At 39.3% G+C, this 144179-nt stretch overlaps 1 protein-coding gene and 1 long non-coding RNA gene across 2 annotated transcripts; one reads left to right on the forward strand and one right to left on the reverse strand.

Moving 5' to 3' along the window:
- Positions 1-15484: 15484 nt before the first annotated feature.
- On the reverse strand, positions 15485-60888 carry LOC308061490. Its single transcript, XR_013927252.1, has 2 exons — positions 60769-60888; positions 15485-60151 (listed from the first exon to the last, which is right to left on the reverse strand). It is a non-coding gene; the product is annotated as an uncharacterized lncRNA (long non-coding RNA).
- Positions 60889-65906: 5018 nt separating this feature from the next.
- Positions 65907-114335, forward strand: ALKAL1 (ALK and LTK ligand 1; the record flags this gene model as incomplete). Its single annotated transcript, XM_080381516.1, has 5 exons — positions 65907-66483; positions 92950-93003; positions 95732-95812; positions 98128-98204; positions 101127-114335. 4 exons carry the CDS (start codon positions 65907-65909, stop codon positions 98190-98192), a joined length of 777 nt encoding a protein of 258 aa, XP_080237642.1. The 3' UTR covers positions 98193-98204; positions 101127-114335.
- Between the last annotated feature and the right edge of the window lie 29844 nt (positions 114336-144179).

Here is a 144179-nt window from a genome sequence, read left to right on the forward strand (position 1 = left end):
AAAAATCATTCTGAGGTAAATGCTAGTTTTTAACATGCTTTCATTACAACTTTTTGATTTTAAATGCAAGAAATGTGACAGCTGCTGAATTATTATTTCTAATACTTTCTATTATTACTCCAGTAATCATAGTAATAGTAAATCAAGTAATTGTAAAAAACAGGTTTTTGTTCTGAATATTAAAATGTTTCATGTACTGTAAATTTATAGTATATCACTGCGCTGCTGAATAGTTTTCCATAATTTTGTTTCAGTTCTTTGTGATTGATTGTGGGTGGCAGCCTTGCTTTTCTTTCCCTAACTTTTGCTTGTTGGTCTTAAATTTACCTTTTACCTATTTGTCTTGGGACTTACTTTAACAGATGGTTTTTATTGTGTATTTTACCTTTTAGGCAAAACTAGAGTAAGGAGCAGATTTTTTTTCTGCAGTGGGAGGAGCGGTTCTGGTATCTTACCTCCTAATCAAAAATTTGTACCATTTGTCAAAGGGTGTTAATGAAGAACCTTTGTCATTGCAGTCTTGTAGCTAATGACTCTTGGAGAGCTCTACATAAGATCTACTTATTCTAAACACTTGGATGCATGCTTGTGTACACATTTAACAAATGCTGATTCTTGCAGCCAAAGCTGCTATGTTGTGGTCCTGTTTACCTGTGCTAGAAGTATTAAAGATTCAGAAAAATTCATAAAGTAATGCCTCGTTTTTATTTTCAGTGAAGATTAGGTACAGAACTAGGAGCTATGTGTTTGTGTAACAACAGAGTTTCTGGTTTGTTGGAGTTGTAACACTATGAGTTTCCCTGTTCTATAGTTATTATCAAGGACATGATAGTATATCAGTTATCAAGGAAGACCAAATAAAATAACCTAAAGATCCTGGATACCTAAGGAGAAGCAGTCAGTTTTAAGTACCAATGCATCTCTGAGCCTGTATTAATTTAAGCAATTGAAATGTGAGCACTTGATGTCTGATGTAATCGCAGTGGTAGCGGGGAGACTGCTGAATGAGGCCTCTCGCAGGGTGCTGGCCAGCGTTAATTGGCTGCCATGTCTTTTGTGAATGATGAGCTGTATTTTTAGTGCAGTGGTTGAAATAGTAAGGAAAAGTTTATGGTAAATGCTGAACTTAACAAAAGTTCCTGATGATCACGTAGTAAAGTGTTTAAACTTCAAAGAGAGCTTTATTTTGTGTAACTACACAGAAAAAACTTACTTAGTTTCCATTGAAACACTGAAATCAACTGTCTGCTTTTAAGAAGACTAAGCTGGAAATAACCTTTCTTGATATATATACTAAGCTTTCTTGAATGGGACTGAAATATTTTTTTGGAGATTTTTACCTTTTAAAGTATTTAATCAACAAAACAGCTAAGCAATGAAATACCCTCTTAATTTTAGACCTTGTAATACTCATCATATTTGTAATCCTTATGTTTGTAGCTCTTATGTATAAGGGAACTTTTGTAAGCACAAATAATTTACCAGCGATATGATGCATGCAGTTAAATATGCTTCTGTTGACATAACAGCAATACACTAGAGTTTTCAGAAAATTTCCACATTAACAGTGAAGTGTAACTACGTATAAAGTGCTGTGCTAGTCCAAATTACCAGATCTTTTGAACCTATGTATAGGATAAAACAAAATCTAGTGGTTTTAAACTAAAAGAGAGTAGATTTAGACTAGGTATCAGGAGGAAATTTTTTACAGTGAGAATGGTGATACACTGCAACAGGTTGCCCAGGGAGAGGTGGTAGATCCCCCATCCCCGGAAACCTTCAAGCTCAGGTTAGACAGGGCTCCGGGCAACCTGATATAGTTGCAGATGTCCCTGCTCCTTGCAGGGGGATTGGACTAAATGACCTATAAAGGTCCCTTCCAACCCAAACTGTTGTATGATTCTATGGATGATTATGTTGTGTGTGCATATACTGTGATGGCGTATGCTTCAATTTTTGCAACGATTAAGTACTGAAAAATCAGGAAATGTCAGCTTGTGACTGCCACTTTGCTTTCATATGCATGAGGATGCACTTTTCAATTGGCTAATTAGGTGGTCTTCCTGCTCTTGTCTCTTCCACACCTGTTCTCACAGTTCTACATTAAAACTGTGCCTTGAACATATGATTACATTCTCGGCCTTTCTATGATAGCAAGCATTCTGCTCGGAAATTGCCATGTGCGTCTTAGGTAAGGCGTGAGAGTTTCCAGATTATCCACTCTTTCTTGGTACCTGAAAAGCAGGGTGACCAATTTGAGATACTTGGGAGCGCTGTGCCAGTGTAGCAGTTGGTATTTTCAAATCCTGTGTGCTTTCATGGCTTGTGCTCTCTCTGTTGTGTAAGTGAGAAACTATTACAAAGTAAAACAACACGTGCAAAGGCACACAGTGCCAGAATTAACAATGACAGCCTGGCGTCTGTGGACTGCTTGACACTTCTGACACACAAGCCCTATCCCTGTTGCTGTAAACCCTCGGTGAAGGTGACGAAGGCGCTTTGAAGGAGTGAAGGAGGAGTGGATGCTTGAATATGTGCTGAGGAGCATTGAGGAGTGCTGAGACCAGAGCTCTGACTGATGGTACTGGTGACACGGGATCAACAGGCAGGTACTTTAGGATGTTTGTTTGTCTCATGGCTTCCCTTGCGTTGAGCCAGGCTGTTTTGACTGTGTTGGCCTCTGGATGTGGATGTGAGGAAGAGGAGGGCGGCAGTGGGTGTTTGAAGGAGCCCTGCCACAAGCTTCCTGTGGTACCTCTTAACATAAATCGCAGGAATTGGTACCCGGACGGTCCAAACCATTTTAGCACAGGTTTTAGCTCCTTGGCCAGCAGAACAAAAAGTGATTTTTGAAACTGTTCTTGACATTTAACCTTCAGCTGAATGCTAAGGGTGTCTGCAAGATCAGTGGTGAAGCAGTTCTGTACATGTTGTTCTCAAAGAAACTAAACTCAGGACACTGTTTGAAGCTGACCCCCTTTTCTACAAAGTGTGATGCTGCAAGAGGTAGTGATTCACGAGCCCCCTCAAAAATCCAGCCTATTGCTCTGCCAGCTCAGGCTCTTGCCAATCACAAGTATTCAGAGTCCCAACCACTTGTGGTTGTGTCATTTGTATATCTTTAATATCCCTCCAGAAAGTACAGTCTCCACATTTTTAGCCTCTTAAAACAGAGGAATAGTTTCTATAGGATGATGTCTGTCACTGTTGCATAACCTTTGGTGGGTTCTTTCCAAGAGAATATTTAAGTTTATGAACGCAGTTATTAGGCAAATGATAGAGTAGCCCTTCCATTTCTGCATGCATAGTTATTCCTCCTTAAACAAGCATGTGATTATAACGTGAAAGTTAAAGTAGTTGATTTAGTAGTCATTTTCATGTAAAATCCATTGTAGATGCGGGGAAAAAAAAAGTGATGAAATTCCAGTGCTGGGGAGGTCTATTATTAAATTTTTGAAGGAACAAAATGGATCTTGATAAGTTACTATTTCAAGTGTGTCCCAGGAATCTTTTTATAACACAAAATCCGTGGGTTACTTCAATGGAAAGGATAAAAGCAAACTATTATTCTCATACAATTTTTTGACATAAGTTATGTTTAAATCTATTTTTAGAGACATAAATCAGATGCTTTCTTGTTTTAAAACCAGAGTTAAAAAATCAAGGTTCTCTTACTGAACTGCATTCAATTGTGTATGCAGGGTGGGTAGTTATTCTGTGGTTTTAGTACACTTTTCACTTTTCGTGTGTGTTCATTTGAACAGTAGAAGTAGACAATAAATACGGTAACAGCTACAATGGAATTACTTTCTTCCTTCTGTGTTTCTTCCTTTAAAAAATGATTGTGACTAAGGCAGTATGTCTCAGCTGTTAGAGCTCTGCCTCTAACTTATGTTTCTATATAGGTTACGTAGCATGAAAACAGCAATACCATGTTGCTGTGTGGATATAGCTATATGGTTGTGTGATGTTTTGAATGTGCGTAATGTAAAGCCGATAATTCCTGTCACCTGTTTCTGTCTGACTTGAAATTAGTGTTTTCATTAGACCATCTTTGTCTAGGCCTGCTTTTAAAAGAAGTTACACGTCTTGAATACATCCAAAAAGAGTAATTTCCTGCAAGTTATTAGTTTAAGCAGCCTGTGTTTCCTCACTTTACAATAAGTTCTAATTTTGATTTGTGAGTGAACATGTGATTTTTTTTTAAACAGAAGATAAGGGAAGCATGGGACTATACAAGGTACATTTCTGCTGTGGGAGAAGCAAAACCCGCAAATTTTCGAGTAGTTTTAGAACGAATCATGAAGGGAGAACTTGCTGGCTATTGGACTAGAGCATAAACATAAAAGTAACAATGTTTTACTACACTTATTTATGTATAGTTTCTCAGTAAATAGCTGGTACTCATAATTCCACTCACTTCTCTCTATAACCTTTTGGTAGATAGAGGGTGTCAGAGTTGCTTCTCGAGGTGTGTGTTTCACATAGATTAGCCCTTGCAATCTGCAGCTGCTCTGCATCTTTTTCCTTTTCTCCTATTTATGATTTTTCCCCCCCACTTTCTACACTGTATGTTTAGCCCTTGTTCTTTTTCATGTTTCCTGATTTCTCATCTCTATTATTTGATACTGTGGGAGAATATGTAGGGGTTTTGTTTGGGTTTTTTTTTTTTTTTTGCTTTGAGGAGATTGCATCATTTGCTACCCCAGAGTCCTGAAATGTGAAAGGAGAGAAGGAGCAGTGCTGTGCCAGGCAGCTAAAGCTCATCTGCTGGTAGTTTGCTTCTGACCTGAAAACTTCACACACTGAGTGCCTCAATTGATGGCAATTATGAGGAGGAAATGGCTGCTTCCATTTCAGGAAGACATTAAAACTATGAAGAGGCAAGAAAAATTTTGCTGTCGTCAAGGTAAAAGTGAAAATTGATAATTCATGGTATTAGCTGCTTGAAAAAGTTGCAGTATTTCTAAGAAATGTTAGAGTGGAAATGATGTTATTCAGCTTTGAGGTGGAAATTAGCAATATGATACTGATTCTAGAATAATTTTGAAAGTCCTGTGACAGAAATACCTATCGACTTTGAAGAGGGAAGAAACTTTTGGTTGATTTTTGCTACAGCCAAGAGGATAACCTGGGGAAGATCACTGGGTGCAGACTGCTGGCAGGAGCAAGGCCAGCCGTGGCTGTGACCCCAGGGAAAGCCAGCCAGGGCTCCAGGGTCCCAGTGACATCTGCAGAGCAGTGACTGCTGGTGCGTGTTTCACACCAGTGGAAGGATTGTGTGCTGATAGTGTGCATATCACGAATACAGCCATAGCGTGGCTCAGTGTGAGCTGTGCTGCTTTTTGTTTGTGCTGAAGATTATGGATTTTTTCTTTAGGCTTCCTTGTGCTTTACCAATATTATGATGGATCCTCGTTTTCCCAGTATCTCTAGTTTTCTAGCATGGAAAAAGGTTCCCATAATCCTCACTGTTCGTAAAATGCAAATATAAGTAGTTAGTCGTCTGATCCTGCATGGGGCTGTATTTCCAGGATACAAGGATGATACCTCATGTGGTACATAAAGATATATTAAAAGAATACGTGAAAGTCTCTGACCAGTTCAGAGATTTGAGAAGGCCTTTTCATACTGCTTTGACTAGAGATACTGAAGAAATGCTCAAAGCTTAACTGTATGTGCTAAAAATAAAGGCCAAGACAAGCAAGAGCACCCAGACTGGTGGCTTAGGGATGACCAAAGCTATCCTGGCTGGTTTGTGTTACCCGGGAGGGCAGGGTGGGAAATAGGCACTTGCTTTACACTTTTACACTTAATTTCTTGTACCATTATCCCTGTTTAGGCTTTGCCATGCTGTTACAAAGTACATCCGCCAGCTGCAAAGTAACATTCTAGTGGCTTCAGTTGAAGGGTATCTTGATGGTCCCATGTTTGTAACGTTCCACAGTTTGACCATGAAATGTAGGGCTTTGCAGAGGTGTTCAGGCTTCCAGGTGCTCTTTTTCCTTATCCTGAAGCACTGGAGGGAAGATGATGTCCAAAGCCATTGAAGATCTAGGATCTTTAGTCTCAAGTTATTTTGCCAATTTCTGATTTGTTTAACAGAAAACACAGAATAACTGTTAGAAACCTACCTATCTGAAGTTTCTCTAACACCGAAGTGTCAAAGCAGGCAATGGTTAAAAATTTTAAAAATAATGAAATCCATGGTTATTTAAGATGCCAGCTGTTGATACTGTGGCAGAAGCATGATGTGTGCAGGGAGAAAGGTGGTGCTTTCTGATAAGTGTTTACAAATAAAATAATCTCATGAGAAAATGAAGGTATCTTCAGAGACAGACAAATAGAGGATTAAGTGACTTCAAGACACATGAGAAAGTAAATTAAAAATGCCAGATCTTCCATCCTGCTGCAGGAAAGAATCTCTCTTGCTTTGAGGCCCGGTGATGTGAAATTAAATGAATGTAATTCCTCCTGATAGCAGAGAAGTGCTATTTAAAGGAAAACCTGCAAGTTCAGGCAACAGCAAAATATCAACTATAAACTGAATCTAGTGGAGCAGTCCTAACCATTCAGAGTTTGGAATGTTTTTTAAATGCCAATTTTTAGGATGTAAAGCTATCTTTTTGTTTGTTTGTTTGGGGTTTTTTGGTGTTTTTTTTTTTTTTTCTGGTAGCAGGAATTTGAAGCTTTGCACAACTGTTTCTCGACTCAAAGGAGAAAGGAGCAGAGATTTTTCTGCTAGGGAAATCAGCGGCAACTGGATGGGTATCCATGAGGAAAGCAGATAGGGTTTTGGTACTATAAATCTGTGAATATCACAGGCATAGTAGTGGGAAATTCCCATGAATTTATGCAACTAATAAAAAACCTGCTGTTGCTTTGAAATAATATTTTTTTTTCAAATTAGGAAAAAGTCATCTGTGACAGGAAATATGAGCCAAAAGACAACTGTTGAAATTGCCTTTGATTTTTTGTCATTATTCATGAGAAACCTTATCTTTAGCAAGAATGGTTTCTATTAGTGTCTTGCTGAGACAAACCTTTGACTCCTCTAACATCTGCAATGCCATGGACAAGGTAGTCTATTAATCGATGTGGAGTGTTCTGCAAGAATTCAAGCAGTCCTAGATATTAAACACGCCATGGGAGATGTTGCAGGATCATGCAATGGCCAGCTTGGTCAGAAAAATGTTGTTGGAACCTTTCTCCAACATCTTTAAAATAAAAGGAACCAGAAACAATCTACAAAGAAATACATATGCCAAAATAAAAATACATTTTTGTGAGAAAGGATGCCTTCTGGGATTTTATTAAAAGTAAATAAATTTAAAGGTATTTTTTTAAACATGTATAAGCTAAAACCTCTCAATATCTGTACTAGCTAATGTTTGGGGTTTCAACAATATAAAAAAATATCTGATCTCACTTAAAATACTTTTTCACGGGTTTATGCTGAATGTATTCTTAAAAATCATTTTGCATCTCTGATAGTTGAGGAAAGTATTGAAAGGGGGGGAAGGGTGGGTGGGTGTGTGTGTAGAAAAAAATTTGCATCAGCTTTTATGTCTTGGGAAAACTAAAATAATCATATTAAAAATCTTTTGGCATTGTGCTGTGAGACTAAGCAAATGTACATTCATTATAATGAGCTTAAACATCTATTTTGGGAGTTGGCCCTTTAGAGCAGTCTTCCACTACGAGCTATTTAGGTAAAGTGCCTTAAAACCCAAAAACATCCATTGAGCTCTGAAATTCAGCTAGCAAGTATGTTCTTAGAGTACTTTTCATGGTGAGAAAGAATCTCAATTATGGATAAATATGAATATTTTTAATGTAATTCAATAGTGATCTTTCTATTAAAAAATAATTATTTTTTGTTCAGACTGATCTATTTCTATAATGCTGAGTAAAGGCTTTAGAGTAACTGCGTATTAAGCCAGTATGAACAATTCTTCCATCTGCTAGAAAAGCTGGAGATGACTTTTCTTGCTGCTGTTCTACTGGGTGTTTTCATATGGGTTATTGGTTGTTTTTGTTTTTTGTTTTTTTTTTTGGAAATTTTATAGTATTGAAGTCAGCTGATTAGATCACTTAATGTGACCTTAGTTTGACATGCTATAGGCCATATGTTTTCCTTCATTAGGACTGAATTGAACACAACCTGCCTAACTAAAAATAACTTAAAACACAAACTTGTCTTCCACAAGGACACTTGATCTTGGTGTCAAGACTCTAATTCCTAGCTTTTTGTTATGGTGATGAATCCCACTTTCTAAAAATAAGAGCAAAAAACCATGGGCGTGGCTTACTAAATCTTAACGCATATGGCTTAGTTTCCAGCCCATTTTCTTGTTTGCTGGTCTCTGGCCCAGGGCACATTTGACAGGGCCTGGGGGGTATGTTGCATGCAAAAATGCTTAAGTGACCCTGTGTCTTCTGGGCTATGGGAAGCAGGAAAGCATCTTCCCCTTCTGAAGATACTTGAGTCTTATTCTTCTTTTTGACTGACTCGCATTGATTGATCTCTAGAAGTCTTCAAGAGGTTTGTGGGGTGGGGTTTGGTTTTTTTACCTTTACAAAAATCTAACAAGCAGACTGACCACCCCAACCAAATACGCCTCCAAGGGCAAAGACTCCAGATCTCTCAGGAGGGAACATGTGGTCTGGATCCTGCATCCATTGTGTGTATCTGTGTACATGCTACTTGGTGTTTGTCCAGTCTTCAGCTCTGTGACTAGAAATCCCCAAGCAGACTGTCTTCCTGAGGGTGGGTATCAAATCATCTCTAGGGCAAATTTGCATTGGCTGAGTGCTCTGTTGCCATGCGAGAAAATGTCTGAAGGTGCTGTCATTGCGTTGGATGTGTAGACTTCATACTGAAGTATTTATTTAGAAATGTTACTAATATTTTTAAAATTAGTATCCATTACATTCAGAGGCAGTAACCAAAACCAGTGTTGGGCAAGTTAAATACCAATAAAAAGTGCACTGACGCTTACAGTCACGGATGGACACAAAGGTGATTGACAAACCTTCCAGGAGACAATTCCCTCCAAGACCCATTTAGATGTGATGGCACAATGGTTGGGTGGTGGAAGAGGTGGAGTCAGATCTCCTGAAGAAGGGGCAGGAATTTTGCTTTGCCCCTTTGTTTTGGAGTTTAATGGCTTAACTGTTACAAACAGGACTTTGGGTCGGCATTTTTATATTAAGTTGTGGGGGTTTTGTTTGCCCTTTCTCCCCCCAGCCAGCATCGGTCAACAGTTTGATTTATCTCTAGACTTGCTGATGAGCAAGGTCTCATTGAAGTATTTGTGCTGTCAGCTGCTGGTCTGTAATGACCTTGCTTCTCAAAGGAGTGCTAGGTTATCTTCAGTAAATAAGTAGTTTATAAAAAAAATACTGTTCAGGTCTTAGGCACCAAAAAGAGCCAATTTCAGGTCTCCTGTTAACCAGGCCTGTGATTTAAACCTCTGTACAGGAGGAGGGTAGCACTTTCACAGTTCCTTTGTGAACATTTTTTTGTTTTAGCTTTCCTAAATACCACAGAAATGGGAGTAACTGGTGGATGTGAGTCACTGGGAGAGGTCCCAGGTTTGCCTAGCTGGGTGACTGGAGTGTTGCCTAAAGAAAACCCATCCTGAGATCCCTCATGCTTTTCCTCTGTTCTTCCTTCTGAATGCATGCGGATCTGCTATGTGAGTTGGCTTCTGTGAACTTCGACCTATTTTGTTGTCTGTCTGTCCTTCGGTTGCCAAGTGCTTAGCTTGTAACAAAGTCCTTGTGAGAACCTGGGTCCTACTGACAAATCTTGCTTCCACGTCCCACACAGGCATCTCATTTGCAGTGAAGCACTGTAATGAGTACGTCTCTGCTAACAGGCTGCTGCTGTCTGAAAGCTGCAGAGACCGAAGGTCAGGCTGGTTTTTAGAGAACAAAGCTCTGGGTTGCTCAGAAGAAAGAACGGTATAATATTTAAAATTACATAAAAAGCAATTCACGCAGCCTCTTGAGGCCTTAGCAAGGGAGAAAACACAAGAGGGATCAAAACAATCAAGGCAGTAACAGTTGAAGATAAATATAACTACTTATACTTCTAACATTTATGTAGACATAATGGTTTAAATATGGTTTTTAAAGGCATTTGTTGTTGGCTCAGTAAACAAAAAACTGATTTGGTTTCTGCTTTTCACACTCCTTCAAAACAGTATTAAACACTCTCTTCATGCTGACCTTCTTGAAATGTGATGGGCATGATATGTTGGGTTTGTTGTTTTGGGATTTGGGGTTTTGGGGGGGTTTGAAGCTGCTGTTAGCCTTTTGATCTTTCTCTGATCTGCTTTTGTTAAATAAAATGATTCCCTAAGCATTTTGATGGCATAGGTAATATCAGGATTCCTTCAAACACAGATGATGTTCCTCTGACAGCTGCTCCTGGAGGCAGAGGCCCCTTGATAGCCGATGAATGCCAAGGTTTCCCACACCTTAGGATTTGTGCTTAAGCAGGACATGATGCCAATGCTGGGAATGAACATTTAAGCTGGGGGCAAGGTACTCTTCCTCTGTGAGCATTTCTTCAGCTGCTGCAGCTGCCAGATGTGGAGAGATCTGCAAGCAAGTTATATCTCCCATGACAGTTGTGCTGTGGGAGGTGGAAACATCCAGTGCAGCCTGAAGGGTTCCCAGGAGTCATGAAAGATAATAAACATGATTTAAAAACCAAAAAAATCTATTTTCAGATACTAATCCAGCCAGAGAATTTGTCAATAGGGTAGCAATAGCCCTATTTAGCAAGTTATAAACTTCCCTTTTTCCTAAACATCCCAGGCATTATGGAATTTGCAGCTCAAACAGCAGAGAGGAGTGGAGCACAGCTGAAGTATTTGAGGAACTGCATTGCATAGACAAGTAGGGTCATTGCTTATTAAAGCATTTGCAAAACACATTCCAGTGAGAAGTAGTTAAACAGCTAGAGCATCTTCCCATGTAAGAAAGGCATCGCGGAGTAGAATGGATAATCATGGAAACTGGCTGCCCAGGCGCATTCCTCGAATGGCTGAACTCATTTCTGATGACTCTGAACTCCCTATCATTGGCTTGTAGGGCAAATTAAATTGGTATTTCAGTGTAAGTGATGCTGGAGTTTGCGTCAGAATTTCTTCCTTCCTATGTCCTGCTGTATTTGAGTTCTACGTAGGCTGCTGCCTTGCAAGCATATGTTTGGGTCAGAAATAGTGTGCAGTATACTTTTCCTGAAAATCTTGCTTATAAATAGTACAGGTAGGGAAGATGAACTCAGTTGTCCTCCAGTTCAAAGGCAGTTTAAAAACTGGTCTGGCTGTCCTAATGGAATGATGTAATATTGGTATGGTGAGGAGGGGTACAGCCAGGGATTTCAAGTTCATGCACAGAGCCCCTAGGCTACTTCTCTGTGCCCCATCCAACGTGCAGTCAGTGCAGCTGCACAGTCATAACTTTCCCCTCCCATCCCTGTTAGCGACTGCATTTTGAGGGGCCAGAGCACTGGGTGATATATCCTCTAAAGAAGAGGCAAACTATGTGGGAAGCTTCCCTCCCCATCACTTCCTAGGAAAACTGTGCAGCTACATATGTGCAGTGCAGGTGCTTTCTCTGCACCTTTGATGGCAGATGCTAATAGTTGTGCAGAAGTGTGTCCTGTTGATGGAGATGAAAATGAGACATTTTTCTCTGCAAGAAAGGCAAAACAGGTACGAAAGTTTCTCAGAGGTCTTTGGTGAGCTGGAACCACAAATCCCTTCAGAAAGCTGCAGGTACTGTTCTGAGGGCAATAAGCAATTTAGAAAGGTTTTGTTCTATTTGTCGTGTCATCATACGTGGGATATATCCATACTCTGTACTCTCCACTACTAACCATTTAACAACGTACAGAAAGCCAACTGACAGGCTAAATGGATAATTCCAGTGCATCATCACTTAAAAGCTGCTTTGAATAATGCTTGCACACAACAACGAGTAAAACCTGCAGGTAAATCGATGAATGCTGTAACTGAAGGTGAACAATAAAGTGGATATCCTAGCTGTCATTGGCCAGTTCCTTAGCAGGATGTGCAGATTTAAGAATAACTAATCGTAAATCAGCATCCACTTCCGCAAGGCTGAGTGCTGATAAATGTCACATGCTTGTATTAAGTGTAGAAAATTTGTTTTTCTGGCTCTAAGGCTAAATGCTGTTAGCCCAAATGAGCTATCAAGTTGATATGATAAAGGCCCTGTTAAATATTTATACAAAATTAAATTAAATACGCATGTGCCGCTTGCTCTACAAAGAACATATGGGAAAATATGACTAATACCTAACAGCAAAGATTAGTTTACTTGTCAGTTCATGATCATGATATAGATGGAATTTCCTTCCATAAAAACAGCATGACAAAGAGTTCATGAATATTTTCATCAGTAGCTAATGTTTCCATTCCCAGAGGAGAGCTCTAAGCCCACAAACGAGAAAGGCTGCTACGTTTAATATTCAAGGGAATGTCATCACAAAATGTAAACTGTCTGCAAGAAACTTTCAGCTTTCGTAGTTTTATCGCATTAGAGACAAGTGCATCACAGCTGTGAAATGCATCATAGCACAGACATGACCCATACTTATAAAAATATTTGACTAATATAGCATTTTATTATGTTAGAAATCTGTGCTGCAGCAGTGCAGGGCTGGGCTTTGCTGAGAGCAATGAGAGTTTGTAGGTGGAGGGCAGCGTTGTGTTTCCATTCTGTTATCATTTTCAGGTGAAAGGTGCAGATTTTACACTGCTACAAGTGTAAAATGTGGGGACATATTTTCAGAGGACAGCATGATGAATTTATGTGCCTTCACTGACGTTTAAGTTTGTTCATAAATGCAGTAGATTAAATTACAGGTTAGTAACGTGTACATACAGCGTATATACATTTACAATATGGCTATGTCATAGAAATTATTGGCCTTGTTTAATACTTTAAAAACAATTATCTCCTAGAATAATGATAGTCCTCATAAGTGAATATGAATTAGTTAAAATACAATCTGACTGTGAGGCCTCGTGTTAAATGGTTTATGCGCCGAGCTGACTTGAAATTGCAATATCAATTATTTGAAGCTACATTATCTTCTGCCAAAATGAAACCTATGCATAGTTTTGGTCATTCACATGTACCTTTCTCAGCCTTTTTATCCCTTATTCTTGAAACTGGGAGGGATAGGCAAACAAAATTGGAAGGAATATTACCCAAATATGGGTAATAAAAAAAGTAGTGCTGTATCAGGTCTGCAGAAACAAACGCATTAGGATAAAGTAGCCCTAATAGTGAATGAAGGGGAATGGTGAGGCTAAACCTGGAACAATATTCTTAAAAGTGGATACTTAGCAAAATGAGTTAGAGATGTCACAGGTGGGGGGAATATTTTCCAAAATGTATTATGGGAAAAAACTTGCAGCCTTCAAAATGTGATAATTAGGAAGTCAACAAGTTTCTATAAAGGGAAAAAATCCACAACCATCTAGAAATATTTTTATTTTCAGTTGAGTCCTGTGACACCTTTTCCACAGAAGGAGTACAGAAATTCAGGAAGTTCTTATTATAGCTGTTGAGCAAACCCAAATGGGCAAACACTTACTTTTTTCCAAGCACATGCAAGTTCTGAAGGCAAACAGCAGAGTTCTAAGAAAATGAGGTAAGTTATGGGATCACAGACATTTACTTCTAAGGAAGACTTAAAGAGCATTTTACTACATTTCTATTGTTTATATTATTTTAACATCTCTACTTAAGAGACAGCTGGCCTATGTCTGTAGACCATGTAAGAAATTCTTCTGTTTGACGTGCAGTGTGGTCCAAGAAGCAGCAAGCACGTATCTGGAGTGGGATAGTGAGTGATGTCTCTCAATGCCTGAAAGCATACTGTGGAAAGCAAGGAGTCTCTGGCTCCGTGCCTTCATGATGCTCTGTGCTTAGGGTACATGTGGGGGCAAACCCTGTGATGCATTACAGAGGGAATCCGTGGTACCGGACACGCACGCGGTGTGCAGCGCGTTGTTGCGTGGGCAGTTACGCCCCTGAGGCTCACTGATCACGGTGTGCCTGTTTGTCCAGGTTTCCCAAACGTCCAGTGTCCTATGCTACTGGACATCAGGAAATGCTAGCTGGTTGTTACTACAAGAAATACTGTATCCCTCCAAGTAATAAATTTCTTAGTATTTTGCCCTCAAGTACCACTGAGAGAGCAGTTTGTTCTACTTTTCTGTAGAACCTGAGGGCAGTTCCACATAATATTGCGTGAATAGACAAGGCTACAGGATGAAAAAAAGTCTTCAGTTTATTGGGGTGAAAACAAGAAGGAAGTGGAAAGAAGAAATGGGATGTTGCAGAAGGAAGATACGTACAAGGGAAGATACACATGTAAAGCAGCAAAGGGAGTGCAGTGTTATGCTAGGAACTTCTCTGTCCCTGCAGATGTTTGGAAAGATACCACAAAAGCAGGGGCAATCGGTCTGTCTTTCCAATATGCCTTATAAGAGAGCAAACTTTGGCTTGTTTAGGGGATAGCCAGGCAAAGATCTACTGAGAAACTGCCACGGTGCCCAGGAAAGCAGTTGCTTTTCAAAGAAAAAGCCCTGAAAGGTCAGAAGTACAGATAATTCTGTCAACAGGCCTATGTGGCCAAGGAAGGAGCTTTCTGATGAACCAAAATGCAAGAGGGGAGCACGTAAAAAGGGGGAACCATGAGAGGCTGCAAAGGTGTAGTATAGAAGCATTGCTTGGACATGTAGATATGAAATTGGGAAGGCCAAAGTCCAGCTGGAGCTAAGAGTAGTAAGGAACATAAAGGAAGCATTTTACAAGTTTGCTCACGGAGCTCAGGGAAAATGTGGGCTTTAGGTGAATGGTGGGAGACAACTGAGGGATGGATGATACAGAGAAGACAAGTACTCAACACTTTTTTTTTTTCCCCTCCTTCCCCCTCAGTCTTCACACAAAAAACAAACTTGTCGCAGTTTGTGAAGAAGACGGAGAGCCATTACTGAGAGTAACAGGTGACAGAGGATGGAAGGCAAATGGAAAAGGTAAATGGAGGATCAGGGGAGATTCAGGCTGCCTCATCCCTGTTCCTGGAAACATCGTGGACCATATGCCTCACATGATGATGCAGAGCATACCCTCAGCAGATTTGTGGATGACACTGAGTTAGAATGGACCTTGGGTTAACTGAGGCTTGGGCTAAAAACCCTCATGAGTTTCAGCTGGGAGATGTGCAAAGCTGCTCCCCCAGAGGTATAAATCCACACAGCACAGTCTGTGGCCTGGCCATCTGAACAGCAGCTCTGATTAAAAAGGACCGGGTGTTACAGCAGAAACCTGGCTGAATATGAGCCCACAGTGGCCTCTAATCGCTAGTAAGGCAAAACCCATGCTGGGCTGTGCTGGCAGAAACATGGCCAGCAGGAAGGTTTTATTCTGTCTGCTTGGTGTTGCTGAGGCTGCTCTAGTGTGTCCTCTTCTGGGTCCCTGGGTTTGAGAAGGATGTTGGACTGAAAGAAGGTCTAGCAGAGAGCTACCAAGATAGTCAGAGGTACCTGCCCTGTGGGGAGGGGCTAAGGGACTATGGCAGGGAGGGGTTAGTGGCAGCATGCAGCTACTGGAGAGCAGGATAAGGGGGGATTCAGTAGCAGCCTCAGGTTACTTCAAGGGGAGTTACAAGCATAGTAAAGCCAAGCTTTTTTGGATAGTGAAATATGATAAAGCGTGGGACAAATCATAATTTAGGGATTTCAGAGTGGCCTTTCTTGGCTAGGAGGGTGGTGCAGCACTTCAGTAGGTTGCCAGAAAGAGCTGGGATCAGCATTCTTGGAGGCTTTCAGAACTCTGCTGGACAAAGCTATGGCTGACCTGCTCTAGTGCTGGAGACTTTCCTACCACTCAATCAGGAGGCTGGACTGGATGGCCTCCAGAGGTGGCTTCTAACCAGTGCTTCTATGATCCTATGAATCTGATGAGGTTTCATATATTTTTTTATACACACGACTATATAGCAGCTATAATTTTCACAGTTAAAACTAAAGGAAAACAAAACAAGACTATAATCCTTCTGATTCAGAAGATGTCAGCCATCAGTAATAGAGACGTTAGCAGACTCTCATAGGATTAGAGATGCATTTGCTCCCTCAGACACGTCATGTATCGGATGCACACTTTCAAACGTGTGAGGGAAACTGCTGGTCCTCACAGGCTCTGGCTTACTGACTGAGTAGCAATGCCTGTGTCAACTTCTAGTATGGTCATGTCACTTTAGCAGAACTTACAGATTCTTCTGTGGAGCCATGTAACTTCCAAGCTATACTGCAAGCACATATAGGACACACCTTTGGTTCCAATAAGGACATGGATTTAGTTACAATGGTATTAAAACATCAGAAAAGGAAATACTTATTTAATGTGTGAAAATAACAGTCATGAAAAGAAACAACAATCATGAACAGAATGATAATCCCCAAGTATTTCTGTCCAGGTTGCTAAGTGAAATCTATTTTCTCTGTCTCAGTTTGGAGATATTTTGTTGTTAAAAGGTGTGGTATGTTACTGAGCAACAAGGCCCCAAATAAGAACACAAAAGAATAGAGCAGAATCACATTGAGGCAGTTAGTATGTATTAATGTATCATAGATTAATATCTTGTTCAAAATCACATGATTGTAGTGGATTTGGTTATTTACAATTAATGACCGCTTGAGGGCTAAGGACTTGATTTTTTTATGTATGAGAAGGATGCTGCCTTTTGCCCTTTTGAGCAGCAAGAATGATCTATGTCCACTGCACTTTGGTCTGTTTTATAAACCCTGAGCACATACACTTGAAATACATGTTATTTAAGGAATCTATGTTGTTGAAGCATCTGTTGAGAAAAAGCAGAAACTAGATCTAAATGCTTTTTCTGCACTTCCTAGCCTGAACGTATAGACTGTTGTCTTTGTTGAGCAACAACATCTGTTACTCTGGAAAAACAGATGTGTGAAGTATACTGCCAGTCGAGAAATATCAAAAAGGTGAAGAGTCTTCAGCAGCTTTAGAGGCAGCAAGGAAATTGGAAGAGAAGGCAGATGCAGTATGTGCTTGTGAACAGGCCATGCAAAAGAGGAAAAAAAGATATCATGTGAATTGTTTACTTCGGAACAATAAAGAAAAGCTCCAGGAAGAAAAGTACAATATTCTGAGGGTCTGTTTATACTTTTGTTTTATTTAATCACATTCCTTATTTATAACAGAGTTGATGACTTAGGGGTTTCCCAGGAATCCTTTCATAGTTCTGGACATTGATTTACACTGAATCTCGTGCATTTGCTATCGGGGGACGGTGGATTAGTTGAACAATAGCTGGATATAATTCTTGGCCATGTTATAACAATTCATGAGATGAAAGTCTGGCTCCAGGAGATCAAATAGGAGTTTTTTATTTTATATCAGGACTTTACCCTGTTTTTTCATTTTTTTTTCACAGCTTGATCAGAGCAGAGGAAAAAAGAAAAGTCTGCAGGTATGCTGGCTGTTTTGTAATGGCATTAGAACTGAGAACTCCTAGGCCTTGTAATGTTTTGATTTTGTTTTTTTTTTAAAGCCTCGAACCATGGAATTTCATGCTTCATGTATATGTGTAGGCTTGGAAAAATAGTTTGACTAAATGTTCTAATTTCAGAAGACAAATAGATTGAAAGTTAATGATTTTTTGAAAAATTCTTATGTTTTTCAGTCTATGAAGTGATGCTTTGGGATGTGACCTGTAGTACTGGAATGCTTGGATTAGCCAGTCTTGGATCTCCCCAGGTTTCTCAAATCCTGATGTATTTCAAAACAACCTTCTTGATGCTGCAAAAGTTGGTTAGAGATCTTTGCCCTTTCCGTCCAAGTCTAGCATTAAAAAAGCAGCACTGAGAAACAATTATTAAATAGAAAAGTATAGTTCAGACAATACATTTGAACTTCTAAAATTTTTGCTCCATTCTGTGTTTTCCCTGAACGTTTGCTTTTCCCTTTGCAGTGTTCAAAAATTATGGAAATTAGGAGATATTCTGGTAGTATTTCTTTCTTGTGGAGAAGGATTCATCTCCTGACCTTTATATCATGCTCTGTGTCTTTGAGAGCATTATAGTCTCAAGGTTGCAAGCGAAGACAAATGCAGGCAACAGTTGTTTTGCTCCTGGGCACCTTGAAGGGGGTTAGCAGAAAAGCTAAAAGTAGAACTGAGCAGACATATAGGAAATACCATCATGGATTAGGTCCAAAACCCACCTAATCCCATACCATGTCTCCAGAAATTATTAGCGTCATATTTCAGATTAAAATGGGATTATGTAGCCTTTGCTCGTCTACTAACATTTGAAGGGTAATTCTGAATTGAAATCATTTTAAATTGGCTTAGATCCTGAAGCCTGTGGTTTAATGTCTTTTGCACTGGATCAGTTGTAATGAATTATGACACTGTGTACGTTCCTATCATCCACAGAAATGACTGCTGTCTCCTTGAACTTTGCAGATTTCTTGACCTTCACAGCTTTTCATGGCAGTATGTTATCAACACTTTAATTGCACTTAGGACGAAAAGAGCTTTGGAAATCTGCTTTGTTACTGTGTTAACAGGGAAGGAGCACAGAAATTTCTTGTATACATTCTCGGAGCACTGGTTATTTCTATGATAGCTCTTCTGTATGCTGTTATGACAGCACCGAGTTCTCATATCCCTTTCAGGCTACTTTTTACAATTTCACTTCATATGATTGAGAGGGGGTTTTTTGTGTGTTTTATCATTCTCAGGGCACCTCTTAGACTTCCTGTGTTTGGCCCTGACACTGATGTTCAGAACTGCCTATGGCAAGAGGAATGTGTTAAGCAAGAAATGTGAAGACAGTAAATTCAGATAAACTTCAAAGGCAGAGTTGGTTAATTGGGGTGAAGAGCAGCAAAGAAAACCTTGAAAAGAGAGAGATGGGAGAGTGTGAGGCAATTTTATCATTAACAAAAACAGCGAGAAGAGCTCAGAGGAAGGATGTCTCAGGTGCTGGGAGGGACAGAGCAAGCAGAAAAGTTTACAGCCCACCCCCCACACCCCCCCCACACCCCCCAAGGATGAAATACTGAAATGTCTGAGAAGAAACTACCATAAAGTGTGATGCTGAAGTAAGTTTTCATGTTTCCCTTTCTTCCTCCTATAACTGTTTACAATTCTGTAATGAAAAAATTATCCTCTAGTTTTCAAAGAGTCAATAAACACTACAAATACTGTAGTTTTACACTGTCAACATAGTGCCAGGTGACTACAGATCACCAGTTTTCAGAGCATTGTTAAAATCAATAGTAATTACAGATTCCTGTTCTAACCCATAGCCCTGCTGCAACCACATATTAATTCATGATTTTGCTATCCTTTTGCCCCAGTCAATTAACTGAAATTTTTTATTGATGTTCAGACACTCGCCATGGTGGCCAGGTATGTAGGAGGGCCTGAGACAGGGGAGAGGAGTTCAGGGGAAAAATTAATGGTACCAAGCAAAGCTTTGGATTACAGAAGATGAAAGCAGATGTGGGAAATAGAGGAGTGAAAAAATTTAGATGTGGACAACATCGTGTTTCCTTGGGAAAGGTTGTGGGGTGAGACACAGTGATCAGGTGCAGCAGCAGCAAGACCCACCTGAAGCCAGTGTGACACCTGGCAAGCCATGCTGCTGGGGATGCTGCTTGTGACGATGCTGAGGCAGTTCATGTGGGGGCTGGTTGAGGTACCAGCTGGGATGGGCAGAGCATTCTGTCACTCTGCCGCAGCACAACCACACACACTCCTGCACCACCCAGGGCTGTGATTTCCAACCACAGTTGAGCATGTATTGCTGCTTCTTGTATAATAGTCGCAGCAAAGAGGCCGGTTGTATGCCTGGTAATGTTTCTGCCTCTTTCAAAGGATCACACGTGGGTACCTTGAATATCTGAAATTGGTATTTAGAACATGTCAGGTTGCTTTTAATCATTTCTTTACTCTTTCACAGTAGGAGAAAGCTATTCTCAGCAATCCATTTGCTGTGTCTGAAACACCAGTCCTGCCTGTCAAATGAGGGTAATCGCTTTGGGATGCTGATTGCTTTGCAGTTGCATTGTTATCAGCCAGGTGGGTGATGCCTTAGTGCCCAGCTGTGTGATGCTGTGTTGTGCCTGTGGGTGGGAGCCGCCTGTCTCAGGGCCTGCTGTAGAATGATATACAGGGAGTGAATATTCACAGATTTTCTTGACACAAAGTGGGGTGACCAAGTGGAATTACTAAGCAGCAAGTATAATGCAAAAGATAGTATACACAAAGTATAATAAAATTGCATTACTTACTGCAGATATGTCTGTACATTAAGGTACCAATATAACTGCTGGCTCAGGAAGTCACTAAACCTTGGTGTGTTGGAAACCGGGCATAAACACTGTTAACACTTAAACTTCTTCCCTTTGCTTTTGTTCTTCACCATCATGAGAACTAGTTGGAGCAGAGCACCTGAACTAAGGACTTTTGTCTGGATCATATGGCCCTTTCCTATTTTCTTAGCCTGAGGAGGTGGGAGGTTTGCAGGAGTTTAATTTTTGGCACACAACAGTTCAAGAATTATCATTGGTTACTCCAATTTTTCACAAGTGTTCCATCAGCTAAGTGCCATAAACTAAGTTGAACAAACAAACCAACCAGCCAAACCCTCACACAACCCCCCCCAAATCACACTGCAAACCTATGGTTGCAACAGTACCTGAAGTATCTTCTCACTTGTGTTGCAGTGACAATACTGGCACAAAAGCAACTGCTTATCCGACAGTACAGGATCCAGCAGTGTTTTGAAAGTGTGAAGGAATCTGTGAAAAATAGAACTAGGTACCTAAAGTATGCAATTTTTCTGTTACCCAGTCAGGTGCCACACTTTATCTGGAAATAATTCAGTACCAAGCATTTTAAAGAGGAAACTTTTTTTTCTCCTTTTAGTATCCCTTCAAAAAAAGAAGGGGCGGGGGGGAAGGAAATTGTTTAAACAGTAAATTAAAGCAAAGTGGGGTGGTGTTTTTTCTCTGATCTATTGCTTTTATGGCATTTTCCAGATGACTCTCAGTGTGAAAATTACTGCATCCATATGTTCATCAAATGTCTTCCTTTTACTTCTGTCAGTCCTAGGGCAGCTAGAGCAATGGCACATCAGTGGTGTATTCAGGACTTTCAGACAAATGTAGGTTGGATTCTGTAAGGCTCCTGGCAGCAATGAGAAGGGCTAAGTTTATGTCTGTCCAGTGAAACCAGTGTAAGCCAAAGGTTCTCATATCATCAACTGAGAAAGCCTTGAAGTTGCCATTACACATGACTATGTTCCCTAAATCTCCAAAGAAAGAGAATATGGATCTTGACTTCTAGGGCTGTTGGTTTGTTGTTGTTTTTAGTCTTTGGGTGGGGTTTTTTGTTGGTTTTAGGTTTGTCTGGGGTTTTTTTAAGTCTAAAAATTTTGGGCTGATATTAGAGAAGGGTAATGTTAGTAATGTTATATGGAGAGAATGGACATATATTAAGCAGAGTTTTTTCTTGAGGTAGGACTGAGTTATAGAAAAGCTTTGTAATCTCTTGTTCCTCTCAGTTATGCTGATTCTTCAGCACATGGAGATCACTGCTGAGGTGTGGCAAACTGAATGATGAAATTGTTGGATGATAAATGCTGGTATACCAATTCACCAGTTAGAACTGGTGGAATTGTTCTTTACACACAAAACACATAAGAAAGCCCTTTTTTTATTAATTTGTGATTATTTTTTAAATAAGTTTTATTCTGATGTCTCTGAATATTGTTGTCTGCATGTTAGATGATGTGGGCAGATTTTCAGCCCTTGGGCATTTGCAGACTCTTACCCCAGGGAGGCAGAAGGAACTGCGGTGGGGAGCTCAGAGAGATGCTGCAGCACGGAGGCAGGACCAGCAACTGTACTTGGCTTTCCTCCTGCAAACATGGGCAGTATCTTACTGTCCAAAAAGCTGTTACAATTTAGTAGTGATGAGAGGAATAGGGCTTGATTTCCACCTGCCTGTCTTGGGAATGTAAAGTGACAAGGGGCTGAAGCACGTGGCAGGGGACAAAGTGGCCTAAGGTGGTCCTACTGATCACAGGGGTGAAACCAGAGAGCGTTCATTCAGCTGAGGGGCAACCTTCAAGTAGACCATGTGCACTGTTTCTCCCTGCTTGATGTCAAACATAGCAGCGATTTGCTCTAGTGGCCCATTGCTAGGATATGCGGTAGCCTCCCTTGCAGAACCCTAGGAACTGCTCTGCACAGTGCCTGTCTCTGTGTGTGTGCACACAGACACCCCCGCCCCCTCACCCCCCCACAAATGGTGTTCAGAAGGGCCAAATGCAAGGCAGTAAGCACTGGCTGGTTTTGCACTATTTAAGGTTGGCAGCTGCCCAACAAATCCAGACTTGTTGCTGGAAGCAGTGGGATGGGGAGATGAGCACTGCAAAGACTGGGACCAGGTGAAGGCTTGTACCCAGCAGCCCAGCATGAACTCGGAGCTCAGGCTGACAGAATGGTGGGAGTCAAATTGGGAATGAGCTGTGTATGAGGACTAGTGGGTAACCGAGTTAACCTTAATTACAGGTGGAGACAGCAGGATGGAGAAGCTTCAGTTCTTGCAGTAAAGTGTATTCAGGAAAGCTTTTGGAAGAGTAACACAAAGACAAATCCCAAGAAGCTCTATGCATCCTTTTCCCCATTCCTGCAATCTTGCCTCTGGTGTAGGTATAGTCTGACCAGTGGTGCTTGCAAATGGGACCTGCTACTAACAGAGGACTCAGACCGCAGAGAAATTTCTTTTGATATTTGCATGCGACATAGCTTACTTCACTTAGCGTGATGGATTTGTTGCATTTGAATGGGATTTATCTTTGCCTTGATTAAAATCTTCATGCTTTGTTTTTCACTTGGACCTGCAGAGGACAGCAAACAAACAGGCTGGAACAAGAAGGAAACTGGTCTGTAACTACTATGGAGAGAGTCCCTGGGTCATACTGCCGATGCTAATTTTAAAATATCACTACTCTCTTTAAATATTTATGTAAGATTATATTTTTGCACAGTCAAGTATTCTTTTGTCTTAGTTATTGAAGTTACGGGGTATATATGGCTTCTGACATTCACACAAGCAACTACTGAAACACCAGCAACCCGCTTAAGATGTGGGTCTGTGTTAGTGACCTTCTGGTTTCTCTGCAGATTCTACTAAAATTAATTCTGGACCACAAGGGGCTTTTGAGGGAAAGGCATTTGAATAGGTTTTTCTATTTTTTCCCTGTGGGTGTATTTCTATCTAGATTGTGGACCAGTTTATGCAAACAGAGATATCGGTATCTGCCAGAAACTATTAAAATCTAAAGGACTTAGCAGTATCTGCAAGAATGTTCATATTTTTATACTTCCCAGTAATATAAACCTAAACTTTATGGTAACTTGAAAGAAAACAAGCTTAGAACAATTCTCTGTTAAGTTCCCTCCACCATTTAACACAGGGCAAACCATTCCCTCTGAGTGAGCCCAACTTTTTAGAAAAAACAACACAAATGAAAATAACTGTGTAACTGTTTGAGATCTGAATCGGAAATAGAGCCTATACTTTTGTATAGTATATATATATATACAGTTTGATTAAGTGTTTAATATCTTTCCTTAGCTGCTTGCCTCTTTACTTGCTGTGATACAGCATTTTCTGTGGAACTGTTCAAGTTCTTCCATAAGTGCAGTGCAGATCTGATGCTTAAGCTTTGTGATTTACAAATGAACTGGCAAAATAGCAAGTAGACAACCTCTGATTATTACCTTCTGGGCACTGCAGATGGTGTTCCAGAAGCTTGTGGGTTTTTTTGCTCACCTTTAAATAGCGATTTAAGACTTCTTTATATTTATACAAAGGCTAGAATTAAACCTCTGTTAGTTCTGATTGAAATGTTTTTCAGCTGTAGTAGCAGCAGACAGACTAGGTTAAAATTCAGCTACATATTCTTAATTGAATAAAAATCACTTTGCTTGTTTCACTAGATATTTTTTTTGGTGCTGTTGAAAACATCCCACTCCTAACCAGCTTGAACTGTTCTTCTAGGGAATATTTGTTGACACTAGGAACCAGAATTGCTACATTTAAATTGAGAGGGGGAGGATTCTTCAGAAATATTGGCTGTTTTTATGTACAAGCAAAAAAAGAATTCTAACAGGAACTTATTTACAGAAAAAATAGTAAAGTGTGAATGCTTAAAGAAAGTTTAGTAGGAGTGATTCCAGGCTGAGCTCTGTGTACTTGCACTTGATTGAAAAGATATCCTTTCCCAGCCAACCCTTCAGTATTTCTACTCTTTAATATCTCTTATAAATCACAATAAACTGGGTAATTTCCTGCCGTGGTCTTGGCTGGTGTAAGCTTCCAAGTCCTCTGATTGTTAACTGAAGCAATTACACACTTTAGATTGATGGCTGAACTGACTAAATTGACATGCAAAAAGTAAGTGTTTCTTTTCATATGGGAGGCATTCAATTATTTATCATAAGGGTGTTCTTAAAGTTGTGTTTACTTGAAGACCTCCTTTATCCTATTTGTTAGAATAAATAAAGCAGCAATAGAACAGAAATATACAACATGCTACATTTTTTTGCAATGGGAAAAAATGTGCCTTTCCAAATAGTAAAAATGAACAGAAAACAGAGGGGATTTCAATTGCTGTCCCTAATGTTATTTGGCTTGGAGCTGTGGAAATCTACTTACTGTATCTAAGTGGATTCTTGCTTTGAAACTAATATTCAAATATTCTTTGACAAGCAAAGAGTTTTTGGTGAAACTTCTGATTTGGCCTTTTTATCAAGAAATTAATTTTATTCACACTTTTTAATTCAACTTTTGTCGCCTTTTTAAAGGGTATGTTGGATAATGATGTCAGCTTGGAAAGGAGACTGCAAAATTTTGCAGTTGAGGTGTATAATATATAGATCAGACATATTCAGAGGGTATGTTTTGCCTTCATTTCCAAAATGGCAATTTTTACCTGACCTGACTGCTGCAAGACCCACAAGAAATCGTTTGCAGGCTGATGACCTTATTTTAGCTATTGTAGGTAAGTCAGGGTGTAGCCAAATGTCTGAACTTCGCCAGTATGTATTTGCAAACCAACCCAATCTCTTCCAAGGAATTCACACCCTGCCCTGCTCCCTGTTTTTAATGTAAAGACATACTTTAGTCCTGCTGGAAAAATAATAGAAAGGAACCCCTGAATTCTGGAAGCTGCTATCTAGTTAGGGAACAATATAACACAGAGTTTTGCAGGCTTCCTCCAGATGATCTAGGGAGTGTGGCTCAAGCCCAGCATAATACATTCATCTCTTGGACTCAAAGGTTTGTAGGCATCCATTTCCTTTTAGGCAGACCATCATCCGTTCCAACAATTATGTTATTTCTTTGTCTTGTCACTTGAAAAATGAACTGATCCCCAAATTTCCCACACCTTTAGGTTTTTTTGGCCATTGCTAATATGGGCTGGACTTAGTCAACGTTTTTAGGACGTATTCCTCATACATTACTTTAGACCTGATGATGGCCATTCAAAAAGGCTTGTTCACAACTCCTCCTGATGACACCACTTTAAAGGGATGTTTAAACTTAATCTCAAAGAAGTTTAAATATTTTAACTAGTGCCTTGTTCCTGAAGGCCCTCATTCAGCTGAGTTTGGGGATTGCTAGAGGGCACGAGTAGTTCCAGCACAGGCAGCAGGGCTGTGAACTTTCAGTAGATTCTGTGTGTTGAAGGCTTGAGTAGTTTGCTGTCACTGACACACATAAACGTATCTGAATTTAAAGCCTTTATAGTTCCATTTGACTGATGAAGTAGTGAAGGTTTAGGGTTCCTAATTTTGTTTGGTCATCTCTCAATTCAGTTATGCTGATTCCTTGTCCCTGAAATGTCTTACACCAGAATGGTTAGCTGTAAACTTCCTGAGCAGGTCTGAGTTGCTCCAGCTTCATATTTTGTAAGCTAGCATTTCCCCCTTGAAGTCAAATGCTGCTGGACTGGTCTCAATCACACAGACAAAACTTGCCTTTGCACTACAGCACAGTCCCCCAACAGCAAGTGTCAGCGAGTAAGACCAGAGCAAGACAGGAGCCCCTGCAAATTCACTGGACACCATTCAGCCTGCCGCAGCATCAGGTGAAAGTGCTGGCCTTGTCTAACAGCGTTGCAAAACAGAAACATTTATTTTAAGAATCATTTCCTTTGAAATAAAATTGGTGAGAGGTAGTGGTTTGGATGCCTGCCAACCCAGACTGCTCATTCATGGTAAATTAAAGCTCTAAAGTCTAGTGATCTTTTATTGGATTTTTACCCCGTACCAACATTACTCTGGTCTCATACTATAATAAACGTACAAAAAGCAAAAGGTTCTGAGAAAGATAGATCCTTCAGAAAAATTATCTCCCTGAACACACATCTGTTACAAAAACAAAACCCAAACCAAGCTATTAGTAATTGTCTATCTGTAAAACCCATCATGGTACCAGATCAGAAAGACCAAATAGTGATGGTTTATTTTGCTTTTGTTGCAAAACCTGGATTAGAATAGGGTGTTCTCTCCTCTGCTTACCCTTAGAAAAAAATCTGCTGATGTGGAGCCCTGTACTGAAGAAAAGTGGCTCCAGTTGGACAATCCTAAAGAAATTGGTTGGACTTGTAGCCATGACCAACAGTGCACTTGCTTTTGGGAGTGTCCTGGGAGGAAATCTGTGTATTGTCCCTTTCAGTAGAGTTAGGAGGAGCTGCTGGGGTCATTGTTATAATAGGCCTTGGCCACTTTGTTTATTTGATGAAAGGAAGCATTTAATGTTATTGATCTGATGTGCCAACAGAAGAAGATAAAGAACAGAAAACAAAAGGGAGTTTGACTTAGATATGAGAAATAACTTCAGTTTCTATAAATTATGATTCTGTTAAAGTTCTGTGATGTCTGAGGTCAACAAATATGTATTTATCTATTTCTGGTGATCTGTTCTATGAACAGACAAGCACAGGAAAGTGCATAGTTCCATTTTATCAAGGAAAACTAGTCGAAAAACCAGAGCCATCAACTCATCAAGAAATCACTCGCCATGAGTAGTTGGTGGCAATGGGGTTTAAGGTCAGTCATGAAATCCTTCACACTGCATTTGGTTCCTGGAAGATGTGGGCTTATCCTAAATTATATGCAACTCTCCAGTTGTTTGTGACTGCAACCGCAGAAAAAAAAGGAAAAAGCAATCCATCTGGATAGTATTCTCCATGTACTTGCAGTAGTTAACTAACCCTCCCTCATGTGATGATGGTGCTTTTTTCAATTTACAGTAAATAAAGCAGGGAAAAGACAATTTATGACAAGTCCTTGGCTTTTGTGTCACACTGCTGCCCGTATAAGTAGAAATTAAAACAGCCATATGGCAGCTTACTGATCCAAGTAACAAATCAGTAGGGTATTGTCCTGGTTTCAGCCAGGATAGAGTTAATTTTCATCTCAGTAGCCGGTACAATGTTGTGTTTTGGGTTTAGTGTGAGAATAATCTTGATAACACACTGATGGTTTTAGTTTAAGTCAATGAATTTTCAGTTGTTTAGGCCCTTACAGTGAGAACGCTGGAGAGGCACAAAAAATTGAGAGGGGACACAGCCAGGACAGCTGACCCCAAACGGCCAAAGGAATACTCCACATTGTAGAACATCATGCTGAGTATATAAACTGGAGGAGCTGGCGGGGGCTAGCAGATGATGTCCAGGGACTGGCTGGGCATGGGTCAGCAACTGGTAGCATCAATGGCGTATTGTGCATCACTTGCTGGTTTAGGGTTTTCTTTCCTTTCCCTTTGGACTTTATTCCTCTCCCTTTCTTCTCTTATTTTCATTACAATTGTTATTGTTGTTGTTATTATTATTTCATTTTATTTCAATTATTAAATTTTTCTTTTATCAACCCTCAGGTTTTACCTTTTTCCCAGTTCTCCTCCCTGTCCCACTGGGTGTAGGCAGGATGGGGTGAGCGAGCAGCTGCATAGTACTTAGTTGCCAGCTTGGGTTAAACCACAACAGGTACATATATATGGGCCCAGGCAGAGCCCATGCATCCCAGTGGTAAATGAAAAATTAAGAAAAACTTCATAGATCAACCAACTGATAATATATCAATAAAATGATATCTATTCCTTGGAGACCACTTGTTTACGAGTGGGTAAAGGAGAGTGCCATCAGAAAAAGAACTGATGCTTTTTTTCAGTTTCTTGGGTATGAAGGATCTTTTGTTTCTGCTGTTGCTAATATAGCAGTCTTCACAACTATAAGCTCATCCTGCTGTGGTTACTTCAGCCCAGCCACAATGCTAACGCTACAAAAAGCCCAGATCTATCTGTTAATGCTGAATTCTTCCAAAGTTAAAATGATATCAAATATTCCCTGTCCTCCAACTTAATCTCCTGCAGCACAGTAAACCTCAGCTCAGTACCTGTTTCTGAGAATAGACCTCCTGGTACACAGGTGTGGTGGGTTGACCTGAGCTGGACACCAGGTGCCCACCAAAGCTGCTCTATCACTCCCCTTCTGCAAAAGGGGGAGAAAAAAATATAACAAAAGGCTCATGGGTCGACATAAGGACAGGGAGATCATTCAGCAATTACTGCCATGGGCAAAACGGGCTCAAATTGGAGAAATTAGTTTATTACTTATCAGATCAAAGTACAGTAGTGAGATATAAAAACTAAATCTTAAAATACCTTCCCCCCACCCTTCCCTTCTTCCTGGGCACAACTTTGTTTTTTTCCATCTTGGAGCCAGCTGGCGCTGGCTCTGTTGGACATGGAGGAAGTTTCTCACAGCTTCTCACAGAAGCCACCCCTGTAGCCCCCTGCTACCAAAACCTAACCACACAAACCCAATACAACAGGTGAGCTGAGGTCAGGCATCAGGGATGGAGCGCTTGAACTAAAATGAATAGATCCTGTAATCAAACTGCTATTTAGGTGTGATTACCGTGACTTAAGGCAGCCTGGGCTGCAATGGTTTTAGTAGACTCAGGCCCAGAAAAAAATGTCTTTTCCACTAACTTTCAGAGCCATGTGTGTTTTGTTAGTTCTATTTTCTGTAACTTCTCATTAGACTAGCGATTACTTTCACATGAAATTGATGTGGTTTCAACAGTGAAAACATGTCACACATTTTGATGAATTTTGCCAAAACTTTCTTTGCAGTGCAATATTTTGCATGGTAGTTTGCAGTGTACTGGTCTCTGAAGAGTTTTTCTTTCTGCTCAGTTGTTGGTACCTACCACAGAAAGAGTGACAGCAAATCTTTAGACATGTTATCCACAGATCCATAATAAAAGTGCTATATGAAAATGTTCAATGTGAAGGGAAATAGATCAGAACAAAAAGTCAGTACTTGAATAGTCAGATATGTAATGAGGAAGTCCGCTGTTAAATATTTTCTCATCTGAGATGTTTAAAGTTAATAAGAAATGGAAAGAAAAAAAAGTAGATATATCCCTGATAAAATTTGGTTGATCTTTTCAAAATAACAATTTGAAAATTTGAGGTATTTCACTTTAACAGCATAGGAACTCTAGGACTATTAATTGTGATGAAAAGTCTTGATACGTTTTACAGATTACTGTTATATTTACCAGTATCGGAAACAAAATGCCTTTTTGATAAGATCGAGGTTTTGCATATTAACGCTGTAGAATAATAAAAAAATAGAATAGGCTTGTCATCAGCACGGTAGCGTTTTTTTGTGATTTCAGGGAAGTGGATGACAATTAACCTCCTGCATGGTACATGTCTGAGAAAACTTTATACTAACTAGCCTACTTTTTCAAAGGTGAGTTTAAAGATGAGCTCAATTGAGATCTTGGGTACTGAAAATTTTAAAGAGGACTGGTCTATGGCTTAGTTGAGGGCATTTTGTCCATAGTTCTTTTTCACTACTGAGCTAACAATTAATGGCTTTAATTTGGTTCATGGGGTTTTTTGTAAGTTTTTAGTTTATCGGTAATTAGGGCTGAAACTATGTGTAGATATCCAAGTTGCCTGGTAGCCTGCATGTGATATAGGAAATATTTCTCTGTGTCTTCAGTATGGAAATCATCTCTCTCGCACTCCCATTACTGGGGACTTCTGTGAGCACCAGCAACCCAGGGAACAAGGTTAGTGTCCTCCTGGCCAGCCACTCAGAAACCCACAAAAAACTGTTAAATGACTGAAATATTTCCTGTCTTAGTAGTTCTCAGCTCCAGCAAGAAATGGTGATACAGACTTGTTTGGGGTTTTACTGACCCCTTGGGGAAACTGGGTGCTGCAGATGCAGACAGTTCGAGAATAACAGGTATGTGTCTGGCAGTTTCCACAGAGAGCCTGCAGAAGGAAGATGGGTGGGTGGCCATGACTTCTCCACTCTGACCTGTCACCCCTCTCCCAAAGGGAGAGGGCAATTAGAGTATTCAGTTGAGTGAAAGTGTACTAGCACGAGCACATCAGCTGTTAATAAATGCTTTGAAAGTACACGCTGAGAGTCACAGTAGCTAAACAGTGGTTGCCTAGACCTTTCAGAGCTTTGCCTTCGTCAAGCTCAACAGAGACGCAAGAGTATGGTCTGCGAAACACTGTTTAAAAAGTTAACAGCCGCTTTCTTCTGCAAGGAACGCCACAAGCAAATTAGAGGTATTGTAAACAAAACTGGTTTTATGTGTTTGACATCAATGCTAATACTCTTTTAAAAAAAAAAAAAAAGTTTTAATTTAATGTTAGCTGCTTATGTTATTTGATTCCCTCTGGATCGTTTAGCTGATATCTGTATGTTGTTGACAAAACAAACTGAATTTATGTTGCTGGAATCATCACGAGTCATTAAAATAATTAAAATGAGTCAATGAAATGAGTCATCAAGTGAGAGAGTTACACCTGCAACCACCTTCTGTCCCTGAGTTATGCGACTGAATGTTTGATGATGGGCTTAAAACCTCTGGCTGTCACTTTGAAGTGTTTCTTAACAGCTCATACTGCAATCTTAGTTGTAATATTCAGTACTGCTGAATGAGTCTTTGTAATTGAATTAACTTGTTAGTCACAGAAAACAGAATCTTCCACACAGAAAGGGAACATTGCTACTTGCAAAGAAGTATTCTGAAAAAGTTTTCATAAGCATATCCTTGGGCAGAAATTAGTGATATCAGGGTTAGCCTTCAAAATTGGTGTATATATGGAGATATAGCCTGCTTTCCAGATTTGGGTTTATTTACACCTTCATTCTTGCACCGGTAAACGCCTTGTTTATGTGAATAAAATGGTTTGATGGGGGGGGGCGGGGAGGAAATTACATTTGATAATTATATATTTTATATATATATACACACACATATATATGTATTTATATAATATAAATTAATCACTCGAGCTTTTTAAGGAGAGGGATTACACATTCTAGGTATCTGTATAATGCCTGCCATACCAGTTTTTCCCTGTTAGAGTTGGTACCTTTGCGATTTAAAGGAAAAATACATGTAGTATCCTTATTTATTATATATTGGGTATTATTTGCTAAATATTGAAGGTCAGAAGATGTTTCAGAACTTCTAGTGATGGACGTTACTTCACTCATTTTGAGAAATTCAGCCTGTGTATTATTATTTTTTACTGACTGTAAGATGCAATAGTTAAAGCCTGAAATTTGCAGACCTGGTACCTAAATACTGACTTAATTCTTTTTCTTTCTCCAGATTTGTTGAAAATTTTGCTTGATTTCAGGTACCAAAACATAACTTTTATTGTGCACCTTTGCAAAAACATCCTCGAAAACTTTGGCCCTAGGTATTGGTATCAGGTTTGGGGCAGGTTAGACTAGAAGAGAAAATTTGGTTTGTTTTGACCACTCTTTTTTATGATTCTAGTTGTTTCTTTCCAACTCTTCCCAGTTAGTACTCAGTGGTATAACAAGCTTGTAAGAAAACACATTTCTAGTTCTTAGCTGATTAAGAAGAGGTTCAGAATGTTTTCCAGAAAGTACCAATAATAAAAGATCCGTAATTCAATAGCATATTAATAATTCAATATAAGTCAACCAAGGCAGAATATTTCAAAATAAACTTTTTCAGCTGGTTAAAAATGCCATAATGCCATTGGCATATTATCAAACTTCATTCATTTTTTTATCATATATATTTTTCCCCTTTAATTTCTGGACTAATGTTTCAGGTTGACAGGGCAAATAAGCGACATACTGAAGATGAAGATTCTGGTTGTAACAGGGTACCTGTACAGATAATATCAAAGGGCTGGGGGACACCAGTGGCTTAGCTACTTAGAGCATGGGTACTGTAATACAGTAGGGTTTTGCACGCTTGGCCCAGGACTGGGCTGAACTCAGCTGCAGGTGGCTCTTAGGGGACCTCTGGAGAAATGGCCCCTTCACCCACTTCCCACATGTGCAATCTAATTGCAAGGCAATACATGAGAATCAAGGAGATGCTTTGGAAGGAAAACAGGTTACAAATGGTGTTTTTAAAGACATAAAATCATGGTGGTGTGCACTGAGTATACTGCTATGCTGCTGTTTTGCAGCTGCTGAAGAGCAAGACATGCAAGAGCTAGGTTCTGCTTCCCAGTAGAGCTTAGCAAAGTGGTGGTACTCTGTTATTTCAGTGATTTGTGTCAGGAAAAAGATGAAGAAGCCTTGTGAATCGATATGTTCTTTTTAAAGTATTTGGGCTGTTTCATAAGCAGTGTAAGATGATGGAAGAGGAAACTCACACCTCTCTCCTGCCTGCCCAGTGCTTTTCCTTGAGCAGGTTTAAGAAGTTCACTGAGGAATTAAGGGGTTTTAGCCTTTCTTACAGGTTATCCAGTAGAAATTTATACCACGCAACAAAATGCCTTTTCTAGATAGATTACACAAATCTGTTCCATGAGTTTATTTCATAATCTGTCAGCTCACAGAGAGATACTAATGGGAACTGCCTTTTCTTCTGTCATAAGCTTCTATTTTAAAAGTGATTTACAATTCCCAGGCAGAAAATCAGAGCAGAAGAGCTGAAAAATTTATTATTGTGATCATATCACCTTTCTCTGTGGACTTCCAAGCATTTAGTAAGTAAAGGAGAGAAAATCCATCTTCTGTGGGCAGTGCATCATCTACACAGTGATGGCAATCTTTCATTTCACTTTGGCTTGTATGAACAGGGAGATACCATTTCTATGGGAAAATCTCAATCCCTTTCCTCTTGTAGTGACAGATACCTCATTTGGAGCTTTCTAGAGAGAACACTGTGCTTTTAGTCTGTTTTTTTCAGCATACAGAAAAATAGGGGCTTGGTCACTAAGTAATGACATTTTCTTCATATCTGTTTATTAGCTAAGGGTCTTGTTTGTGGACAGACATGTATGAAAGAGTTGTGCTTGGGGCTGACAATTGACATACGGTTCGGACAGAAGAGGGAAGGAGAAGGAAGGGGATTTTGAGACACCTAGTTTAAGATAAACACCTTCAGTATGCTTGTTTGTAAAGCTAGAGTCAGATTTGGTAAACTAAGGCAAAGTAACACTAAGAGGAGTCCCAGATCTGTGAAAATGCTGATACTTTTACTGTAAAAATTCCCCTTTTTTCCAGCTGCTGGTGTCAGAATATTTCAAGTAAATCCATCCTCCAGAAATAATGCCCCCAGCTGAATTCACTACCTTGTTATAACTTTGCTTTCAAGTTAAATAACACAGGATGAAAATCAAGAGTAGTTTTCTTCCTGTTCCTTTCTCAGTCTGAATGTTTCAAAAGTCTTAAGGGAAATTCTCTAAGGACTCTAATAGGCAATTTCAGTAATGTAGCAATGTTATAGATTCTTGGCTTTTCTGAAAGGTACACTATGATTTAAGAGACAGATTTTTTTATTGGCCTTAGTCTTCTATTAAGGTGTTTCTGTCTTCCTGGAAAAATACTTATTTCTATCATTGATTGATGTCTTCAGTGAATCATAGTTTAAAAACTGGTTCAAGGGTTAGGTAATTCTTAGTTATACGATTTCATATTTCCAGACAATAACTTTTGCCTTTGAAATCTAAAATAATGATATATTTCAGGAGTTGTTGCAGGCTTTGTTGTTGACCAGCTCAGATCAGAGTCAGGCCTTAAGCAATGGTCAGGATAATTCTCTTGCAGGAGAAAAAAAAAATGAAAAGAAAAAAAAGCCAGAAAGCTTCTCCTGGTCTCCTACTATCCTACTATTCCATGGGCCCTCAGTAAACAAATAACCAGCACAGTCACTAGTCTCCCCCAGAGATGGGTGTTACTTAAGGGAAGATTTGAGGAAGGCTAGATTATTTTAAAGGTAGACATGGAAGAATAAGCACTCACCCTGTTTTAAGCAGGACTAGGAATAACAGGTTTAAGTTAGAATAAGTGACAGTAAATCATATAGGAAGAAAACTGTCTTACAGCATTGAAGTAGTTTGCTCATAGAGATGGGAGAGTCGCCTGCCACTGTAGGCTCTTCAGAATAGATCGGACAAGCATCTGTCAGGAATGCCAGTGGTGTGTTCTAGAATCACAGAACCGTAGAATCTTTTAGGTTGTAAAAGACCTTTAATTAAGATTATCAAGTCCGACTATTAATCCAGGACTGCAAAGTTCACCACTAAACCATGTCCCTACAGCACTGCATCTATGCATTTTTTAAACACTTCCAGGGATGGTGATTCCACCACTTCCCTGGGCAGCCTGTTCCAATGCCTGACTTCACTTCTTTCAGTGAAGAAATTTTTCCTAATATTCAATCTAAACCTCCCCTTGCCCAACTTGAGACCATTTCCTCTTGTCCTATTGCTTGTTATCTAGAAGAGACATACCTCCACATGTCTACAACCTCCTTCCAGATAGTTGTAGAAAGCAATAAGGTTCCCCCTCAGCCTCCTTTTCTTCAAACTAAGCAACCCCAGTTCACTCAGCTGCTCCTCATAAGACTTGTGCTCCAGACCCTTCACCAGCTTCGCTGCCCTTCCCTGGACATGCTTTAGTACCCCAATGTCTGTCTTGTAGTGAGGGGCCCAAACCTGAACACAGTGTTTGAGGTTTTGGAGGAGAGTGAAAGGCTAAATGTTATAATTGCTTCCAGCTCTACTTTCCTACAAGAAGAGGGAGCTTGAGAACTGCAAGCAGAAAGAGTAACACTCATCTCCTCTAAAAGCAGACAGTGGAGAGTACACTTTCCATGGTACCAATGCTGGACCATCAGCCCGTATATAGGGGAAGTAGAAAATGAACAGTATGACCTGTAATGGAAGGATGATGGTGAAAGCAATGCCATTTCTCTGTTGTGCCTGCAAGGCTTAAGCTCACTCTGCTTTCACCTTTGCTAATGGAAAAGGAAGCATTTACTAGCTGCAGGCTACTTCCAGAGGAGACACTGACACAATTCCCTCACATGCAGTGTGATTCCTGCAGGCACCAGGCTCTGAGAGCTCAGCTATTGCTTTCAGTGATTACTGCTTAGCCTGAGCATACAAGAAACGTACAACTGCACTTACATAAAGTCTTTCAGCTGAGGATCTCAGAGTGCTACTCAAGCAATTCTACTCTATTTTGCAGATAAAGAAAATGTGTCACAGGGTGGCTGAGTGGCAGTCCAAGATCCAAGACAAAAGCAGTCAAGTACTCAGAGTTCCCAGTCAATCTTAAGTAAACCATATGAGTCTAGTTAGTAGTTCTTAGCTGAATGAAATATACTGTTCCTACTGCCAAATGGACAGATACCGTATTCCCAGGAGATCCTCAAAGAAAAACTTTGAGAATTCTTCAAGTCTGAGCATTCCTTAGATGGGTTGATTAATTTCAGTCTCAATAAATTCAGAACAGTGAAAAGAGATCTAGTAACCTGCCAGAAAGGGATGTTTTGCCTGGAAAACAGTCATGCTAGAGCACATGGCTAAAAGACCTTGCATTTGAAAGATCATTCTTTTTTGCCCTCAAACTGTCAACTCGGCACAACTACAGTGATATCTGAATTCTACTTACCAAAACCCACTGACCTGACCTCCATATTCCATGTTTTGCACCTCAGTCTGGTGGGTCACAAGCCAGAATAACACCAAAGGAAAACAGAAACACTGGAAAGAAACATTTTAGTTGAAGCATTTTTAGTTTCATGTCACCATGAGTAAATCTGGGGAATGGCAAATCATTCACAACCACACGTCCGAGGAAGAATATGACAACAGTGAAAGGGTGAGTACTCTTCCTAGGGCATAGCAGCTAACAGAAACAGTGACCATTTCAAAGCCTTATAACAAAAAAAGTTATGTAAAAATCATCAAATCATCAGCAAATGAAAGGAAATCTAACTACATAACTAATATCCCAAGCTTACGTGGCAAGGTTTCTCTAAATTATACAAAAGTTCTTGTAGACAATTTTGTCTTGAGAATATATTTACTTTATAAAGATCCTGGGATAAGAATGTCATAAGGAATATTCAGTCAGTAGAAACAAAACAGAAAGGTTTTTATATGGTAATTGCTTTTTCTCATCAAATAGATGTTGCTTCACTTATTCATGTATCTTGGAGATTAAATTAGAGTATTGGCCACCTTCTTTAGTGATAGAGTAAAAGTAGCTAAGTAGAACTTTCTTTACATGCTCTTTAAAGGATAATTATAGCAGTACTTATTTTTCTGGTTGTAATACCAGGTTGATAGTAAATCAGCAATTTCTGAAACTGCATTCAGTCACAGGGAGTGGAAAATGCATATCGAGTTGTGAGACTGAATTTTCTTTCTTTCTTATTATCTGTCTTATACAACACATGTGGATACTTTCCAATCACTCTAACTGACATATGACATGTTTCTACTCTTTCTCAGTCAGTATGAGGGTTTTTTCTCTGCTTGGTTTTGTCCATGGCAGGTATTTTTTATTTAACTCATCAGTTGTGTTCCCCATCTCTGGCCAAGGTGACTCTGGCCTAGAAAAAAGAGGATGAAGGTGGGTAGAAATAATTGTGTATCTATATGTGAGTTTTGTGCCTAGTGAGGAATGAACAATGAATTAAATTAGTAGATTCATGAGGCTGTTCATGTTCAGCATGTTCAGCAATGAGGTAATCAAACCCAATGGAGTTCTGCAGATTTGATGCACAGAAGAATTTGGTTTATTTAGACTGTTGTTGTTTTAATGAAAGCAGGTAGAGAATTGTCTGTGAATTCTGTTCTGGTTTTGATTCCATTAAGGACATGATAAGAGTGAAACCAAACAAATGCCCGTACTCTTTTCAAAGACAAGTCTAAGTTTTGTCTCCTGAGACAAATGGATCAAAGAAGAGTTCTGAAGACTCCATAACTGTTTTTTCCATCTCCTTTTGCTCAAGGGGGCATCTTTGTTGCCATTTTGATTATCACACAGTGCAAGCCAGTTTGCCAGCCCCGTGGAAATGTGTTCACCTGTTATGTCAAGGATCCTGTTGGCTGAACAGTTATAGGGGTTAATCTAGACAGACACTCTGTCCAAATGTAATCATATTACTAAAAATGATGATGTAATAGGATTCTTTTCAGACATGTTTAAACGAGCAATGGAACCACAATAAAATCAGAGAAAATGGGCAATTTTACTTTAGTAAGTACTGAGTACAATGGAGTAATGTTGCTATAATTTTGAGGGATTAAATTTGTGCATAAATGTTTCACAATCAGGCTTCTCCCCTTGTATAATCCATTGGTCCCTCACTGCCTTGTTTCTTACCCACTTGCAGAATTTATGTTAACTGTAGTGGACTTCATTCAGTAAAACATGGAAATTAGGATTAATGTCACCTTTAAAGTAGATCTGCATTAAAAGCTTTTGGTGAAACTGAAAACTAAGAGGTTTACAGAAAACTTTGCTCTGTGAATCCAGCCAGAAGTTCAATTGGCACAAATCCCATTTTTCCCTTGGCAGTTACTGCAGACTCCTTCCTTTATGAGGCAGATTGAACCTTTGTTTCTTTAGGTACCAGCTGCTTGTGCTATCTCTGTGCTTCTCACAGTCAGTGGAACAGGTGTATAAAGCCTCTCCTGTTCCTGAATTTTGTGTTGCTATGATGAATAACTGTTGAAAAGACCTGCCACAGGTCCCTTTTGTAAGAAAAGTGGCAAGAGAAGTGAGTTAGAGGGAACTGGACAGCTGTGAAGCTTAATTTCCCAGCGTCTCCTTCCTGAAATGAAGATCATTTGACTCGCCCTTTCTCTTGACTGGACCGAGACAGAGTTTAGAAGGAAGTGGATCAGGGATGTTGTGTCTTGAAGGGAATACACATATTGCCTACTAGGGAAATATTTTTTCTCCCATGGTCTTATTCAGGGCATTTGGATTCCCAAGTGAATGTTGCATGTAAGCCATGTAAATCTTTTTTTTAATTTCCATCAAGTTGTATATCCCTAAGGTCTGTGTCTGTAGCATTACTGTTTTGACCACCTTTTATCTCTTTGCAGTGGCTCAGACCCTTAATAACTTGGTTAACTCTATCTCTAGTAATTTCAGAATTTAGTTAGGACTGGTGATGAATCATTTTTCTCAGCTGAGAATCTTGCCTTGGTAGTGTGATCTTTATTACGTTAGCCCTTTCTGAACTTTGTAGGTTAGAACCATACATGGTGTTTAAATAGAAAGTTCTTTGAGTTTGTAGCCCCCATTTATATGCCTGAAAACATGTTTATTCTTCTAATATTTAATTCCTGTTTACAGAAAGATTGTGTTGTATTGTAATACTTATGTGTTAATATTAAATGTTTGGGGTTTACAAATTAGATTTTTCTAATTAGCATCACAGCAAGTTAGCCAGAAACCAGGAGAGAAAGGTATTATGTATCTGTCATGATTCATTGAACAAATCTTTGTTGTCATTAAAATAACTATTCCAGAAGAGATCCTATACAGCAGTTGCAAATTATGGGTGAAATTTTTAAATGCATTTGTTGGTTTATGGCATGTTGACTTCATTTTTTTTTTTTTTTTTTTTGTAGTTTAACATAGCCATGCCTTTGAAATGAATAGATTTGAACCTAGCCCCAAGTCTTCTTTAAACTTTTTTCTAGTTATGTCAGTGAGTAGAACACACAAGAGAGAAGGGACCTTAGAAGAGCCACCAAAGGAGCTAAACCACCTACAGTTAACAGGGTCAGCATTCACTGCAAATTCTCTGTGTGTCCTGGAAATGGTCCTGACTGGTGACTGGCCAAGTGGTGATAGCACCAGCCTCAGTCTGTATCACCTTGCCCTCCCTCCCACCCTGGTAGATTAGGTTAACAGACTATAACTCTCATATATTAACTCAACTAATGCTTAAATTAAGTACTTTACTAACTCAAATACAACCTCTATTATAAACTAGAGGAAAATCAATGGACAGAGGAGCTCCTATATTTGAAACCCTTGGAATTATTTGATTTTCTAAAGTGATATACCAACCAAGTACTGAAATACATTTCTGGCAGTGACTAACTACTCTGGGTTTATTTTCCCATTTAAACGCCTGCATATTATGCATGGGGCCTCGTTAATTAGGAGACTGTCTCTAATCCAAAAATAGGTTATATCATTAATGAACTGCTGTTGTGCTCTTTCACTAAATCAAGAAAAGTTTGGTTAGAGCAACAGATTGTTTGACACCTGTGCTCAACAAATAATCTCAGTTTACTATTCTTTATTATGAATGGATTGATTCTAACATATTAAGTGCATTATGAAGTATGCTTATTATACATATCAGTATGGAATTAAATATCTAGTAACATTTTCTTGCTTTTCCAAGAATTAAAAATGAAAAAGTGTATTTTCAGCGTCTTAATGACTTCTACTCCTTTCAGACATGTTTGGGACAGCAGTGAATTTGGCACTATAAACTAGAAGTCAATACAACCATAAAAATTCTTCTGAAGCCAAATAGATGAAAAGCTTAAAAGTTTCAGAGCTACTATAAGAGGCAGAAAAAAGATTATGTTTCTGAAATGAAAAACTCATGCAGGTTTAAGGTAATGACTCTGGATTTATTCAGAAGTGAATGAGAAACCAGTGGAACTCATAAATAAACAGCAGTAAGGTTGTTCTGGCAACTCTTCTGGCACTGGCTGGAGACTCAAGAAATCATCAAGGCAGTCTGGAGTTCAGGAGTGAATGCGAAGTCTGACCTCCCTTCTGAAAAGGTCAAAGAGAAATTGCTAACACCTATCAAGACTCACATGAAAAAAGGCATTCTGATCTGGGAAAACTTCCTGCCGCTTTGTCTTGGTGGCCTTAAGTTCTGTGTCATAAATTACGATATTTATGGGTGTCATGCATTGAGTCAGCTATGGAAGTCTGGGCCACAGCTGAGTTAAGATTCTACACTGGAATAAAATCTAGTGAAATACATGCCAAAAAAATGATTTATTCTTTTGGAGTCTAGGCTGATACTTTAGACTCAAAGCAGAAAACAAATCTAATGCCAAATTAAACACAGATTTATACATGAAGAGTAACAAGACAATATATGTACACTCACTTTCAAAAAAGCTTCCTGGCTGATTAGTTTTGTAAGATAAGGCAGGAGGGCAAGAAAGTTCAGCTTGTTTTCTGTGTCTTCTGTTTCACATTCTATCCTTTCTTTTGCATTCTCTTCTTTTGAATACTGTTGAGAGGAGAATAATGTTGGATAGGATGTTATTGGTACTGACTACTAAACAGGTACAATAAAGGAATCAGGTATTACAAAGGACAATAGCTGAAAGTTCTGTATTTTGGGTTCAGGTTTTGCCCAATTCAGCTGTGTAGCTCATGTGGAGGCATCCTGAGGAGAGAGATACAACAGATTATTTGCCATTTTCCTTTTGTCTTACATGGACTTTTTGTACCATGGTAAGAATTAGTTCTGCTGAGCATACTCAGGCTAGACCAGTTTACATGGGAAATAATATCAGATTATGTCTGGTTCTACTGAAAAACAGTTAGGGAGGTTCCATATGAAGTTACTCAGTTTACATTTTCTATCTTCACATCTAAACTATCACAGCTTGAATTTAATTATTTGGAGTGTAGAGTAAAAGAATAAAATAGGGTTTCTCTTAGTTTCTCTGAGCTGTGGCATTCCTATGAATAACTTTTAACATTTGGTGTGTTTTATCATGAGTCGTTTATGTGAGCATAAATTTAATGTAAGGCACTTCTATATGTAATAAATTTGATAATTAATTAATTAATTAATTAAAGGCAAGGCAGTTCTGCTATATTCACTGTTGTAAGAGGATCTGGAGTCAGCCAAAGTCTGCTTGCACATTTCCTAGTATTGCTAAAGTTAAAAGTTTTAGAAGATAACCTAGAACAACATCACTTTTAAACAAAAAAAACTCAGCTAGGTTAAGACCAACATAAAAGGACTTGTAAACATATCTTCCCATCTTTGCTTTCTATCCATGACAAGGGTGACTTATCTTCAGTCAAAATACTTTCAGTGATTTTCTGTACCACAAAACTCTCTTCAGTCAACAAGCTTTGAGTACTAGGAAAAGCTGGGTATCCCTTTCTCTGTCTGTCCCAGCTGGCCCTTTAGAGGGCCATATGACTACTGTTTGCCATACAGAAGGCATTATCTTCTCTGCATAAAAATAAAAAAAAGGTTTTTTTTCCATAGATAATGATCAAAAAATCATCTACACTTAAAACTTCATGAAGATCAGATTTAAACCGAGAATAGCTTTAGTGCTAATATTATTGCTGGGAGCTCTGCAGAGACTGGTAAATGCAGAGAATGTGGCCTGCCCTACTTGGTGCTGTAGCAGCTTTCCTAGAACCTCTCTTTAGTGTCAGCATTTCAGGGAATTCTTCCTCATCTGCTTTGCATACTTTCAGACAGCAGTGTGAAACCAAAGATACAACAAATCATGGTTACCCAAACCTGCCCATGTAATGTGCTGGTGGCCTGTGTGACACTAATCTGCAGAAAAGATTTCTCCTCCCCTTCTCAACCAGCCCACTCCTTTCAATACAAGGATGAAAGACATACAAATCCTAAAATATGCTTTGCCCTTGCAAAAAGGAAGTAATGTTAATGGCATTTCTTGAAGATAATCTGTGACTCCCTCTTCACTCAGTCTGCAGGGGAAAAAAATAGCTTGTGAAAAGGCTCCCTCCCCTTGGGTTTTTGTGTTCCGCTGGCTGGTGGGTTTGTCCCCTTTTAATTGTTTATGTGCTGTTCCGTAACCTCCTCAAAAGAAGCACTCACTTGTGGTTGCAACGTATAATATAATGACTAATCTGCTAAAAGTACTGCCATCAGCATCTATGGCACTTTTGATAACCTTAGGGAAAATCTCAGGGGACAGGCTAGAGGTCAAAAATTAAAATTTGTGATCATTTTCAAAGAAAAAAATAATCTGTGTGTAGATGATTTCATTAGTTCCCATCATTTCTAGTTACCATTGTTACACCAATCTCTTAGTGTACTTGTCTTAACTTCCAGTTATCCCGATTCTTCCCTGCTGCTGTTGGCAATATTCCTGCTTTGTTTGCAGTGTCTATCTGGCTTCATTATCTTCCTTCTTCCTTGCATCTTGTGTTCAGCATTCAAGTCTTCCTGTCTTTTCCCTTGTAAAGTGTTCAGAATTCCTCTTGATATTTCTGTCCCAATATTTTCAAATCCTCTTATGGCTTTGTTCTCTCCTTTTCAATGATGGACTAGGCAGACAATGAATGCTTTCAAGGTTTAGATTAAGGAGTCAGTGCGGAGAACGGAGTGGAGGCAGGACCAAGGCACATTAAAGCAAGAGCTAGAGCAGAAACCTGCTAGAGCAGTGCTACAGACAGCACAAGTATGAGGGGAAATGAATGTAGCCTTTACAGCAAAATATTTAGCAGTTATCTTCTGTGGTCAGTGTTAAGTATCATGCTGTATGTAGGTCTTGCAATCCCCTTCTAACATGGTATGATGAAGGTTTGCAATGGCATGTTATTAAGGGGCTACAGGTTGCACAGACTCAATTTAAACCTCATAGCATTTCAAAGAAAATGAAAGATTTCCAGCCACCATTATATTATATGTGTCAGATAATGAGTTGGGTTTGCTTGGCCAGGTTTTGGTAGCAGGGGGCTACAGGGGTGGCTTCTGTGAGAAGCTTCCCTGGGTCTGACAGAGCCAGCGCCAGCCGGCTCCAAGACAGACCCATCACTGGGCCAAGGCCGAGCCTGTCAGTGACAGTGGTAGCGCCTCTGGGACAGTGTATTTAGCGAGGGGGGAAGCCCTAAAGGTGTGGGACTATGTGAGAGCAACAGCCCTGCAGACCCCCAGGCCAGAGCAGAGGGAGGCAGGAGGTGCCCCAGCCCCCAGCGCAGCGGTTCCCCGGCAGCCCGCGGTGAAGCCCCTGGCGAGGCAGGCTGTGCCCCTCAGCCCGCGGAGGGCCGCGGTGGAGCAGATCCCCACCTGCAGCCCACGGGGACCCCAGGCCGGGGCAGGGCGATGCCCCGAGGAGGCTGTGCCCCGCGGGCAGCCGGCGCTGGAGCAGCTCCTGGCAGGGCCTGTGGCCCCGTGCAGAGGAGCCCGGGCGGGAGCGGGTTTGCTGGCCGGGCCTGTGCCCCCGCGGGGACCCGCGCTGGAGCCGCTGTGCCCGAGGGGCTGCGCCCGGGGGGGGACCCGGCTGGGGCGGGCTGGGAAGGGCTGCTGCCCTGGGCAGGGCTCGCGTTGGAGGAGGCCACGGAGGACCGTGTCCGTGGGAGGGACCCCAGGCTGGAGCAGGGCCCGAGTGTGAGGAGCCTCCCCCGAGGGGGCAGGAGCGGCAGAGGCAGCGTGTGACGGACTGACCCAGCCCCGTGCCGTCCCCCTGCGCTGCTGGGGGGGGAGAGAAAATCAGCAGCGAAGTTGTGCCCAGGAAGAAAGGAAGGGTGGGGGGAAGGTATTTTAAGATTTAGTTTTTATATCTCACTACCATACTCTGATCTGATAGGTAATAAACTAATTTCTTCAATTTAAGCCTGTTTTGCCCATGGCAGTAATTGCTGAGTGATGTCCCTGTCCTTACGTCGACCCATGAGCCTTTTTGTTATATTTTTTTCTCTCCCTTGTGCAGCTGAGGAGGGGAGTGACAGAGGAGCTTTGGTGGGCACCTGGTGTCCAGCCAGGGTCAACCCACCACATATAACTGAACAGATCAAACGTATGTTTATTTGTGTTTCCCTCTTTTTAGGACAAATTGAAACAAGATTTTCTTGAATGGTAACCTAATCTTTAGGTACGCCTCTTTTATGTTTCAAGGTAAGGATGGAGGCAACCAAGTTCAAAGAGTTTTTTGGTACTATGTATAATATGCCAAACAAATGTATAACTTTTTAGAGGAATAATATAAACTTTTCACTGGTAAAAGTAGTGCAAACAGAGGTACTTCCATGTATTTTACAAGGGTTGAGCCAAACTGTCAATGTAAAGATAGACTGATTTTTTTTTTTCTGAATACAGTGTCCAAATAAGGACAAATATTGAGGTGTTTCTGTGTCTTACAAACCTATTCACAACTGTTTGAATTGTATCTGCATTTGTGTATGTTTTAGAACATATTTCTTTGTGTAATTAGTGACCTTTGATGGATGCTTTTTCTGAAGGTTTGTTCAGTCTTCCTTTAAACTCATGTTAGTTTTCATCACCTGCAACACACCGTGGCAAGGAAGAACATAGCTCACATATCTCATGCATGGTGATCTGAGTCCTAGAAACATTTGATGCGCCCTGGCTTCTGGTAATAGAAGAAAAAGTGAACAATCCAACCTCTAAGTCTGTGGCACTCATGGATTTGTAGAGCTTTAGCATGATGTCCCACAGTTCTCTCTTTTCCAGATTAAAGAGTTCCTCTTTGGTCCTCAGGGTAGGAGCCACTCCGTACATTTGACCAGCCTGGTAGTCCACCTCTGAATATTTTTTTTAATTTTATTTTGTCGTTTCTGAGATAAGAGAACCAGAATATACGCAGAGTGTAAGTAAACCGAAGATTTGTAGGTGTCAGGATGGCAATTTGTGCTCTATATCTTCCTTCTCTATTTCTTTCCTACTAATTCCTAACAATTGGTTTGGGTTTTCTTTGACTGCTTCTGTGCTCAGAATTGCAGTTTCATGAATCTATTATTCACAGCTCCAACATCTTACTCTTGAGTGCTAATTGTCATGTCAGAGCTTAATTTTCTAAGTTAGAATTAGTTTTGCCATGTGAATCATCATCCATTTATTTCCATGAAACTTCATCTGGTATTTTGTCATCCAGTCATGTAGACCTTCTGCAGTTCTTTACAGTTAGCCCTCATCTTTGTGATCTTAGGTAACTTGATATCAAGTCACCCAGATTTCCAGCTGACTTATAACAGGAATAACAACGTTGCTTCTCTTTAAAAGAATAAATGTGAATATGGTGATAATGAGGGCAGAAGCAATGTTAAAGCTTCCTATAAACACACACGCCATTTGACAAACACTAGCCATGTTCTACATATTCACAGCAGCCGCCATTTGCAGGCTGCCTTGGGGCTCTGATCTCACTCAGAAATGGCAGAATCACAGAATAGTCAGGGTTGGAAGGGATCTCTGGAGATCTAGTCCAAGTGCCTGCTAAAGCAGGTTCTCCTAGAGCATATTGCACAGAGCTGCGTCCAGGAGGTTTTTGAATGTCTCCAGAGAAGACAACTCCACAGCCTCTCTTGGCAGCCTGTGCCAGGGCTCTGTCACCCTCAAAGCAGGTAGTTTTGCCTCATCTTCAGATGGAACCGTCTGTGTTGCAGTTTGTGCCCGTTGCCCCTTGTCCTGTCACTGGGCACCACTGAAAAGAGCCTGGCCCCGTCCTCTTGACACTCACCCTTAAGACATTTGTATGCATTTGTAAGTTATTTATACATTGATAAAGTATTTCACTGTAAATGGGCATGTCCTGGGGTGTTGTCTTTACAGTCTTTAAGATGCTGATGTGGGACTTCAGAGACCTTGAATCAGTTTCTTTTGCTCCTATGAGCATTAAGGAAGCAAGCCATTTCATCTTTTTGTACCTCAGTGTCTCATCTGCAAAACAGAGATAGCAACACTTCCTCCTTTTTGTCTGTCGTGTCTATTTATATAGAAAATCCCTTTGGGCAAGATTTTGTTACTTTTGAAAGTGTCTAGTACAGAAGATCTCCTGTCTCACTTTGGGAGTTTTTAATGCTACTAGAAAAAGTAAAAATCCTTACTGGAAAACAAATTCTTGTATATGAGTGCATTCACTGAGTTAGGGGAAGTGAGAACATTCAAACATTCAAACCTTTTAACAAAAATGAACTGAGCATATTTTGCTTTGTGTAAGATCTTTAATTTCCAGATGAGCGTGCGAGTGTTTGCACACTTAAATAGCACAAGCAGGTGTTTTGGTGTTATTTCTGATCTGAATGAAAACCCCACTCTATCACCTAATGCATTACCGAGCCACATGGAGAAATTTACAATCCAAGTTCTTGTAATAATGCAGTAGAAGTTTGGTAGGTGAGGAACACCCATTCAACCCTACCATGATCTGTCTTAAAATCCTAAAATGTTCCCAGCCTGAGACACTGTAACTGAAATTAGTAAATGGTTGTCCTCACACATGTACTGGTCCATGTTAATCAATGTACTGCAGCTGAGATGTGGAGAACCTAGTTATCTGAGGAGGGGAGATTTTTGCAACTAGGGAAAATGTGCTGGATACAAATTCAGTCAGTTGTACTAGAAATGAAGTGGAAATTCAAGCTGGTACTTGCAGTACTATAGAGAGACATTCCTTTTGTCTTTTTGTAAGGCTCTGACATGGATCTGCAGCCATCAGTAGTTCCTCTAGAAAGTTAGGAGCTTAGCTCAAGTGTGGAAAGAGGGTATTTCTGTTTTACGGTGCTTACCCTGTAGTTAGGAAAACCTCCACGCAATTCAGATGGTGGTGGGAAAAATAAATGGAGAGATGAAAGGAAAAAAATTAGTTAATAGCTTAGGAAGTTTTTTGGCAAGGGGAGTGGGCTCAGCCTCTGTTCCTGTGAATTTTCAGCTTTACAGATTGTAGCAGCTGGAAAATTTCTAAACTTTTTATAGCCTGGAGTTAGGGCATTCTCTTTAGAACTGTAGTCTGAATGGTTGTCAGGTAGAAGAGGGAGTCAGCCTTGATTTTCTCTATTCCAGATAAATTTATAACCACTGTTCTAATGAGTAAAAATGTGTTGCCACTTTTGCTTCTCTTTTGTGGGGTGTGGGTGTGTGTAAGTGCTGTCCTGAGAGTTGCCTCACCAAGGAAAGCCTTTATTTGTTAATCTTGCTGGAGCTTTGTTACAGTGCTGGTGCCTGGCTGATCATCAAATATTTAGAAGGTTCTGGAGACAGAAATCTTCAGACTACAGATGGAACCATGATTAGGTGATAACTGTGATATTTTGAGGATCTACAGATTGTGCTTAGGTATTTAAAGCAGGAGTTAAGTGTATAAGTCCTTTAATGACTCTATGGTTGTGAACATCCATTTTTCTTTAAGACTGTGGAAAGTAAATAACGGAGAGTGGCCATGGAAGTAGTTAAAACAAACTAAGTAGTTAACCCCTTTACTAAAGCTATGAGATGATTTGCTATGGACTGAAATATGTTGGGGAAGGCACAGCTGTCAGAAATAAGATTTGAGCTGAAGTCACCTTGTGTCTAGGCAAGCTGTGCAAGTGCTGGAAAAGAAAATTTTGAATGTGCTGCATATTTTACCATTTGCATACTCAGACCCTTCAAGGAGCTGGCTGATCTTCGTGAGGAGTGAACACGCATGTCTGCATGCTCTGAGTCACTCAAAATATCCATATTGCTGAGAGCTACGGAGGGCTCAAGCCCAGTAAGTAGCATCTGGATCAGAAAAAGACTAACAGTGACTTGGTGAAGATTTGCTTTTCTGTTGCTTTCATGCTGATGGCACAGAAATCCTGATGTCTGTTTTGCTTACAGGAAGTGAAAAGAGAAATTTTCAATCTATCATCTCATACACCAGCTGAGGAAATTCTTTGCATCACCAGTGACACAAAAACATTTATTCAGACAATTTGCCATTCTCACCCCCCAAAGCTTATTGTCCTTCAACTCTGCTTTTGACTACAATTCCAAAGAGAGCAGTTACTGCCTGATGAGTCACTCTTGGTAGCTGCCTATTAGCATGACAGACATCAGAAAGCAGTAAGGGAAGGCTGCAGAGAAGAGATGCCTACAAACCATGTAATATATGGTAGCAAAGGAAGCACACCTATCTGCTTACCTCCTGAGGAGGGATGAATAGCTTACTGGGAAGGCTTCAGTCCAGTAGACTAACACCAGGACATGGAATTGGTTTCAAAGTAGGCATCAAAAGAGGTTTCCTTAATCCAAGGACTACCTGATACCGGAACATATGAAATTATGGTAATATTATAGTTAAAAGCACAATAATAATAACAATAACTGCAGAATTTAGAGAAGGATCTGCCTGAATACCTACTCATCTCGACACCTGCCTTTTGTTCCACAGTTTTTACTGCTGCAGGAAACTGGGTGATCACTGCCATCTATTGGTAACAAATAAGCTAACGTTACTGTCCCACAGATAATGCACTAGAAATTCTGTAATTGACCTGAAACTGAACATGCTACACTCTTAAAGATGATCATATATCTTCTCAGCCTACTGAGTCTCAAGATGATTTTTTTTAAATGAAAGTATTACACCACATGAAATGTGCACCCTTTAAGCTAGCTTCCCTGTTACTTAGATGTTTTTGTCTGTTACAACTCAGCCTTCCATTTGTATAATTCACATGAGACTGTGCTCGTGTTTTCAACAGAAAACACCTGTCTGGAAGAGCTCCAGGGGATTAACAAATTGGAATTCCCAAGTATGAGATAACTTGGTTGCCTGAGGGAGAAATTCCTTGCTCATGGCACAGATTTTATGAGAGGTACCATAAGATGGTCTCAATGAAAGGCACTGACTGCCATATTTTTGTTTATCATTATCACATTGGCCTTGATAGAAAAAAAAAACAACACCAGGGGAAGGCTTGCTGCATGAGATTTCTACCCATTTGAATGTGTAAAGGAGAATTGTACCGCAATTTTGGGATCAATCAAAAGCAAAAGAAAATAAGTGACTAACCTCTTATTAATATCTAAAAAGTTAATCTCCAATGTCTGAATAGCCCTTAATGAGCATACTAAGTGCACAGAACTAACAAACATAATAACACACTAAGAAACTCTCAATATATTTATTTGTTCAGCATTCAAAAGATTTGCATACCTACAAGTAAATAATTGAAAACTAATTTTAACCACATCTTCAATGGCTCAATATCACTAAATTTATTAGAAATTGTAGCTGTTTGCGCTAGAAAGACAATAGCATAAATTTACCATAAGTGATGCCATAATTGCAGTTGTGTTGTAATTAATACAAAAATAAAGATCTTTGCTGTGTGCAGCTTTATACTTCAATTGCATTATTTGGATTCTGCATTAGGGAATTAGGCATAACAGATTTGGAAGAAAGAAATCTTTTTTTTCCATTTTGTAGTAAATGGCTTATAGACCTTCCTAAACACACTGAGAGAAGTTAGGTCCTCCTACAAATTAACTTATGTAGTTTTTCAGAAGCCTCAAATTTCAGCCATGATATTTGTGTTGCTAATTATAGATTGGGATTTGAATTCCTCAGATGGCACTTTTTTTCTCTAAATACTTACTGTATGACCTGGATTCACCAAGTAAGATGAAAACTGGTATTCTATGTAAAAGCAGAATAGTGATTCAAATAGATAGCCTAAAATTTCACTTCTCATTCATTAAAATGAACGTTTCCCAGGTCCTTGGAGCAGCAAACAAAACTTTGGAAACTTGAATAATAATAATAAAAAAAATAAGACCAATTGCGAGAAATAAAATGTGCTGGTGTGAAGTTGAAAAAACTAAATGGATGAAAAAAATTGTTTCTGGCAGTATTAAGCAGCTGTGTGTCATAAGACTATATGGAAAATTATTAGGGAATATTTATTTTATTCTTTTTTATATATGAAAATCTGTTCTAAAATAGCTAACGGGCTATTTCCACATATTTTGGGAATGTTTGCCTCTTCTTTGTAGGCAGGTAGAAGTGCACTAAGCTCCTACCCTGACCCTGGGAACCACGGTCAGCCTGGGGAAGGGCCTGTCTCTATGGAGGCACCAGGACCACTTGTTAGATTTGTGGCTGAGCAAGGCTTGTGCATCCACAGTGGCACTTACTGCAGTGTGTGTTTGTGCAAAACAAGTACATGAGGTGATTCATGCTCTCAGTTTAGCAGAGCAAGAGATTTTGGCATCATCTTGCAACTGGCCTTCAACTGTCTCCAGAACAGCTACTTGCTTGCATGAGGAAACCACTCAACGCAGACCAAGGATTTCAGAGTTGTGCACCATGGAAGCACAAGGTAAGCAAAGCTGCCTATAAGCTTTATGAATATTTGTTTGAATTTTGTAAGAGAATATTTTCATAAAGTTGTAATACTTTTATCTCAAAAGGATTGCTGCTTAAATTACTGTTAACAAAATCAGGAGTGGCAGGCAACAAAGGCCTGCCAGTATTAAGAAGATCAAAGCATGCTGGCATCGATAGCTGTATTTATGTTGCAAGTTTACTGAATTAAATTATTTAGGTACTTTAGAAGAGAAGAAACATTTAACTATCAATACAAGAAATATTATATTGCTAACTTTAGTTAATTATTTTTTTTTTTAGGAGACTTTCTTTAATTTGCCATTATCTAATAAATAAGATTGGAAAATTATTTCTTTAAAAGAAAACAAGATGTTACTTTTTCTGTACTTGTTTAAGGCTTAGGGGGAAAGGGTGGTTTCCACATCCAAGACAACCAAATCTTGAAATGATGCTTCCTGCTTCTTTTATACTCCGCTTCTTTGTTTTTATACTTTCCTCTTGTCATACGTACAAGGGGAGGAAATCAGTTTTTAAACTGTTGCTTTGTATTGTTTGTCCTTCTGGTCAGTCACCTGTCTTTTCAAGACACCTGTGTATCTCTGCTTCAGCCTTTCCTCTATCCCCTACTCTGTACATTGGCCAGACAAAAGTGATAAGGTTGGTCCAGCCTGCCAGGACTGCATCCCTCAAAACACTACTTGAGCTTTTGACCAGCAGAAAGCAACACCCTCAGCATATTCATGTGTCTCTGCTGGCTATCTCCTTCGGTGGCTGCCAAGGCAGAGAGCTTGCTCCTCTCTCTAAAGAGGTGATGTCCATACTAGAGATATACCACAGCGTTTCCTGCCTTTGTTATTCTTTCCGTTATTCTTTCCCTTAATTTGCCCTTTGGTTTAAAAACCAGGATCAGAAAGTCTTCAGAAAGACATCAAGATCCTCCCTGCTCATGTTTCATCTTTTTTCTGAAGACTGTTAAACTGAGGACTATTTTTTCATACAAAGAATAAGAACAGGAGAAATGTAAGAACAAATATTGCTGATGCAGAAGCCCTACTTCTCATACATATATATTTGTAAATATAAAAATATTACTTATATTTCTCTTCTCTTGCATTCCTACTTTCTTTAAACTTAACAAAACTTTAAAAAGCTTTTAGTGATGATCGTTTAATGCAGGACTGAAAAATCTACACTCTCTCAATTTGACCCCATCCCCTGGATCATTTTAATTGTAATAATGTGCAGTGACAAATGTCATGACATTTGATTTAATCAGTTGGGGTCCCTGAATTTAGCATCCCTAATTTTGGCTTCTAGTTGCCTCCTTAGAAACTTCATGGCAGAGGACAGCAGCAATTCATTACAGTCAGCTGGAATAAAGATTTCATTTCTTACAAGAAATAGCGTTTTAAAATAGGTGTACATACACATAGGTATACACGTTATCTCTTTTTTACATATATATTACCTTTTTTAACATATATATACACACAAGTGTATATATTTCCTCCTGCATGGGGATGAAAAGTCAGAAACTTGACACTTCCCATGGGAATGAGATCCCTCTAATGTCTCGATTGATTTGCCAGCTGCCAAACTCCTTTGCTTCCCACCTCTCTGATTGCTTTCCTGGATGCTCAGCTGCCCAGATGCTGTGCTGGCTTGTTGACTGCCTGAGGAGCCAGCTGCTCTGACAGGGATGTGGAGGATCCCTGGGAGTAGGCAACCTGCCCATCCTGCTGCCAGCCAACTGGCTAGCACCTTTTCAAGGCAGGCTGCCTGGAAACCTATATTATTTCTGTTGAATTTTTTGATGGACCCCTGCAGGATCCATATGTCCTATTTAATCACTACTCTCTGATGGGGCAGTATTCCTTCAGGACTGAAGACTAATAAACTTTAGTGTTCCTGTGGTGTGTAGAAGTGCTCTCAAATGTGTCCTTTAGCTATGACTGCACTAATGCATGCTCAACACACCTTCAAGATGCACAGATGTATCAGAACAGTATTCAAACAGGTCTCAAGAAAAATGAAAAGAGAACCACGGAGGTACTGAAAGCTGATGACAGTGAAAGGCACCCAGGTATTACAAGAAAGAAGCAAGCAGGACATTTCAGAAAGATTGGGACGACCTAAGAGACTGGGTGGAAGTTTTTGGGAATTCCTGATGAGCCAATGTTTTAGCTTTTAGACATTAGAAAGCTATCAATGTGTCGTGCTTCAGTAATGTTCAGAGTCAGTTTGTAAAAGCTCAGTGTTGTTGCATGAGTAGATAATAGCTAATAACATCATCTGTAGTTATGCAACAGCAAATCAAGTTCACTGTCTTCTGCTTACCTCAGTAGCAAACCAAATGCCAATATAATGCCCTACCCACAGAAAATGTTTTGCTTTGGGATTTTTCAGCTAATGAATAGCATAAAATCCAACTAACATACCAATCAAAATCTATTTAAGACAATTCATATTTGAGAGGTGTATGAAATGTATCTGACTTATCTGTATGTGTTGCAGGTATGTATTTGGTGACATTTTGACAGTGGTCTTTCTCCATGAATTATTATATTTAAAGTAGTATTTCTCTTGTAAATGCCCCTGCCCAATTTTATAGAAGTTTAGGGTGGGTTTGGTTTTTTTTTCTTTTTTCACTTCCCTTTTCTGTTGTTCAACTCCAACTTAACTTTTCCTGTGGAAAGAACTCTTCATTTTCTAAAAAAAATAAGGTGAACGTAATATTTGGACCAATACCTATATCCCTCAGCTTCTTTCCCTCCATATATCAAACACATGTTTTTTACTTCTTCTAATTTCCTCTCCTACCCTAGCTCACTATCCTTTTCATCTTCTTTACCTGGTCTGTTCCATTTCCTTAATTTCTTCTTCATTTACTTCATTTTCTTCAGAATTTGAAAAAGGTGTGGAATACAACATCTTTCAGCCTATTCAGAATTTTCTGTGTTCCCATTTCTTTCTCCTTGCCCTTCTGACTTCACTATAACAAAATTATTCCTTCCTTTTGGCATTCACTTTTTGATTCCTTCTTAATCACCTCCTCCTACTCTGCATTGACTCAGACTTTCTTTTCCTCCTTTCTTAACCCCTCCATGCCTTGCATCTTTCCTCCTCCCTGCATCATTGTTTCTGCACTCACTCAGCATTCCTTTCAATAATTTTTCTACCTCCTCCACTCAGCTTGTTATCTTTCCTACGTAAATTTTCCCCTTGACTCATTTAGTGTTATTATTGTTAATAATAATAGTAGAAAAGAAGCTTTCCACAGAAAGCAAAAGAGAAGGTTTCTGCCAATGAACTCAACAATACAAAAAGAGATCATGAGACAAAGGTGAGGTGAACAGGACTGAAAAAGGCAATGGCACCTAATGAGACAATGAAGTCCTTTTTAATTAGTTCTCCATCTTCTTGTTATTTAAGTAATCTTCTAGAGGAAGATTGAGCTAGGGATTAAAGTACCTGTGAAGCTCATTTTAGATAGGCAGCTGGGTAGCTGCTTCATATTACTGAGTGGGAGTGCTTCGACTGTGTCACTTTTTTTTGTCAGAGACATCTAACATCTATATTCTTCTTTCTTTTCCAGCATTGTTTGCACATTTATTCTTCTCTATGTAGCTGACACTGTGTCATACAGAAGAAAAGGGGGCAGGGGGTGGTGGTGGTCTTTCTTTCTTAATCTGTATTACTCTCCAAATATTTACTAAGGCTTACATCCAAATAACTTAACCCTGCTCAAATCAGATTTAGTAAAGGTCCATATGTTGCAGGCAGGCAGTGTGAGAAGCTACAGAGGCTATCCTTACTCTTAGTCTTCCTCCTCAAACAGCTAAGGGTCTTTGTCTGGGACAAGAAGATCTGCTTATCGTAGATCTGCTAGCTTTAGTAACACATTTTTTCACCATTTTATAAAGTCTCTAAAACATCACATCTGGCAGCTGAAATCTATTTTGCAGTTTTTTATGTAGAAGTGGAGAGAAAAAGGGCTTGGGAAATATATCCTTTGACTAGCCTTCAGTTGGGTTTTCCATGTCTTGGTGCTGCCTAACAGGTAAGTGCTAGCACCACTGCTGCAGGAGCCCTGTGCAGTTTGCTCAGCAACATATTCAAATTCCTGTGATGATAATGAAATGAGAATTGTGGAGGAGGAAAAACAGGAGATGAGACAGGAGAGATGGAACAGTAGTGGACAAAGTACTGGGCCCGCCTCCTGCTGAGTAAATTCTCTCTCAACCTTCTGGGAAGGAGGGCAGAAGAGCAGAGCACCCCTCGTAAAGATTTTTAGTTCCTTTCACTCTCCGTGCACTAATCCTGTCCTGCCTCTCCCTTGCTACCAGCTCTTCATTGACATCTCCATGGTATCTGCTTCTTCATATCTACAAGAAGAGTTGTGAGCTGTACGGTGGGCTGCATGGGAAAACTAGCCTTTAGGAACGAATTCCAGCTTGAATCAGTATCTTGACCCAGTGCAGCAAGCAATCACCTGAACTCTGGTGCCAGCCTAACAAAGGAGGCAGCTCAAGGGCAGAAATTTGGTGGCCAGAGGCATGCAGTGCATGACATCGATCTTTTTAGCAGCCATTCCAAATTACATTTGTTTAAATTGTGCATGAAGCTACAGACAAATAATGTAATTGGGTGAGAATTCACTGCCTCAGGAAAGCAGGCCAAAAAAGGAAAGATTTTAACAAGGTATAATAAATGTTTGTGCTACTTTCCAGTTATGAAGAATGGAGTAGTGTTGAGATGCAAAACCGAGCAGTGGGTAAATCACTGCAGGTGAACTTTGTAGGCTGTCCTCTCTGCCTTTCAGGTCAGGCACATAACCGCCATGACCACTCCGGTAAAAAAAGCCTCTCCAAATTTATCATCCAAAAAGCAGTCACCAACCAAACCCAATAAATACCCTTCTCCAGTGGCTTGGGGTGTTCCCTTAGACAAGGCAAGCATCCCGTATCTCTGAACCTTTGAATCATCATCTGGGAATCAGATGCCCCTGGCCACTTGCCAGCACCCACATTTTGCTCTGTCAGCACAGGGTCAGCAGCCTCCCCAAGTCTGGGAAGACAATGATGCTTCCAAGCAGTGGAGCGAGCACCTTTAGGGCTGTCTTAATCTCTAATGCAGCATCACTGTGTGCCTTGTATTAATCCTGCCAGTGATTGGGGAGGGTTGATACATCCTTATTTTCTTTGGTTTTTTCTGCTCCATTTGATCCTTTATGCACCAGCAGAGTTCCCCTTACGGGATCCCCAGTTTTAACAGAGAGATGACATTGATGTAAAGCTGGTTACCTGAATTGAGGAGCCTTTTCAGTGGTGCACAGAAAGGGATCCAGTGGAAGCTATTATAGGCACAGCTTAGCTCCCGTAGGGTCACACTGCCAAATGTCACACATTTGTAGCAAAAGATGCAATAATTCAGAATAAGGAATGTACAATCTCAGCACAACTTGCAGTTTTAATATTGGTTTCACCTAAACTGAAAATAATCTCCAACAACAATATACTATGTAATTAACACAGCTTGATTTTCTGTCAGTCAATCTTTATTCCCTTCAAAATGTCCAGCTCAATTTGGAAAAAGAATCCCACAAAAAAAGAAAAAACATCACCACCAACAATAAAAAAATATTAAAATTAAAACGTTAAAAAATATTAAAAGTGTTACTTAGCTTGTTTATTGAATTGTCATGCTTCAGGTATCAACAAACAAACATTAGCAGAAATTCTCTGTGTGTGTTTAGTATGATTTCTTCTTTTCCTTGGTAACAAAGAACTTAGTAAATGGTTTTCTGCTTGTTAAAAATACAAGGGATGTGTAAAAACCTGCATGAGTGAACACGTTTCATATTTCAGCTGTAGTGTCATGTGTCATTTTAAATGAAAAGAAAAAGAACAGTGTGGGGGATGGATGGCTGAAAAGAGGAAGGCAACCTCAACCAATGTATATATATAGCAAGGAGAAACCGAGGCAGTTGAAGGAACAGGTAAGATTAATATTTCAGATTTAGAAGTAGCATGGCAGAAAGGCAGTAAGAAAAAAGGGCAGAAAGAGACACAATTTGTAGAGGAATGAAACTGGGTTAATTAGCACTGATAATATACAACTGTGGGCTGGCTTCAGGGGCGGTGGGTTGGCCGATGTAGATAAAGTGCAGCTGTGGCTGGTTCTGTTAAGTGGTTGAGAGCCAATGGAGAGCAGCTGAGAGAAGAGGGAGTGGACTCTGGATGAGGTGAGACTAGGAGAAGGCAGCAGAGGGACTGGCATGAAGGGTGTGTTGGTATGAGATGGTGAAAGACCTTGTTGCAGCTGGCTAGTTTGGAGAGTGCTGCGACAATTGGAAAGGATTAGGAAGATTCTAGGTTGGTTGGTTTTTTTGCATGAATTTGGAGCAGAGTTCTTCAACAATCCAATCTTGCAACACAGAAGGGAAAGCAAAATGAAGTGCCTGTTCTTTTCAGATTTACCAGAAATACCCATGTTTACATGATGTGTAATTTATTAGTGCCACTTATGATCATCAAAAGCTTTGGTTGGGACCAAGGATATGGCAAGGTCCTTTAAAAAGATCCTTTACAAGGATTCAAAACCTGATGTTAACAAATTAAACAGTTTATTTCTTTTTGTTTATAAGGCCCAAAGACATTGATATAATTGCTATAAGGTGATTTTCTGTTATTGGCTATAAGCTTTTACAAATTAACTTCTATTAAAGGATGGGCATTTAAAAAATAGACAAAATCTACTATCATATATTCCTTCCAATTGTTATTTAGTTTTGGAAACCTATTAAGAAAGATGGGGGAGGGCAGGGAAGATAAAGGCATTGGTCCCAGTGCCTCTGTTAACAGAACCATGCAACACCTAGAAACAGTCTGTTAAAAATAACCAGTGGCTGAATCCAGGTGAATTTAGGATCACTGCTCACTTATTTCTATTGCTTTAACCACATGTTTTCACTAGATATCTGTTGAAAACAGGGACCATTTCTTAGGCATCCCTTTGATGCCTCAGTTGCCTCAGGACATGGAGAGGAGGAAAAGATTGGTATTTTTCCCTTCCTTTGAGTCACTGGAGACTTTCACAGCTGGAGACAGTATGTCAGAAAGATCCATTAGTAACTCATTAAATTCAGTTGCTTGGCTAGTGTATCATAATCACAGGCTTAGATATAAATCAGTCACCAGGGCTGGAGTCATCGTGAAATTTTTCCTCTAGCTCAGGTAGGCAGAAGTACTCTGACATTCATAGCAAGGGGATGACCTGCTTCTTTAGATCAGTTTATTTAAAAAATTCCCTACTCCTGCAAGGCCTTAAAGCTTTGGCATTGTTCTTGATTTTTTCCGTGATGTTCCTTTAGCTGTAATAGGTTTGTTTTTTGGCCTGTTACAGGCATTTAAAATTTGCTCTAGACTATTTAAAAACATGATGCCATCTGAAAGTCTGTAAGGGCATGCGGAGTGCATGTTTTATACCCTTTTTGAAGTAGGTCTCTTGCATTCTTACTAGTAATTGCAGGTTTATAGACTGAATGACCACCACGGTCTTTTCCAAATTCATGGTCCAAAATTACTCTAATATAAAATATCTGTTTTCTGAGTAGCTATTTTTAGGATAAGCTCAAGATTCTCTCTGAGAAGCTTGAGTCTTTTGCTTTAATGTACGTTTTCCAAACCGAAAAGTGTATTCCTTATTTGTCTTCTGTTGTCATTATTCTTCCTGTGGCGTGACTTGGTGATTCAAGTAAAAGATCTGAGCAGCAGTATCATCAGTGAGACATAGTACTACTTGAGATTCTCCTTTCTGGATATCAACAGCATTGCTTTGGCCAAATATGACTTCCCTGCCCCGCCCCCGCCAAAGCAACTGTTTTTCATGTAGGAACTCGCCCTCAGCTTCACTTTCTGCATTTGGCTGAGTTTTGATTGATTGGTCTCAGCACCCATATTGGTCTGCAAGAGAGACCAGTTTTCTTTATCTCTTGCCAGTCTAAAAATCAGTTCCTGCTGAAAATCCCTTCCCAAATCAATGATAATCTCCCGATGAAAATCTCTTCCCACTAATGTGCATGGTATTCAACTAAATGAGGTTACCCCACTAACTTTTTATTATGAAGCTTCTCAGTGAACCAGTTGGTAATCCACTGAATTCAGGCCATGTTAACTTTTTAAATTCTTGACTGAACTGTCATGTGGCATGAAGTCAAATGTTTCTTACAAATCTCTTGCATTGACAACATCAGTGTGCAGCAGGTCTGGAAACTTTGCCAGCCTACTGAGAAATCAGACAAGAAATCAGGTCATTCAAAAGAGACCACTGTGGAAAGCTACCCTTGATTTTTGCTACAGGGAATGACATAGAATGTCTGAACTTCTGGTCTGGAGGTGGTATGAGCCTGAGCTGGGTGACTTTCTCATTTGGGGGGATGGTCCACGCAGTTCATTTCTTCTAACTTTTCAAGCCTTCTCTTTCATCACTGACAGAACATTTCCATCAACATTTTCTTTCTTTTAAAGGTGACTACTTCTGCAGAGGGAGTCAGTGAGCTCTAGACTCAGGGCACTCTGATGCTGCAGTGACTCTCCGTCAGCAGAAAAGGCTGCCATTGAACGTTTCCCTCCACAAACCCCTAGGTGCAGGTTCCCCTGATTGAAGGCTCTCATTGTGAGAGGAAATGAAACATTTCTGCTGAATCAGAGACTCCGGGATTGGAATGTAAAGTCTGCTGCTTGATACTGCCCTACTCGCCAAGCCCTGAAAATGCAACTTCTCTCTTTTTTTTTTTTTTTTTTTAAAAGGAAATGGATCTGTCTATTTACACGATGGTCTTCATGCTGGCCAGACAGAGCTCTTCAAGGAATTCATGTCATATGCACAGTTATTCTGGTCACCAGTCGTTTTTTTGGTTGTTGGTGTCAGTATGTTCCTGTCTGCTGTCACAAATCTGCTGTCATGAAGGGCACATGGTGACGATGTCTTCTGTATCAGGCAGGAGATTTATTTTAACAGCTATAATGACAGGTGTAATAGCCTGTCATTACCTTAGAAACAGAACTTTGTCTTCTGTGGTACATTTGACACAGCTGAGAATCCAGGATTGGGCTCAAAAGAGAAAGACTCAGACTAATGGGACTACTTGGTACTTGTTTTTTATTTGATGATGGGGTAAGATAACAGCAGATGCCTGCTGCAGGACTACTGTGTGTGTCTGCTACTTCCTTCTTAAAAGTAATTATGGTCAAAATCAGAAGCTGAAAATAAACCAAGCAACTATTGGAGATCTTCTAAGACAAAGACTCTGTCAGTCTTCAGAGTCATGGCACTACAAACAATTGTTTTCAGATCATCTATGTCACAATGTTTGTGAAGGACTGCAAGTAGTCCAAAAGGGTCCTTTGATCAGACTGGTTACTGCGTAGCCCTCCAGACCTGTTCTCCTCAGTACACAACTCTTGGGTCCCGCAAAACCTGTCAGGGTTTTGAAGTCTTTCCATTTTTCTTCTTTGGAAAATTTGCAGATCTTGTTCAGGGAACAATGTAAAAGGCAAACGATGTCCATTTCTTGCTATTAAGTTCCCAATATCAATTGGCCTAAGATAGAAAATATTTGGATTAGATTCTTGTGAAATGGCATCTAGAGACCCAGACCTTACTTTTGAACATGGTAATTTCTCCCATATGCCACCTTCAGCTGAATACTTGCAGCTGCAGACAGTCAGTCAGGGTGCAGGAATAAAACCTTTGCAGCTGAAAGTGTCAGGAAAAATAAAAGGAGGAAGAAGGACTTCACAGTCCTACCAGACTCTGCTCCTCCTGGCTTTCTCCCCTATCCCCTCTTTGCTTCCTGTTGAACAACTTGTAGATTAGCTTTTGACTTTTTGCTTGAAATATCTCAGTCAGAAGCTGCTCCACGTTTCCAGCTGAGCCCTCCAGAGCACACAGGAGCCAAAGGTCCTCCAAAAATGACTCATTTTGTCTTAATTACAGGTGCAAAATGCCCCCCAAAACCAAGTGGTAGTGACTTCAGGGTAGAATTTCTTAATGATAAAAACAGTGATGTGGTGGGTTGACCTTGGCTGGACTGCCAGGTGCCCACCAAGCTGCTATACCACTCCCCTGCTCAGCAGAACAGTGAAGGAGAAAATAAGATGGAAAAATGATCCTGGGTAAAGATAAAGTCAGTTTAATGAAGCAATAGCAAAACTCACCCACGTGGAACCTAAGGAAAACAAAAGATGTTATGCTCTACTTCCCATCAGCAGGCAATATTCAGTCACTTCCCAGGAAGCAGGGCTTCAGTACATGTAGCGGTTTCTCTGGAAGACAAACACCATAAATAATGACTGCCCACCCCCCCCTTCCTCCTCTCCTCCTCCTTTCTCTTAGCTTTATATCTGAGCAGACATCATATGGTGTGGAATAGCCCTTTGGTCACTTTGGGTCAGCTGTCCTGGCTATGTCCCCTCCCGAGATCTTGCCCACCCCCAGCCTGCTGGTGAGGATGGGGGGAAGGTTGGGCAGACAGCCCTGATGCTGTGCGAGCGCTGCTCTGCAGTAGCCAAGACACTGGTGCGTTATCACCACCTTTCCAGCTACCAACACAAGCGCAGCACTAGGAGGGTGCTAAGGGGCTCAGACAGACCCCAATATTCTGTAGTAAAATATCATAGACTGATAGAATGGTTTGGGTTGGAAGGAAGCTTAAAGATCACCCCCCTGCCATGGTCAGGGACACCTTCCGCTAGACCAGCTTGCTCCAAGCCCCATCCAGCCTGGCCCTGAACACTTCCAGGGATGGGGCATCCACAGCTGCTCTGGGAAACTCTGTTCCAGTGCCTCACCACCCTCACAGTAAAGAATTTCTTCCTAATATCTAATCTAAATGTACCCTCTTTTAGATTAAAACCATTACTACTTGTCCTATTGCTACAGGCCCTACTAAAATATATTTGGATATGTTTGTAGTAATAAAACTAACCTGCTATTTTTTGATTGGAAAGATGATGATCTTTATTTTATAGAATAAATATTTGAAGATGCTACCTACAGTTCAATTAAGAACATGCCACAATTCTCTGCTGTGCTATTTCTACCAAAAAATGCTAAAAAATAGCATCAAGTTACGATATACACTAAGGTTTAAGTTATGATATATATATATACAACACACTGCTTCTTACAACTCTCTCAGTAACACTGTTTTACTTTAACTGTATAGCCTTCTGCCGTCAGCCAGTTCAGTAGTGTGTCGTGTGCATTAAAAGCTGCTTTCAAAAAAACTATGGATTCACAGAAATAAAGGACTGCAAAAGGTATTCAAGAGATCATGTGACCAACTCCTCTGCATTGAGGCAGGATCCAGTACATCAGCCTCAACAGGTGTGTGTATATATATATATGGCTGTTTAAAAACTCTGATTTTAGTGTGATTGTGTGATCTGAAAACCAGTTGGAAACCTCTGTTACTTATCAGAACTTATGACAACCATCTATAAATTACTGTCTCGGTTAATACATTCATATTTTTGAGGTCATTTTTCACTTCCTCACCCCTCCTTTAGTAACAACCCTGCATTAAATCCCAGCTCAACAAAGTCAACAGGAAAATTCCCATGGACTTCAACAGAACCAGGTTTTCTCTCTGATTTTCGTCTTGATTTAGGTGAGTGGTCATGGAAGTCTTTGGCTGACAGATTTATTTAGAAAGAGTGAGACACCTACATTTTAAATCTTTGCTTTAGCCTGTCTTTTATTTGAGTGTGTGCTTTGGGAATACATTTAGATAATTTTTATATTTCACTTTAAATCCCAAGGTAAAATGTCACTACTAAACCAGCATTTACCAATTTTTCATTTAATGGATTTGGGTTGAAGTGTTGAGCTTGATGGGAAAAATTAAAAGTTAGGTTTCTTACTGAGCCCTGATGACATAGGTACAGTTGGCTCTGCCTGGGGCAATGGAAAGCACTAGATCTTCTCTCCAAGTCCTTGTCACCCTATGATACTTTTGATTTAACTCGTTTGCTTTTAAGTTCAATCAGACAGACTGGTGGCTAAGCCAGATCAGAAAATAAAAGGAACATGACACAGGAAAAAAATGTGATGTACTTGTTTAAATCCATTGGCTACAAGAAACAAATAACCAGACTTATTTAGGCTCACTATGAACAGGTTTTCAGTTTCTAAATAAGATACTGAGTGCAGTCTTAAGACGCTGTCTTTGATGTAAATCTCATGCTGAGGTTCTTTCTTCATATAATGATAAAGAGGCATATTATCGCTACTAACAAAAGGCCCAACATAGCTGTGACCTGAGAATGGGTTTTCAACCTGCCAGGATTGCCTGGGATTAGTAAAACAGTCATCTTCCTCTGGTTGCAGTCTGGTGGTCATTCTTTCAAGTGCTCTCTGAAGAATTCAAGTATCAAAACAATCAAAAAAGAGACAGGGCTTTGTGCAATAATAGAAAACAAATCTTTTAATTTGTTTTGTTTTGTTTTTAAAAAAGTCTTTAGCGTTCTTAGGCATAGAAAGAATCTGAAAAAACTACTTAAAACTTGTGATTTAGATGTGCTGTGGCTCTAATTGGTTCTTTTCATTTTAAGTCTTGCCCCAGCTCCTACAGCAGTGAATGGGAATCACTGCAGTAACTTCAGGGCCTGATAGATCTGCCTCTCAAGCTGCTCTGCAGGGACACTCACTCTCTTGTTTCCTCAACTACTTGTTTATTCTTTCAAAAAACCACAAAGGATAACATAAAAAACCCCCACATCCTGGTAACAAATGACGCAACAAACCTGTTCATTTGGTTCAGTTTAAAACAGTAATTTAAAAAGTGTATTGCCCTCTGGATAGGTATAATATTAATCCAAGGAAAGGAGAATGCATCTCTTCTAAAAGAGGGAAAGAAGTGACAGCAGATACAAAGGACAAGGGTAAAACTGGGTGGCACATAACGGTAAAGGGTCTAGTTGGGTTCTGATAGAAAGCTTTTAAACCCTAAATACTCAACAGAAGATGATGTAAACCTAATCCATGACTAGTTATGAAGGTGGGCAGAGGAGGTCGAGTCAAGGTAATACTTTGGTCATTTCTAGCGGAGAATTCAGTCCCACCCTGTGGCGGCAATAGATGTCTCAGGACCAAATGAAGTAGAGAAACAAAAAGCAAATCAAGAGAAACTTTGGGATTTATATTGGAGCTGGTAAGTTAGTATGCTGCTTTATTTCTCAACTTGCCACTGCTCTCCTTTTTCCTCTTCAGTCAACCTAACAATCAGCTTGACCAAAGAAAACTCCTTATACGCCTGCCCCCAATAAAGTGGTAAAAGCAGGAAAGCATGTAGCGAGAAAGAGATTGACACTGCCCTTCTGTTACCCTGGGAATCCACAGGTCAGACCAGTATATCAAGTACAGTATGCTGACCTCTAAAAAGAATTGTGTGATAAAACCTTTTGTAACCCTTCATTAGTTAAATTCGGTTTACCCCTGATCTCTGTGGCATCACTCCCCCAAAGGTGAGTGAGGATAGCACAGGAGTAGGTGGATGTGGGGAAGAAGCTGGGTCCCATCACCCATGATGGTGTAGTCCCTGTGAGACACAGCCCTGAGTGTGCTCTGCCCGAGATAACCAGAGAAGGGTACAAATGACAATTTTGGGTAAGAGACAGAGTTTGTAGGGAAATGTCATGTCAGACAGATGCAGAATGTTTAAATCTCTTTCAGATCTAAATTCCCCATTTTCACATCTTCAAGGATATCTTAAATCCTTTTTCATCTACTCAAGTAAGTATCTCAGTGGTATGTTCTGACAAAGAGTGATACTTGCAAATTCCATCATACCATGAAATATTGTCTGGTATGATTTTAAAAAATTGTATTTCTTTTCAATCTACCCAGACCATCTGTATGTACTGTTCTCTGAAAGTTGAGATCTTATTCACTAATTATTTCCTTACACATTTAGGGATCTAGGAGGCAAGTTTTTTAACCTGTGGGGTTTAATGGTTTCATTAGGTCAGTACCTGTTTTGCTAGCTTTTCATTAATTGTCTCAAAAATTGTCAAAAATTAAAAAAGCTGCTTGGGAGAAACAAATTTTTACAGGGTCCCTAGTTTGTGAATTCACCTGCCAAAGACAGTCTACCACTTTCCTGCCATCAAAACAGAACCAAAGTTATACACACTTCACACTTCAGACTGTGAGCAACAGCTTCTTTGTTCAGTAAGAAAAGCGGGGGAAAACAGTTCTCTTGCTGTATTCCCAATGGAATCCCGCTAAGTTAAAATACAGTTTAATCTCTTGAGCCGGCAGCTTTATTAGTAAGCATTTCCCAGTCTTCAGGGAAATCTAATTTCACAAACAGATCAGAGCTGCTTCAAACGCAGCTTTCAGTTGCCATCCACCGGGGGACAAACGGGGAGGAGGAAGTTTGTCAGAAAAGACCTTCTCTGAGCCCAAGAGTGATTACCAGAGGTGTCTCCATCGACTGCCACCCACCTAAAGTCGATAGTACTCAAATGAGTACGCCGGTGCGGACTATATAAGAGAAGCGCATGGCCCTGGAGGGCGCATCCCCCCTCTCCGGGCGCAGCACCGACCGCCCCGCTCCGCGGCCGGCGGAGCCTCCGCGGGGACCCGGGCGCTGCGCCCACGGCAGCGGACGCCTCTCCCCAGCCCTCCCGCTCTCGGCGAGACTTGCCTCCGCCTGAAGGTAAGCAGCGGCTCTCCCGAGGGGCCTTCGGCGTGCGGCGAGGGGGTGTCGCTGCCCCTGCGGCGAAGCGCGGCTCCTTCCCCGGTTGCTCCCCGGGTTTGCCGTGCGCCCCGGCGGCGGCGGGAAGGAGAGCCCAGAGCCGTCGGGGAGAGCCGTCTCCCTGGCCGCGCCGGTTAACTCTTTCGCCCAAGAGGATTTGCAAGGGAAGCCACGTATGAAACACTTTGTAAATAACAGAATTTTCCTCCCTCCCCCTTAATCCCAACCGTTTGCTATAATTAGAATAGCTTACTTAGGGGCATTAAAGCGCTGCTCTCAGCCTGCTGCAATTGTTTTTGCCCTTAACACCCTGATTTGCAGCGGTTCCCGCTGTAACTCGTCCGTAACCGAACTCGGGCCAGTCGCCCGTCGGCACGCTGTCGCCCGCCGGCCGCCGTGCGGCACTGCCCGGGCGGGGGGCGGCCTGGCCCGCGGGGCTCCCTCGCCGTCCCGGGAGCGCTGCCGGCGGAGGAGCGAGGCGACGGCAGACGCGGGAGGGCCGGGGGCAAAGGGAGCCGAGCAAATCCCCCACAAAGCCCAGGACCGCAAATATGTGCGGCGGGTTAATACCCTTCCCCTAATCCGCGTCTATAAATGCGCCCTCCGGGGCGCCGGGCGAGCGCGGCGGGGCCGCCCGGGGGCTGGCGGCGAGGCGCGGCGGGGCCAGCCGGTGGCGGCCCGTCGGGTCCCCGCGTCGCCTCGGTGGGGCTGCGCCCGGCCCGGGCGGGAGAGCGTCCGCCGCCGCGGGGGTGCCCCGGGCGCGGTAGGGGGGGCGGGCTGCGGGCCGGGCCCGGCGCTGACCGCCTTCGCTTTCTGCCTCCTCCCAGCGCCGCAGAGATGCGAGGGGCGAAGAAACGCCAGGCGCTGCCCGCCATCGTGCTCCTGCTGCTGGCCTCGGCCCCGCCGCCGCCGGGCGCCGAGGGCAGGGACGTGCCCGCCGCCGGAGCCGAGCGGGGGGCGCTCCTCGACCTCCTCCTCCAAGCCCTCGGCGACAGCGGCCGCCCGCTACCGCCCCGCCCGCCCCGGCGGGACCGGGTGATCTCCCGGCGGTACAGCGGAGGCGGCGCCCCGCCGCCAGACCCCCGCGCCATCGCCGCCGCCCCTCGCCCGCCGCCGGCCGTCGTCGCCGCTCCGCCGCCCCCACGGCTGTTCGCCACCGCCCGCCACGGAGGTAAGAGCCACCGCGCGGGGAGCCCGGGGCATGCAGCCTTCTCCGGGTCCCGTCCCCGCCGCCGTCTCCGGCCGCCAAGCCCGACGGCTCCTCCGGCGGGGTTGTCCGCGGCAGGCGGAGGGGGCGAGCGGGCAGCGGGGCATGGGTGCGCGCCCCGGCGGTTTCAGCCTTTGCCGGTGTCGGGCCGCGCTGGGGCGGCTCAGCGGTGGCGGTAACCCCGGGCGTCAGGGAGGAGAGGGGCGCTCCGTCTGCCGCACCGGCTGCCCAGAGCCCAGCTGCGGCCACAGCTGGTCTACGCGCCCTCTGCGCAAGCCTCCCAGCTTCCCGGCGTGGGAAGGCAGCCGGCATTGAGGGAGCCCCGGTTCCCCTCAGGCTTAGGACGGCTCCTCTGATGTGCACAAAGAGGAAGAATGACTAATCTGAGAGACAGATGCCGGGACTTACTCCTTTAAACTTCCTCTTCAACTTGACTGGTTCCCGTGTGATGCATTTTTCTAGTTTTGCTGGGGCAGGTGCGGGAGACCCGGGCTGTGCTGGGCATGGGGACTTGTTTCCCCTTCTGGAGGCTGGGGCAGGGAGATGTCACCAGCACTGGCACAGGTCAGGCCTGGCCATGACACGCAGGGCCAGTTCAGGGCCAGGCGCAGCTGCCTGGTGATGCTGAGCCAGTGAGACGGGCAGCGGGGCAGCCCTGCTGAGCTCGTTTGGATGCAGAGCCACACCAGGCAGTTCCTGCTGGAGTGGAGCTGCCAGAGGGGTTCGTGTGGGTCAGGATGGTGCAGTTCAGCAAGAAGGAGATTATAGTGAATGTCTTTTGGCTGTAGCCCACTAACGTTTTTCTCTTGTTTCCTGCCAGAGACCCTACTGGAAAGTAAACCAAGGTGAGGTAAACTAGGGAAGTTTGGTTTCTTAGGGATCTGTTTCCCTGGAGGGTGTCCTTGTGCCTGATGGCTGGTAATAGGTGAAGTTAGGATGCAGCCCTCCCCAAGTCACACTGGCAGACTTGCTCTTCTCTGTCCGGTGGTCTATTTTAAAGGCTATTAAACCCCGTTTTGGAAAAACTTGAAGTTGGGTGACAAGTTCAGAAGTTAGGTGAGCATCTGATTTGTAGGGCAGGCACTTGCGCAGTGAGATCACTTCACAGTCTAAGGAAACTGGATTATAAAGAAACAAATCAAGCAAAGGTAATTAATGTTTGGGCCTTGGAAGCTTTTGCTGAGTGTGATCTGCCCCGAGAACAGAATCGTCCGTCAGTAAGGAGTTGTAGTGTCCCAGTGAACTTCCAGATATCCTTGCTTTTTTCAGAGCATTGAGTCTCTGGTAATTAGTAGAAAGCCAGGCCAAACCAAATTGCCACAGATTTGTTTGCTGATTGGAGAAGGGGCTGCAGGTTATCAACATGACTGCTCATGAGTGATTGACTTAATTGTGGCTTAAATTCTTTGTGCTGTGAGCACACTCTCAGTGTACACTTCTCCAGGGAAAAAAATGTAGAAAGGTCTTTTCGAGGCAGAATGCATGAAACTTTACATGTGTCTTCTTTTCAAGAGAATGAAAGAAAAGTATAAACTGCAGAGCAATAGTTACTAGCGTCAGGTGGCTTGAGGAAAAAGTCTGTTGTGGAGAGTATCTCCCATTTGAGATGTTTACTCCTAAACAAGTAATTGTCTTAAGCTATAAAACAGCGTGAATATCTCAATACTTATATAACTTTGAAGGGGAGTTTTCTTGAATTCATCAGTATTATACATAATAAGGCTTAGTTTTCTATTAATGGTTAGTTTTAGTAACTATGTTATATACAAAAGGAGTGGAACTGCTGAACATCCTTAAAGAAGTTCTCCAGTTGTCCTGGGCATAGGTGCAGTGTCCTACGGGCAGCCATAAGGGTAGCTTTCTCTCCAGCCTAGAAAGGGCAGATCTACAGTTTAAATAATCAAGTTTTCATATTCATTTGATGTTTTTATAACAAACAGCAAGGATACAAATTAGTACCGTTGTGATGGTGTGTGTTTGTTTTTTGGGACAGAGAACTATGATAAGGCTTTTCTTAAGTCATCAACCTTTTTCTTGTAACTCCTGTTTCCAGCACATTAACAGCAGCTCTTTACTCCAGCTGGTGGTACCTGAGTCTCAACTGAAGAGAATGGCCCATCTTCCCATCAGTCACAAAAGGTGTTACGTTCAGCTGAGTACTCAGCCAACTTTTAAAACCAGAGTTATATATTTGGATTGTCTGTTATTGCTGAAAATCAAACCCAAATGTCTGATTTAAAAGAAAATTGAATGGCTCAATTGCTTCTATTGTTTGAAACAAAAAGGATCTTGAACAGTACCATATACACAACAGAGCATGCAAGAAGCATAATTTCTGTGTTTTCTCTTTTTTTTTTTTTTTCTTTTCTGAAGATGCTACTTCATATTATCAACGAGCTGAATAGCAGGAGGGTTGAAATATGTTTGCCCTCTTCTCCCTCATTCTCAGGACTGGTTCCAGCTTTAGTCTCACCCCACAATGAGCTAATTCAATTTACTGAGCAGCACCTCCACACACACATTTCTTTTATTTTATCTCATTTGGGGATTGATTAGCTCTTTGCATAGGGAGGAGAGCTGGCCTGGAGTGCCACCAGCTGAATTTTAGGAGCAGCGCAAGGCAAGTGGCTGATGCAGATGACTAGGGGTGGGCCAGGTTTGAGAAGGGTTAGGGCGTCCTCCTTACAGCTATGGGGACCTGCTCATTTAGCTCAGGCCGTAATGGTAAAGCACAGAATCACAGGGTGTCTTCAGTGAGGCTGGGAAAAGAAGGGCAAGACACTAACTGTCAGACATCCTACATGTACCACTCATTTATAGATACATAAATCAGATGTAAAAGCAAGAGTGGTTGATCTGTGATGCCCCATCTAGATGTGGCTTGCAGGTGGTTCAAGGGCAGGTCCTGAGCTAGAGCTATCTTATGGAAATAACAGCTGTGCTCTATGTTATGTGGGTTAGTTGTGGGGCAAAGGAGGATGATAGCCCTGAAATAGGATGGATACTCAAATCTGCCCTACCGTGTTGGTGCAGTGAGCTGCTGTGACCTGCCTGGAAATGACATTTTGGGTCTTTTTTTCCCCTTTAATAATCAGAGACATATTCTGCATTGTGTACTTTTTGGCCATATGAAGATTTGGATCATGTGTCTTGTAGGACCCAGAAGGACACCCCCATATGCAATAAAGATACCAATTTCACCATCACTTTAGCTGTCTTAACTTCTTATCTCTTTTATCCCTACATGTTCAAAAGTCTTATCTGAGAGATCTATCCCTGTTTTTCTTGGTGACCTGATTAATGAGAGCGAGCAGTTACTCTGAAGAGTATATTCAGAAGAAATAATATATTCCAATTTACCAAAAAAGCAATCTTCATCTTTTGCTAGGATTTCTGGTAGGATGTCACTAAAAATACAAGCTGTTCCTTTGAATTATTATATCTAGCGGGATTAAATTTTCTGTCAAAACATCCTTTACTTGCCTGATTTCCATGAAGCTTCTATGCTTCAGTGTGGGCTTTTTTTTCCACTAGGAAGTGTCTCATAAAGTTTTTAAGCTTAGTGCTGAAAGCTCCTCAATGGGCAATCTTTTTCATATCTATCCCCTGCTTCTGATGTGTAATTGTGGTCAGTTTTTTTCTAAAATGAAGAACACAAATATGTATTTTCAGAAAGAGAGGGTTCAGCATCGGGTTATTTTTGAATGCGACGTTGGGGAAGCTAGAACAGTTTGTCATTCTCCTCAAGTTTTCTTTGTTACCTTCATCCAAACACTTTCTGCGGAACCAAAATAGCTTCCACGTAATTAGATTTAAAGAAGTCTTGGGAAATAAAAAAAGCCTGCATTAACTGTTCTTTCCTTACACATTCCCCATGACAGGGGAGAAATGAGCTATCTAAACCTGCAAGGGGTAGGGGGCTGAAATTTTTCTTTGTGCTGGGAGACCAGCAAGACATTTTAAAACATTTTGATTAGTTATTTTTCAAGCATGAAGGAATGAAAATAAATATTGCTCTCAGTTTACTAGCATGTTCAAATTAGCCTCCTGAGCATATCTACTTCAGATTTAGAATAACATATCAGAGAAGGGAATTTGGCCCTCAAACTATTTAAACTTTGAGGTTAAACTTAAGAGTTCAGTTTTATACCAAAATTTCTTACACATCAGCAGAAGAAAACTAAGTTATCCCATGGCATGGTGCTAATTTAACCATTATTCATAATGAGTTAGATTTGAAATATATGTTTGAGGTTTATTTTAGTTTACAATTGAATAAAAAACATGTAACCTTAGGTAAAGCATAAGAAAAGTTTTGTTCTTTTTACTCACTTAAAAAATCTGTAAGTATAGCGATAGTTACAGCTGAAAGTCCATAATTCTGCAAGACCTGTTGTGCCTAATACTAAACTACTTCAGTGAATGTAATTACAGATCTGGAATAAAAAAAGAGACCACTGAGGAATGTAAACCTTGTATCTAGGAAATCAAAATGTATGATATGGCATAATACAGAGTTCTTTATAATACTTATGTCTTGTCCAATTATTATTCCTATTAATAAAATAGTTTGGGGGTGGGTGGGGGATGTGGGGATTTTTTTTAGTATATTGTATTAATAGGAATTGCTGGACATTCAGGAGGCTTAAAAGAAGATGAGAGTTAACACAAATTGCATTCTCCAAAATCTTATGTTTACCAAAGCAGGCAATACCTCAGAAATTAGCAAAATAGTGGATGAAATTTATTTAAAAGAAGAATAATGTTTACATTTAAAAATCAAAATATTAAGTCTGTTGGCTTATAGTAATTATTCCTGATTCCAGGTCCAAAGTTTTTGAATAAATTATTTTTACAGTGAAGTTGGAGGGTAGGCTTTTCTGGAACAGAACCAGGCAAATATATTTTGCTTTCAGAAGCTTAATATAATCCATATTCCAAACAATTAAGAAATTATTTTTCTTTATTTTTATTGAGTGAACATGATAGGAAAATAAATTATAACTGTGCTTATTCAAGAGTTAGTAATTTAAAGAAAATATATTCTCATAAATTAACAAACTGAATGAATTGTCAGATATTGTGCAACTGGCTTGGGTGCTGGCAGCAGTAAAGATGTCATAGGACGAGATGCTGCCCAGGCCAGGGGTTACTGAGGCAGGATCAGAGGGGCTGTGAGGATCTCAGCACACCATGATCCAGAAGTATGACCACATTCCTAATGAGTTCAGCGGAAATAACCATTGTTTCTCCTTGTTCCAAGGTCAGGTGTCAATTCTTCCCAAAAAATTCAAGTAAGCAGGGATAGATTTTTGTCACATAGTGTTTCATTTAGGTGAGGAGAAAGAATTACTTTTCATTAAATATATTGATAGTATTTGATCTCAAAGCCATCCTCAAATTTTCCTTGAGAAATTCTCCCAAACAATTTGATATTGGCCACTTTTTAATGACCCATTACTTACTGTTTTCTGTAATAAATATATAGTTACACACACCAACAGATCTAATTGACAAGTGTGTATTTGTAACTGTATTTACATTTGTAAGCATATTTTATTTTTTCCACCTTTTCTACTGGTTTTAATGGAATGAGCCTTGACCTTACTGCCTTTCATTCAGGTTAGCTGTTGTTTATCACCAGCATTTCCTTCCAGACAGTGTTACCGTTGTACTATTTCCCCAAATTGTAAGATGTCTGTGATCTCATTGCTTGTAGTTTGTGGACTGTCTTAATTTCTAATGTTATTAAGTCCCAAATGCTTCAGAGAGAGTGTATATTCCTTCAGTTCTACACAAGTGCTTGGATCTATCATTATGTCCAGCTCCTTTGTCATTGTGGTGCCTTTTTGATCTCTAACCCTGCTGCTACGTTTATTTCCTTGACTGCTTGGGTTTTGAGGTGTATTGTGCAATATGCCTTTGTAATACCAATATTGCGTGCTTGGCAAACATGACTGCCAGGTGGTAGTGCTAGGCCACTGAACAGAAGGCATCTGAAATCTAGGATAACCAGAAATCTTCCATATCACAGTGGAAAATGTCAAGCCCGTGGGCCGGTCCTGACAGCTGATGTGCGAGTGAGCAAAGACGAAACATAGTTGTTACGTACATGGAGGTTTAAACTACAGTGCAGTCCTTCAGATGAAATGATGACACTGGCCCTTCAAGGGGCTCTGCTCTGACTTCCATTAATCACAGACAAACTGGGGGTGCTCAGTACCTTACAGTGTCGACCTGCTATTGCATGCTGCCCTGGCATGTGAAGGGAGAAGCCTTGTGGAGCTGCAGTGTGCTGGGCAGCCGGCGTTTCCGATGGCAGTACGCAGTCCCAGGAGCAAGAGAGCGTATGAAAAAGCTGTTTTGTTGAACTATTACGTGCAAAAAGTCAGTGACCTTTTATTTGTTCAATATGAGGGGGGTCTTTTGGGTTTTGTTTTAGTTGTGTCTCATACTTTCATAAAAATTGCATTTAACGCTGCAAGAGACACAATTATTCATGTGTACAGGCCTGGCCCCAGAAAAGTGAGTGTCAGAGTCTTCACTGATTTGCGCCAGGATTGGGCCTGAAGTACACCAGGGCTCCTCCAGTACACAGGGGAGTGAATAACAAATACAACAGAAGTTTCACTTCAAAGTAGATCCAAGTGCATAACTGTCTGTAACTCGGGAACTGTAGCATGCATTTTGAATTAGGCTAGCTTGGCCCTGAGCCTGTGAGCAAACTGAAGAGTTGGTATATTTTGGGGTGGTTTTTTTTTTTTGTTGTTGTTGGTTTGTTTTGTTTTTTGTTTTTTTTACTGTAGACATGATTTGATTTTTCAGTCAAGAAAGAATGGCAGGTCTCTGTATTTTACTAGTTTATTTTGGAAGGTAATCTGCTAGGAAAGCCTCTGAGAGGTGGGGGAATGTTAATGCGCGGGTGTAAGGCCTTGCAGTACATTTATTGTTTGGTAGGTAGGCTTTAGTCTTCAAAATGCACTGCTTCATGTCTGGAGATGATTTTGATTTTTAAATATGTATATATACAAGGAGAAAGATTTAAAAAGTTGAGAAGTGTAACTATCCATACATACTTACATGTAGCGCACACACTCATAATTTTGAGTTTTGTGGGTTTTGAGGACAATTTGAGGGAGAATGATGCAGTGTTTCAGACCTACATGTGATTTGAAAGTTACAAAGGTGGCTTAAAAATACAGAATGTATATTCCCAAGTGCTTAAAACAGCATAAAAATTATTGCATAGTAGTAGTCACAGTGCAAAGCTATAGACAAAACCTCCTGATCAATGAGGCACCCAATAAAGATGTGCTTTCTGGGAAAATAGCCACCAGAAGGCTACAGAGGGAAAGGGGAGGCTGGTTCCATGTCTAAAGTGTACATAGTGCCACTGTCCACATTGGGGCTGTTTTATTCTTAAAGATCTTGCCAAGTGATGTGACAGTAGTTTGTAGGACTTAATAACACCAGTTTTGAGATCTAAAATTTTCAGTGGTGTCTATCTTTTTTTTACTGAACTAAAAAAAATAAATAAATACTTAAAAGTGAGCAAATCTTACGTTACTATTTTGTAAGACATGTTTTAAAATATGTCAAATAAGTGTACTTTAATAGCCATAGTAAATATCTTTTCTTTCAATAAAAGCATTCAGCTGATGGACTGAAAAATAATTAGTTTTGGTAATTTGTTGCTTACGTTTGGGTTTGATGATAAGGGAGAATATTAAAGCAGATTGTTAGAAAAGAATATAATGGTTTCTGAATGTGTGCACAGCTGAGCAGAGTTACATGGGATGAGATACTTTTGTAGTTGCAAAACAAGTGTTCTTTGGGACTTTTTTTTGTTGTTGTTGATACTTAAGCAATTGCATATATGCCCTGCCCGCGAGACCACAACCAAAACTTAACTCTGGTGAAGGAAATGTGTCAAAATTAAACTTTCAAAATGACTAAAAATCAGGACAAGATACATGGTAGAAAGTGTTTGGCTAGAAAAAGTGCAGCTGATTTCCCTGTGTTAGCCTCAGTTGGTGGTTAGGTTTTCTATTTAATTTAAGGATGAATGCTTCATTTTGTCACGTGTGAATTAGAGGTTACTACTTTAGTGGAAGCCCTGCAGGATATTAATGTGTGTTTTGGACATTTTAATGTTGGTCAATTGGAATACAGTTACTCCAGTGAGGGAATTGATTGACTATTGATTCCATACTGAGGGTGCGATTCTTTATCTCTAGGGTATAAACAAGATTTGACACATGAAGAATCCAAGCATTTGATTGGATAGTGGCCATTTTTATATTATCCTATGTTTTATTATGTCTGCTGGTCAAAAAATCAGATTTTACTGAAACAGTGCGTAAAACTATATTTATTTAATACAGCTTTTAACGGCAATGGAAAATACTGTTTGGAGTTACAAATTGTGGCTACTTTTTAATCCTAAATTATTTTTTTTAAGCATACAATTAAAATGGTAATATAATCAAACAAAAACACTTATGGTAAAGGCACAATTTTGCGTACTAAAGGATATTTAAACTTTTTTTGTAAGGTTGTTTTTTTTTAATTCTGGTAAGTGTGTCTGTCAATTCAAGTAAATTGGTTAGATGGCATTTTAGTGTATATTCTCCTACTACGTGATTTGAAATCTGTGGGTTTGGCTTGAAGAAAAACATTTAAAGTTGCATCCGTAAAGCAACTATTATCATGTTCCTTGCAGATTTTAGACAGCTTCAGGAGTGACATGGCACAAATCAAATTTTAAGGCTTTGATTTTTAAATTATGTTCTCCTTTTTTACTTGAACCTGTAAAAGAAAGTTAAAAAGCAAAATAAACCTCTACAAGAAAAGTGTCAAGCACCTTTTTTTCCTTAATCTTTACTGTTCATGATATCAAGCTGTGATGTGTTTCAGTAGAAAGAACCTTTGAAATGAAGTGTTAGGAAATGCGTCCTTGTCAGTATATGTGGCAGTACTGAATATATGCACTAGATTAACAATACTCTTAAATCCCATTGGATTAAAATAACTGAAGACATAGCTGTGATGTTATTGCTGTAATCGTGATAGAGTAATTATTTCTTCCTTGTCTGATAATGGCATAGCATGCCTAACATGTGAGAAACTTCGCTTTTGTCACTGAAATTTTAATTTAGAAAATTTAGGAAAAATATTTTCAGAACTCCATGGTGGACAAAGACTTACAGCCAAAACACAGCAATATGAGGATTTCTCTGGAGAAATCTTCCAGGTCAAAAGACAATCTAGAGCAGGTTAACCACTTCCATTTGATGCTGTGGGCCTAAAGTGTGAATGGACTTGTTGGTCAGTACTGATATAGCAAGATACCCCATACAATTTGGCTTCCCATTATTATATGATTAGATCCCAAGTTTACATGTAAAGTTAACATACACAAGTTTGCCCCCTTTATTCAGTAACAAGCTGCTTTTCCAGATGTCAGGCGATTTTAGACTTTCAGAAGAGGGATTACTACAAAATAAATAATTTGTGTGAATAAGACCTGCATAGGTCCAGCAAATTTAACACCCAGATGTACTGCTCATGAACTCTCCATCACCTACATGGTGGAGTCACTCTGTGTGCACATACGTGATTTAGCTGCATGGAACTGTAGAGGGTCCCTTACGTAAGCTGCAGTCAGGGCTTTCAAAATCCTTAAAACAGATACAAACTGCACATTTATCCTGAATTCCACAGACCCAGAACTGAGCAGCATCTCCAGAAAAGCCTTGCTTCTCCTTTACATTTTTCTGGGATAACTACTCCTTTCCTGTCAGAGCAAGGAGTGAAACAAGGAGGAGATCTGGAGATTAAATGATACCTACAAGACAAGTGCTATCTTAGATCAGATAGAAAACCTCTTGAATATTGAGGGTTACAGTTTCTTTTCTCTGCAGTTACACTCTCCATCTCAGTACCAGAATGTTATAAGAGTGAGAAGGTTATTCAAAACCAGAGAAGCATTAAACTTGCTCTGTTTTTTTTTTTTTTTTGTTTGTTTGTTTTTTCTTTCTTTTTTTCTTTTCTTTCTTTCTTTCTGCTCAGCATATTTTGGCCTTCTGGAATGTATTTTACACCTGCTTACGATCTCCAAAGATAAAACCTCCAATATTAGTATGTCTAAATAGCTCATTATGCCTGATGCATTTATATGTAACCCTCAAATAAAATATTTTGATCCCAGTTGTCATTTATAAGATGTCTCTTTATATAACTGTGATAATAAGGTAAAATGACCTTAGCTCGAGTATAAACATGGCATACGTTCACTGGGAACACCTTTGAGGTAACAATTTAGAATAAAGTGCTTACAAGGGAGAAACTGTGGGTTATTAATCTAATATGATAGTTCTGAATCTGTTCTGATTTGGAAAAAAATAGAAACATTTCCAAAATAAGCACAGGAAACCTAAAATACAGTTAAAAATTACCATTTGCACAGCAATCAACCTGGAGACTGTTCCTATTTCAAAAAGAGCAGGCTCTAATTAAGCTCTGGCAAACTCAGTTCTATTTCCTTTCACTCTGATAAAGTTTGCCAGTGTTTGTCAGTGCTGAGTTTGGCTTGTATGCAGTTAAGCACGTCATCAGCTTTCATTCAGATGATTCAACTAGTTCATGTGTTGCTTTTGATGTATTGCAGCTGTTCTTGTGTTTAATTTATGCAGATATCCTAGAATCTACATTTATTAGCATCCATGATAGCTAAAACAGAAGACATGGGTAGAGTGCTTCAGAATTGCAAGAAGTTAATTTCCTCTTCATGTTTATCAATGTGTAGTCTCTATATCTCATTCTAAGAGTGGTTCTGCCTTCAGCCGAGATCTGTCCAATAACTTTCCGGGCATAATTTGGAGTCTCTGGATTCAGCTGAAATGTCTGCCTTGATAGTTTAGTGATTTTAAATAGCTGATAGATGAATGAATGGAAATTCTTATCTGTTACAGAAAAAAAACCCTGTGAATAGGAAAAGATAGCTTCAGTAAATGAATGCCTTGAATAGTTTGACCAGTCTTACCTATATGTCTCATTATTTTCAAAATCATCCTTTATAATTTGATGAACAATCAATATTTTAATACATCTTTCCTCTTGGAAAGAGTGAAGTAGGTATTCACAGCTTAGTATTCAAAATAATGGGGGTTTCATAATGTCATACATTTTCCTACTTGAATTACTTGAGGGTATCCCAACCTGTTTATTAGAATCTCCTGTGGGGGGAAAAAGAGAGCTCTTCTGCATAAATTCACACATTGGGTCTGTAATTGTTTTGAGATTTTTTTCTTTTACTCTTCAAAATAGATGTATTCCAGTATTTTCCACGTTCACATCTCTGACAGGTGAAAAGAAGAAAAAGGTTGTTTTGAATTATGCACGTAGTGCTTACCTGTATGTGTGGTGCTGTTCAAGAAGCTCGCAATGTAAAGTATGGCTGCTAAATTCTTTCTACATTTCTTTTTCAATTGTAAAACTTGTCAGAATATGTTAATATAGATCTGTATCCATTCCAGTTCTGTTTTCTAGAGTGATCACTGACAGTAATAGCAGAAAAGTAATTGTATACACTATGTTTGGCTTATTTCTTGATCCCACAGCATTTTCTGGTGGAAATAGGGATTTACAGAGAGGAAAAAAAAAAGAAATCCGTGCTTCTTAATGTTCTTTTGCTCAACAAATATAAAGGTCTCCACAGGCAAGGATTAACTAATACAAATATGCTTTTGGAGCAGCTATTGAAGAATTACTAATAAACATCATTATAGCTGAGTTCAAGATATTCAACCTTGTAAATATACCCCGTTATAATTTCATTACAGTTGGCTGAAGCCCTAGGAGAAGCCAATGTTTCAACCTCTTTGTTGAAGTCTTAATGAATTATTAGAAGGTGGCTGATTAGAAAGCATTGAATCAGAAGGGGCTGCTGCATTCTGAATGTTACTCTCTTTGAAGTTTACCTCCCAGGTTGACTCATTTCCTTGGCCAAAACTCTTGGCATGCAAAGCTGTGAGCCTACTTTGCTGGGCCTTTACATCCCAGTGCACGTCTGGAAGTGAAATATGGTAGGTAGGTGTTTAGTGAACCTTGTAAGTGTTCCCTGAAACTCACGCTACCCAGAAGTGTGGCACAACTGTATTGCTAGAGCTAAAGGGGATACAAGAAGAGAAGTTGAATGCCCAAGCAAAATTTTAATTTCTCCTTAGACAAAACACACTTTCCATACTTAATTCCCTACCTTTTTTCTATGTGGTGGATCTGCTTGCTTTCTGCTTCCACTTTCCTCTGAACTCAATGCCTCTTCAGCTGTCCAAGGCAGAGTCTGCACTGTAATGTGAAAATACCAGTTTGTGACACTCAGGCCACTTCACACGGCTGGGTCAGAGCTTGGGCCTGCCCTGTGTATTGGCATATACCTGAGCTTTGTCTTCGGGAGAGCTCCACATTTTAGGTAGTGAAATAAGAGCACAGGCGTAAGGGATTAGGATGTGAGTGCATCTCGTCTTGAGACTGGAGTGAGACCCTTGACTGACTCCTTAACAACATAAACATATTCACAGAAGTGTGGATCAAGTCTGAGGAATTGGTGCTGTCATCATCGTGGCTTAGTGGTGTTCCACTGCTTCCCAGAGCGTATTTACAGGGCAGTCCCTCTGTGAGGATTCACATTTCCCTGCAGCTCAGTTCCACAATGGGACGTTGCCTGAAGTAAACTCAAAATAAGGGCAGCAATAAATTATATCCTGATTTTTTCATCTCCATTAAACTAGTATTATTTAAAGATCTTTTTGTTGGGTACATCACCTAAAATAATGCAAAAGGAGCAGCTGTTAACCACCAGGTTCTTCACTCCAGCAATGGTCGACAGACTAATCCAAGTGGGTTTTTTTGGTTGAACTTGTCTTCAGGGTATCCTGTACTGCAGCCTCTGCTCTCCTGGGGTGGAGAGGGGGGTTTAAAAAGTTGCCTTGCTTGGATTGAGTGTCTTTTCTTTAAGGATGACCTAGCAATATGATTAAATTCTTGAGCATGGCCTGCACAGATAGGAGTGACCTATAGTTTAAGCGTTCAAAGCTTTTGAGATGTCTCATTGGTAACGTGCCTTGGACAGATCCTCAATTTTGTGTCTTCTGAAATACCACAGAAGGAGCATCATAGCAGACTATATTTTCACTTCAGTTACAACAGCCTCTGGATTATTTAAAATTAACTGGATACTTTTAATTTGAAGAGGCAAGTATGCAGGCTGAGATTATTTGAAGCATAGTAATGAGAGCTGTAGCCAGGCCTCTTACTCGTGCGCTTAAGGAAATGGAGAAGGTTCAGAGGGTGCAAAGGAGGAGGAATAAACATAAAAGCTGGCTTTGCCAGACAGGTAAAGACTTATTCATGCTGGGAGACTCTCCAGCTGAGAAAATCCATGGTTGTTACAGCCTTTGTGCCACCAGAACAGAAAAAAAGGTTGGCTGAGAGAAGAGAATCTGGCTCAAACAACTTAAAATAAATATCAGATGTCAGAGCTGTGACTTAATTGTTTAGCTAAGTAGATCATGTGAATTACTCACAGATTGAGGACCTGTTTTTGCTTCTGTTGAAATCAAGGAGAACAGAACCAGGGCATACTCTCCTTCCCATGTCTTACAGCCCTCAAAACTGTGTTATTTTTGAGAGTACAACGGCTTCTAGAGTGATTTCTTGTACCAGTTGGGAGTCCAGAGAGCTGCTAGTACACAACTGCTTTGTGTTTTATTACTGTAGACATAAGATAAGGCTCTAAACAGAATGCATTTCCTTAGTTGCTGTTGTTTTTTATTTCAAAATTTGAAATTCGGACAATGGCTTCTGTGACTCTTAATAATGGAAATTGGATCTTCAGGTCCAGACATTGGTTTCTGAAAGTAGCCAATTTCAGAGATACATCGAGACATAGGTGTATTCTCCTTCTAATGCAGTCTCAGATTACAGCTCTGACAGTCTCAGAATTAGACCAATGCCCCAAATCAAAGACATTAGCTTATAAATACCCCCTTGAGAAACTCGTTCTGAAAGCTTTATGACTGTGTTGTGAAAAAAATTAGGAAATATATTAAATGTTTGTTACCTTTATGAACAAAGGGAAATAAAACATTTTTCTCTGTTATTATACTATTACATGTTTCCTTTAGCATGTTAAAATTATTAAATAAAAATCTCCATGTTTACTCACGAAGGCTTTGCAGGAGTGAGGAGACTATCAGAAGGCAGACAGTGGCAACTGAAAACTTGAAAGGATTGTTTAGTTAAATTACCTGGAGCTGACTGACAATCTTACATAGGAAGAAGGGAAAGATTTTGGGAGAAGGCTTCACATGTGCAATTGAAAGTACATTTCCATTACCGGTCTAAAAGCCATCACATAGTTCTGCTGACAGGGTGAAATATTGGTAGACAGGTGGCAGAAAGAAAAAATGTTCGGAAAGATCTACAGCCAATTTGGAGACTGACCTGTATTTGTACAAACTCTGGCTGGATGATGAATGACTGTTGGTACAGCATGTAACTGATGACATTATAAATGAATGAAGTATAGAGAAATTACTTAGTATCATATTTCTCAATGTACCAGAAGATATTGTGGGAAATGTTCTGATTTAGATAGGGCAGTTTTTAAGTGCTGCTTTCTGCATTCATATTGCAGGGGGCATCAGAGGGTGGCAAGCATCTCTGTCCCCTGGCCAGCTGGGGTCAGCATCTCCAACGGTCCTTATCATGAAGATGATGGTAATCATTACTGCAGTTTTAAACGGCAACAAGTTGTGTTTTCTTTTTCTGAGTAATGAACGTACAGTGTCTGAGCACTTACCAAACAATTACTTTCCCTTCACAAATGGTGAGTTAAGCAAAGAAAAAAAAAAAGTTTGAGGGGGACAGAAGGAATGTACTATCGCCAGTGATTAAAAACCTGAATAGTTCACAGCAGGCAAGACTATCCTCTCCATACCCTGTCCATCTACCCTGACATTTCATATGTAATTAAATGCTTTTTCTGTAGCTCAGGTTCTCTTCCCTTTAGCTCCCTCCAAGCTCAGGTTATGTGTTTCCCACAGTTCAGTGCCCAGGCTTGGAGGAGCCAACTCTAGGGATAATCTGTTGCCCATAAGAGGGTGTTGAACTGGAGCCTGGCAACCCCTTTCAGTCTGTAAATAGTCGTTACTCTGCTGAGGTAGGAAGGTCTCCCTGGAATTAAGGTTCATGCTGTTAGTTGTCTTCATAGCAATGATCGCTACTAACTATTCCTGTCACTCTGTTCCCACTCGCAGCTCCGTGGAGACCAGTCAAGGGGAGGGGGCCAAGCAGAGCACAAGGGAGGGGAGAAGGCAAAGTGCAGTGGCTGGGCAAGAGTAGGACATAGGCAGGGACGAAGGGGGGCAGTGGCTGGCTGGGTCCTTCCCGTGGATATGAACAGGTCTTTATCACCTTCCCAAGACTGCAAGTCAACCTTTTCTGCTGCTAAGACTACTGGAGGGACTTAGTTAAAAATGGTTTTCCTCCATAGCTTCTGAAGAATTGACCCAAGTGTGGGTGGACATAGGAATGATAAATAGGTGTTCTTCTCCTGAGCCTTGTATCCTGCGTGGGTGACCCAAGTGATACAAGATGAACACCAAATGCTTCCATGCCTGTTTCTTCACTTCTGGGTGTTCTCTCACTTCTGGGTATGTTTTCCAGCCTCCTCCCCTGTACTGTCACAGGTGCTTTCCCTTTTGTATGATATGGGAATGTGGATCACAGGGAGTGGTCAACTGAGAGAACATGAGCAGTTGTGGTGTCTTAAAGATGGCCCTCTAAGTTCAAGTCAGAAAGCTGGGTTATAAAGGAAAGAACTTCCATATCCTTCCCAAGCAGCAGCATAAAAATAAAAAAGAGTGAACTCAAGCAAAATTACTATCTTACTTGCTTTGTTTGTGCTTGTTTTGATTTTGTGGAAGTTTCTGTTGAAAGACTGATCACACCTGAAGCATAAAAAACCCTAGAGGCACAAGGTCATCTCAGAGGACTTTGTCACTTCACTTGAATGAAAGGAGGCAGGTCTCCCACAGATTGTGTTTGGGAGGGACCGTGTTCTCAAAAGTGCCATGATACTAACTGTAATAGCACAGGAGCTTTGACCTGGGCACTCCACTTTCTCCAGTAGAGAGATAAAAGGATTATGGGACTAAAGGTCTCGCTTTCTTGAAAAAAGAGGACAAACTTCACTTTCATTCATTTTCTAACCCAGATGAATGGGGAGGAAACTGCAGCAGTGAAGAAAATTTAGAATACAAATGAGCACATAATGCCTTCTGAGGCAGCATCACAGTTGTGGTTCTGGTGTTTTGGAAAGGGAAACTTGAAAAAAGTGAACTGTTTTAAAATTTGTCTGTCTCATGAGGTACACCAAAGTTTAATTAGTTCTCATGAAAAGAGCAGTGTTTTATGATCTGAAACATCCAAAAAAGGAGCTAGATAATGGACATTCTTTTATAAAACCAAGCTGAATCAGTAGGATGTTACTTATGGATTTAGCCTGTGCTAGAAATACGGCAAGGAGTTTGAGACATTTAATTTCTAATCCCACGTACTCCTTTGTAATGTAGTAAAAAGAAAAATAAAATTAATTCAGAAACTAACTCCATTTAATTTCCAGTAGACAAAGAATGAGGGAGTTAGCAATAAAACACTATAGCAAACAAATGTATTTCTTCTCAGGGTGAAAGAGTGTGTTTTGCATGGCTCATTATCATACATTTACAAGACTGCGTAGTCTTTAGGTAAGACTTAGCACTTGATGAAAAGGACTTCATAGGGGCAGGAGTAGTAGGGATTCCAGGAGAAATTTCTCCCTCTTAGGTCCTCATAGGCCATGATCCAATAGGGATAACAGCACATAGAACATAATGGAGATGATGGAACTGAAGCTAGTGTTTCACACTTAGAATCATATGACTGGAACCCATTGTATTTATTAAATCCAGCCATCTACTATTTCAGGCACCATGTCCTAGAATCTTGTTCATAACCTTTTCAAGGAACTGCAGCGTGCCTAGCTAATATAAGACTTGTCTTGCCTGTTTATCATTTAGCAGATATAAATAAATACCCCTTCCCTCTTGAAGAAACATCCAAGACACATTAGCCTTGCTCTTTAATATTACCATTTGTATTATATTATAGTATGTACAGAATCTTCCATACTGTTTATAACAGAGTGTTGCTAAAGCTTACTGCCCCATTGCTCAAATAAAGGGTGTACATCCAACTGAAGTCAAGTGTCTAAAGTCAGTCATCTGTTTTCTTGGTACCCACCTGAAGTGCTCTGTAATAACAGTACAGCTGAAAAATATTTGGATCCAAAACCCCTTCCATAATTCCCTTGCAATTACATTAATGGAGTATTGATGTGTGAAGGGGACTATGTGGCCATCAGCGAGAGTGGAATTTGACCTTGGTCACTATAAAAAGGCAGCACTTCTGTTTCAAGATTTTTTAGAAAATAATAATAATTCCATTCCAAAGAAAGGGTGATGAATGAGAAATTTGAAATACTTCAAATCTTCTCCAAACTATAGTGCACAGATGTCAATCCATCAAACAAATGTTATGAAGATATATAAACATATACTTCTACAGACAGAAACAAGACATGCTGGATTAGGAAAGCAGTTTGCCTTTGCTCTTTATATGTTTTTTAATGTGTTCTTTCTCTGACTTTATTACAGTTTGTAGAAGGTGACCATATCTGATTTTATTGACAGTTTTAGGAATCCCTTCATACAATACTTTGTGCATTTTTTAAAATGTTCAGCGTTTGCAATACTACATTTTGGTAGAACCAAATAGATGGCAGTTACTCTCCTGTGAATGCCCTGTGAGTATTAATCCCCCTTGGGTTTAAGGGAGCAACTGATGTAGGTAGGGCTTACAAGGGTAAGAGAGTTTTGACACAGGTGAGCAGAGATTCTGGGGTAAGAATGAATGGTTGGCGCTACATGTGATAGACTGGCAGAGGGAAGACAGGAAAAAAATAGAAATTTTGACTAAATTCCAGAATGAGATTTTATAAGCTGGTGCTTCCTTTTAAGCCCATCTTTAGCACATTTAAGAATTACACTCATTTTTTAAATGCTCTTGCCATTGGTGACTGACATGGTAAACTTTATAATCTATAATGCGGGCAGACCCTATTAGGCTTTCTCTTTGGGGTCATGCTATTTTATTTCTGAACTGACCGATGTCACAGCCCACTTTGCTGGTCAAGTTCCTGGTGAATGTTACTGAATGAAGTAACTCCAGATACTGTATTCATAATGAAAGTTGGGAGAATTTGGGGATGTATCAATTACTCAGTATTTAAAAGGACTATTATTTGCCATGCTCACATCAGAAAACTATTACTGGAATGAATACCAGGGAAAGTAAATGTTCAGTCACTAGTTTAAGTATCCTTAGAAGCACTGTTTCAAACCTTGACAAGTAAATAATCATGGAAGCATTTATTTGACATGGGAGCAGAACTAGCATTTTAGGACTTGACCAATGAGGTACAATCATGTATCACAATGTGCATTCCAGATATTCTTTATAAAAAAGTTGAAATACCAAACAAGGATTTTATGGACAGGAAATAAATCCAAAGAGATTAGAATACTGTTTATGTCTACTCTGAGAAGCAGAAGATGAATTGACTGAGTCATTCATTATAAATTCTTAATTGTACTCTATCTGTAACCCTTAAGCTCTAGAGTACACTTCATACTGTGAGAACTGAAAGGGCTCCCGTTTGACAGAGTAGATGGGAAGCCTAGTAAACTGCTCTCAGAGCAGAATGGTATGCATGAGTACATTCAGCATATTCTACATTCAGTAGATGGCAGTGGTATGCAGTTGTAGATTAATTCAGGATTTTCTCTTGAGCAGATGCTCTCATCTCTGTGTATCCAAGCAGTGTTGATTTGGAAGTTTATTTGTTTTGGTGTTTTTTTGTCAGAAAATAGTAAGATACCAGATAATTTTTCACCTGCTAGAGCAGACAGTGATAGAAAATGTAAAAAAAATTTGCTAATTTATTGTAATCTTTATTACACAGCACTTGGAAGAATCTGGTAAGTTTTGAATTTCAAACAGAAAGAAATACATCTGTCTGGAACATTGACTCATTTTCCATCTGTGCCCTATGGAACTTAGTATGTACACATCAAAGTCTCAAAAGAATTCAGCAAGTGGGAAGTGTGTGTGTGCTACTTAATAGGAGTAGTAAGACAGTGATGTCTTGGAATACTGCACACAGGAGCAGATATTTTCCCTTGCCTAAAGGAATGAATTCCAGATCTATTGGGGAAAAGTGGTGTGTGTGTGTGTATAAGGAAAGAAATTACTAAGACAATTAGCAATTATTATAAAGCTTTTCATTGTGGAAAACTGGAAGAAATATAACAAAACAAAAGGAGAAATACAGTTTTATGTGGTAGAAACTGCAGATGAGGAGGCTAAGAGAAGTAAAATACATCATTTAAGAAGATATTTTCTCATATGGCAGTTATTTCTAATACAAATAATAGAAAAAGTTTAATGATTTACGATTGTTAATCATGGAAGGAGTTGCTCTCTGTTGCAAAGAGCAATGTTTTTTCTTGCCTCCCTATGGGAAACTGCAATAGAAACTGCATTAAATATATCAATCTGTGGACTGAGTTGTAACACAACCACAAATTTGTCCTAAGGATTTTGAGCAGTCTTGGACGGCCCCCAGAATCAATTGGTGGTCCCCGAGTAGGGAATACAGATGTCGCATATTTTCAACAAAGAACTGCATACTCTCCTCTGCTGTATTGGACACCATATGAGGATCCAGAGAAACATTTCAATCTATATTAACATGGCTCTTGTTTGCAGAATAAAAAGTAGTACTGTTCTGGTAGCAGTGGAATAGCAGCATTAAAAAACCAGCATTTCCAACCTAGCCAAAGCTGCTGGAAAGTCTCAGTTTTGCAGGTAAGAAATTTGTCCAGCCGAGGGCACAGAAGTAAGAGTTTTGTGCAGTCTGGTCACAGCCAAAGTATAATAATGAAAGCAGGAAATTAAGATCTTTTAATTAGTCAGGGTACTGAAGAAAGAAGTATATGTTAATTGATTCAACTCTGCTTACCATCAGCTGCTGCTGAGGGCTGTGTTAGGAGCCATTCTCCCAAGCACTGTGAAACCGTGGGATGGCAAATGCCCTCAAGGAAGGGGACTGACTCCCTGTGACAGCTGCCTACAGTGGTGACCGCACATTTCTGTCTACTTGTAGCAGGAATACATGGATCAGATCTCTAGGTGCATGCTTCATGCTCTGTTTATTCACAGGGTATTTTACCATGTGGTTCCCTTGTATGACACTGTAGTCAAACACTTTTACTTAACACAACACTGTACTCTTATCAAAATGAATGTTAACATTTTTTTTCTCCACTGGGATGCCTTATCTTTACACTGTTTCCTATTTTAGTTGATTTTGAGCAGAACTTCCTTGTTGTGCTTTTTGTTTGTTTGGGGTTTTTTTGTGTGTGTGTGTGTTTGGTTTTTTAACTGAGGCAGTACATCTCTTCCTAACATTTGTAGGAATTATTACATATGTAAATTAAGTCATACAGAGGAAGGATGGTTTGGGTCATTAAGGTTTCTGAATATCTTTTTTTTTTTTTTTTAAGCACTGCCTTTTAAAAAGATTTCATGTATTTTTAAGACAACCATGATGAGATACTTTCATGCTGGCATCACAATTTCATTTCATTCACTCATTTTTCTACTATATCGCTTTACTTGGATATTTTCCTTATGTTCCAGTCTAGTTTCATCTCTGTTGATTAAATTCTTCTTACACTTTATCAACTTCTTTACGAATCTGAAAGATTTTACCATCACTTCTATCACCATACATTTTATTTTCATGTAAACTAAGTCCATCATGACATTGCTGAATGTATGCAAACCTACTACTACTAGTAGTGTTTCACCTTGTGGTACTGTCACAGCAGACAAGGGTTGCCATCTTCGGGCACTGTGGAGAGTTTCTAACAAAGAAAAGCTCCATCCGAATAAACGGGACTTGTCTATACAAGTACTTGAGAGACAGTTTTGCTGACAGCATTCCAGTATTTGTAGAAGCATCGTATTTCATCCACTGCAAGATTTATTGTTATGCTATGAACAAACATAGGCTTTGTTTAAGCTGAAGCTTCAGAGAGTCTTGTCCTTCAAAGTGTCACTTCTATTTAAAACTTTATTAACGCAGTCTATATTTATGACATGAAATGGTCTTTTAAAAAATATATTAAAATTTCACATGCTATTTTCATGCCAAAACAACACTTTTAGAAGCCTGCATCTGAATTTATAATAGAAGAGTCAGCTGCATCTTACTGCTGACAGCTTTCTTCTACCATTTTACAGAGAGGAAGAAGAAAATACACAACAAAACATTTATTTTCTAAATGCCATAGTTATAAAATAACTTCAAACAAAATACGTGGAAATTAAGATTTTAATAAGATTGTATGATGGTTTTGCAAAATTTAGATAAATCTGTATTAGACTAGGAAAAAAATATTGTAAGCTTGGTAATACGAGACCTGCTGAAATGTATTGCTTTGTACTAAAATTAATTTGGCTTGAAAAGGATTTAAAGTGGAAATACAACTAGGAAAGAAGAATAAAAAGCAAAGAAAGAGTTATTCTAAAGCATTTCTCTTTTCTGAAGAACAATTACATTAAAATGACTTTACCAGAGTAAATAAAACCCAAATCAGATCATATAACCATTGTAAGATATAATAAGATATATTATCATTACTATTGAATGTATTTTACTAAGCATTGTATTATAAACACATTTATGTGAGATTATAGTAATTTGAACTGCCTAACTGTATTAAATAACTTCTTGAATTGCAGAGCAACATAAAACCAAGAAAGACCTGTTATTCCAACATGTGACATGTCATTTCAAGGAATGTTGTACAACACAACAGGGGATATTCTGAATTCACGATGAATATTCTGGAAAATGGATAATTATTAAACCTGGCTAAATATGATAAGCTTTTAAATACTGCAGTTGTGTGTTGTGGAGAGCACTTTAGCATCTGCATGTAAATCTGACAAATATTGCTTAGGTGGCAGAAAAAAAGGTGTAATGATAACTGATGTAATCGCTGTTTTTATGTTCTTTTGGATATACTTATGTTTTCCTGAAGCATTTACCTCCTGTGGAGAAGTTTTCCACAAGTGCTTTGCCAAGCTGATTTTTTTATTCAGCCATTGAGGAAGAATTGCTTTGGATTTTGTTGAATTGCTTTTTTTTTTTTTTTTTAGATGCATGAATATTCTTACAAGAAGAGAGTCTTGATGAACAATGCGGGGTCTGAGCTCTGCTACTTCACATTTTCTGTGGTTGCCTACAATACAGCCTGCAGTGAGATGTTGTAGATCCTCCTGCTGTAGACCCAGACTAGGCCAAGAGCAGGAGTAGTTTTTGCTGGCTGATTTACACTGCTTCTCTGAAGAAGCTTAAAATAATCAAAGGCTGCCTGTTGGGTGCACAAAAAACTGAGATTGTGATTTTTTTCTGCCAAGGTGATATCTATCGCCTGAGGATGTGGAGTTTTCATGCCCCAAGCCAACAAACTCTTGTGTGGATTTGGCTTATTTCAGTGCTGCCAGCGCAGCTCTTATTTATACTCCAGCAGGGCATGAATTTTCCAGGCACAATTATGATGACATGGTGCTGGAGACAGTGCAAACACAGGGTGAAAATCAGCATCGGCTGTCACAGCTTTGCAATCTGAACAGATGAAAAACAGAGAAGCTGAAGGCACAGAAAGTTGAAAAGCCTCACCCGAGGTGCAGCAGCTATGTCTTATATTGCAGGTTGAGCACATACGTGAGCCCAGGGCTATGGCTGATTAAGTATTCTACGTCTCTGTAATCATGTCCAAATTAGTGAAAAATTAAACATTTGTGTCAGCTACTGGGTGCTGAATAGCAACTAAAAGTGTGAAGAATAATGTTCTAGGGAATTAGCTTAACAACAGTAGTTTAAATCAACTTTGAAAAGTTTGCAACAAAAATGTAAGAGCTGGAGCAGCTGTTGCACACTGCTGCTTAGCTCAGACCTTGGTAGCTCTCCCCATCATCCCATTTATCCCAGCAGGGGATAAAACTCAGGCAGATCCAGTCACCTTTTACCTGAAGCCATGAGAACTTCTGTGAAGTGTTACAACTTGAGAAAATTAACAGTATGGATGGTTTAGAACCATATTTGCAGTATAAATTTAACCATTCTGTCTGTGAAGCAGAGCTTGAAAACCCTCTAAATTGGTCTTGTCCCTAGATTTTGCCATAAATATTCTTAGTATTTTAGACAGAAGATCCAGTAGCAAATCTGTCCTAGCACCATATAATAGTTGTCTATGTGCACTGCTGTCTGTGGAAGGGGTGTAGGATGGGCAGTATTTTGCCCCAGATGAGCAATTATCTAAGGACACGCATAGGGGTCCTAATGTAAATAAGAAAGAAATCCTTGAACTAAGATTATGTATGATTACAAACTGAGATTACCCAGGACAAACCCAGGTCAATGGCACAAATGCCTTTAACTCAGATGTACTCTCTGTGATGAGGAGTGCAGATTTTGTAAGCCTAGGTGCCAGAATGCCACAATCTGAATATTCTCCCAGCTGATTAAAAACAATCATTTACTATATCCCATGGGATATATGCTGGCTGTAATTTACTGATTTATGTAACATGGTATTGAGGCAAGAATGGATTGAATAAACTCTCTCCCCTCAATATTTCCTGTTCATGAGAGTTTCATACTTAAAACAATTTATTTTTTCATTTTCCTGTTTCTTTTGTGTTTTTGCCCAGTATTTTAATTTCAGTAATACTTTGCTAATCTATCTTACATATTCATGTTTCTGCTTCTCCTTTGTGAAATTAATATGTCAAAGGACTTTAACTTTCACTGTGAGGATGTGAGCATACAATGTGAGAATGGACATTAAGCTGTCTGTCTTAATAGGTGATAACTACCACATGAAATATGACTAAAAGTGTGTTGAAAGCCAGGAAAAGCTAACACAGAGGTTTTGTTGTGATGATTTCTCACTGCTTTATGAACACATGCTGTATGGGCTTGAGATTCTGCTTCTGTCTGCAGTGTGATCTGTCTGGAAGTCAGTGATACGTATTCTCTACAAAAAAGATGATAAATATTTTAATTGAAAACCTACGTCCTTTGAGACCTGAGCCTCACAGCTGTGTACAGTGGGGCTTGGCTATGCTGCTGGAAGGCAGAAGGGAATTACTGTGCTTGCGCTGGGCTATTCATAGTTCAGGCGGAGTTGCCCCTGCCATTATAGCCAGTGGATAGAAGTGTTCCGGTAACCTGCGCTGCCGGTGATTTGTATAGAAATGAGCTTAGACTGTCTTTGTGGAGGGCCAGGGGCTCACTGGTGTTTTACCAAGCAAATGCACTATGAAGAGAATGAACACTTGAAGAATGGCAGCGGGTCAGGGGAGGAGCAGACACATGGTCAATATCGTTCAGCCGCTTTCCAACACATGGCTGACCTAGTTTCCCCTGTTGGGACAGGTGTAGCTGGGCTGGTGTGAACCTGGGGCCAATGCAGATTACTTACGGGAAGCCCACCCTGCAGCATTCCTTCTCAGGCTTACCAGTACAGCTACAGTACAATTTTATGCTTGCAATGCCTAGCTCCTTGCCCGAGCATCAAATCCATTACCCTGTTTTACCTTCTGTGCATTTAGGGATGGGGGTTTGGCTGTATGCTGTATTATGAACTTTTCCTAAAGAATTTTATGGGGCAAAAGACAGCTACTGCTCCCATAGTAAATTCTATAGACTTTGAAAGGACCTGGGTCTAAATGTTCTCTGTTAGAGCAGGAACGGTCTGTTCCTAGCCCAACCTTTGGTTACTTGTCAGTACTGGTCCACTTCAGCCATCTCATTCAAAACTCACACAGATTGTTTCACTATTTTGGCTTTTCATTTGCTTCATTCCATGTAATTTCAAACCACCTGACATTTCACATCAGTCAAATTCTTAAGTTTAATGGAGAAGCAGTGGTATTTCTTTTGCAATAAGAAAACAAGTTAGTTAAAACTGAGATGTTTGAGGGATCTTAAGTAAATTGGGTCCCCTAACCTGGCTGAGTTGCAATAAGGCTTGGGCATTCTAGCTTCCATCCAAGCCTTGAAAAACACTGATGTGACCTGTGAGAAACTGCCTAAAGCCAGTGGTAAGGATTTATTTTGGTAGATAACCAGCATCTTCCTGTGATATCAAAGGGAACTTGCTCTTTTCTCAGCTAAGTGTTAATTCAGATGGGGAATTAAAAAAAAAATATTGGAGAATAGGAAGATTTAAAATTACATTAGCAGTAAAGAAATATTTGTAGTAAATAAATATGTTTAACTGCAGGTCCTAATGCTGTGAGTTAAAAATGTTCCTTGTATTAGTTCTAAGAAAGATACTTCTTTTGAATTTAACATAACATGCAGTTGTTATATATGATTGCTGTCTGCAGTAATAACTGGTTACCTAAGAAATTTTTAATACAGTTTTTCAGTGGAAGATTTATGAGACTGAGGGGAAATGTACTAGTTCTGAGAGCATTTGCTTGCATCTAATTTTTTTGCTGTAAGCCAGAGGGAGCATCCCATTGCAGAAAAAAATAGCGAGTATAGGTTTTGTGTTGGCTCTGATTTCTGTTCTGCCTGATTCCTTTGGCTGTTTGGAGACTTCTATTTTCTTATGTACTTTTTGGAAAAAATACCATATATGGAAAGGTAAAATCTTTAAATTCATATCCGTTTTTACAGAAGTACTATTTTTTGAGTAATAGTGCAATGAAAATATGTATGGCCCATATCTATCTTAGGTGATCTGTAGGGGAATTTTCTTTACAGGTATTTGTTATTTCAAACCCCAAAATATGGTGTTTGGTTTGTATTTATCTAGGTATTTCAATAATTTATTCAGGTACTTAAATACTTATCATAACATGATAATTAATATTTTTTACAGTCTTTCTGAAATTATAGCCCAACTCAGATGTAAGCTGTGCAGAAATGATTGTCAGAAAATCTGATAGTGTGTGTTGTAGGATGACCATTTGGTACTCATTTGTGAATTCCTTGAAACATTGCACAATGTTGTTTACACACACACACACATACACACACACAACTATGAATATTAATTTAACAGTTAATTTGGGAAGCTATTTGGGCTCTTTACAGCAGACATCTTGGAATAATATGCTTGCAGAAATTTTATGGTAATTCCTATACTACATAGATTTTTTTTTTCCTTCTTTCCTCAGAAATTTTCCCAAGAGATTCCAGTCTAAAAGACAAGTTCATAAAACATTTTACAGGTAAGGCAGCTGCTTGCTCTTAGTTTTCCTACATACGCGTATTCTAAGTAGCCACAAGTGTCACACCATTAGCTTTTATGAGGTTCTGCACCAAATTTAACATTTGTGAAGTTAAATTTACATATTAGGACTAGAAATTTTTAAAGAAGTAATTACAGTGAGGTTTGAGTCTCTCTTTGAATAATCTAGCCTAAAATAAATTTCAAAACATGGTACATTAAAACATTATTTAAAACTTGTTTCATTTTTATCACTCTGTTGTTGCTTGCCATATTTATTTTCACATTCACTGATTTTAAAACATGTAATTGGACTGCACATATCTTTCAGTATTTTGAGAATACTAAATCACAGAATAGAAAAAGAGCAAAAAATACTTGAAGGGCTGTTTATGGAGCCATTCCTTTATTTATTATTATTATTTTAATTAATTTTTATTTTTACAGTTTTTATATATACAAACCCAATAATTATAAGTTAATTATTATTATGGATCCACTAAATTAATAGTCCTTTTCTGCATGAGTAGTTGTGATCAAAATCGTCAAAATTATTTGACTAACGTTAGCTGGAATGAGTAAGGAAAGCAGGCTCATTCCAAAATTGTAAAAGGTTATTTCTTTGTTGTCTCAGAATTTCTGCCTATATTTATTTGTTTTTAATCATACTCTTAAGATCTTCAGTGATGGGGGTGTTGCCTGTTGTTTGTTTCTTTTTCCACAGCTTTATTAGATCCTGTAATCTGTAGGCATTTTCTTAAACTATAGCCTAACTTTGTTTTTCTTTATTCTGTTCAAATCATAATCCTCTTTTAAACAACCTTAGTTAAGTAAACTGTTCAGTTATAGTCCTTGCTAGTTCAAGAGTTAGAACATCCTAAACTAATGAAGTTGTGAGAAAGAGGAGAGAAGGGGAAATCAACATTATCTTTACAGTCCATTATCTTTACAGTTTCAGGGTTAAGAAAATTATTGTACACATCTAGTATGCCAAGAATAGTAGACACATTTTAAAGCCAAATAAGAACCATATGTAACAGTCCTCGACTATAGGAAAAATCATAAATAATCTTGTGAGTCATAAAGCTATCTGTTAATTCAGTTTGAAAAGCCAGCTGACACAGAGTGCTCTGTAAGGCGCAAATAAAATTAACAGCCTATTTTTGATGGCAGGGAAAAGAGCTAGAAAACCATATATTATCTGAAGGGACATGGAATTTAGTGACAAAAGCTGATGGTATCTCCATATATCCTGGGTAATTTCAAATCACATATTTTCTCTCGAGCCTAATTACTCACTCAGATAAAAACCAGCAACAACCTTCCACTTCAAAGTTGCAGAGGCTGCTTTGTCAGTTTATTGAAAAGCTTATCTGTGGCTGAAAAATCTCATGAAATCCACATACTACTGTAAAATATGTCTAGTGTTCAAGTGTGTTCACTGTCATAGAGAGGAAGTTTCTCTCAAGCTTGTGGTAGTTTGGCTCTGCTCTCCAGAGAGAATTGGCTTGGTAAGTTTTACCAGGCTGATAAACCACCTTTCAGATTGTAAAATAAATAATTTTTACCCAGAAATGCTTGCTCTTTTCCTCTGACCAGAAAGTTAGTCAATACAGCATGCTTCATAGGGATACTTTTGTAGCATTGCTTGGGAAAAGCTGTTCTTATTCAGGGTTCCTCTGTGCTGAATTTAGAAGATGCAAGTTAAATTTAGGCTTGTTCTGTTAGTGTCAATATATGTCAGTGTTTGCTGCCCAAATCGCAGGAATCTCATCCCCAGCTGTCAGTGGTAGTATTGCTAAGCAGGTTACATGTTGCCATGTTAAAAATATTACATTTTTACTCTCCTTTTCAATTTGGATGCCATCAGTAATACCTTTCATGGCCATCAGCAATTATGGAAGGGCTCTTTAGCAACTTCTTACATTTAGGCCATGTTTTGGAGACCAGTAGCTATATGTTCTTATCAAATATTAACACAGGCAGATGACACTGTATGTCCAGAGAAGGGAGCACAGGCTGGAAGAGCAAAGGTGGCACACTACACCCTGGGAACACAGGGATTTGCCTCACCCAAGTGCTGAAACACATGCTTCCCTCTGCGCCCTTTCTTTCTAGGACTATTTTAACAGGAGATCAGGTTCCTTGTTTTTCAGCTGTCATTTTTTTCCCCTCAACACCCACATTGAATATTAAGAACTTCATAGACCATCTATGTGCAAATTAGAAGCATTAGTACATGAAACTACATCAACTTTCCAGGGCTTAGAAACTCCTCTTTTCTTAAAAGTTGCTTTTATTTATCCTTAGAAATAATATCTGCATTCCATCTACATTATTCCTTCTACATTAGACTACTGATGACTACTGAGCAAACTAAATTCTGTTGTAGTCACACCATTCTATTTTTCACCATATAATAAATTTTACTGTTAATTTTGAATTACTGGAGTTTCAATGCTAAGCCAGTCCATCGTTTCCAAGGGCCATTTTTCTGTTATTCAGATCATGAGCATAATAGTGTAGCAATAGCATTTTTTTGTGTTATTTCAGTAGCACTGGTATACTTGTGTTGCATCATAATTGTTTAAGGTGTAGTAAAAGACTAAACGTAATTTTAGCCAAAAAAAATAATAATTAACTTAATTCTTTGTGTTGATGTCATTCATTGAGGCTGCAAAGCAGCAACACTGTAAGCTTGTGGTTAACTCCTGCTTACTTTCAAACAGGACCAGTCACATTTTCATCAGAGTGTAGCAAGCACTTCCATCGACTGTATCACAACACAAGGGACTGCTCAACGCCAGCCTGTAAGTAGTAATTAAAGTACCTTATAATGGTAGGTGCGCTACTTGTTTAAAAACAACCCACCTCTCATACTAAGTGTTTGGTGTGCTGGTCCTTTTGTGACTGTTGCTCTTTAGCACCATGCCACAAAATGTTCCCAAGGTATTCTAATATACAAGGTTTTCTATTCATGAACTTGCAGTCAGCTGCATATAATGGAGTTCCTTCAAAGTGAGACTAACATAAATGGAAGGAAAACTACACTGTGAAAAAACAGTCAGGCATGCCTGTGCAGAGGGCAGATGTGAAGCCATATTCTCCTTCCTCCTCCCTCTAGCTCTACTTATAAACTTGTGCAATAAGGTAAAATATGAACCATTCTCTGCCTTCTCTTAACGCTCAATAGTATGGTTATCTTGGCTTTTTAGTATATTTCAGTTTGTGATGATGATTTTCTATTATATGCCTATTGAACTTAAAATCAATTCATCATTTCTGTTACTGATAGTTGCAGTTCTTATCAAACAGTATTCCAATGAGTTCCACAGAAGTTTTGCTTTAATACAGCCTGAATGTAATTTTGTCACAGAGAGAATGGAAAAATAAGTGTCCTAGGATGTTATTAAATGAATAAAACACACAAGAAAATCAAATAAAAACCCCCAAACAAAATGGATATAACTTAAAAGGAAGTTACTTCAGCATTCTTTAGTGCAATGAACAGTTCAAATAAAGTGAGTGGAAAACAAGCAATAGCATTTAATTAGAAAAGGTGAATGTCATTAGTGATGTGTAAGCACAGGCTGTGGACCAGGGTGCTTTGGAATTTTTTTGGCATTTAACATGAAAAAATAATGACACTTCTTGTCTGCATCACTTAGAAAGATGGTAAGCAATTTTTGTGAGCAGCTGAGATAGTCTCTCACCAAAGCTAAGCACCTCAGAGGATCTGGCTTTTGAAAGGGGGTGGAGCAGCCCTTGTGTCCATCTTCCCTTATCAGAAGCTGGAATGTAGAAACCCATGGCCGATCCTCAAAAGATAGTCATACAGCTTTGTAAGTGGACATACGAGTAGGCTAGACATATATTACATGCTGCATTACAAAAATACCGTGCATGTTGCATATTGCATACGTTGATACATGGGTCCAGAGTATATTAATATTATTTGGACTCCCCTGTATTGCCTGAGTGCTTCATTTTTTCTATGGATAAATAGTCATAGTATTTCTCTTCTAATTAAATAGCTTTTCTTAAAGTTAAAACCAAGATTGTGGTTAGGACTGTGTGAAGAACTATTTTTAAGTTCAACTATCAAACAAAATGTAAAATAAATAAATAAATAAAAATTAAAACCAAAAGCAGTTTTTTTACCCCTTTACATCACCCAAACCCAAAGCAGAAAATGAGTTTCATTCAACCTTAAATGTTCTGTTGATCTAAAAAGGAGAGCTAAATCTTCAAACTGTCTCCACCTTATCCAGCACTCAGGGTTTAGAGTACCTATCAAGGCTGATCATAACCAGGATTTTTTCCTAGCTCTTTAGAGGGTTTTGATATTTTCTTTCAGGGAAACCTTAGTCACCATAGGATGTCTGAGGATGAGTTACTTCCTCTCCTGCTGACATGGTTATATTCTGTACTAAATCATTCCCTGAAGAAGTGAACCCAGGTTAGCATTCAGTCTGTTGCTGTTTGGCACAATTTCTATTGTTTTATTAAAATACTTATCAAGCAAGAAAAGAAAATTGCACCTAAGTATTTTTTTGTTACCAGACAGTCAGTCTTTCCATCAAAAAGGATGGCAGTGGCTCAGGGGCCACTTGAACCAGGTTGTCATTTGAACCAAGGACAACAGAGAGAGGAGACAGCAAGTGAGACAGTAGTATCTCTAGTCTGATGACTTGGAGATGTACTTAGACATGGAAAATATGGATTTCCATCAATGTTAACACTTCAGTGGAACAATAAAAAAGTTTGAAAGAGCCTGACCTCAAACTATCTCATAATCTGCTGGTTAGAATAGCCTCCCAGTTAATGACTTAAATTCCTTCAAGTAAAGTTGGGAGTTGAACCTGGTCTTCTGCATCTTAGGAGAAAACTACTTGGTAGAAAATTAATTGCTACAATCAATCACATTTCCTCTCAAGCCCTGGCTAGGATAAGGTACAATCTAATTTTGCATGTTGGACACGATTTCATGAATTTCCGTCAGAGAATGGTTTCACTGTGTAGAGCATCTGAAATTCTAGTACAAATTCTACATTTCATTTTATGCATTTTTGAGGGTATCTGGCAATGGAGATTCATTATTGCTGTGGGTAATTTTGTTTTGTAGATTACAAAAGGTGTGCAAGGTTGCTAACGAGATTAGCAATGAGCCCTTTGTGTACACAGTCCTAGGATGTTTGCTATGTAAGTATCATTTTCTCACCCATATTATTTGTTGAATGGTCCAGTGATTTACTTCACACTTGTACCTTGTTATCAGGTGTGCATTCAGAAATGTGGTATTAACAGAATGCATCAACATGCAGCCCTGGCATTGCTGTAAGGACTGACTGGTTCCTCATGGAAATATATAGAAGCACAAATACCTGTGATGGGCCCCACTGTAATTTCCTACAAGTCACTTGTAGCACCATGCTCTATAATTACACATTGGGTGACCTCTTACTGTTCAAAATTTCAAGGAGTCTGGCTGGTGAAAGAAAAATGCATGAGAGCTTCATCAATGCATTTATTTCAGGTCTTTCAGAAAAGGACTTTGTTGTTAATCCATGGAAGAAGCAGAATGTCTTGGTCTTAGGTCTGCCAATGCAATCTTCATGGATAACCCCTCACTTTTTTCAACTTTGGGACCACTTTTCATTCCCAGATTGTCTCCTGAGAATTTATCTAAAGTGAATATGACTTCATGGTGATAGAAATAAACTGAACATAAAGATCTGACAAAGCTAAAGGCTTAAAGTAGCAGACTTTGAAAAGAACCAGTCCATTCTTGTTTATGAATAGCATGTTAAATGTGTTAATTGAACGGCATTGTCACTGATGAAAGGAACATCTTCCACTGTTTTCTCCAGTTGTTTGAATACCAAGAAGATGATTACACTTCCAACAGTAATTTGAAAAAATGCACTGGTTATTACTGACCAAAAAATGTATAAAATCAGTGAATTTAACTTATTTGCATTTCTTCAAAGATGATTTCCTTTCACCACCTCCTCCTGACAAATACTGCGAGCTTGGAGTTTGGCAGAGATGTGTATGTCACTTCTTCCTGCATCAAGACTTCAATTCATACTAATCAAGAATAAGAAAGGAAGAGTAGGATATGAGTCAGTGTTAGCTGATTTCACTTCCAAGTGGAGGTGGGATTCATTTTGCTGGCTGTGAGAAAATGCTTTAAAGAATATAGCAATATTTCAATGCTGAGGAGAAATGGCATAATTTCTTTCTCATCTTTTTTTTTTTTTCTTAACTATTTTCAGTCTGTTTGTCCTCTTGCCTTCCAGGTCTTGCAGATGGTTTTGAATATATCAGGGGCACTAAACCAGAGACAGACTAGGGATTTCATTACTTTGCCAGGATCTCGTTTTTCATGACTAAGGGCAGGAATCCTTTTCTGAATGCCTTTCTTTTCTTTTTTTCTTTTTTTTTTCTTTTTTTTTTTTTTTTGAGGTGCCTAAATTCCTGTTTGTTTGTTAGTGTTCTCTTTCAAATCTCAAGCTTCCTAAAACATCCTAGCACTCTCTCCTTTTCTGCACTTTCACATATTTAGTCTGTTTTTCTCTCATCTGTATCTCTTTACACCTCTGTGTTCATGGCTCAGGGCTTCCAGAATGATTTCTGGGTGATCCAATACTTTTTTTTGTTTTCTTTCAAGAGGATGCGTCAAAGATCTGTCTCCATGTCCACAGTACAGAAGCATTGATCTCATCCTATTTCTGTCTTTAAAATACAAAAGGCTCAAAAGTTTCTAAGATTTGCAAAACCAGGTGTTATAATTCGCCTGCCAAAAATACACTTAAAGAGATGACATGTGGGGAAGGGAGGTTTTAAATGGTAAGCAGTGTTAGCAGCTCATGTTCACTGTATTCACTTAAAGTTGTATCTAGGCTTTCTATTTTGTTAAGAAGAGAAAAAACATTATAGGAAAAAGTAGAGCTATGATCTGAGTGGTTCCCAGCTGCCTGTGGGCTCCCTTACCCTGCTCCTCCACCAAGCATACAGAGTGGCTCTTTTCCCCTAGAGATAAGGCAGGCTCAGGTCTTTACGTTTACTCACATCCAGTATCTTGGAATGGAAGCATTTTCCTGAGAAAGGCGAAAAGTGGCAGGAGTTCTTTCTCTTCCCTCCAAGCAGACAGGGCAGCACAGAAGTTACACATCATCGGTTCATCCCTCCAGAACACTGCATTTCTAGCATGATTCTGTGATTGCTTCTACTCCATGTTTTGGCACAGAGGGTCTGTTTTCCTCACCACCCTCACTAGCTTAGAGAGGACCAGGGTCACAGTGCCTGTTTACTGTAAGGGAATTTGCCTTTGCTTTAATGTCCCAGAGAGTCTTGGAGATTCTTGGTTGCCTTGAAGAACGAGGCGCTCCCACTCGAAGAACTGACAGCTGTTTTGAAGCATCTCTCCTGAGTGTACCAAAATAGGCAGCGTTTTCCTCAGGAAAAAGAACTGAAGTGCTATTATGCAAATATTTTCCTCCCTCTCCTACAAGTGCCCGGGTAGAAAAAGACGCGTTTTCTTGTTCGACGCGAAGTTTTCCCTGGGAGCCGCCGGTGTCCCCGCGGGAGCCGGTGGCGCTGGCCGCGGCGGGCGGTTTCAGCACCACGGAGAGGGGCCCGTGCGGGGTCCGGGCGCGCCCCGCCGCGCCGCGCAGCTGCTGCTGGCCCCGGGGCTGCTGCGCGGGGCGCGCACTTCCTCTGGGGGCGTCTGTTTGTTACTGTTAGGGTTTTTGGTTTGCTTGGGATTTCCGCTCCCCGCCCCCCCCCCCCCCCCCGTAATTCAGATTCTTGCACATGGAAGTAAAGTGTTTGATGAAACACAGAATGTAGAAATGCATGGGACTGGATGTGTGGCAAACTTCCTCGTAAGATGCATGTGTGATGTTATGTGTTAATTAAGCCTCAGCGTCAGTGCTGAGGATTTGCCACGGCAAAACTCATTAGTGTTCACAGGAAGGCAAGACCCACTGGCATTCTGGAGTTAATCTTCAGATTTATGCAAGACACAGAAAACTGTGATTTATAAACAGAATTGTAGTAAGCGGACTGCCTCTGTGTTTTGAAATTAATTATAAGATGGCATGTCCTTTTCTGTTGCAGACTTTCTACTAAGGAGAGAATTCTGATTTGCCAAGAAAGTGCCTTGAAATCTTCCAGAGAAGACGTCTTTTACCTTTTTGATTTACAATGTTTTGTTACTAGATGCATTTTATTTTCATATATTTGCCGGACATTCCATATTTGTGTGAAACATTATTTTATTTTAATTTGTAAATTTGTTGCCTATAGTTCATACAAGCCAATTATTTAAATGCATTGTATATAAAGAATACTAATGATATACTGATTAAATGTTATAACCATATGCAGGGACTTGGTAAAATTTTGCTGTTTCTCTTGTTCCATTGTATTTACATCATTCTGCTCAGGCTCTTACTTTCATTATTTGCACTAACTTGAAATGCAGAAGTCTATGTAACTGAAATCTGAATAAGCTTAAGTGGGGAAGTTTTACTTGCCATGGAAGATATTTTATATTATGAAGCTTTGTTAATATATACATATATATTATTGTGCATCAGAAAAAAAATGCTCAGAAATGCACCTTGCTTTCAGGAACATTTGTATGACTCTTCTGGATTTCATCAGTTACATTTGTACTGGCACTTATGGAAAGAGTTGCAAATAATGTAAATATAAAGACTGGAAAACTGCAATGCAGTTTTGGTGGAATAAAGAACATAAAAATAAACTATTTTCCCGGAGGGGTTTTTTAGATTTATTAAGAGGTTACTTATTTAATATATAAATTTATCTGGTGAACTTGAAATAATTTTCCACTGAGAACTTAAAACCTGTGGGTTTGGTTTTTGACAGCATTTCATTTGCAAGTGGCAATTTTTTTCAGTTTTAGTTCTTCTTAATTCAATTTAATTCTTCAGCTGAATGAGGTGCAAAGAAACATGCTTCATGCACCCACTGTGAACAACAGAAATGTTTCTGTGAGGATGAAGAGAAGGTAATAAAATAGCCCAGTAGAAGAGAAAATAATGTATATCTTAAACCCAAGGTGTATAATGAATTAATCTGGCTGGTGATACATCAAGCTTAACTATTTGGGAAGGATCTAAAGCACAATTGCTATGTCTTTTTTATTTAAATCAAATTGTGATGAAAACATTTGCTACTCATTTGTCTGAGCTCTTTTATTTCAAGCTTACATGATTGCTTTACAAAGAGCCTGGTATGAAGCGAGGTTTTTATGGTCAGGCCCAGAGTAATTGACACATTGATTACTGTGCCCAAATCACAATTCTTGTGATTAACTGACCATTCAAACTGATCCCCTCAGATCAGATGCTGTCTCTCCTTTCCCCCAGTGTGGGCTTCTTGAGTCCCTTAACTTCTAAGGCCATCCCTTTTCCCTCTACAGAACAGCAGGGAAACTCTGCCCTGGGATTCCTTGTTAAATAGCAAACAGCTACCATATTATCCAAAGGAGGTTTGTTTCTTCTTTCTACATTGTTCAGTGTGTTTTAGCACCAAAGTTGTGCAGTGTCCTGTGATGCACCACGCACTCCAGTCCACAACTTCTGCAGGTAGTAAGTACCATGTTCTATCTGGGCAACAGTATATTACAGAAGCAGTTTCTGACCAGCTCCTGAGTCACAGCTGTTGAAGTAGTTACTTTCTTTGTAGTCCTGGCTGGAAGGTTGTCCTGTGGTCTTTGTATTTGTGGTTAAAATAGTTGGTTTTCAAACTTTTCCCCATCATGTTCTCTTGGTAAGAGCAGTTTTCAAGCCTGATTCTAATCCAAGTTGGAGGCAGTATTCATACTGAAGATACAGTGGTATATGGGAAATTCTGGTGATGGAATGGGGAGGTGTGGGATGGATAGCCTTGTTTCTCTGTGATTAATGTACCTCATAGAAGGATTATCGGCCAAAACACTTCACACAGAGGAGAAGGGATGAGGCCCAGAGTAGACATCAGAGACTCCAAGAAAAGCATCTGCCTTTAGTCCTGCTTTTGTATTTCCACTCTGGTTTGTTTTCTTCTCAATTTGTAAAAAAATCCCTCCTTTCTCTCCTCAAGGGACTTAAAACAGTGAAAGGAGAAGCAGAGAACATTCACTTTGGTTACTGCTGAACAATTAACTTATGTTTTCATGGACATATTTCACTTCCAGATCGCACACTTTGGTAGAAAATACTGGCTCAAAGCCCATCATTATCTGTGTGCGTAAGTATGTAATATGACTTTTCTCATATGCATTGCTTTATGGTTATCTACGCTGAATTTAATTTTCTCGTCATTGCCCTGTTGCTCTTCTTAAGGTGTGTTAGCAACCTTTTACAGGCTGACTTTCATCTTTGATACTCAGGGTGACTTCTTATCAGCAATAAAAATATTAATGATTGATTAGATTTTGATCTTCCTTCTTAAGAGAGGGGTATATTTTGTATTTGGTTATAAGAGAGGGCTAAGAGGGAGAAGAAACTGCAGTCTTTCCTTTCTTCTACCTTTTGAAGCCTACTTCTCCCAATAATATACCTCTGCCTTACATTGTGGTCCTTGCACTGACTAGAAGGTATGAAGAACCATATAATTCATGCATTTTCTGCATGGCCCCTTGAATGCTTAGTTAGAAATGTGGGTGGACCTACCCTCCGTAGCTCCTTTGCAGATTGCTCAGATGAAGGGATAGGGGCATAAATACTGGTTTCTTCCAAGCACCCAAGACAAGCTGATGTTTGCTCACCCAAATTTTCAAAACTAATAGGTCCAGCAACCAAGCTGTCACATACGCCATTCATCTTCATTCTGTGCACAGATAGGACTGCACCAATGTCTGAAAACTAGAGTGTGAAAATAAGCTGTGACAACTGTTTGCAACTGCGTAGGGAGCTCAGCAGGAGGTATACCAGCTCTGCCAGCATGGCTGATAGAGCTTCTTTGCTCTGTGCTACAGCACTCCCTCTGTCAGGGGGTCTGAAACTCCGTATTTCTTACTGTGGATCTGATTTCCTGGGAATGTTGTAGAACTGGTACTCGGTGCTCTTTGGTAATGTTCCTGATACCTGGAGTGAGACAGTGCAGAACAAAAGTAGCAATGCACCAACATGGAAGTGATCCTTTAGGATCCATAGAAATAAAGAACTGACAGGATTTAATGTGAATACTGGTTTGGAGAAATAGCTTGCATGGGAAATTCCTATGGGAATATCAAAGCTGCTACTGAAAATGGCATGACACTAATGTATAGCATGTGCAGAGGGGATAGCTATAGAGCACAGGATAAGAAAGAAGGTGCTAGAAGAGACACAGGTACTGATCATTTGGATTCCTGAGAGCTACAGCGTCCCAGCTGATACAGTTGTTCTCTGCTGACCTGTAAAGAAACAGGAAATTTTCATCTCATACAGAAACACTAGTGTAGGGTAGGAGTAGAACCACAGGCGGTCTTTGCCTGACCGTGGTGGGATCTAACCGGAGGACAGTCTTTATACCCTGCAAGGAGCAGTATGCAATTCAGTTCTGCTCTTCAGTATTTTCCTTCTGTCTTTGCCTTTTGGAGATGAAGACACCCATAAAGCCGTAGGTGTTCTGCCAGTTTTTGGCTAGAAAGAGAAGGGCTCAGACTGAGAATCTCAGCAGATGGTAATGGCAGCAGATTTTAAAAAAAAATCTTTGTAGCCTATTCTCATTAAGAAGCTCAGAAAAGAAGATGAAGAATCATCACTTTGGAATGCCTGGATTTTTATCCTGAAGGTTGCAGTGCAGGAATTCAGACAAAGTATAGAATAGGTACTTTTAATGAACAATATGTAATTTAAATTGTGTTGAATTATTTAAGTCCATAAGTTAATGATTTTGAAATAGTCTGTCATACTCGGTTTCTTATACAAAGATGTGTTAATATATGTCAATAAAGAGGTCATCTTGGACCTTTTGAAATGAACAGTATCTGGACTAACCTAAATGTACTGTGGTAAAGGTAAAACTGAAATATCCTTCATGAGTAATTCTGCCATATCACTCTAACAGTAGACCCTCGTGTCTGTCCATTGCATCACGTACTGTAAAAAGAATAATCAGTCCAGCAGAAGAATGTACATCTTCATTATGCTTTACTGTGTTTCTGCTGTGACCCTTTTTTAACATCTCATCTTCATTGAAATTATCAGCTGCTATTTACACAATTACGGGTTTGTGTTCCTATGGGTTTAACTATTTAAAGCTGCAAGTTCTCAGGAGCTGGCCTTAGAGACTCATAAGCAAGCTGATACATGTGTCCAATGGAACTTTCTACTGTGCTAGTGCCTGGTAGCAAAGTTTAATTTACTTTGATTACTGGTTTTGATTGGAGGATTGAAACATTTTGTTGAACGCTCATGGTGCAAAAGAAACAAAAGACTTGAAGCAGACAAATGTGGGGGTAAAACTGCTAGTGCACCTCATAAGGCTGGGCTGACTGCCAATTTGTGGCTTTGTCAATTGTATATAATCATCACAAACCTGAAGCCACAATTTTTTTTTTTAAAGTTAAGCCTCTCTCAGAGCTTCTGTATGTCTGATATACAGTGATAAACACAGCTATCTCTCTGTCTGTATCCATCAGCATTACTTCACAGTCAAGAATGTTTCCAGTCATAGTAAAATAAGAGCTGCCCCTATTCCCATATTTTATCATTTCCATCTAAACTGTGCTTTAGCAGCAAAATTGGCAATATCTGTTTTATAAGACTGTAATTAAAAAATGAGACAGTCTATTTCAGGGATTTTTTTTTTTTAATCTGCTGTCTGCTTTTCCCAAATAGTGCTGCTAGTACAGTTGAATACCTTGTCTCTAAATACTGAGAGGAAATACTTTCAGAAGTGCGTATGAGAGCTTTTCCAAGGAGAGAATTTCTCTGCACTTCGAAGTCAAATCCCCACTGAGCAAATAAGGTTATACGAGCTGACTGAGCCTTGACAGTAGTGTATACTTAGGAATATTTTCAAATCAAAGTGTCTTCATCCTTCCTCCCATCTGCTACATATATAAACATTTACCAAACAACCTACTGGCTTATGTGTGTGTACCTTATATCTTACTCTGTTGATCTATTTAATCTATAACTTTGCTTTTATCTTTTTAACCAATATACTGATGTAATTATTGTTTTTTACTTTTTAAGTTCATTCTAAGGTTTTATTATACATGTTTTTCCAACCAGCAGCAATACTGATTTCCTTATCTTTCATTGGACACAATAAATTTATGTTATAGTGCTGTCATGAAAGCACTTTGAGCAGATTTTTTTTTTTTTTGTCTGTCCTTATATTAGTGGATGATGCAAGTTAATGTGCTATATGAAAATGCAGCTTAAATGTTTATGTATCTCTAAACTTCTGTGAACTTGAGCAATTTAGCACCTCTTATAGGAATGACAGTTTGTCCTACTTCCCCTCCCCCCCCCCCCCCCCCCCCCAAATTCATAGTGCAGGACAAGGAGTATGGTTATTTCTTATACCCAAATATTTAATGTAAAAATGCATTTGGAATTAAGTGTAGACAATATTACAGTGAAATCTGAGTTTACTCAGTTTTGCAAATGTGGCCAGGGATGTTTGAACATGATTTATGCAGGTATTTAAGAGGAATTATTTTGAAAATATATTGTAAAGTACCACCCAAATTATTTTTAGAAGTGCCAGACTGGCATAGAAAGATGTGCCTTATTCAAAGATCTCTTTCCAGGTAAAGCCAGTCTAGATGAAGAGGATCAAATCCTTTTCCATGATTGCCAGTCATTTTGCTTTCTATATCCCAGCCTGTGAAACACAAAATGCTTGCACTTGCTGGGATATGGAAGTATGTCCCAAGTATTCTTTTTACTAGGTTCTGGAGATGAGAGGTTGGAGCCAAATATACTAGACAGCTAGGGGAAATCACAATTTACTTCCTGAGGTTTTCATCTGGACTGACTTTTCTTCATGTAAGAAAATCTGTCATTATCATCATGAACTAACCTATTCAGAAAGGAAACTTCCTGACTTTTATAGATTGTATCTAATGTATTGAAAGTTTGGGGGATTATATCTCTGGTTAGAAAAACCAGAACCAAACTGCCCCTTTCCATTCAGTGTAACTTAGAAGAAAATGGTGCCCATTCTAAAACGGATGTATCTTCTCTGGAGTGCTCCTTATTAATTTTTACTTGTGTTTGTACTAGGCATTTGATAGCATTGAAGATTTTGAAGTATTGAGTTGAACTGAATTTGTTGGGTTTCTTAGAAGGATGCAGAACAGCAGCTAAATCAGTTCTATAAACATCAGGAAGCTCTTCAGTAATCACTCTTAAACAGTTTTAATACTCAAAAGCTCATATTGTTATTTCTTAGCTATGGTTCTATATACTAGTCTATCTTTGAACCACACAATTTCTTCATTCTTGAAGCACCTTTTATTCTACAGACAGTAGAATTTAGGTTTAGCATTGACATTTTAAAATGTGCAGTCAAAAATGCACTTTAATTCCTACAGTCCTTCAGGGCTTATTTAACTTATGGATAGCATTGTGCAGTTGAACCTGCAAGTCCAAGGACCTATACATTAACTGTTGAGGCTTTCTGGACTGAGTAGGTGAAGACATTTTAAAGACAGAGCAATGAGTTTAGTAGACTAGACTTTCACTTTTGAAATTATGTCACAGTTGCCATCCTATCACATATGATCTTGACATCTTTACTGCAGTTCCCACACAGTATAAATCACTAACTCCTTGGCATAATTCACTGTCTGAAGTCTGTACGGTGACAACTCTAGGAGTTGGCTATGGACAAACTTCAGGATCATATTTAAGAAGTCTTAAGACCCTAATTAGTTTAACTGTCAGATTCTGAAACAGCCTTCCAATGGCAATTTTAAGCATTTTTGTGATGGGACTCAATAGGTTTATGAATGAAAAGATTATAAGATGCCTTCCTATAACAGCTAAATTCTGTGTCTCAGGAGGTCTCTCCCATTCTTATGCAGCAAAGAAAGACAATAAATGAAAGTACAGGCATCAGAGACTGAGGTTTGCAAGATGGGAGGAAATGGGTCTCCTCCTGAAGAGTTCCTACATACCCCGGGATTAACTTGTACCTCTCTTACAGGAATTGTGCGGCTGCCGGGGCACGTTAAGCGGGTCCATGGTGTATTTACAGGTGATAGTCAGGCAGAAAGCATAAAAACACTGGTTCTGAACACTAGAGGACTGAAGATGCCAAATCACGCACAGAGCCAGGGTACACAGCCGACTGGCACAACACATGTCACTTGTCACTGGCTTATATGTAGTTGCCACCTGAATAACAGGAATGTGTTTTTAAGTTTATATGGGACTGAACTGTTCTTGGTGAGACTAGATTTTGTCAGTTTATGGAGTTATAGTGTATTTTCCCAAACAAAATAAGCATAACCATGCTTGGATTCTTACATGTAAACCGTACACAGGCTCATGGCTGAAGGGTGACACTAGACTGAGTGCCAGACTTCTGAGGGACCTAGCTTGCTCTCCACTGCCTGGTATCCTCAGGCCAGGATGGAGAGCAGTTCCTCCGGCCCAGTGCAAATATAACGGAGAGTGACAGCGTCATTGTCACTGCCTTGCTTAAAGGAGGCTTTGGATTGAAAGATTTTTCTGTTTGTTTTTCATCAAGACTAATAGTAACAATCTGAGAGAATTTTCAATTTTAATTGTCATCCACTTTGAATAATACAAGGACTGACTGAATCACACTCTTCATCTTTTCATCACAATAATGATTTTTGGAGAAGAAGCAAGGAACTCAGAAGCTTTATTAGCATGAAACAAAGCAATGTATATCAGGCATGGTTTCGAGTTGATTGGACTAAAACTGAGCTAGAATATCCCTGGACTTGAGATTCTGGAGACCTCAGAGTATGGTGAAGACTAATGTGCTTTGGAAGAGTAGTAAGCTTTATTTTCATATGTGCAAATTATTATCAGAAAGAACAGAGATGAATTGAAGACTGGTTTATGTTGAAAGGGGGGGAACAATGCTTAGAATTCCCAAAATTAAATTACATGCCTTTAAATTTGTGAACAGAAAGGAAATGCAGATGCCAATGGAAAAACTTCTCTGAATAAGTCAGGGATGAAGAAAGAAACCTGTATTCTTGACAGAACAAGTGATCATGGAAATGAAAAAAGCTCCTGAAATGTTGAAAATGTAAAATCTAAATAGAAGCCATCCTAGAGCCCTGGAGGGAGAAATATAGGACAAATTATACTAAACAAAAGAGAAGGGAGTCCAAGATGGCATGAATGAGTGACAAAATATATCATGAAGTATGCAGATGCAATATTTGGAGCAAACTTATCTCTTTCCTAACAATTAAAAAAAAAAAAAAAAAGGATATAAACAGATAAACAGGACTAAAAGCTTTTCCAGATATTGTATTCAAGGCAAGTACACATGGGGGGAGCTGTTGGAAACCTGCTGTCTCAGGTGTAAGCTCAGTAACATGCATCCTCTTTTGGTAATAAAACACAGTCCTTTGGATTTGTTTTAATTTTAACTTTTCCAGCATAAAATAGTGATCTATGTTATTATTTAACGTTGGTAATACATACAGTGGGGGGACAGGTGAAAGCAGAGGGAAAGGTATGTGATGTTTCCAGTAGACTTTCTGGCGGAATGGGGAGTGCATATTCCAAGGCATCTTTCCAGTTGGTGCTTTGCCCAGAATAGAAAACCCTAAACCAGAACAACAATATGTGAAGCTGCTTCAATAAATCTGGCTTACACAAGTGTTTAAGTTTATTAAGACTTCACTGCCTGAAAGCTACTTGGAATTATTGCTACAGCTGGATTATAACATTCTCTCACTGGTCCAGTATTCTTTCCTTTGTGGAAATCCCATAACTTATGTCTACTCTATCATGATGATTGCTAGCTTTGAACTAGAAGAGGCACATGTAGGATAATATTTTTGTCATGTGGAATTTTTATTTTTGAATCAACATAAGGTCTAATAATAACTTGCAACATGATACTTGCAAAATATCTCAAGGAAGATGAGATCTAGTCAAAACTTTTGCTAGAAGAAGCTGTCTGTATGCCCAATCTGTCATTCCTAAATAGAATTCCTGTCACTTGTTAACTAAAGAAAATGCAATGTTAACAAGAAGACTTGGAGGTGACCTTGAGACTTGACTCATTCTCTACAAGGAGACTGAGAACTCTTCCTCACTATTAAAAGTTAGATAATTTATTTTACCTTCTGACATCTAATCATAGGAAAGAAGGGACCTGGTGAATGGGGAGAAAATTAGGAGATTTGCTTAGGCACAAAAAATCAGTAACATCACAGCTTTTAACCAAGATATTCCAATCCCACTTCATATCTTGGAAAGTGCATTCTGGTATCAGGCTGCACTGTGTTTCTGTGGCTGTAGTCTTTGCTAAACAGTATATGCTCTCTACCTTTTTACCATCACCCAGTGCAAACTCGGGTATGTGAGTAAGTGCAGTCTGCCAGTCTGGGAAAAAACAGAAGATTAGAAGTGGGAGGAGAGCATGTCTCTTCACTTCATTGCCTCACAGCTTTATGAGATCCTAGCTGACAATTAGGCTGGCTATATTGGGAACACAACATGAAGTAAGAACTCATACTGGGTTTCCCCCCCCCTCCAAAAAAAAATTGTAGACACATTTATCCATATAAGTTTTATATGCTAGATTTGGTGAATTCAAGAATTCAAGCTGTTATGGAAGAAGTCAGTATGTGCTTTTTTTTTCATTTTAATAAACTTTATCATTTCCACAATCTCATATTTTCTTCTGTGTTCTATATATGCTATATTTTGTCTGTGTAGAATCCAAAGGCAAATTTAGACAGATTACAAATAGCTATCAGACTGCTATCAGACTGATCTTGATGGGACTGTCAATAATAGCTCATTATTAATTGGGAGAGTTGTTGAAAAGGCGCTACACAGCAATTAATGCTTTTAAAGCCTATTAAATATTTTTGATTTATGATTTGGAAGTATGAAGTTATTGCTGGCAACAGACATGTTAAGTAATCACAAAAATTTGATAATTATATGGCTTATTTGATGACCAGGCTGATTTATAAGGCAGGCCTGCTTTAATATATTTTTAATATTGGCAAAACTGAAGCTACACATCTAGAAATATGGAATACAGACCATATATACAGAATGAAGGATTAAATTCTGAAAATTCTAGGAAGAGTTCTAGGTTCATATTAGGTATTCTAAGAAGCTTTTTACTGAGAGACAAAAGTGGCTTTACCATTGTGATATGTTGTATCACAGTGTTTGTTTTATCTTTATAGTCCCATACCTGTATCTTATCTGTACAGCTCCAAGGTATGTAGATATGTGGCATAAGTGGAGAGAGAACAGAGAAGGAATACAAATGTCTGGGGGTTGGAAAGTATATGTTAGAATGACAGAATTAAAGGGCTTAGTCTGCCTAGTTGATTTTTAAAGGCTACCACGTAATGAATAGCTTTCCATGTTTAATTACTTTCCCAAGGGAAAGGCACAAAGGGACTTCATAAATTTGTATGGAGAGGTACAATAACCACCAAAAGCTGGAAGCTGGTGTTATGCAGATTCAAATTTGAAATGGCTCTAAATCACTAATGATCTGTTCAAAAAGTTAATCAAGGTATGATGGATTCTCTGGAAACATCAGCAAAGTATTAAAGATCCTTTTTTCTAAAAAATGTACTAAGTTGATAAATTATTAGGCTTAGTAAGTAGCTAAACATATTAAGATGTCTTGGCCTGTGACTCATAAAATGTGAATATTCTAATGATCCCTTCATGCCTTAAACCCTGTGCTATTCACTCTGCCTGTTTCTTTCTAAATAGAACTCCAGGAGGAGACTGGCAACAACTCGACTCTATAATTAGGTTACAAGAAAATGCAGTTTTATTGATGTTTTACTGATAACATACAAATAATGCTGATGCATCTGAAATTTCAGTTGCAAAGGCACTTCTATCAGAAACCACTTGTTTATTCCAGGGTAAAGAATAAAAACTTTTGATTGACACTTCTCCTCCCCTATTCCCTAAACTATTAAAATTAAGGTTCTTTGTTCTTTCTTGACAGCTTTGTTCTAGACACAGAACAGATGCAAACAAGCCAAATATCCCTTTTATATGACTGAGTTCATAGGTAATGACATATCACATAGTTTTGGCTTTCCCTCTTAGTGGCTGTGTATGTGACAGAAGATCAGATAGGAGAAACAACTGTTCTGTGTAACTTAACTTTTTCTGAAGCTGACAGAACACAGTGAATGTTTCTTTTTCATTTTAAAATATTTAAAACACTTCCATGCTTTCCCATCATTATTCTAATGCTATACTTGGTGTATGCATTTTGTGTCTGACTATGAGCAGCTATGCAAGCACTGTACAATTGCTATGGAGAGAGAAATGGAAAAGACAATGACTCTCCAGAGTGATCCAAACTGCAAAACACCCAGGGATTCTTGCCCTACTGTGACATTAAATTTTCTCTGGATCAAACTCAGGCTTTAAGAAAAAATGTCAACCTAACAATTTTGTGAAAAAACCCACAACTTCTCCGGTATTTCAAAAGAATTTTCTGATTATTTTTTTCTCTGCCTGCTTTCCTTTAATATGACATACTTAAAAAAGAAATATACAATAGGTTTTGGCCTACTGTTCACTACAGGAAAGGATTCTTGACAGCATTAAAGTATTGCCAATGAATAGAAAGGTGGTATTTTATGCGCTGAATTTATATATGTCACTATCACACGGGCAAATTTTTCTGATGTCTAATAAAAAAATAGAAAAATAATGGAGTCCTGCTAGCAATGTTTACTTTGGCTGTCATGGAATAGTCTATGTGTCTTCTTCCATGCTGAACTTCTTCTACAGAAAGGTCTGCTAATGTCTAGAACAGTTCCCACAGTCTTGGCTTGTGATGAAAGTAACCTTCTCTGTGTCCTGCATGGCCTCCTTCCCATTTGGCCAAATCTGAGCCCCTGCATGCCAGAGGTCTGCACCATATATCCTTTGTATATCTGAATCGTGACAAGGATCAGCTGATACAAAACATGAGGAGACATGAAGGCCATGTTCGCAAAAGCTTTGCGACTGCAGGGGGCAGATTTGCACTAATTCACATCAGTGGTGTGTGTCTTCAAAGTATGCAAAGCTACGGTTACATGCAGAAGAAAATCACATTAGCATTACAGTTATACCATCTGGCACTCAGCACCACTTGTCCACAACGTTCACAGTGCCAGACCTATTCTGTAATCATATATCTTGACTCTTTGATCTTGTGGATAATTATATAGGTCATCACTTAGGAAAATGTTCTATTCTGTAACACAGATGTGATCTGAAAACCAGTTACTCCAGTTAGATTATTCCAGTGCTCTGGATCATCAGGGTTGACTGCGTTGCCTTATGAAGGATATTCTAACATGTCAGAAAACTGCAAGAACAGGTAGACAGTATGAAAACAATAGCATAATGCAGATTTTAGGATATTATTAAACAAACTTGTGTGTAATATGAGTAGTTCCATGCGCATCTTTTGGTAAGCTGTGGAGAACTTGGACCATGGCCTTGGAACTTGCTGAACCTGCCTGGGACACCAGCCTTTAAGACAGAAGATAGTTTCACTGTTTATGGTAGAGTTGCTTTCAAAGTATACTTTTGGATGAACAACTTGGAAAAGGAATCACTAGCTATGCCTGGACAAAACTCTTAACTGCTAAGTGAAAAATTCATGGCTGACATATAAAGAAACTGGCAAAATACAATACTTTGCTGGAATAGACTTGTCATTAAGAGAATCAATGTGTTCTAGGTCAATTGGTAAAATGGATGGCTGCTTGGGCTAAGTGGGTAAGTAAAGCTTACAGAATTACATAGATTTGACATTTTTAGCTGTCAAGCAAAGTTGCATGGTGTGTCTTAACACCATTTTACCCTGGAATATCCAAGCTCAGCTGGTCTGGGAAAGTCTGCCTAAGCCAGAAGGTTAATTATTCCTTAAGGATGGAGTAGCTTAAAAATAAATACTGTTTGCGGGGTTTATTCCTATTTTTACCACCAGAAGATATAAATGTCATTCTTGTGGCTGTCTGAAATGTAGTATTTCTTTCTGTCATGGTATTCATTAGTGTCCACCTTTTTTAATATAATAATTTAAGAAAAAAAATATATACAATGAGAAGTTTGGTTTTGGCTTCCTCAACAAGTTGGTATTACCATCTCCTGAAGGCAAGCACTTTCATGAGCTTGAAGTAAGGATACTGCAGACAACCTCAGTCACATTTGGCAGTGTGAGACTCTTCTGTGCTTAGTTCACGTAAAAGTTTCCGGGATCTCTTCCAGCTAGCAGAACATGACTACAGCCTCTTTCAGACTGCCATACTGGCGCTGCAGGGCAGTGGCTAGTTTGCTAGAAGCAAAGGCAATTGAACAGGACATGAGAAACTACTGGCTGTGACAGACAAGCCAGGAAAAGCCGCTGACAGCACCATGAGGGAGGGCTGGTTTTCACAGGTGGTGAGGGGGTGATGCAAGAGCCATCTGAACCTACAGACAAAGTGAGGGGAGCACTGGGGACCTGCTGGCTGCAGGAGCTGGCAAGGCCACCAGCAGCCTGTCCTGTCCCACTGCCCCAGTCCATCTCAGCTTATGATGAGGCAGCAGAAATGTCCCTCTGCGGCACTGAGGGATGTTTGCCCTTGCTGGGCCAGCACATCGTCTGCATGGGAGCTGCAAGGGAAACAGGTGAAAACACAGTCATGCCATCTCACTGCAGCAATGGCTTTCCAGATTACCTGGCTCTATAGGTTCTCTTTGTATCCTTAACATCCCTCATATCTTTCTCCTTTCTCCTCTACTTGTTTTCTGCATATTTATCCACCAGTAATCTTGTAGATATACATACAAATGTATATACATATGTGTACACATCTCTATGGTCTAGATCTGATCTCTCTGCTTACAGACCTGATTTAGCATTGGCAATAACCCAGCTCTGAAAGATTGGACTAGACCTACAGAAGTTTCTTCCAGCTAATATTTCTGTGATTTGTACATTGCCATATGCACAACACTATACTCAGTTTTCATCCTGCAGGTATCACTTTGTACAGTATTGTCCAGCTGCTCACACAGTGTCCCAGTTTCAGCTAGGATAGTTTTCTTCCTGGTAGCTGGTGTGGTGCTGTGTTTTGGATGTAGTATGAGAATAATGCTGATAACACATGGATGTTTTAGTTGTTGCTATGTAGTGCTTACTTTAAGCCAAGGACTTCTCAGTTTCCCACACTCTGCCAGTGAGCAGGTGCATGAGAAGCTGGGGGGGAGCAGAGCCCGGACAGCTGACCCGAACTAGCCAAAGGGATATTCCGTACCATAGAATGTCATGCTCAGTGTATAAACTGGGGGAGTTGGCTGGGAGCCACCGATCACTGCTCGGGGACTGGCTGGGCAGCGGTCAGCAGGTGGTGAGCAATTGTATTGTGCATCACTTCCCCCCCCCCCCCCCCAGGTTTTATTCCTCTCTCTCCTTCTCGTCTGCATCAGTATTGTTGTTATTGTTGTTCTTACTGTTTTGGTTTTTTTCACTTTATTTCAATTATTAAACCGTTCTTATCTCAACGCATGGGATTTACCTTTTCCCACTTCTCCTTCCCATTCCAGCAGGGGGACAGGGCAGGGAGTGAGCAAGCAGCTGCGTGGCACAGTTGCTGACTGGGATTAAACCATGATACACAGAAATGCAGTTAATATTTGTCATATCAAAAATCCATCTTTCTTACTCAAGATACTTATTCATTACAAATCAAATTAAGCGAAGACAAAAGTGAATCTATTTCTAGTACACTGAAACAGTTTTTACTGTGCCATCTGACACTTCTCAGTTTTTGATTTATTCATCCTCACAATTAAATTTTTGAGGTAGAAAGTCTGTGTTAACTGTATTATACCTCTAAGAAATGGAAATTCAGAGACAATATGGTCTTAGAGGCCTATATTTGATCCTTTTTAGGATCACTTTTTAAAAGTCACTTTTTAGCTGCTAGCAGTCTTGGAAATGAGTATATTTCTGAGGCACATAAAATCTCACCTCACAATATTTCTAAGACCCTATAGCATCTGTCCCATGACATAAACCACATAGTATTTATAATGAATCTGCTAAGCCTGGAAAAGGCCAAAATCCTAATGTAATACCTACAGTCAGCAAGGATACTACTGCTCCATTAATTCTGCATGCCCATGGTTCAAACATGGAGCTGATTTGGAAAACAGACCTGAAGCAACCTCTCCATCTCCCTGGACCATGCTGCTGTCTCTAGGCTCTGCTGTACTTTCTACATGAAACTGTCATTAATGGGAGGACCAACCCCTGTTATCTACCTAATGTGCGTGATTTGGCTATTGGTTATTCTCATAGTTGCCTTTCTGTATCCTGAGGCACTATAATAGTGAAAATACTATTGTGAAATAGTGAAATGTGACATGAAATAACTTCAGAGAGAGAAAGCTGCCCATGCTGAAGGATCCCTGTGAGCCATTGGTATAGATTCAACTCTAATAAGAAAAAATGAAGCAGTAATATAGATTGGGGTGTGTGTGTGTGTGTATATAAAATAAAATATTTTATCTAATGGAGCTTGATAAATTGCATCCTTTTCTTACCAACTTTGTAATGGAAAGGAATAGGCTGGTGACAAAATCTGGATCCAGGAAAGGGCTTGTGGTTTTGAGTCATAATTAGAGGGCAGTGCCTATGTCACCCTCCTCAGTGTGCATCTGTGTATGTGGAGCTGCTATTTGTTTTCTTTTGCTTGTTTTTTAATGAAATCCCCTTCTTTAGCCACTAGCTCTACCGTTGTTGTATAGGAAGTCTATGGGGAGTTTTTTCTACTTCCTAACTTTTTGACACCTGCCTTAGGTTCTCTTAGTGGTAAGGAAGAAAGGTAAATTCCACTGAATGTTGTTTTAGAGCAGTTTCTCTCCACTTGCTGTGGACTGGCCTATTACATTCTCTGCCTAAAGTTATGAAGTAGATCTATAGTCCATCTCAATGACTTCAGTTGAGATGCATCAGGGCGTTTGCTACAGAATGGTGATCACTCATACTAGTTGAATTTTCACTCAGCTAACATTTTGAAAATACATATATTGGGGAGAGTTTAGAAACTCCTATTGTAAAAATATGGTTTTAAAATATGCAAATTGAATGGTTCAGGGGTAAACCCAACAAATTTATTTAAACTTTGCACATATGTCTTTCAGTGATGAATTTCAGTGGGCCAGTGAAGAAGAAATGTGTGATGCTTCACAGGAAATGGAGATTGAGCCCTGATCATAGATGTAAAACACCTGAGCTCCAGCTCCCAGGATGGAGACTGGCTGAAGCTCCCATTTTCCACATAACTGGGTGCCACTGTATGGATGGATGGCCATGCAACCACTCCGCTCACACGCATGAGCCATACCCCATGTCACACCGCACAAAGTAGGAGAGAGAAGGAGAGACAAAATAGCTGCCGTTGGTAAACACTGTCCTCAACAGCACATCTCTACTTCACATTTTTGACACGTTCAGTTTTGGACATATACTACTTCTTGTTTCATGAGGAAAACACATTTTTCCTCTGCCTTTTCTCATTTTTTTCCATGGCTGTGATTGTAGCTCTCGACTGAACTACGAATACCTGTTCTTATCTAAAAAGATTGCTTTGCCACACCACGTGCTTAAGTTTTAGTTGAGTTCCTGGTATCTGAGCTTCATTTCAATTACTAGGCAGAAGAAGAAATCATGTAACTTTAATCTTTCAGTTTACATTATGTTTTAGAACTGACACAGAATTTATTTTCAAGGCTGTTAACAACATGATAAATCTCAAGAGAAATCTGTATAGGCCAACAATTCCACATTCATTATATAGAAGGAAATATCTTCTATGCTATTGTTGTAACTATTTATGTGATGGAAAGAGATTTGCAGAGCTGGTAATGGCAGCTTTGTTTGTAAAGCCGTCTTGCCTTCTGTGAATTTTTTAAAGAAGATTATTATTTGGTGGGAGGACCATTTTCTCTGATAAATTTCAAAAGTGTAAACTTGAATCTCAGTTATCAAGTTTGGTATAGTTTCTGGTGGGAGAAGAAGTCTTGTGTTGGGTCAGAACTTTCCCAGGCCTTGTGTAGGACTGTGTCAAATCAGACCTTCCCTGAAAGCCACGTGAAGGGCTGTTCTGGCCAGGTCGGGGACTCCCAGATCAGTCAGGCCCGAATCAGCTGTTGAGAACAGGAAAAACTGAAACTGAGAAGCAGTTTACGTCTGTTAAACACCAGTTAGAATTTCAGTACTGAAAGGATATTTAAAAGTTAGGGTTTTAAAACTTCGAGGATAAGTGGTTTTGAATCTGGTTCCATAGCTTTCAGAATGAAACTGAATTGTAAGGAAAAAAATGTATCGATGTACAATTTTAAATTTTGTACAGAACAATATAGACTTCAATGAAAAACATAATGTATGTATCTCAAGGCTGATTTGAACCACAAGTCATTGGTTTGTCTTCTCTTTAAATTTAGGCATGGAAATCGGGCTTTGAATCAATATTGTTAGAATTACTTTGGCAGGGATATAAATCTGAAATCTGCCTAAGTGCTGTAGGCTTTACTTATTTCTCAGGGGATTAATTACACCACAATAAACGTTTCAGCATGGAATAAGTTAATAAGAAGAAAATGGGATAACAGTAATATTTTCAAATATAATAAAGCCAAGATTTTAAATTTTCTTTCAGGGAAAAAAAGTACTAATTTTAAAATTCAAAAGATATAAAATACAGTTCAAAACAAATATAGTAAATCTGAGCAAACTATCACACATACGAGGCAATGGTCTGTCTTTCATTTTCCATCTCTTCTGCGGATGTTTACTCATCAACTTTTCCCCATTTGTTGTCTTTAATATTGTGCCACCAGTTCATATAACAGAATCTCCTAAGTAGACCTTTTGTATGTAGCTGATGTAGGATTATATTTATGAAAATCTCTAAAACAATTTAAAAATACTATGAAGAACAGTAGAAGAATACATGTCAGCAGCTTTGGTACTGCTCTTTGCAGAATAAGCTATGTGTGCCACCAAAAGTAAGTGTAGGAACTGGGGAAGACAGCTGAAATGTAAACCTTACTAGGCAAACACAGTATTGCTGGAAAAGTAGGGAGAGAATAACACTGAATTTACTCTTCTGTTTTTATGTAGCTATCTTTGCTTGCACTATCATGGAGATGGTCAACGGGCACATATGCTGAAAAAGACATGCTTCACTGTGAATAAGAAGGATGCAACATGTGTGTTTTTTCCATAGGGAGTGAATATAAATATTTGGGTACATTCTGCTAAGGACAGCCTTTCTTCTGGCCTTTTATTTCAGTCTTTTTTCTGCTTCCCAGCTTCTCTGCTTGCTCTTTATCCTTTCTACTTCAGGATATTTACTTTGTTTCTCCTGTCTTATGCAGATGTGTATATTCCTACATATGCATTTGCACAGGAGGTATTACCATGTCAGAACCAGACTTTCTAGGAAGAGCCATGTGCTAAATATGGACCTGGAAGTATTGATGGGAAAGTATAAAGAGGCCAAGAGGATTCTCTGCTTGACATTCTTCAGCCTCTCATTTTTCCTGATTTGCTTGTCTTTTCAGAAGCTGGCTTGGAGCAACAGTAGATGGTAAAATGTTTTAAAAACAATATATAGTCTTAAAACCATTGATTGATACAGCTGTGTCCTAAATTTTTTAGCATTTGTATGAGCATCTTTCATTTCAAATTGAGGAATGAGGAGAAACATAAAAACTAAAGGAAAAATCATGAAGTTAGTTCGTTCAGGTTTTTATTTTGTAGAGATTTCTGTAGAATAATTTCCCAAGAAATACAGTGGAGGCCTTACTGCTAGAATATTTAAATGTTAATTGAACAATTATTTAGAAAAGTTTATTGTAGGGAACACTCCTTCTAGCAAAAAATGGACACCATGACCTAAAAGCCATTGCTTCTGAATTAGATTCTGCTCTCAGTAGCTCTTACCACCCAGAAGATCTTGCAGAGCTTATCTCTGTTTGCTGCACCTGGCCTGTGCAGTGGACTTGAGCTGGGTATGAGTCCATGATCTGAGTGTTATTCAAAACAGAAAAATACAATGTGTTATATACAAGAAGGTCTCTGTGTGAGTTTATAAGGTTTCCAATGAACTGTGCATTCATTTAATTTAAATGGCTTTATTTTCTGTGTGGTATTCCAACAACAGCAGCTGATGAGTGGGTGACATGCAATGTCAAAAAATAATCAAAGGTAACACAGAGATCAGTGAGCCTAGGCGATTAGAACTTGAATGGATAAATGTTATTAGTATATTTATGATTTAAAGACAGATGGTGCAGAGTTGAGCTGAGGGAGATTGGAAAAGCACAGTTGGCAAGCAATGTCTCTATTTTGGTTAATAAGACATTCAAGATTGCACATGCTATTACAGAGCTCCGTTTGATTATATAAGGAATGTATAAGACGGATAAAGTTAAGCTTTTGCACACACTGAACTCATTCCTCAGCTGTCTTCACAGTGGCCTGGAGATAGATGCCCTGCTCTCTTCCCTGGCCCAAGTCCTCTTCCCAGTCCCTCCCTCACCCCACTGCAGACCTTCTTCCCAATCTGCAGCAGAAATTGGAGATAAAGAGTGATTCCATTTGCATTCCCTTTCCTAAGGGCAGCCTGAGGGCATCACAGGACTTTCCCAAGATTTCCTGGACATGCTTTCTTCCCTGCCCAAAACACAAACTCATAGAGGTAATTCAGGGAGTAATGGCAGGAAGGAGGGACTGCCAGTGGTTGCTCCAGGATCTTGTTTCATTCCTTGGAGCACTTTGTTTGGCTTCTATTCAATAATATAGTCTATACTGTGGCCAGGGATGTAGTCACTGCTTTTGTTCTAGGCTCACAATGATCATCTTTATAGTGCTCAATAGTAGAACAAACACTTAAAATCTCTTTATATTTGTGTCTTTCAAAATGTATCCTTTTAAGCTCATAATAGCATAGGAAAATAAGAAACAGTAAGAGAGCAATGCTTTCTGTCGTTCAGTAGTAATCCATTCTTTAAGATACTCATTGCCCAGTTTCACTCTCTAAACCACCTCACGAAGGGTTGCATTCCTGAGTCTGAGTAGCAGTTTATTTTCAGTTGTAACTCCCAACTACTGATGTCCTGCAAAGTCATTGCCATATTTACCTTCGTTGTTTCAAAGTCCAGTAGCCAAATCCTTGGGATCGGGTGTGTGAGTAGTATGATAAAACATTGGAACTGTATTTATATCCACAAATGTTTGTATTGTATCAAGCTTATCTGGGTACAATAAAAGAGCCTGTGCTCCAGAAACTTGACCACCGGTATGAGAAATATGACAGCAGAGCAGAGTGGTAAAATGCCAGTGGAAATTAAGATATATTATTATTTTGGATATATGTTTATGGAAGGACATCAGCTGGTTAGAAGGCTGGCAGCAGGTAAAGTCACAGACTAATGTGTTTGTATTACTTGACTACACCTATAATTAAGGATTTAAAAATCAAATAAGAATTAATACATAAGTTGAAATTGTGAGAGAGTCTCAAACACAAGTAGTGGCAAAGCGGAAGTTAAACTAATCACAAACCGGTCTGAAGTTTGCTGGTTAAAATATACTTTCATGCATATGATCAGGGACAGCAAAATATTCATGCACTTCCATGTATGAGGAAAGAAAAAAGCAGCAATGCTTAAGAGGAGCTCTTGGAGGGATTGTGTGAATTTTTGTTTCTGCAGAAGTAAAGAAGAACTTCTACTAATTTTGTCAATATTTCCTCCATTTGTTTTTCAAATTACATTTTACCAAACCTACAGCTGTAACTTAAAAGTAACTGGCATGTTCTAACTAGCTTTTCAATATTTTATTTTGTCAATATTATAAAAGTATTTGGAGCAGTCTCAAATGCTGAGATACAGTGGTTTCTATAGTGATGTATTTAAGCATGGCTCCTCTTCCAAACCACAAAGGAGATGTCTCAGAGACGGGAATCTCACATTGTTCTAGGTGCCCTTGGTTACCCTATCTGGTCCCAAACCCAGAAACGTGAGGTCCCTTATAGATCCTCTTTCATATTTCATAGCCCAATGTGTATCAGATACCTGTGGGAGTCTAAAATGGAACTACTCCTCTTATTGTTAAAACACTTCCTTGTTAGTGGTACCAAGTTTGGATGAAAATCTGATTCACTTACATAGATTTAGTTTAGTGGTATCACTTGAATATCTGCACATAACCAAGATCAGATTTGGCCCACTATATTGACTGCAACTTGTCAAGTTCTAATGAAATTATGCTGGATAGATAAAAGAAAATTATATTTGCTCTGCAGTTATTCAAAATTATTTTATAAACAGAAATAATATTTCATATTTGAGCAGGTTACTAGTAGATTAGTACTGAGCTTTATGTTTTTATTGTTCTTTCACGTGTATAGAACTGGAATCTCAGGTGTCTACATTTATTGATTGATATGGCTAAATGATCCTGCCTAGTGTGTAAGCATCCATATTCAGTAGCAACAAAATGAAAATGTATTTTTGAAAATGTAACAAAGTTCCTTTGGATAGAAAGTTTCATTGTTTTCAGCTGATTAGTTATGCTTTGACATTTAATTTATATTTTTAATCATTTTCTACTCAGTGAATGAACAAATTATTATGAATTATAATATTCTTACTTGTAAGGAAAAACACAATTTATCTTGGATTAGAGAACAGACTAAGACAAACATCTGTTGAAAACCTATGCTGTACCTGTTTCAGACAGTATGCACAGATACTCTGCTTATATGCATATGACTTTATCAGACATAGGAATATAGAGAATTATGGAAAAAGATCAGTGAACTCCACTGAGTAAAGTAATCAGTGAATTTTGAAATATTTATGGTGTTACCCAAGTAGTATTTGAGTATGCATAGACATTTTAAAATGTCTGGTTTAAAATGTATTATCATTCTGACCCATCTGATCTGCATGCCTTATCATACATGAAATATAAAGTGTCTCAATTCTTTGCAATGACATCATTAGAGGTTTTTCAAAACAGCAAAATGATAATGACAGCAATAGCTAATATCTCAATCATGGTGTAGTACCAATTATTCTGTTTTTTTTTCCCTCAAGCACAGCACTAAGAACAGCATAGGCACAGTTTAGATCACTAATGCTGTCTACTCAGACCTCTGAGATTTTCTGATACCCGTCCAACCTTTAATCATGCTACACTGCTGCTACTAAATAAAAGAATATATTTCTGTGATTTATTTCATGACTATCTGGTTAATGCAATGTACCAAGTGAGAGTGTTTGTTCCCATTCATGATATATATGAGCGCTGCAGTACTTCCATATAGGCAAATAAAATTCCAGTAGTAATCTAAGGCCTGTAAGAAACGCTAAGTGATCTGCTAAGCAATTACACCATCATTCAAATATCTGTAGGCATATTTCTTCATTTTCATTCATCCACCTAAATTGTGAAAAAATGAACAACTACTTAATCTGGTCACTGACAGATCTGAATGTGAAACTTGCAATTAAACCCCCAGAATACTCAGTAGAAGACTCCCAGCCAGAAAAATTAAACTTCGAATTCTTGTCAGTGATGTGGCCGGGATAGTGTGCTACCTTCATGTGATTTTTTAAAAATCATATGGAAATAAATCTCCCCCCAAACTAACCCTGTATTCAGAACTATTCAGACAATGTATTAGAAATGTCAGCTTGTCTTGTCTGGGAAGATTCTGAACACCAAGAGCATTTCTACTATACATACTCTCTGAAGTATGTGTAGTAGCTGTGCACAAACCAGGTGGAAATAAGTTTTTGTTTTGTCTAACAGTTCCACATTTTCTCTAAATTTGTCATTCATATCCTAGTTAGACTGAGCAGAATATACTAGTTTATACACTGCACAAACAGAATATTTAGTCTAAATGCAATTCAAGGTTATAATGTATTAACGTGCCTGTAATCTAAAATTATTTGGCTGCTTCACAAGACCGTGGACTAGGTGCACAAAGGAGGCAAAGATGCTCCTGTCCTAAGTGCTTACCTGTCCCCCTAAACCTTTTCTGTGCCTGGGGAACACTAAATTTCTCTAGGTGTTAGAGTTTCCAGCAGACCATTCCCAGGGGTGCCTGCCCATCTATTGCTTCGCATGTACAGCACTGCTGAAATCTTGACAGAACTGGTGACTCCACCAGCCCAAGGAGCTGGGGGACCAGCAAACAGAGGTAGGTCTCCAGGAAACACACAGGGCAGTGATCTTGTGCTGCCCGTGCTGCAGCTGGATGTGTTTACCACCTGCAGCCCAGCAGCCATCTAGGCATTAACAGCTCTGCTGAGGCAAGATGTTTTACTTTGGGCACAGGGCCATGCTGAAATGAATCTATAGCTTCCAGACCACAGCTGGCTTGTGTCTGTGAGCTTGGAGAGCTGGCAGAGGAACTCTCAGATGTCTTAGGTAAATGTGTGGGGTAGATTTATGTTTCTCCAGACCCTGTGGAGAAGAGAGGCATTCTGTTGGATAAGCATATAATGCTTATCCCCAAATAAAACACAGCAGGGGAGAAAAATACAACTTCTTAGGTCGGTTCTGATCACTCTAAGGCCCAGTCGGAAATCCCTCAATGTCTTGGAATGATTCATGCTCCTCATTGCCAAATTCATGCTCATCATAGCCAAGTCAGAGGGCAAAGTTGTATGTGAACAGGGTCTCTCAGCTCTTTTGCTTGAAACTGTTCCACGTAGGGGTGGGTAATTGCACAAAGAAAACCCAAACTCGTTTAGTGATGTAACATCTAAGATTGCTGGTGAGGTGTGTTAGGTGCTTCCAACAAAGTGGGACAGCTTCACTTAGAGATAATGAATAAGCCCCAACCTGGAATACCATATAACTTTTAATAACCTGCGTGTTTCTTTATATGACAGGCCAGATTTGCAAACAGGAATTCAAAACAAAAGGACAGAAAACCCCACCTGTAATTTAGTATTAGAGTTACATGTTAGTATATGTTAGTATACAGGATAACCAACTTTCTTTTAATTTTAATGAAATAAAATACTACATATGATTTTAGGAAAGATATTAAGAAGTGCAGCAATTATTTCTCTGCCACAGGTCTATATAGCTGAAGTGGTAAATCTGTTTCTTTGCATTATGCCAACTCTAGTCAATTACTCAGGGTTAAATCCTGCGATGGATGTTTTCAACTTATATCAGCTTAGCATTTTGCCCCAAGGCGTTCATGCAAATTTTCAGTATTTTGAGAACATTACAGGGCTTGACTAAAATCTCAATGTGGTCTTTATTAAACAATTTAATAGCAAATACCTACAAGAATGTTTGCCTTAAAACACTTCCATACAAAGAGCTCTCTAGCAATCAACATGACAGGCCCAGTTCTACAAAGTCTTTAAACTGGTAACCATGTCATTCCTATTGCCTTTCAGAACATAAGGACAGCACGATCAACTCCTTTGTGAAATTGTCCGTGAATATAAAGTACATAACACTTCTGACATGTTCAGACTCTTCTATGGAGCTTAATACCCTGCAGCACCACTTAAACCTTGAGAGCTGTCATTCTTTTAATCTTTTTCCCACCATCAGGAAACTGTCCTTCACATGGTAGCATGGCTAATTCACAAGTTTCAAATGCAGCTTTGAAACACATAACAGACTGGACCTAAATAGAACAGTGAACACTGAATGTACTTGGAGGAAAAGAAATATTTCCTCTCATTTTAGTGTTGAAAAAGAAAAAGAGATCCATAGTTTCACATGAAAAATGCTCTCCAGTGCCATTTGATCACAGACCTAAAGTACTGTTTCAAAGTGATGTAGAAGTATCTCAGACAAAAGGATTTATCTGTCCCTAGTTACACACTTACGCTGGAAGGAAGGGGAAGTGTTATTAAAACAAAAATGGTATAGCTTCACATTATGCAGCTCAACTAAAAGGTCTTTTTCCACTGGCATGAATCCATTCAGTGCTTCTTTCCTATGACATGCATTTATAGCTTTTTAGACGTGAAAGTCATCTATTTATGCTACGCAGACATGACTCTGCAAAAAGACCATGCAATGTTTATAAAATATATTGTGAATTAAGCATCTGTTAAAGAAAAAAACCTGCAAGAAGAACCTGAAGAGTCTTGGTTAGAAGAAAATGAGTTCTTCTTTTCTTTCATAGTGTGCGGTGGCTGTCTGCTCTTGAAGTATTAAGGACATCCAGCCAGCACATTCCAACAAAATAAATTTTTGAAAAACATACGAATTCCTGTAACTCCAAAAAGCTGCGTTCTGAACTTCTTGTTGTAAGGCAAGAGCTGGAATGAAGTCTGCCTGAGAAGTTTAGTTGATGGCAGAGGGAAAATAGAAACAATCTGGCTCAAGCTCTGTATCTGCAGCCCTCAGTAACACAATTAGCATTAGGGGCAATGCAGCCACCCGTAGAAACAGACTCCATGTTTCTTTACATAGACTTGAGCTGTGTCTTTTTGATGCAGGGTATGAGTAGACACCATGTTTCAGTGCTGCGATTTATAACTGAATTTATAAAATTTATAAATTTATAAAATTTATAAAAGGCTGAGGATGTAGTTCAGAGAAAATGGATGCACATACAGATGAAATTGGCACAGTAGTCCCAGGTAGTACGGTCAGACTGTGAAACTAAATGAAAACTTCAGCTGGATGATCAGATCTAGAGAAAATGAAGTTAACAAATGGATATTTAATGGTGGGAAAAAAAATCCAAATGATGTACAATACTGTAGGAAAAATATTCTTTTACAATTTACTCAAAATGTGAAGCTGCATGTATTTTTGGACAATTTTTTTTAATAAGCATACAATTTGCCTGCCAAATTGCTGTACAGGAAGAATAGGATCACTAAACTCTGGGAGGATGGGAGCACCATGCTTCATACCAAGAAAAAAAATTTGTCACAGGGTCAAGTATAGCTTGGCTGTAAAATTCATACATAGAGGAAATGTGTAATTGAATTTCCTGGGGATAGAAGAGTAGAGCTGGTTTGATTCAGTCATAATCCACCTTTGAGTCTCTGTTTCCTCAGGCAAACAAACTGGAGAGGAGATGTAGGTATCCATTGGGACAGGGGAAATTTGAGATGATCTGCATAGCCATAAATGAAATAAACCAACCCTTGGTGGGTTCAGTAATCATTCAAACAAGATGCTTACTAGACTTGTTTTATTCAAAATTTTAGTTTCCACTACTTCCATGTTACAGAAGCAACACAAGGACTTCTTAATTATGTAATTTTCCCATATTTTAGAGCTTTATAGGATAATTAGAAGCACTGTTTTTCAAGGTGTGAAATTTATTGATGGTTTCAGGGTAGCTAAAGTTGGAAGGAACCTTTGGGTCATACAGTCAGACTCATGGTTCTTCACTAACTGGTTATAGAAACAGCAGACAGGCAGGAAGAAATGGTCTAAGTTAAGCAAATGCAATAGGAATATTAGTTATTTGAATAAGTTTGGGAGTAGAAAATGAACTAATCTATTGAAGTTTCAATTTGTAAACATCATTATTTCTTACAGGGGATAAGTAAATGGGAAGCAGAATTTAAAGGATAGAAAAGCACAGCTGTCTGCCCCTCATATGGTCTGTGCAATAAGGAGAGAAAAATCCATCTCTTAATAGCAGGAAGAAGAAATAGGCAGCTCTCAGAGCTTTTTGTGTCATGAGCGAAGCAAGAAGGGAGGAGAGGTTAAATGGTCAGCCTCACTTTTAGCCAGGATGATGAGGATTTTCAAATAGCCATGAATTGATAAACATAGCCTAGAATTGTGTTTTCTTGTCTTGTGTTTTCCTTTTGTAATTGTTTCCGTTACAGGAAATACATTACAGTCCAAACTGCAGCAGAGTTGGACTTTTATATCCTATATAGTGATTAATATTAAAATCATCTCAGTAACCTGACAACATGCAGCACCATTCCTACAGCAGCAGAGCAAACATGATTAGGGCGCATTGATTACTTCTGAATGACAGGCAACTCAAATCTAGGAGACCAAACAACCGACAGACCCCTTCACCACTAAGCTGTTAAAATTTGCCTTTAAGATCTTCAATTGATTGTCCCAGTGCTCTGGAGGGAAAGCTCTCCCTCAGTCAAAGGGATTGTTCAGTCAAAGGAAAGCAAAGTGATTTTTTGAGGGCAAGGGCAGGAGGAGAGTCTCTTTCCAAACTTTTTATGCATCATTCAGTACTTGTGTGACCATTACTCTTCAGGAAGAGGAGGGTGTTTTTAAACTTGGGTATCTTACACTGTTTAGCCAATTGTTTAGAGTTTTTCTATATTTTAAGTATATTAACCATATGCCTGCCTTCTGTTGACATCCATTTTCTTATGCTTATTTCTATGGCATTGGTTCAGATAATTAGGCTCTTCGGATCTACATGGCAAGTATTTTGGTTTCTCAGTAATATCTAACTGTCCCTAAAACTGTTAATTCCATTGAAATTACATTGTCAACTGGATATTTTTTGTATTTGTTAAAGGCTTTAAAGTTTTTGAATTTCATGTCTTGATGTATTTTCTAAATGCATACAATTTTTCATTATTAAAAACTTATAGTTCACAAATATAAGATTTCTACTCTCTAACCTGGTTTTGCATTCAAATCACATCTCATTTTTATACAGACTATATATTTCTCCAATTTTAGAGTCACTGATTGTTTAAAAATAGAGCTACCTTTGATCCATTGAGTTGCATTCAGCATTTTCCAGAGTTCAAATCTTACTCAGTTATTCGCTCCCTCCTCTTTGTAGCACAACATCAAGTAATCTCCCAAGGTGAGCTGCTTAATATCCATGCCTGAAATGTGTTGTGGTCAACTGCCTCCATGTGACCTCTTCTGAGAGTTTAAAACTACTCTTCTGAACATTTTTCTCATCCACACACAAAGCCAAGGAGACTAAATCTTGGAAAGTTTTGTTTCCTTGCATAGGTAGTGGTTGGTATGTGCCAGCAGAAAGGGAAGAGTTGAAATGGATCACAGAAATGAATACATGAAAAATTACTGCAAGATTTCTCCTTTTATTTCTTTTACATTTATGAAATTATTAGCAAAACAGTTTGATTTTTCAAGGCAGAGGATACAGGAATTTTGTTTTAAAAAGGTGCTTGATATGAGGGAAGGTGACATATTGAGACTGAAAATGACATCTAAGGAAACTTTGTCATAAGGCTTTGTAATTGTATAAGGTTTTGGTGGGAATACCCTTCCTAACCACTATTTACCAACTATTGAGAACAATTTTTATAAAACAGAAATGTAGATCATAGAAGAATAAAAAGTTTTCATTTTAGATCAACTGCTGAAATACAGTTTTCACTTGAAAGAAATGAGTTCTAGAGGGTCTTACATTAAAAAATGGTGAATAATTACATTTTTTTCATCATCAGAAAACAAGTTCTGTCATAACTGATCTTACAAGGAAATAAAGGCAAAATTCTGGAAGATCCAGTAGGAAAGGTGCTAAAACCGAAAGTTAATAGTCTTTTTCCAATTATGAGGAATTATTTACATTTCTGAGATAAAAAAGATTTTCAACATGCAATTTTCCATTTGACCATACATCTAATTTTGTAGCTCATTTCCAGTTAGTAATTTAAAGAGCAGTTAAAATTATTGATAAAATAATTTGACCAAAAGTTGTAGTCTTAAAGGTGTTCATTCTTCTAACCTGCGTGCTAGGTGGAATATACGGTCCTCCCATTTCTTTGATGAACTTTGAAAGAGTTATGTTGACAAAATCACCAAGGTCAGCTCAATTTGGTAAGGAAAATAGCAAAAATTAACCTGGATGATTTTACCTCTTGGCAAAGAGATTACATGGAGCTCACAGAATGCCTTCCAGCAGTACCTTGTGTGTAGCAGAAATGGGTTAGGAAGGGATGGGGGAAGAGGAGCAACAAGCATCTGGAGAATGTACATTATCAAAGAAACACAACTGGACCTCAGAGAGGGTATGAGCCTTACAGTGTGCTGGCTGGATCTGTGTGTGGTACATCCAGCAACAGCTGCTAAAGGTACAGCTACTGCCAGATGACACCACGGTCTAAGGAAATTGAATGTATGGGGTAGGGGAATTACTGCAGGAGGGAAGCAAAACTGAGCAGCAGGAGAGTAGCTGTCTCTATACCCTGTTCCAGGAATCAATATTGTTTTTAATGAGCTCATTCCTGTGTCACTATTCCAGGGAATTAAGTGCTAATCCACCAACAATTGACCCTTCAACTGCACAATATTTTTGTAGAATTGTATTTTGAGAATTCTGATAGATTCTTAGAGGGAGACAGCACTAAGCCATGGCTGAGTGCCACTTGCTGCCCCTCCATGCTGCCTGCTTCTGCTTGCTGCCCAGAGATATTTTTGTTCACTCGATTGTATAATGGATAGACCAGACAGAAAAAGAAGGCCTAAATGGACCACCGCAAACCCTGATGGCCAGTGGCTGATTCATATGGGAGCATGTAGATGAGGAGTGAGTTTGTTTCCACTGTTTTTCAGATGTTATAGGGGCTGCAGTTAGGTTCTGAAGAACATTCCACAACTTTTTGCTTTTTAAAAATAAAATCATATTGTTCCTAATTTAGTTTGTGAAGCAAGGACTGTGCCTTGAATCATTCAAGCACAAAATCCAGTGTCTCATGGAATGCTATGTATTTGTCCATGAAAGACTGTCACGTGCAGTTTATGGCCTGACTGAAAAAGAAGCTGTGAGTCACAAGGGGTACCGTGATGTTTGCTTGGCAGGCCTGTTTTCAGACCATTCCCTTCATAACTAAGCTGAACTAACTGAATTTCCAATCACAACTGGTCTCTTCAAAAAAGAGTTAGAACTTAACCACTATTGGAAAGAGAGAAACAAAAAGACTGAGTCTTCACACCCATCGCTAAAGATCCGTAAGTACTGATTCTCCACACAAAGTAACTGCTGAAATGAGAAATCATTAATAAACAGCCATGGAGGGTTCCAGCTTATTTGTTTATGTCAGTTCTGAATCTTTTGAGATATTTATATGAATAAGCCATAAAAACAGTATTAAACTTATGTATGCATTCTAACACCTATAGGCCTTGGAAAACAGTCAGTTTTACTGGGAATTTTTTAGTAAATCCTGGAGATGTTTTAGCACTTCCCCATAAAATCTGATGGGAAAGAAGTATTTGGCAGTTGCTGGCCTACAGCACAGAACCATCATAAATAATTGAAAGAAAGAGTCAGTAAATCTCATAAAGATGGAAATAGCAAGTATAAATGGATTTGTGTTTTGTGTTAAAATTTACAATGATCAAAACTTTTGACCTGCTGTAGTGAGCAGCAAGAATGAGGGTAACAAGACAGTGACTACAGGGGAGTAAGTTAGAATTAATAAAAAGCAGGTCTTTATTCTCAGTTCTTAAATTGCAAATGTGCTTGCCAAGAACACTGTAAATTCAGCAGAATGTACAAATGAAGAAACAGTTTCTTCAGCAGAGATTACTGTCACTGTGTGGCTTTAGTTGTTTTCTGTTCTTTAAATTCCATGTTTTAATTTATTCCAAAAACATTATGGTTGTTTAATGGGGTATTTTTCTATTTACTCTTTGACATTTAAGCCTTATGCACCAGGAGTCGAAGATATTATAATACCTTTAATCAAATTTCTGGATTTGATTCATATTACAAATATGGATGACGATTGGTCATGGACTAGGAACAAGAGAGCAAGGTCCTGCACTTATATTCAAACAGCAGCTCTAGAAGTCGTGTGGGTAGAAGATGACTGTAAAAACACTAGGATGGAAGGAGTATCTCTGGTTGGTGGGGACACACCACCATTGATAGAATGCAAGTTACAGTTGCATTTGGAAATTATTTGAGGATCTTAAAGTAGCAACCATAGTAGCCACATAGCACAGCCAGATATTGCTAACCCTCATTTTGTATTCCCAGTTTTAACTTGCTCTCACTGTATGTTTAAATAGACTGAGTAGAATTTTGCTTTTTTTGAGCTAGTGATCTCTCTCAGGATAGTTAAGTCTTTGTATGTAGATTAATAGGAAAAAAGAGATAGAACAATTATTTTGTTGTTTCTCTCAGTCTCTCAGTAATGCTCTTGATTTTTATTTTTTTTTATTCCATGTGTCTTGCAAACAGAAATGCTAAGGTAACGTTAGCAGAGATACAAAAATGCACTGGTGTAATTTCAAGGCTTGATGAACTGATGAAAAAGCTTAAGTTTCTTAAGTCAGCTGGTGTCTTGTTAATGAAGATACCTGATGCTATCATGATAAAAGACATCCTTAAACAGAATAGGCATCGAAATCAATCTGGCTTGATTGTATCAAGACATAACCAAGTAAGTACTGACATAAAGTAGACCAGCACCAGATAACATACATTCTCTTGGAGTATCCCTGTATAATTTCCAGTATTCTGAAGCCAAAATATTACCAAAAAGATGAGTTTCAAGAGTTAACTGAAGGACAACATCAGAGACTGGAGATTCTGAAACTGAACAGCTCATGATTTCCTTCTACATTTTCCACTTGGTGAATTTTGCATAGAGTTAACAGAAACAGTTTAGTACACTGGAGTTCCTTTTAGTGTGAATTTGCTGCATAAGCATACTTGCAGACTGTACCCAAACAGCTGCATATCGAAACTACAGTCCTTTCCCCTTGATTTGCACCAGTAAATAGTGGAGACACATCTACTTTCCAGTGTCGCTAATTCCTACTGCACTACTTTATCCTCCTGTCCTGTTTGACAGTCTTTACTACATATTCACAAAATCACTTTCTTTCTCTTTTATCACTTCTTTCAAACACATCTACACGGTCATCTTCAGCTTCTTGAAACAGAAGTTCCTAAGTAAGTTTTGTCTTAAGGCATGTTTGCCTGTGCTCTTTACAGAGCACTGAGACACGGTAAATTGCGGAGCAAACCCAAGACACACCTCAGTGTGCAAACTGATTGCACAAGTCCAATCCTTCCTCCACATCAATCTCATTACAAAAGCAGTGTACACCAACCCAGCTTTAGTCAGACGTCAGCTTAACAGTGGTAGAGATGCCCTCAGCATACAGTGGTTGCTCTTCCTGGATTTCCACATATCCAGCACATCCTCCAAAGAAAATGATTAGTGGTTTTAGCAAATGGTTATTGAAATTGGTGTGACTGTCAAGCCTGCTTCAGAGCTAAGAATGTTATCTGATACAGACTGTTCTTAACAGCCCAACTTAGCACCTCTAGTAAATTTCAGGATTATTACATTTCTGCCTGTCAGGTGAGCCACACTAACCCAGTGTCCATGCTTCACAGAAACAAGTAGGTAAAATTTGTCAACTTCAGTGCAAAATGACTCAATAAAACTTCCAAGCTAATGACTTTGTCTCTTCTTTTCCCATGGGCTATATATGTATGCATTATTTACTGTGGCTTGGATAATGCATAGAAACGTGATTATGTCTCTTGGTCTTGAAGCGCTGTTGTCAATTTAAGCATCTAGTGAGAATGCAAAAGCTGAAACTTTGGGGTATTTTTTTTCCTGTTTCTTCGTTTGCAAAACAAGTTTTCTAGTGCTGCTTAATAACATAATTCAGATTGCTGAAGTATTCATTGCTAGACTAGGTTTACCTAATATATTTTTTAGCCAGCCAAAGCAAGATGTTTATATATACTAATACTCAGAAGTATACCTCATAGTACACTTCTTCCCTCAGGTATAACTTTTTCAAACAAAAAGACGAGTCTTTTTGAGCATATTGTTAAAATATGATCATTCTCTCACAGGAATGCTTTGAAGTCAAGTGTTTATGCTTAGTTAGATTTACAAATGTCTAACACAAATACATCAGTTCACAAGATGTATGTTATGCTTCAACAAAATGATTAGTTATGAAATTGTGCATTAATAAAAACAGTTGGTTCTCTTTGTAGCTCAACTCCCTTTGCCCTCACTCTATATACAATAATGTCAAATAGCTCTCTGCAGTACTTTTCAATGACTGTAACTATACTATAATCATAATATGTGAATTTATATTATGCATGAAAGGTCATGGCCTATGAGGAAGTCGGTTTCTTTTCATGCATGTACTCCTTAAGATTTAGCACTTACGGAAGTGAGGCAAAAAGAAAAAAAAACAGGCACTGCAAGGAGTGTGATCTAAAACCCTGATTCTGTAAAAAAAGTGCATATCTAACAGTACATTTGATGAATAATGGAAAACATACATAAAATATTCCCATAGATCAAGGAAAATGTGAATTCCAGTACCAAATAGAGGCCTGGATCTTGTAACCCAAATGAAAAAAAGAACTATATCATATCTCTATGAGATTGCCTCTGCCAGACAGCAGAATTTACCTCCTTCATTACTAGTGTAAGAGATGGAAAGATTTACATTTACATCTCTTATTCAAAATACACTAACATCAGAACACCATGGAACTTGTAACGAAATAGAAGATCCAGACAGAACAGAAAATTAAATATTTTTATTTTAAGAGTAGTATTATTCCTCTTGAGTTGTCAACTAAAAATCTTGTACCATAGATATTTCCAATTGGGAAAAGGAAGTGATCATTGAATGAATACACTGGGTTTTGACAGTGCTGTTTATTTACCAGCAGTAAATTTACAACTATTCTTTACTTCCCCAATCACTGAATGAATAAAAAAGGAGACAGAATCCCTATTCACAGCCACAGGAATTCAGTTCAGAGAGTTTATCAGACTCAGGTCCCCAGGGGTTGTTCTTATTGCCTGCTGCTTTTTAACAATAGGCTTATACTTTTTGTTATTCACAAGCCTTTGCAAAATAGCCATGGGAAACCCTGGATCAAAAGGACCTCTTCATTTACCTTTATTTGAGCAGCAACATAAGCCTGTATTTGGAACAGAGCCTAGTACTATTTTTAAAATTATTTGAAGTCTTTTTAATATTTTTTTTTAATTACAGGGCAGCAGTTAGACTCTCATGTATAATTACCAGTACCCCTTATCCTACTTAAAATAACTTCCTTCCCTGGTATATTTTAAAGAGCTACAAGTTTTACAAATCTTACTGAATTAAATGCATGATTTTGTTTCATCCAGAACTGTTGTAGATGTTCCATCCCTGGAAACATTCAAAGTCAGGTTGGATGGGGCTCTGAGCAAACTTATCTAGTTAAAGATGTCTCTGCTTGTTGCAGGAGGGTTGGAATAGACGACCTATAAAAGTCCCTTCCAGCCCAAACTATTATATTTTTTATGATTTTATGATTCGTCATAGGCCAGGAGTAAACTTTGCCAAAGGACATTCAGAGATGAGATTCTTCCAAACAATAAACTGATAACCTGAGAACAACTGTGCTCCTGGCAAAAGATATCCAGGTCAAAGCACTTGTGAAGGCTGAAGTGCCAAGGGAGTTGCAAATTTTTGAAATATTATGCAAGTCTCCATTGAACAATGTGGGTGATCAAACCCAAATGTTCCTGGGTATTGGAAGAAGAACCATATACATATTCTGTAAGAAATAGCTCATATGGAGGTCCTGAGCCCAAAATAGGGCTTGAAACCTTGTCTACCACATCTTGGAGAAGAATGGGAGAGAACACTCACTAGCCTTACCTGATAATGATTTTGTGTTTAACAGAGAAGAGCAGGTTGTTTTCTTTGGGCATATCTCTCCAGCATAGGATCTGGCCTGTGGACCTGGCTTAAGCTGGAAACCATCTAGGGTGCAGGAACCAGCCATGAAGGAGGTAGTGAAAAGATTATTGCTGACGTCCACCTGTGGAGGAGCTCAGGAGTAAGCACTGGTATTTTGTGTAAGAAAAAAAGACACTGACTCAAGTAGCTTGGCTAATCCACCTCTAGTTTCTCTGGACACATCAGCGTATTATTGTGGCTTGCAGTCACTCTCAGGGGCTGAGCCTTTTTTGCCCAAACACTGTTTTCATAAGAAACCAAGGTTTCTTTCAAAGTTTTATCTAAGGGTGATGTGCCTATCTCCCTCATCTATAGCAGCAGAGATTTGAACTGTGACATCTTCCCCTTACCCCATATCTTCTGGAGGTGTGTGGTCCTCATTTCACTCTTGTGGATCAGACCTTCCTATCAGTTCAGCTGGTCTGTCATTTCCCTCCCATTTTTCAGTTCTGCAAGTCACCCAGTTCTGATCTCTTCCTCAACTGAGTGGTCTAAAATGGCTTTCATTATTCAGACTGTTTTCAGCCTTACTACAAATTCGTTTTTAACTTTTCATGTTCTCCTCCCTGCTCGTTCCCCACATCAACATCTCTTTCAATGGTCTGTGAAGCTTATAAACCTCATCAAACATCCCCTACATGGCAGAAAGCAGGGCTCAGAGGTCATTAGCCTCATACCATTGACACATACGTGCTTTTCTAAGTTCCTTGCAAACATCAACTATAAAAGGAAATATGTTTAAAAGCTGAAATGAGCACAGAACAAAACTCAAACTACTAAAACTCCCAGGCAGAAAATACATCAATGCTTTTGCACAGTTGAATCACTTTTCCCTTTTGAGTCCATATCTCAGTCTAACACTTACTTTACAGCTGCATCAATTAAGCAGTAGAAGAATTTGCAGCACCACATCCCAAGATTCAGCAGAAGCTGGGGGAGACAGGAGCTGGAGAAGACACTTTTGTGGAGACCAGAGGGCACTTATTTTTTTTATCCACTGACAGCACAGCTCCTGAGCATTAAGGAAGCACCTGTTTTTCATGCGTGGTTCAGTGCCTCTTTGAGAAAACCCATCTCACTGTAGTACTGAAATGAAATACATGATTTGGTGAAGAGGCTGGTGGGCATACAGTGATAAAGACAGAGTCTACAAAATATCAGTGGGGTTTTGGGTGAGAGCTAGATGAATATTTCAAATCAGACTGGGTTTTCTGTGGTGGAAGAGCCCTGGTAGGCTTCACTGAGGACAGGGTTTCGAAGAAACTAAGTGTGGGGTGGGTATCTTCTCTTCCTTACCAGTTCCTCTGCCCCTGTAGAGCACAGGACTTTCATCTCCTTCCTGCCCCAGCCCCTTACAGGCCTTCCCATCTCCTCTAACTGTGGTCTTCCTCTTTCTTTCCTACCCCGGACTTTTACTCACTTCCTTCAACTGGCCTTACACGCTCTCCCAGGTTGCAGCTAGAGAGGCAAAAGACTTGGACTGGGTCTGCCCTTGCTGAGAAACCAGGCTCATATTAGCTGACTAGCAGGATTCTATTCTTCCTTCCTCTCCGCACTGCATCATTAGGAGCTAAGACTGCAGAACCATCCCAGGTGCCACCCTCTTGGTACTACCAGGATAAGTAAATGCCCTGCTGCCCAGGCAGTTGCCTACTTCACCCATGCCTGCAGCTTGTCCTGTTAGTACCGGTCTTCAGGAACTTTGCAGTGCACTGCCATACTGTGACAATGAATTTGCAGTATTAAAAGAAGGTAAACTTTATTCATATGTTTTCTATGAGACAAAGTTTTCATTTTAGTTGATACTAGTGGCTTTTATACAATAATATCAACAGTGCACTGCATTTTATCTTCTAAAAATACAAATTATTTTGTAAACTATCAGGGTAGAAATATATACATTTAAAGCTAAGGAAGAGTTTTCTTCCGATTATATAAAAATACATGCCCTCTTGATATTTTGAATCTCTGGGTCATAGAGTTTTAATTTCAAGCAATAACTTCTCTGGCACTTGCACTAATGTTTTAACCAAAACCATTAAAGTCAGGAAGTAAATAAATGAAGGAAGGAAGCAATCATATTTTTACAGGCAAATATGCATGGATGCCAACTCAACAAAAATTAACTAGCAGAATTTGGGTCTCCGTGACTGGAAATATGCCAGATAGTTTGGCAGATAATGTGTAGGAGCAACACATCCTGCTGAGGAAGAGGTAAGTGATATTCATTGGCTAAGAAATGGAAAATTCAGTTTGCAGCTAGTGTAAAAGCTTACAAGAAAACATTCTTACAATAATTTGTTTTCAAAGCAAATGCATTTCTAAAGCTCACATTCGCATGCATACATGGATAAATAATGACTAGTTATTCAATAATAGCTGCATACTCCTTTTTGTTTTTATCTTTAGATAAGTAAATATAGCAGTTTTAAAATTGTTTCAGATAAGCTTTGAATATTCTTCCATTTGAAAGTTTATCAAAAGTAACACATAACAGTGACTGACAATGCTAAGTAGATAATACAAGCGTTGAATTCAACCCTATTTTTTTCTTTCTAATAAGGAAATGCTTATATTTATGTGGTATAACATTATTTACAATCTTGATTTTCAAAGGAACCAAAGCATATTACAATTACAATAACTACTAGAAAGCAGTATAATATTTATTTTTAGCAATAAATAACCATTGGTAATGTATTTTATTGGAAAATCCATGCAGATACTCTGTTCTACTCTTACTGTACTCTGTCATATTTTATTTATCTCCTTAGCTGTCACCCATCATTCTTCCAGAAAAATGTTTTTCTTTGCTGTAATGAACCTATTCTTTAACTGCCCCTTTATTGTTTTGATACAGTACTTTCTCTTCTAAAACATGAAAGTAACGTTAACTTCTTAACTCTGGTTAAAATTCAAAATATGTTTCCAGATTTTGCAGAACATTCTCTAGAATCTTTAAATGTAATTATGTGCATATCTTTCAGTCATCAGAAACCCCTCCCAATTACTCTGACCTTTCAAAAGTGATAGATACAGCAACATCAGCCAGCTCCTCTAACACCCCTGGAAGCATGCTCATCTAAGTCCTCAGATTTGTGTATACCCAGGTGAGTTAAATTATCTTTTTCTTCCTGTAGATACCACTTCACTCCTGCAGATTCTGCTATGAGTCTCATACACCTGGGACACCTGAGCACACACCTTAGTAGACAAATTTGAGGTAAATAAAGCACTGAGTATCCAGCCTTTTCCCAGTCCCTTTTCAGTAGGTCCCCTGCCCTACTAAGCAATGGACCTACACTTTCTTTAGCCTTCTTTTTGCTAACAGTGTAATTTTAGAAACCATTCTTGTTGCCTTTCACCTCTCCTGTTAGTTTTAACTCCTGTTGAGTTTTGCCTTTCCTGACTCCATTGCTATACATACAAGCAATGTCCTTGTATTCCTCCCATGAAACCTGTCTCCTGTAGAGGAATGAAGGCAGTGGGTTGATTAGCATTGATAACATGCAGCTGTGGCCTTGCCTCAGCGGCAGTGAGTTGATTGACATGGATGATGTGCAGCTGTAGCTCATTCTGGCTAAGTGGTTAAATAGCCCTGAGGAGTGTGGGAGAAGGGGTTTGATGGAAGAGGGGTAGTGTGGTCTGACTTCTGGAGGAATGACATATAGCACAGGTAGTAGCATCTGACCAATGGTAAAGCCTTGTTGCAGCCTACTAGTTTGTTTGTACTGCAACATGTCTTTTCTTCCACTTTCTGTGTACTTTCTTCTACTGTTTGAGATCAGTGAGGGGCAACATGTTCATTTATGCTTGCCTTCTCCCCTGCTTACATGACTTTGTGGATGTTGGAATGGATTGTTCCTGTGCTCTGAGGAATCTGTCCTTGAAGGTAAGCCATCTCTCCTGACTAATCCCCTTTGCGCTATTGGACAGTTTCTTCCTACCAAGTCCCTGAAGTGGCAAAAAATCTGCTCTTTTGAGGTCTGGGCTTGTAATTCAGCTGCTTGTGTTGCTTACTGCTCTCTGCATACTGTGGCCTCGCAGTCATTGTAGCCAAGACTACCTCAGCTGACAGCTCTTCCCAGGTTTTATAGGGTGGATATATCAGGGCATTTCCCCAAGTTGGCTCCTTCATCACTTCCATCAAGAAAATGCCTTTGATGTATTCCAGAAATCTGTATTGCCCTTCCAGCAGAATATGTGTGGTTAGAGTCACTCATGAGCACCAGGGCATGCAACTGTGAGGCCTTCTCCAGCTACTGAAAGAAGGCTTCGTCTGCCTGGTCTTCTTGATCACATCTGTAGCAGACTCCTACTACAATTTTACCTGCACTGGTTTGTCCTCTGATCCTTGCCCACAGGCTCTCAACTACTCTGTCACTTGCCTCAAGGGAAAGCTCTGTGCATTGAAGCCATATCTCTACAAAGAATGCAACCCTTCCTCCATGCCCACCCACCTTTCTGGAGAACTACACATTCCTTTGTTGCAGCACTCCAGTCACATGGAGATACCACCATGTCTCCATAAACCCAATGAAGTCATACTTCTGTAGCTGTCCACAGATGACTCCTAGTCATTCCCTATGCTATATGCATTGACGTATGTGTATTTCAAATAGCCTCCAAAATCATTCTGCTTCTACATTGGCTTTGCATGGCTCAGGCTTTTATCTTTGCAGATTTTTTGCAAAGGCACTGTCAATCTCTTCACTCGTGCTGCGCAGCCTGCTCGCGTCTTGCTGTGGCTCCTCCAGCTGGTGACACAAAATGCACTTCCCCAGCTCTGGGGAGATGATACAGGTCCTCTCTTCACCCCCAGGGCCAGGCAGCAGCATCCTAGCAGGACTTGGCTGTGCTAACTGATGTGAGAGGGACTACATCTCGCTCTGCTGTTTCCCGTAAGCCTGAACATCCCATCAGGGGCTCAGCACCTGGATCTGAAGCTAGCAGAAACTTCCACAAGGAACCACAGCAGATATCTATAGATATTGTATTATTACTTGACAAAAACTGTTACTGATCACCCTAATCCATTAAGAAGTTAAAATTTTTTTAGCTTCAGTACAGAAGTATGCTTTTTAAACATAACTGTTTCATTAATATCTAGGAGAGATAGAAAACTTGATCCACACATCTGTTGTTATGTTCTTTTGAACTCAGCTTAAAATTTGTTACAAACCCTCATATGAATGTCATTATTAATTAGAACCAGAGCAAATAAAAAACCTTACATGATTACATTAAAAGGTAACATAACCATTATGCTTCAACAAGAGCATGGCAGGACAAGTGTTTAGTGCTGGTCAGTGCAGTGCATGGACTGGCACTGCCTTTTTTATCAACTAAAAAGGTAAAATTTATTAACAATTCTCTTACTTCCCTTTTGGCAAAGTTAAACCGTCCTAATAAGTTGATCCTGTGAAGTTCATCTCTGAATCTGAGGGGAAAAGGATGGGTTGTCATGAGGTAGTGACATCACCAATAAATGAGTGAACTGTAAAAGTGTTAGTGAGACCTAATCTTATTCTCTTTCAGTTGTCTATTATTTTCAGAGCTGTCATAGACAATAACTTTGAGATCCAAGTTACATTGTATTCTTTTAATTCTTATATATATTTTCTTGCTAAAGTTCCTGATATTAAAAAAGAAAATTGCAAAATGATTTGCCTGTGCAAATCGTCATTCACGATTGAAGTTTGCATTGTGATGTGGTATCTCGTATTTGAACCATATCAAATAAGAATTAAGGTCTTCATAACTTCTGCTCATTTATTTGGTATTCCTTCCTAGAAGTGAATACTCAGGAAGGTGGCGTACTGCAGCAGGAGGACTCCTGTGCTTTTAGTAGTGCCCTGTGTTTTCAACCAGATAGCCAAGGTTGCAGCCATATGGGGGGCAGCCCAGGTATGTCAGAACTCACGCCTTTTCCATTCATACTTCCTTACAATAGACTGTTTTTCAAAACTGATGTGAACAGGATTTTGTAAGAGTTTTTAAAAATGGATTTTCTTTGTATTAACACACAAGCAAAGATAATTGTTGATAAACAGGGTTGCTTGCTGTTTGTTCTTTCCATATTTAAAAATATTCCCTCTTCAGACTGGACAGTAGAACAGATGTGATATGAAACATAAATCACATAACCAGCTAGAGACCATGAAGCTGAGAAGTGTGAGCTGAAAAATGAGGTGATCTCCAAGCAACAACAAATCATTAGGAGTAATTAGGAAATGTGCGCATTCACAAAACACATAATTAATTTGCAAGAAACTAAACTATATTAATGAACCATTGCATTCAAAAGAAACAAACTAAAAATCTCACACATCTCCCCGTGTAACTGCTTCCGTGGAGTAGAAAACTGAATAAAGTATATAGTAGGTTTCACATTTGTTCTTTAGTTTTTCCGTTCAATTTCAGTATGCTAGGTAGAATAGTGTGTGACCACAGTTTTCTTTGGATGCTTAGGAACAGTAGGTCAAATTAACCTTGTGAACTATTCCAAAAGTTTATAGCACTGAAGTAGAGAAAGCCAGCAGTGAAAAACCAAAGCTTACATCCTCTTTTCAGAAACATTTGGCTAACACCTCAGCTAGTCAAACAACTCTGAACTCCTACAGTTTAGTACGCCTTTTGAACAAGGTTCTGAATGACCTCCTCTTTCACCATTAACCAGAGAGAAGCCTAACAAAAAAGTCTATTAAATCACAGCTTGTCCTTGTGAATACCTCCTTAAATGATTTACAACAAGGATTAGGCTTCCAAGGCATAAAGGCTGGATCTGTTGAGGAAATGTTCTTGCAGCTTTAAAGGAACCATAAAAAGATGACGACCTTTGTAATGTTCACAGACCACCTGTTCAAGAATTCAAGTCACAGAGGTTTGTCTTTTTGGAAAACATGGCAGAATACTTCCAGTAGGCACCTCTCACAGTCTGCTTAGTATAGTGATTCTCCTACTTGACACCTTGTGCACGGCACAGATGTGAGTTGTTGGAGATGGGTGGTTGTTGAAGTTGTACTGTAGCACCTGCTTCCCACAACTTGAATATCTTACCTGCCGGGGTATCTCGCCTAGGCTAGGATGAGAGTCTCATGCTCAGGCATTTCTGTTCTGTATGTGGGCTCATTCAATGGTATTAGACACCAACTTGAAACTGTTGCTTACAGGCATGCAAATGATACAAAGACAGTTATTTTTATTCTTATTTCTGCTTTCCCCACCCTCAACAATTCCTACAGTTTTCATTTGGAGAAGGGAATGTATACACAGTGGTAGTCATAAATATATATATATACATACACATATATATATTACTCTCAATTAATACAATGTATGAATGACTAAGCAGGATTATGTTTGATATGCATGTTTTTCTTGGAAATCCTTGTGTTGATTAATATGTGTCATCACTGGGTGAAGCACTACCTATTTTTGGTCTCCAAAATTAATGTCTGTCAAGTTCTCAGATAACTGCTATATTTCTGTCCTAAAATAAGTTATTCTGTGACCTATATTACGTTTGAAAACTTTTTGAGAGTCCTTATTGGTCAATTTAATTATATGATCTGTCTGTGTACTCTTGTTACTGCTTTGTCTCCTTAGAAATGCTTTGTGCTGGGATGAAAGTTGCTGTTGGCTTGCACTCATTTCCCCGTCGCTTCAGTAATGTGTTGGGGAAAATCTACAGACTTAATTAACAAACTCTCACATCACAAAAGATGCAGCCAAATCCTGACAAGGGATGGTGCTGGTGTTCACTAGTAAATTCTTTGTATCTGCTTGTTTATATATCTTTCATCAGTTTGTTTTTTTTTTCTTTAATTGTTACACCAATTTACTACAAGCAATACTGGAGAATAGATAGAAAACTAGACAAATCTTGCAAACTAGCTAAACCTATCTGCAGAAAATAATTTGCAGGTAGGTTTTTAGTATGAAATGATATACTCTATCCTCTTTTTATTAAGAGATGAGTGCAGATATTATCTTCACTGTTTCATCTTCATGTACTCAAATTAACAACAGCATGGCTTCCTAAAAGGTTCTGAAAAACCACAACCCAACTAATTAAATCCTTTACTTTCAAGTGATGCAGCCAAGTTTTTTTATAATAAAACACTTTAGATTATGAGATTGACTTCCAAAGAAGTTTTCACTTCAAAACAATCTTGTTTTGTGGTTCATTTGCTGGTTTTGCTTTTTGATGGTGCAAGAAATAGTTGTGTGTCC

Source organism: Falco punctatus, assembly GCF_963210335.1.
Source record: "Falco punctatus genome assembly, chromosome: 3".
NCBI lineage: Eukaryota > Metazoa > Chordata > Aves > Falconiformes > Falconidae > Falco > Falco punctatus.